The sequence below is a fragment of the Hemibagrus wyckioides genome, linkage group LG03 (assembly GCF_019097595.1).
Source record: "Hemibagrus wyckioides isolate EC202008001 linkage group LG03, SWU_Hwy_1.0, whole genome shotgun sequence".
Lineage (NCBI taxonomy): Eukaryota > Metazoa > Chordata > Actinopteri > Siluriformes > Bagridae > Hemibagrus > Hemibagrus wyckioides.
The window spans coordinates 19,590,946-19,722,167 of NC_080712.1; the positions used below are offsets into that span (position 1 = coordinate 19,590,946).

Sequence of the window (131,222 nt, forward strand, 5' to 3'; positions counted from 1 at the left end):
TTCTAGCAGTGGAAGATCCACCTTCCATTTTTCTAAGGTGGCCTTATTATCTGCCCGCGGTGCATTTTTCACTGCCACTGAATTGCACTGCTGCATTACACTCTGTTCATCACATGCCCTTTTGGCAGGCAAACAGCACTCGCATGCTCAGAGATTGAGGCACAGCCCCTGAAATTACCTGAGGGTTTGTCTCTTTATGCGACGCAGCTGTAGACTACTAACATCGCTCATCACTAATGGCATAATGCTGCGGTTAGTGCAACTGTAAGTGCCTGCCACAAATATTCATTCCCCATCAATGGGCCTCATTTATCAAGCTGGATACGAACTGATTTAACCGTAAATCACTGAAAGGAGCATTTATACAAGAAATTTAGTATTAATAAAAATGCCATCTTTTCAGAAAAAATGTCCCCTAATCATGCATAATAAGACTAACAAATGTAATCATCTATTAATCAACTATCGATTAAAGGATTACAGCACACATGTGAATACAGAAAATCAGCGTTTCAGGCATTTCTGTGAATCCGCTGGAAATGTTCAGTTCAGTGTGGCTTCAACAAACATTTACAGACAACTATAATAAAAGATAAAGGCCCAATCTGAGCACTAATCATGACATGCTCAGCATCCTAACCCTAAATACAAAGCAGGTTGGAGTTTTAACAATATTACGGCTGACTTGCTTATAACAACGCTGGAATGGCAAAGAAGATGAGCATGATGTACCTTTTATAGGCTCAGGTCAAGCTGACAGTCACGTGTTGACTAGCTAGTAATACTGGCCAAGGAAAACACGACTAGTTTAGAAGAAAACCACATTTACCCACCGTAACTAAAAGTAAGTATAGCACAGGGTTCTGCACAGACAAGCAAGAAAAAACATGGCCAAGCGCGTCTGTAATGGTCTTCTGCTGCCCTCTGAAGGAAGCGTTCATATGTGCACCAAAGAATCATAATGCCCCGTGACGAGGCACGTAGGCAACACTAACAAGACGACGGAGATTAGACTTACACTACATCTACATTTCATCATAAATAACCCATCAAGGCTGGGCTGGATACAATACATTTAGCAAGACAACTGCCTTCAATGAGAATAGCGCAGATCTATTACACTGGGTGACTAGTCAAAAAGCCTTCTTTTAAAGGAAATAAGAATGGATTTAATTCGGACACAAAAAGTTTTCCAGTCTTTCCCAAGGATTTGTTGATTGCTCCTATACACACTTTGAGACATGGCGTTTCTAAATATTAATGGATCAAAGTCTGGGTTTTAATATATATTTATATATATTTATTATTATTATTTTAGATTTCTTTCCCCCTCTAATGCATATTTGGGGGCTTTTGCTGTAGTTTGCCCCTCAGCAGCATCAGTAGCATGAGCCTGCCTCCATCGCCGGTACACTGCTACTGGCTCCAGTTTGCTATCCTTTTTTTTTTTTTTTTTTTTTTTTTTTTTGAGAAGAAGAGGAGCTCAGCATAAGGGCACAGAACACGGATAAGAGCAAGAATTGCTTGTGGGAGCGTCAAAAGAAATATCTGGCTTTTATATGTGGCGTTAAGTAGGAGACAACAGGTAAATTCCAGCAAATAATAACGCCTGGGTGTGTTTAATAGGGTTGCGATGCAGGGACTAGTTCCACTTTCCGTGTGTGCAGATTAGCCTCAGCCTAACGTTACTGTACACGGTGGCTGCGAAACAAAATGGGGGTTAGTTCGTGGGCGGAGCGGCTTTAAAACGAAACGCTTTGGCCTCTCTACAGCCTGTCGCTTTGATAAATCCGATAGCAGACAAGCGTTGTTTGCCATGTAAAGCGGTGAAGTTAATAGGCGAGGCCTTTTTAAGGTCCGCGGTTATGTGCGCACATTTCAGCCGTCTTTCTCCATGGCGCCCACGTAGCGACTGCAGCTCGACCCGGCGCGTGCGATTAAGCAAGGAGGCGCCTTTTTCTGCAGCAACCGCGGTTTTGTCTTTGGCTCTTTTTGCTTTTCTTTTTTCTTTTGTCTTTATTTTCCTGAAGAAGGGATCACACAATTTCAGCGCATTTAAATGTGTTCGTTGTTTGCCATTTTTAAAGAGGCAATTTTCCTTTAAGTGTGTCTTCCTGTGTGAAGCCGCAATAGATGACCAATGTGTGTTATTCGCTCGCGCATTAACGGCGTTGCACAGTTCGGTGCCTCTTTCACTCGTTTTCCTAAATGATATCTGTTCCATTTAGACAATATGTTTTTCATTTCATGTAGAAGTGCTGATCTGTTACGGTAAATGTAAAAAAAAAAAGAAAAAAAAGAAAAATGCCCATATATATATATATATATATATATATATATATATATATATATATATATATATATATATACAATGTCAAGATCATCAATGAATTATGTATTGGCTGTAACGCTAGCTGACAGCTGATGTATTAGTGCTGAGCTCCTGTCACTCAGAGAATGTAATGTGTAATTAATTTAGAGCAATTACATATATATAAATGTCTTAATATTTTGAGGGTCTATTTCAATTTCCCCTAAAATTAAAATCATGGCCAGCCCTACTCTCATTTTCTTTCTTGTAATAGGAAAATTGTAACTTGTGCTATAAAACTTGCTTTTTATGAAACTTGTTTCCAATATTGTTTTATAATAGTAAAGATTGCAGTTATATTTTGATTTCAATATTTTGCTCGTCCATTGACTTATTGCATGTAATTGTATTTCAAGTAGGTAATCATCCTGTGACACTGTGAACCAAAAAAAAAAAAAAAAAAAAAAAAAGGTGAGGTCACTGCCTCATTATTGTGTATGTTCAACATATAAATTTACATTTCTATAAGACGATTACATTTCTAAAATGTTTTATCGTATTGCTTTGTTTTATTTTTGACCTTATTGCATCTGTACCAGCATGTCAGCCAGAGGAGGAAAAAAGAAGACCACGAAGCTGTCACGCTCAAGCCGGGCTGGCGTTATCTTTCCTGTAGGGAGGATGATGAGGTACTTACGCACAGGGACTCATAAGTACCGCATCGGTATGGGCGCTCCTGTCTACATGGCAGCTGTCATTGAGTACCTGGCAGGTGAGAGCAGGCACACACAGCCACAGATCTCTCTTTGTGTGTGTGTATATATATGTATGTATGTATATATATATGTATAAAACTTACATTCACCTGGTTGTTAATGGAGCATGTGACTGTGCTAAGAATGAACCAATCATCTCATTGGCTCAAAAGTCATTAACATACACCTGTCATTAATCACATAATTCTTACTAAACACAAATAAAAATCAGCTGTTTCTGTAAGATATTCTTGACATCTTCTTGGTTTCATGCAACTGCTGCAGCAATGTTTCAGAAAGCATGCAAAGCATGTATAATATCTCAATCTATTGGTCAAGTGATGTGTACAAAAGAATGTAAAAAACATTAGATCTACCACAGAAAACTTATCAGAAGCTCCAAAGACACCTATGGCAACATGGAATAAGCTGCAGGAACTGCAGCAGCCAAAGCACCTTTCTGAATCACTCCAAACTATGTGGCATGGTCTGTGCTAGGAAACCAAGGTAGAACTTTATGGGCATAATTGTAAAAAAAATATGTTTGTCACAAAAACAGGACACTTTGTCATCCAAAGAAACACCATACCCACTATTAAGGTTGCTTCATTTCAGATAGGGCTGAGACTCAAAATAAAATTATAGATAGCTCTAATCACCAATCTATTTTGATACAAAAAAAACCTGAAGATGAAAAAACATTACCTTCCAGCATGATAATGACCGCGAGCACAAATCCAATTGAACAAAGGAAGATCAATGTTTTGGAATGGACCAGGCAGAGCTCAGATCTCAATCCTGTCAAAAACTGTGGAAAAACTTGATGAGGCCTATGCACAGAAGAGACACATGCAATATGATAGATCTGGAGCATTTTCACTGAAGCGTTAAATGAAATTGTCACATGTCCTAAGTTGATAAGCAAAAAGATGATTTGACAAAGTATTAGCCGAGGGGTGTACAAGCTTGTGCAACCAGGTTATTGTAAGTTTTTTTTTTCCTTGTTTTCCTAAAAAGTTTCTATTTTTTTCTCATTTTGACTTGTTGATATATCACGTTAAAGGTGGAAAATCTTTGTTTCCATTTCTAATTTTAACAGGGCTGTATAGACTTTTTTATATAGTTAATAAGTGTTACACAGAGATGAATATAAATACATGTGTGTGTGTGTTTTTTTTTCTTCTTCATTATTTTCATCATTATGTTTAGCTGAAATTTTGGAACTAGCTGGTAATGCAGCCAGAGACAACAAGAAAGGACGAATTACTCCACGGCACATTAAGTTAGCAGTGGCTAATGATGAAGAGCTTAACCAGGTACAGTACATCCTAAAAGAAACAGTCTTAACATTGGAAAAAACATAAATCCTCCCTCCTGTGAAAGCAGTGTTTATTTATTGCAGTGCCAGTTAATCCGATTCATTCCACAGGTGCAAATGATATTTGGGTGAATGAAATAATTACTTATCGAATGAATTTTATTTTACTTCCTTACAGTAGTAGGTAATATACAGTGTAACTCAGATAGCTGATATCTAGGGATAACATTTTAAAATAAAATATTAAAAAAAATGAAAAGCCCATTTTATTTAAATGCACATGATGGTTACAGGTTGATGTAGGTTTCTTTCTGTGAAAGCTGTTAATCGTTATCCTTTATCTTTCTTTGTTTATTATCATCCAGAATTAAAAATTCTATTGGTATTATGGACAATTCTGTTATTGAAGGATTTGCAGGTGCACAGAAAGAAGAAAAAACAGCACTGTGTAATTTACAGTTGATTATGGAGTAGAATATTATATTATTGTTAAAATGTCCAAATGGTGATCAGCTCATGTATCAACAGTTGTTATTATATTGTGTAGCAGGTGACAGTTAAAGTCATTGATGTCAGCTGCAGTAATACAAGGCTAATTATAAAGAGAGGATTAACCATATATGATGTAACATGCATGCACGTGCAAGGCTGTCTATAACTATAAGCGGTCACATAATATACTCTGGAATCGTTCCTATATATTGCCTTGTGTCCAGGATGTTAACTGAAACGTGTCTTTAGCTTGTTCTTAACCACAGTAATGCTGTATACATACACACACAGATAATAGATGATAATAGACGGTAATAATTCAGTCATTTTTGAATTCACATGATTTTTAAGACAAGACGTAACTTGTATTTTGATGTGGCATTGTGCAGCTTCTCAGAGGGGTTACCATATCAAATGGTGGCGTCCTGCCCCGTATCCACCCTGAGCTGCTCTCCAAGAAGAGAGGAGGGAGAGTGAAGGTGGACTCACAGATGACGGCGCCAGAAAAGACAGACAAAGAGGTCAAGAGCAGCAAGAGGTCCAAAAAGAGCAGAGGAAAACCAGGCCGTAAACCAAGGGTCAGTCCAGTGCTATTTCCTTTCAGCAAGGCCATCTTTACATAGTCACACTGGTGATTTTGTGATTTCAGGAAACTCTTTTATATCACCCCATTGTTTTATGACATTTGGGCCTGTTGTATTTTGTTAAGGAATCACTTATGTTAACTTTGTCTGTTTGCAGAAGAGTGCAGAGAATGACAAAGACGGAACCAACAGCACAATGGAGGATGGACCAGGAGAAGGATTTACTGTTCTTGCAGCAAAGAGTTTGTTCCTTGGACAAAAGGTACTGATTTGACAAGTGAATATAAATTTCAGTCATTACCAATGTAATTTTATACAGTGGCTTGCAAAAGTATTTAACCCCCGAGGAACTGTTCAGATTTGTCTAAATAACAAATGATAAATATTCTGAAATAAATAACTTTTCCGGTGAGAGTTTTGAATTTTCAAAGTCAGAATTGGTTTCTAGTCAGTATTTTAAAGAAACTCAGAAAAAACTGACTGCATAAGTATTCAACCCCACAGGTTCAAGAAGCTCCAGATGAAAGACATTGTCTTAAGGAGGACACAGTTAACTTTTAAGTGGCCTTCAGCTGTGAAATATTAAAATATCTAAATCTCCATTGAACTGTCATGGAAAAGAGTCAGAAAAAAAAGTGTGAAAATGAAGACTAGCGTTGTAAGGAAATAAAGATAAGGTTAATAGAATCGATTAACTTAGAAATAGGGTTATATCTAAGAGGTTGGACATCCCTGTGAGCACTGCTTGATGAAACACTGTTGGATGAGTGAGGAGGTGCAATCCAAAATTGGATTTGGAAGACAGGATCACAACACCCAAACACTACCTAGACAAAGCCATCACCCAAAACCTCAAAACCTGAGGCAAGCGGTCACTGGTGGAGTAGTGACAGAGTAGAGTGGAGGGTTCAGCAGATAACCATTTCAAGTTGTATAGGTGACTGAGGGTAGCTAAAAAGAAACCATTGCTCAAGAAAAGCCATATGAAAGCAATATGAGTTGTTTTTGTTTTTAAATGAGATAAAGACTGAGATACTGTATTTGGTCTTTCCTACAGTGAAATATGGTGAAGGTAGCATTATACTCTGAAGCTGCTTTTTATCCACAGAACCTGGGCTTCTTGTGAAATTTAAAGAATGAAATTAAACAACACTAGTATTAATAATTATTATTATATGGAAGAATAATGAAATGACAAAAGCAGACCAAAGCATCATAGTGGTTTCTTGTCAGTGTCTGAAACTTGCTAAGATCTGAAACTCATTGATCACTGGTTGAAAATTGTAGTCAAAAAACAAGATTCATCCAGCCTGGAACAAATCTGCCAGGAATAATAGGTGAAAATCTTTCCCAGACAGTGTGTATAACTGTCAGCTACTTACCCCAAGAGGCTTACAACTGCAGCAAAAGGTGGTTATACTAAATACTAGTCTAAATGGGTTGAATATTTATTAGCAGCATGTGTCAGTTTTACTGTATTTTTCTTCAAATTTGATGGCAAAAAATTAGTTTTCAGTTTAAAAATGTACTTTATGAGCATTTTGTGTTTGTAATAAAAAATTGAAGGAATCCGTGCGTCATTTGTTAATCCAGGCAAATCTGAATGCACTCTATACATGAGTGCTCCTAGGTATTTGACTACGGTTACTATTACCAGAATACTGATATACTGGTAAATATTGCTAATGCTATTTGTTATCTGTTTCAGCTATCTCTTGCAGAGAGTGACATCAGCAAAATTGGAACCATCAAAGTTGAGGGTATTATTAATCCCACAAATGCAGAGATTGATCTGAAGGATGGAATTGGTAAGTAAATAACAACAGGAGGCAGAGGTGCCAGCGTCCACGGTTCATTTCTAACCCCTTTGTTAAGCTGATATGAGAGTTTAAAAACTACGCTGTTCTGCTGTCTCAGCTAAAGCAGCAGTTAATCAGACTAAGGAAAAAATTCTTTCCGCAGAAAAGCTTATTATAATAAAGTAGCAAGACAAACACATGCTTCTGGTTACTTTAGTTTCATACCAACAGTTATCTAGGTGAACTTTGACTTGTTAGTTCATGAGTCAATATCAAATAAGTAGCAGGCCACTCTGACAGAGCTGCTTATTAATAAGTAGTGATCAGACCAAACAGTCCATTGGCACATAATGGAAAAATAGGATCCGTCTCCTCCTCTGGCATATTCTAAGAACAGTGTAGCTCAGAGTAAAACATGATAACATTTTGATTAAGTGATTTCTGTAGGTAATTAATATTTTGTTCTTTAGCACCAGCATTATCTATATCTACTACATGAAACAGGTAATGCACTGGAGAAAGCTGGAGGGAAAGATTTCCTGGACGCTGTAAAAGAACTGCGGAAAACACAAGGCCCCTTGGAGGTTGCGTCAGGTAGAATTTACAAACTCATACAGAGGGAGTGAAAGCATACTGTCTATTTTTACTTCCCTTTTATTGTTTCCTCTTTGGAAACTGTTATGAACTCTGACTTTTTGCTTTCTCCACCCCAGTTGCAGTTAGCCAGGCCAGTGGGATGGCAGCACGTTTCATCATCCACTGCAATGTCCCTCAGTGGGGCTCTGAGAAGTGTGAGGATCAGCTGGAGAAGACGGTGAAGAACTGCCTGTCTGCTGCAGAGGAGAAGAAGCTCAAATCTGTAGCCTTCCCTTCTCTACCAACTGGAAGGTGAATTATGATATTAACAGCACTGATGTGCTTTAAACAAAGTTATTTAACAAAAGTGTGTAATTTCGACGAATCTATATTTTGTCAGACAGTTATAAAGCTGTTCTTTTAAGCTTTCTGCTATGGGAGAGTCTGAATGGTGTGGTTATGTGGATTTTCTGTAATATAAGCAGCTGAGTCTTCCATATTATTAACTTCAAGAGGGAGAAACTAACAAGATTTAATGTAACTAAGAGTTAAGTTGCACAACACAAAGCAGTCACACTCAGTCATTATTATTAACAGCCCTTTCTGGTTTATTTCTTATGTAATAATATAATATAACTTAATGTAATAAACCTTTTTATTTTATCAGTACAATGATAGTACTCATTTACAGACACAAACATATATGTAAAGCTGTAGGTCAATAGAATGAAAAATTAAACTGTTTGTTAAACCTTTACCTTTGACACATATATAGAGTAAGCCAAGTTCATTTGTTTCCTATTTGTTCTTCAACTGAACTTACTTTTACATTCCATGTTGTATAAAAGACGATTTTATCGTTTTTTTTTTTTTTTTAGCTAGAGTTCCTGCCTAGTTTCTGTTACATAAAACATATTACAATGTCACAATGTAACCCGGTCCCTTTCACACTCCAGTTTACGCGGAGATTATATCAGCATGCCTTTCATCATTCATCTGAAAAGAAACAAGTCAAGATGTCGCTGTTTGATGTGGTCATCTCTACTTAAATCAACACGTGCCATTCCTAGACAAACGACTCATTCTGTCTTTGAACAACGTTCCCTTTCAATCTCTTTCAGAAACGGTTTCCCAAAGCAAACTGCAGCCCAGCTGATACTGAAGGCCATTTCGAACCATTTTGTTTCAGCAACCACGTCCTCTCTGAAGAACATTTACTTTGTGATGTTTGACAGTGAGAGCATTGGAATTTATCTGCAGGAAATGACCAAGATGGATGTCAAGTGATGATTGCACAGTGGGTTTTTTTTTTTTGTTGGTAGCTTGCATAGCTTGGATGCTAGTCTGTTTTATCTGGTGAGTTCTGTGTAGGCCATTTTTTTTATGGAAAACTGAACTGACGGATGTTAGCATCCAGGCTAACGGCAGACTTTCGGCTCGTTTTCCAGCTGACGTGCTGTTTGACTAAAGATGCTGTAGTTATTTGGATTTCAGAACAAATTTGGAAGGTATATAAAAAGGGTATTCGTGAGTGACGTACTATATTCGTTTATGTTACACTGTTACCTTCATGACACTCATTTAGTGTAGGCCAAGTTCATTTGTTCCATTTTTGTTCTTAGACTGAGCTTGTTTTAACATTCCTTGTTGTATAAAGACTTTTAATCACTGTTTTTCAGCTAGAGGTCCTGTGTAGTTTCTGATACCGTTAGTTTATTAAGGGAAAAAATGTGTTTGTCATTTTGATTTGAAATAAAACAGATGTTTTACACTGTATATCAGGCTCATGTCTTCAAGCATTTGTGTTTCTGGTTAGCAAAGGAGGAGGGTTATAATGTAGTTCATTACATTTTCATCATATATTGCACCATATATATATATATATATATATATATATATATATATATATATATATAAATATATATCTATCATGTTTCATAGAACAGAATACTAATTGGCTAATTATATTCAACAGCACATATGCAAAATATTCCTGAGACATAGACAAGATAATCATGAGAATAATCCTGGCAAGGAGGGGAGGATGTTATCACATTAAAACCAACAACATTATTTGAGTACTTCTTATTTAGCACATGCAGGAGCACACAGGTTCAAAGCTTCGTCTGAGGTGCTACTGCAGTTAAGCATGGCAACAACACGTTCATGAAAAGTCAGTCCTTTGGCCAGATACTGAATGAACAGATACTAAGGAAATGGATTGCTTTCTGTATTTTCCATGTAACTTGCTGTGTTATGCAGAATAGAAACCCTAGCTTGTGGGATTTTAATTAGGTGGACTTTCCAGTAATAGCAATTACCATACAAGTTACTTCATTTATCATAGATTTATTAGATTGTAAAAAGTACATTTTATTTATTTATTTTATATATATATATATATATATATATATATATATATATATATATATATATATATATATATATATATATATATATATATATATATATATATATATATATATATACACACACACATATATATACACATATATATATGAGAATGGTATATATATATATATATATATATATATATATATATATATATATATGGTAATATATACACACACACACACACACATTTGTTCCTATTGACTAGAGAATTGTCTAAAATCCCTCCAATGCCTCCTTAATTGTGTGATGACATTTTCTGTCGCAAGGCAGTGGCATCCCAGTTTCCCCAAGATAAAGCAAATGATTTCAGCAAAAGACATCATCTTCATTGCTCCAATTTAACACACAAGTTATGTCCTATTCTCATAGTGTTACTTTCTGTGTTTCTCTGCATTTAATATGAACCCAGTCAGCAAAAAAAATCCAGTAAATCCTGGAGCAAAAACTAGTCTTCTGAACACCTATTTTGGAAAAATAGGTACATAATCATAATAATAATAATAATAATAATAATAATAATACAGAACGCTTGTCATCATAACTGATTTATTAAACAAAATGTATTGGTTTTTACCAGTTTTGTAGTTTATGTCCATTCCGAAGAATTTTCTTTGTATATATTTTTAAAGAAACGTGATCTTTAGACGAATTACACCAACATCAGAAATATTAACACAACATGACCCCAAAACTGTACTCAATTCACAATTTCATTAAGACCTATCAGGACTAAAAACTAAATAAAATAAAACCTGGCATGCAGATTTCCATTGACAGCACATTCACCCATTTAAACCACCTCTGACAAGCTTGCCTTAGGAACAAATCTGGAATGTTCAACTTGTGTTCACTGAACAAATGGATCTCCTTTGTCTTTGGGTTACATCTCAAGAGAGTGTATAATTCATTACTTCTCATCAAAAAGACTACATCTTGACAGATATTTTTCAAAGGATGAAATGCAGGACAAACATTTCTGAAATTATCACGGTCAGTGGAGAACACAAGATAACTATGTAAAAGTCTACGAAAGCAAATATGTAAACAAATTGTGTGTGTTCAATGTTACTATACAGTTTAAATTATATTGAGTGGTGTGGAGAGTTAGTGCTAGATCCATTTTTATGGTTCTATTTTTTTGCAGTCTTTACACCCCAGAAATAAAATACTAGTCAGTACAGATAATGCTGAAACTAAACCAAATAATATACTGATATATCTGTTCCAATAAATGTTAGGAGTGGTGTAAGACACTATGATTTCAATATATTAAATCTGCACAAATGGGTAGAAATATAAACCTGAATCAGTGTCATACCTGGTCCCATCACTGTAGGGCTGCCCTTCATGTTCCAGTTGTACATTACTAATCTGAATAAATATTTGTGCAAACTGGCTTAACGAAGGCTTGCATGATCAACAGCACTATGTGTAATATACCTTAGTGTGGACATATTTATGTGGGGAAACAAGGAGCAAGGAGTCAGTTGCACTTTCTCTCTCTTGAGCTCTCCATCACTCTTTCCAGGTCCTGGCCATATGTAAAATGTATTCGTTTGTGCTGATCGTGCGGCAAGTCAGAGCATGTTATTGCACAGAGAGAACAGCAGCATGAGAGGGTCTACATTCCTCCACTGTCCTCTTCTAGATGTTCAAGGACAATCTTGCATGCTCTATTTGACCTCTGAAGAGTCAGCAGGTTCAGTTGGACGTGGTGCTGGAAGCAGGGGTACGGGTGATGTGGCTTCAATGAGGGCGGGATTTAGAATGATTGGTAGTGTCATGGGGGGCACGCCCACCTGCAGTGGAGAGGCTAGGGGCTGCAGTATTAGAGGAGACTGAGTGAGAGTGGGCGGGGAGTCAGCTGAGCTCTTAACTGGAGTGGGCATTGGAGGAGTGGAGGGGGGCACTGGAGATGATCTGTCGTTTCCTATTTGAGTTAGAAAGAAAAGATCAGGTGAACACACCTGTAAGCATAATATATCATATTCATTCACTGTATAGGTGACATGCATGGTGGTTCTGTATGTATGGAGCAGCAAGCATTGTTCCAGGCTCACCATTGGCACTGGGTGTTTGTATCTCTTGAGGAGATGCAGGTCTGCTGGGGGTCTTTGGCTCTGTGGGGGTAGTTGGTACTGCTGCAGGGGATGGCACAGGAGGAGAGGGCGGAGAAATGGGAAGAGAAGCAGGAGCAGGTTCTACAGGAACATTGGGGACAGGTTCTGCACACAGTCAGGGTATAGCAATAAACAGTGACTATTACAGGCAGAAAAATTCATTGACAATCATTGAGAACCTGAAATTACTCTAAAGAGAGGGTGTATTATAGACTATGATGTGAAACATTAAATCTCTGCATTGAGATACCTGGCATGACAGCTTGTTTGAAAAGCTCCTCTCGAAGGTGGGGCAGGAAGCAGTCAATCCTTTCCCATGTTATTTCCCACAGATCAGAGTAGCCTGTACGCGAGTCTGCGCTGTGGAAGATGCCAGCTGTGTCCATTACCAACAGCATGTTTTTTAGAGACTCAGGGATCGCCTCCAACTGTAGAGCAAAAAAAAAAAAAGACAGCATTTTATTTAATGTTTACAACAAATTGGACTGTGATCTCCAAATGTAAACAATGGACATTATGAAGGTATTGATTATTTGGTTTATTCTTAAAAAACAAAATCAAAAGATGTCATGGTCATTCATGTTATATAATGCATTAAACAATGCCAGTTAATGAAACCTTTCAGTAAATGGTTCCTATTAAGTACTATGGCAAAGGCATACATGTAGACTATATAAAATGGGGCTATTTAAAATACTATTTAAAATACAAATATAAAATAATGTACTTGGCATGTAACAATATATTGTTTAATTTTTAAGAAACCTCTACAGCAAATTTTTTGCCAAGAAACATAGTATAGCTTAAATTAATTTTATGATTTTACCTATTGTATTGAAATGAAAACAATTAATACAGTAAACCACAAACTGTGTCACTGTTGTTACTTCCTGGCTTTATTCTACTAATTACAACAAACTAGGTGCAACTGTGGCTGTGTCTCACCAGGAGGTCACTGGAGCCAGCATGCATGTATTTATCCATGAAGTCTAGGATGGTAAGCCAGAGAGCAGCAAATGTGGGAAGAGAAAGAAGTGGCGAGAGATGCTGGAGGAACACCTGAGGAGGAGGACAGTGTACCAGAGATCATTTAGCAGTTACCAGCAGAAACCATCATATTCGCTTTTTATTTACAGTTATGCTTTACAAAATAATTAATTCATCAGACCTTAGAGAGCAGCGTGCAGGCCCTCATCCTGGTCTCTTCCATGCCCCCGACATCTGCTGGGCTGATGTTGTCTAAGAGCTTAGTCAGCAGCGGAAACAGGACCTGACATAAAAGGGGTTAAGCTGAGTCAGCATAAATGGGTGTTTGACATGTATTTAACTACTGTGTCACATGTGATTTTCTCACCTTGTTGAAACAGGATTCCCACTCCACAGCATCCAGTGTTTGCAGATCATGTACAAGTAGCGCCCTCTGGAGGTAAGTGAGAGCCTGCATCCGAACCTGTCTCCGAGCATCGCAGCACAGCCAGGCCATACCTGCAGGGGTTACATCAGTCATTTATTCAGCTTATATTATAGGCTGACACAGTGACATGTGAATGGCAGTGAAATACCTACAAACCCACAAACTCAGAAATGCCTTTCTTAAATGTTCTTCACTCAGATAGCTGACTCAATGATTTGTGTTTGGTTCACATTTGTTAATATATTAATAAAAACATCAACATTTCTCTAAAAACAATATTAAAATGATGAATAATCTCAGTTGGTGATTACACATTAAGCTCCACAGCTCTGAACCATCTAATCTGCATATTAGTAGTAGATGTGGTACAGTAACTGGAGAATGGAGATGAAAGGGCTTGCTTGACAGTTTTGAAGAGCACAGGGTTAGGGTTAGGTATAGATATGTTTGTATTCCATTTTAATATTTGGTATAAAAAAAATATGCTTCTTATACAACGTTTTTAAATATAAACCATTACTTTTAATTGTTCAAATGATGCATATTTTACAGCTTCTCTGTTGGTATTTACAGTAAACCCTTCTCAGACTAATGTGATAGAAAAAAAGTAAAAATAAAGTGGCACTGATCAGGAAAAGGACAACAACTTACACCAGAAACCTGTGTCTGGATGGCGTGGGAGATTCATAATACAGCTCAAAAAACTGAAAAATCTTGGTTTTGTAAGACTGTTGTAAATCTGACCTTGAAGCAAAGGACACCAGCAGCTTGACCACAGTGTCTGAGAGTCAGCTTCAATTTTCTTTCCACTGGCCTCCAGATGGCGCTGTTCTTCTGCCCATGAGCTGTAGATACTGGCTGCCCTCGTGTGTAGTGTGTGCATCAGATCCAACAACTAGAGTGGAAGCACACCATTAATTAAGTATTAAGAACTAATGCCCGTGCCTTTTCCATCGATAATACATGACAAAAACAACTCTAGGAAATAGCAACCTAAAAAAATATACAGCTACACTTATCTGCTGATAAGTTGATTCGCATGCACATTGTTTTATCTAAGTGGGTAAATGAGATGCAGTGAACAGTGTGGAGTACAGGCAGGGGCAAAAATAAGCAAAAACCTAATAGTCCAAAGGAAATCTTGGTGGTGAAGAGGTCTGAATGAGTTAATATGTGTACTATTTTTCTGTAATTCATTAAATAGGGTAATTGGATTTATATTAGCCATTGAAAATAAAAACACAGCAGAAGGTTTAGTGGTTCATCATTGATTACACCCATAAATTTCAGCTGCAATGGAAAAAGAAAAACAAAGCAATACTCCTGCCCCAAAGGACCTCACCATCACACAACACTACAGCAGCAGGCATGTACACAGCAAAGGTAGTAGGGAAAGGGCTGCGGTACTTACGTCCTGACTAACCTGTAAAGACACCGTGTGGTAGCTGGCTGGCACCCCCTCGTCCTCCTCATCGTCACTGTGGGAACGGGAGGGCCGCTGACTGGTGGGTTTAGCTCGTCGGGACATACCCTCCTTCTCTCGTGGCTTCTTCCGTGACCGACTAGCTTTTGAGTCGTATCTGTGGCTCTTTTTTTTCTCATGGGTGCGATAACCTGTTTCAGCCACAGGAATGCAGTGAAACAAAAAAAGTTAACAGAGTTAAACCTTATTTTGTCAACTTGTCCACCAGTCTTTCCTGCCTTTTCAATTATTTGACATAAGAGTAACATCATCTTTTATCTTTCATCATCAGTGCAAAATAGTTGCCTTGGAAGCGCATCAAAATATTTTTTTTTGTTTCCTGATGTGCAGAAAACAAAGAGCAACTATACTGCATGTTTATAGCACTGTTTCCATTAGCTTTTTACATGTTAGAACTGTGCACTTTGATCAAGCTGCTTTCATAGTGAGCTTGTAAGCCCTGTTGACAGCAGGTATCTACAAAAGTGCATAGAGCACTCTGATGAATAAGAAGCCCATGTCTAATCACAGAGCCAAAAGTGCTGAATGTCTTAACTAAGCCTGCTGAAGATAGCTGGATTGAAAAACTGAGGGATAAAACAGAGCAAGGGTATATAAGTCACGCAGTTAGATTGCCCCGAGTTAAATGACTCACCCTTAGAGCACAGCTTAAGACACCCAACCAAAAAGCTTCCAGGCACTGACACATCCAATTACAGTGCTATAGAACCAACCCACACAAAGGCTTCTTAATCCCAAAGGAGTCAATCTGCACATATGAGGTCTCAAAAGCAGTCGGTCTACACACATAAGGCTTGCTATAGTGGTTTGATTAAGTGAAAACCCAAAGAAACAGAATTATGATGTCAGTTCAAAGTCAGACAGCACTAGATGTTTTTCTTATTGCATTTTGTTATTTCCACTAAGATTTCTCTAAAGCAAGAGCACCAAATCCCCTAAAGCAACATATTTTTGTGAGACCCAAAAAGTGGTTTAATGAAGGAGTAGACATAGATATCAAAACAACAAAAGTATTTTATTTATGTCTTGGCTAAACAGAAAGCATGGATGTGACCCACAGTGTTGACCTGTAGTCAACCATGGATATAATGCTCACCTGTCTTAAGAGTGAGCCAAAAATAACAGCGATATGTACATAAATGCACTAACCTCCATTAAGACTGGCCTCCACAAATACTCGAATGGCTTTCACACAAAGCTCAAAGTTCTCAGGTGTGACATGTGCAGCATCACGTACAATAAAAGAGAGTGATTCCACACACTTGATGAGGGACTTGGTATCATGCATGCCCATGTCCTGGCCCAAGGTTAAACTGTACTGGTTAATAAGAGGAGACTGTGATTTAGAGTCCGGAGCATGTGGTGCCTTACTGCTCTCCAGGTCATCCTTACCAACCTTTCAGAAGACACAAACACATAATATATTAAGTGCAGATTATGTTAATTCACACTGTCTCCTCAGACAAGAAGTGTCAAACTCATTTCATGTTGACGGTCAGACGTTTTGCCTTCAACCCTTTTTCTTTCTTTTTCTGACCTTATGTTAACTCCAAGTGTGCTGATGATTCCATTTATATTATCCATACAATAGAATTTATAAAATTAAACTAGAAAAACACACTGATCTTAAATGAAAAACTGAATTTACCTACTCCTCTGAATATTAAGTTATCCTTTCCGTTGTGTACAAATAATCTCACAACCATTTACTTTCCTCTGCATATGAATATCAATTTTTTTTTCTAACACTACTAAATCACTACAGTCAGTTAAGAAATGAAAATGCTATAGATTGCATTTGTAATTCATTACCTAATATTCATAAGAATTTAGAAGTCATGAAACACATTTTCTTTTAAATCCTGCTTCCTGGCTTCACCCAGTGCATCAACTTTAGCGGCCAGTTTTTGTTATTTTCATATTTTTATAATGTGATTTAGATGTCTGTGTGCGAGTCCAGAGCACAGACTGGACTTATTAATGTTTTATGAAAACGCCTGCTCACACAGATATGTAGGCACAAAAATGTAAAGAATTCTGGAGGCAAAAGCTGCCATTTTGGGGAACATCCAAATCCTAGATGTTAGTAAACTAATGCGCACTAATAGTTGCAAATGTATCTTTCAAAGTGTGTTCCTGGTTGATTAGCTCCATTTGGAGTTACATCTGACGAGCTCAAAGTAAACGGCAAGTGGAAGAGTGAGAATTCTTTCCTTCTCGTACCTTAGGACAGCTGTATCACACACGGATCTAGTTTCAGCTGAATTGTGCAAACGTATTCCTAGTATTCGTAATGACTTTGTTGTGGCCTTGAATCTTAGCACTGAGCACATTTAAGTGCTCCACAACAAAAAACAAAAACAAAAAAAAAATCACAGGTTTTGTTTTTACCCCAGGTTTAAAAAAGCATCAAATTGCAAATAGTTAAGCCCCTTGCTATAATGACATTAAATGTCTTAACTACAATCCTGAAATATTTCATTATTATAATATTTCAGCCTCCTGCTACACTTCTTGTTATACAATCAAATCAATCGTACCAGAATTCTCTTTCTGAATTTACTCTTAATTTCATAACAATGCCTGCCTTTTTCATGACCATAGATGGAGCACCATCCATTGCCTTTCTAAGAGCACGACTCCAGGCAACCTCCAGTCTAGTCTGGGCACTAATTAGGTTGTAGCACTGGCACAAGTTCGAAAAAATCCCCGGTGACGATCAAAGATCCATCCACCATGAATAAATATTCCCAATTGAGCTACTTAACTTTTGTCCATGCTCACATTGAGTGCTATAAAGAAAGTAATTAATCACTTCAATTTGTCTTTAAGCTGAAGTTTTAAATCTCCTTGCAAGGTTCCCAATTTCCTGTCACAGCTTATAACAAGTTAATACTGGCAACAACCTGTCTCTTCTCAGGACACACAAGCTCTGTTGCTTCTTGACGAATTCTCCCTCTGAAAACGGCTTTGATGGTGCAGTGATTTCACAGGCAGTCAAATAGTTGGTCTATACAGCTTCAATCCCTGCTCTTTTGGTAAATAGTGATTGCTTTTTTTTTTGTTCTTAGCAATCTTACCACATTTACTCACGTGCATCTCGCAGTGTTACTTAAAATTGTATTGTAATTAATATTGCCACAGCCAGATGGTTGTTAGCAGAATAAGCATACCAGTCTTTGACCCGACAGAAGAAAACTTTCTTAGTATTTCTCCTAAAATATCTGCCCTTCAAGGTCAGTTTTTCTCTTTTGGAAATCACATGATGAGCAAGATCACAAACAGCTTGCCACACAAGCATAATCTCCAAGGAGCCATCATTAGTAATGCACCGGAGATTTTGTCACTGCATTACAACAGACATGAATCATTCCATATTCATCTTATGATCTCAAAAATGTCTTTAGTATAATAGCAAAAACAAAAGAATTGCACTTGCTGTTTCAATATTTCAGAAACTGTAGTTGTTTAATTTGGTCACTAGGAGCACCCAATCCTATATCATCACACCACTAGCATTTTAAGATAATTTCAGTTATTTAAAAATGTTAAAGATGTTAAAAAGTATGTATACAGTGTACGGCCAGCACTTTACGACTATGAGATATCTGAAAGAGTGGACAGGTTAAGCATTTTGAGATTTCTGAGTAATCTCATGAAAACAAAAAGCCCAAGAGTAGGTGTCCCTTTGAAATGTACTTTTGTACAAAATAAAATTATAATACAAAACTGAAAAAGATATCTACACTATATATAATGTTAAAAGTGTGCAGGACAAGAAGAGGGTAGTGTTTTTTCCTGTACTCACCACTAGCCATCCCACTTCTACTTCAGTGGCAGAGCGTGGTATTCTGGGCTTGCTATGTTCAGTGTAGACCTCAGAGTCAGAGGTATAACCCCGATCCAAAGTGACTTCACTCTGGTGGTATGAGCTCACTTCACTATCAGACTGAGCACCTGGAGAACACATGCATTTAAAATTTAGATGTCACCACATCACTTTTGATCAGATCAGTGTCAGGCACCTTGAACAGCAGGATCTGCATAGTTCTTCAGCAATGTACAAGACATACTCTTTACCTGTGTCACTGTCAGGGCTGCTGCTGGTGACCTGCAATGCAGCTGGAGGTTTGACACCAGCACCGATGCATTCCAACAGTGTGAAAAGAGTGTACCAGTCCTCAGTGCAGTGGATGTTGGCAGCATTGGTTTTGAGAAGCTCATGTAGACCATAGGCAACCTCTCGACTCACTCTGGACAACACATGAGGCTTCATCATCAGAAGCAGGCGCAAAGACAGCAGCACCTGTGCAAGAAATAAAGAAAGGGGAAGAACATGTTACACTATATCGTCAGTAAGGTGTGGTTTTATACACACTGTCTTTGTATGCTAGCTCAACAGCAGGTAACTAATGTAGCCTCAGTTTCATGCATGTCCCTACTGTTTCTGAATGATTATGCAGGGTGTTTGTGTATGTGACACTTATGTCAAATATATTCTATACAACCTTATTTGAAAAAATAAAAAGGGCACCTGATTAAAAATGTTTGTAACTTAAAAAGACATCGTAAATGTGAACGTGAGATACAGATCTTCAATTAGTAAAATGTTACTTCATACATATTCAGACATTAAGAACCCGCATACTGTGGAATTACAGCCCACAGTATTTGTGATTGTGTGTGTCTGTGTGAAAGAATCAAGTGTGTATGTGATAGTTTTGAAGTATATGGACATACCTGTGAGCTGATGTCCTCTCTGCGCAGCAAGCGTATGGCGAGTCTCAGCAGCCCCACTACAGCTCTTTCCACCAGGAAGCAGCTCTCATTGGCATGCACACACAAGTGATATAAACGGGCACGCACAGTCTGCCACACACATGTCACACGGTCCCTGTAGATACCCAGAAACAAGAAAAGTCATTAATTCTTTGCAATGATTTAAATATACCCAAAAGCTTCTCAAGAACGAACACATTAATACACTAATCTCTTGGGACTACAGTCAGAGATGGCTTCTCTAATAATAAAATAATAGTAATAGTAATAAAACAAATATTTCAACAGTCACAGTACCTATTCTCTAGGACAATGCGCAGAAGCATCTCTAGACAGAAAGCAGCATCTTCTTCATCATAGTTCTCTTCATCGGGAGTCACAGAGATGAGGGCCTGGAACATATTGGTATATTTATTATAAAAATCTAGATTACCCTATACATAAACAGTCTCTATGAGAAACTGTGCAGTATACTGGATTAAATCTTTTTAATTTTACATGCTGATTGAGAACATTATTGTAAGCAGGCAATGCTTGACACGGCTGAAAAAACGGGCCTCACCTTCATAAGCTCCTGCAGAGATTCCAGCTGCAGGAACTTGCTTTCTGTGATCAGTTTCTCAGGGTCACAATGCTGTCAGACGTTGATAAGAAAATCATAAGAAAAAATCAAGAACTAAACCCCTTAGCAATAATAAAAAAGCACAAATGAAGGGGAGATATTTTGTATGTACAATGTGCATTTACCTTTATACACAGCAGGGCAGCCTGTTTGGCCTCCTGATTTTCAGTAGAGGGTCCTCGCTGTCCGGACTGCTCCGCTCCACCACTCAATGTCAGCCAATTAACAAAGCTCAACACAGCCGACTCTCCCCTAAGATAGATACATTCTTTAGCAAGCGTATTAATGTTGAAAAGCTGTAGTTAGTAGTTAGTAAAATAAATTTACCTGTTTGATGGTGTCTCCTCACGCTGTAGAGAAATCTTTCCATTAGGCTCGACAAAGTCCTCAACCTTTAAAGAAAACAGGACATCATTACTCTTTCAAAAAAGCTAGACTTTTATATTCATATTTAAATCTGCCTTCCTGATAATTAATACCAGAGCAACAAACTTCACAAGGATCTTTCTCTCACCTCTACCATGGATTTGGGTAAGAGCTCAGCCCTGAAGAGCTGCAGCATAGCATCCATGATGTTCTTCCAACCCTCTCGCAAGATATCACCATGCCGATGGGCAAGGCTAAATGTAGTCTTTGCTGCTATCTGAGCTTTAGCGTTGCTGCCAAAAACTGTGGGCAGGTTTTCTACAGACTGGACACACAAAACACACTGTCACAAATGTGGCATGACCTCAAATGAAGAACCAAGTGTGACAGACTGACATTGTTATTACCTCACTGTTGAGTGTAGTAAACTTGCAAAGAGAGATGATTAAATTATCAAAAACATCACTAAAGCCATAGTGTGCTGCGATCATTGCACATTTCCTGGAAAGGGTACAAATTTCAAAATGATTATTGTGTTTTAACCATCAGCAAAATAATCAATTACACTCAGAAATTCATTAACATTTTACAATGAGACGCATTCCATTCTATAACATGTACCTAAAGCCGGCAATGGCTTTTTGGATAATGGTATCCTCTAAGCTCTTGTCAAACACGTAGGAAAGGGCAGCAATCGTTGGGCCCCAAGTCATTGAGAACAAGTCGTGATCATAGCTGCCTGAAGGCACATGGAGGAAGATCCCCTCGGAAGTGGCTCCTCTGTGCAGCAGCACACTCCACATATAGTTCTCTTTTACTAGGCCTTTCTGCTCATCAGGCATTACAATTTCTTCATTCCTGCAGAAAAATAATCACACACCAACAACTTAATTTAAAAACACTACCTGGCTAATGGTACACTAGGTATTAGAAAACAAAGATGGTTTGAAGCACAACGATTCCAGTAAGTTACAAATGTAACTAATTCATTTACAACATGGTTTTGCTATCTTACTTGATGGCATTGTAGATATCTTCCAACATGTCCTGATCAAAATCTTTACCACCATTCATGTCTTTCAGATTTTTCTTGAATTGCTGCATTAAAGGGAAAAAAAAGAAAGAAGTGGATTAAAATTCCTTCATTCATGCTAACTGCAGTAACAACTCTTTCTTATCACCTTTCAGATCTAATAATGAGCCTTAGAGTTACTGCTTCTGCTGTCCCTTAAGCGTTAGAGTTGGGCAGACAGGTCTAAAGCCTAACGCAACCCAAATAAACACACACATCCGCTGCTGAGTGATGGCGTTAGGCCACTGTTTTACCGCATGCCTTCTTAATGGCAGGTAAAACAAGGGAAAGCTAAGCTCCCTGGAGAGAGGGATGAACAGAAAGAGAAATAAACAGTGGAGTAAACAGGGTGAATGGGGGAAGTGCCAGCTGGGCCTGTGTTGTTCCATACTGGCGCTTTGGTCCAGACATTTACTATAGCTGCCTCAGAGACGAGACAGCTGCAATCACACACGTCAGCCAAACAGCACTACGACCTCTCAGCTTCAAGAGCTCCACTTTCACTTAGAACTCTGCTACAATAATTATCCCTAAAGTATGCAGTGTGGGCATATCCCAGGACCAACTTCCAAGAAATTGTGATCCATTTTATACCCTCTGTACATGGATTTTCAAAATTATTATGGTACTAAAATATTATTGACACGCATGGCTAGAATATAAACCTCTATGGGTGTCAAATGTAAAAGTGTGTGTATACATACGTCTAGTCAAAAGTGCTTCTGAGAGTTGGCTGAAATTACATTTATGTTGTTTTTTTAGAACAGTTTGAGGTTTTAAGCTGTCTACATGTGGTAGGGTAGTAAATGTGAAGCAGCCATAGTTAAAAGCTAGCATTTTGTTGTCATCAATTCAAATAAAAATTACAGCAAGGATGGGTCTACAACATCTGAGAAAGCTGACAAACACACGGTAGTAACGTTTGTTAAGGTATAGTTAGCAAAGCTGCATATTTCTGTTTTGAAATGGTTTTGCAACTTAACAGGTGTAATAGAGCAGAATGCCTACTTGCAAATAGTATTCTCACTGACTAGCAGCTCCACTGATTTCTAAAATCTATTCGACTTTATCATTAATCATATATGGCACATATACAAATGCACACGTCTAGTAGAAGCTCTGTTGGTGGTTGACTGATGGTGAACAGTCTTAAATGATTCCTCAGAACTTTGTGTACTGGAGAAGCCAGACTCACCTCTAAAGTCATTGGGATATTCTGCTTGCGAACGTTGTGGTTGTGTTGATCCGTGTTCAGCATAATAACAGCATAGGCCAAAGTAAAACCAGCATCATTTGACAAAAAGGGATTCCCATTTACATTCTGCATACAGAGAACAGAACGATACAATGGGCTCAGAAAGAAACATCTAATAAATCTAGCAAGAGTAGAAAAATGTTATAGATCACTTTAAGTAGGTCCTAATAATTCCACTGAGAACTGCTTCCTCTTGAAAGGTCAAAAAGTCAACCTATTCCTGTTACAATAAGCTGATATAAAAGGGAGGGGTATAAAACTTGTGTATCTATTCTGTGTAAAATGAGCTCATCTGCTTTTTTCAGACTGAGACTAAAAAAGTCATTACTATGAATACTTTCCAGGTCACACACAGTGACAACCAAGCTTATTTAAGGAGTGCATTCTAAATGTTCTCTTTCTCTGGTTTAGTCTTGTCTCTTGCTGCAGGACAGATCGATTATGTCACACGTCCTGCTGCAAATTTTCCTTGTCCCTGATTACCTGCATGACTAATGTGCCTGTCCTTTATCCCTACTGGGTTGCTGTTCCATAGTCACTAATTACCCGATGATAGGGCCAGTTGGTGGTAAGGATTGACTTAGCATGTGGTAATGGAAGAAGTGGTGTGTGTGTCCTAGTAATTGTGTGCAAGTGAGACAGCAGTCTACACTCTATTTACAGTATATATGTGTGTGTGTCTGTGTGTGTGTGTTACTGTGTCCCTGCCAAGGTGAATGTGTGTATGGCAGCTGACTCACATGCCAGTTGTCAGTGAAGGTCTCCAAGAGCCGATGAATGACCGGCGCTTCGCCAGGAAGTCGGAAAGCCTCCAGATACAAACGCAGTGCCTCATCTATGCGCAGCCCTTGGAAAGTGAATGTTCTGGAAAGAAAGAATGATTACATTACATACATCATAGATAAGTAGATTTTAACACCTTGGGAGACTTATGACTTATGATTATGTTGTCTTCACATTCAATTACAGAAGTGAAATGACACTGATATGGCAAATCAGAGTAATATAATCACAAACATCAGGAAATATGTCTTAAGATCCAATGCAGAAAGTACAATATCAGCAGATAGTAGTACAACAGCAGATGGCAGCACACTCTGCCATCAGCACTATTTCTTTAAACTGAAGAGCAGCTACAAGAATAGCCGTAAAGGCAAGCACCTTGCTGTTAATGATCTTACAATAACTGCTGAGCTTGAACATAAATCATACGCTGAAGTAAAGTGTAATGAGAGAAAACCTGTCAGATTAGGATCATCTACTATATACTGAGGTCAAAGTACATCTTAAAATAACTCTTACCTGACAAAACTATCAAGCAGCTCCATATTGTTCCTATCGCTGATATATTCTCCAATCATCTTCTTGTCTAGTCGGGGGTTTTCTCTAAGCCACTGAGCAACCTCATTGGTGTCCATTGGGCTACTCAAAAGACCTTTTTCCTGCAGAAACTGGATGCCATTCTTAGGCTGCTGATTAAACTGTTCTGTGCCTGTGATGAGAAGCTACAAACACAGAGCAAAAGCATTAGACTAATTATATCTGCTCGCTAAAAAAGCTTTTATTTATTTATATATATATAGTTTTTGGCAAGAATCTCTGTTACCTTTTTCTTGTTTCTAATATTTATCAGTTCCTGGGAGTCTGGAAGACAACTGCTGAAACGATGAGGTTTTTTAGGACTTTTCTTTTCACCTGAAATAGAGGAAAAGAGATTGTTTCGCTGCCAAACAAAAATATTTATATTATATAACTTTTGTGTTCATTCTCAAGCAAATGCATTATTTGGTGATACACAGTAAATGCAGTACCTGAATCAGTCTCCTCCTGATCTTGTCTACCCAGTCTCATCTTTTTAGCCATCAGATGTCCACTAGTTGGAGGGCATACTGATGGCACTCCAGACTCTATTGCAGTCTGTCCATTTGGACCAAACAAACCCTTGCCAGCCTCTGTAAGCAAAAACAACAGGATTAGAAAAAGCTGAGCAATAACAAATACTCTGCAACTCCTGAAAATCAGCTCATCACACCTGTAACTGCATCCATAGTACTGTCAACAGAGGTCTCTCCTTCAGCTGTTAAAGTTTCTGAATTCTCTTGCTCAGCAGCTCTGTTCATCACTTTGGCCTGACAGTGGGCCTCTGTGCTGTCTATTACCGTTAACAGGGCTTCAAGTGAGAGAAGATGTGTTGTGTAGAGCTGTCCAGAGACTGGGAAAGCATTCTGAAAAGCAGAAGACCAAATCAATCAGCTGTGTTTGCTAAATAGATTTTTCAGTAATCTAGAAATCAAGGTTGAGAAGGATCACCTTGGAGAGCAGCTTGGTGAGGTCCTCAAAAAGATTGGAACAGTAGAAATCACAGTCATAGTTAATATAGAGCTCAGTAACAAAGCTAGGGATTCTCCACAGCTGCACAATCGCCTCAAGGGCCATTTCCTTCATTTCATAGGGCATCTTTGGGTTCTCTGAGGTAATGATGTCCATTAGCTTCTTCAAATAAATCTACAAGAGACAGTGCTAATTAGCTATTTCAAACAATACCAAACAAGCTTTTAAACAAGATTTTACATTAAATTATAATTGATACTAAAGAATTTCGAACTAGTAATGTTCACATACCTCAAGCTGAAATTTGAGATGCCCACGCATGCTCTCAAACAACAGAAAGCAAACCCGTATGGAAGCAGCATACAAATTCATTCGGTCTTCACTTAATAACTACAAAAATAAAAAGAAAAATTATTGAAATATTTTACTTTATTTAGAAATAAATGCATAGCCAAAAGAAAAACCCACAAAGAAAAAATCAACCTGTATGAGATGTCTGCAGAGTTCATCTTTGACTAGGACCAGCAGTGATTGGTAGGGAGCGATGTGTGTGGCCTCCAGAGCCACGTTGAGCAGCTGCAAACCCATATGCTTCATCACATCTGAGTTGTGGCGGTCGTGAGGGTTGGTGAGAGAAATGAGAAAGCGGAAAAGCTCTCTCAAACATGGGAGTCCATAAGGGATCAAAGCAGCACCTGATGAGAACGGAATGTAGTAAGCATGTTTTACGAAATAAGTGGGATTATTTAATAATTTTATCAAACTGCAGAGAACAGAAATCAATCTGTACCCTCTTTCTGAGTAGACTGAGTGAAGCGCACTCCTCTGGGATTTACATAGTCCATGTCATGCACAGATGCAGAGTCAGACTGATCCACTAACGAATCTCGGTCCTCAAGCACCTCAGGGATGGACTCTACTGAGGCAGACTGAGTACGTTCCACCTGTCTACCCTCACTCTGTCAACAAAACACAACACAAAGCAATTGTCACAGAAGAAAAAGACAAAATATGCCAATATTCATAAGGAACAAGAGTAAAACACAACATGACCTGACAGGTAAATGTCACTTCCTGGATATCTGACAAAAGCTAAAATATATTTAAGAGCATCAATAATAGCCCATGCCTACAACATTTTTGTCATCATATAGTGTATTCAACTTGTCCAAAAAAGGCACATTCAGTCCTGGTGCTGCTCAAAATTTATTGGAGTTTTACCTGTGTGTCGAGAGTACTAGCATCAATGGAGGCTGCTGTGCTGGGAGTGGTGGCTGTGGAGCAACTCTCCAGGTCTGTAAGGTCTTCTTTAGATGTGGCTTTAGAGCAGTTGGCCAGTCCACTGTCTGCAGTAGGGCTGGAGATGGAGGAGGCTGCACTATCAGAAACAGGCAGCACTGCAGTACTGTCACCGTGCTGCTCAATAAATGGAACTCCACCTGGAGACATACAGAGACCACTGTATTAGTTAACAACTCCGTAAAGTTGAAAAGTTTTGAATTCACACAGTACATAAGTGTATCTCACTTGTACTGAAGTACACAATAGTGCTGAGCTAAAGGTTTACCTGAGAGGTTGTTGCTGAGAGCGCTGAGCTGGGCCTGGTCCATCTGTCCCGAGGTGCTGCGTATCATGTGACGAGAGGGACGAGGAGAACGCTTCTGTTTCTTCCACTTGGATGATTCAGTCATTCCACCAGCACGCATCTTCAGCTAAAAAAAAAAAAAAACAGACAAAATTAAAGTGCAAGTCCTGAAAACCAAAAAATTGCCAATTGTTTCATCTGGAACACATACCACATGCACTCATTAAGATGCAGATTATTTCAAATAAGTTCTGTTTAGATGCAGTCCTCAGATGATGGCATAACTGGCAAATGTAAAACAGGAAGTGGTAGGAGAAGATAGGAACTAATGAACATGCAATGGTAAAACCTTATCAAGGACTCATCTACAGTAGATCTAGTCACAGAGATATAATCAGTCTATAAAGTTACACAAAAAGTCGGTGCCAGGCTACATTGACCCACCATCTTTGAAGAGCCACACCATAAAACCACCTGCTATAGGAAATGCATGTCTGCCTGTCATTTAAATATTCCATAGAAGATGATATTCACATACAATAGTGGGAAAAGCTGGAAAATCATGGGTCAGGAAGGAGATAGGATGGAGGAAGTTACATTGATCATTGACTGCAATCTCTTCTCCTTACCTGGACTCGTTTGTTTTTCCATAAGATATTGTAAGCCTCGGGAGAGAAGGGGCATGCCCCGGGATTAGTGATGAACACATTACACATGCAGACAATACAGAAGCATGACAGCGGAGTGCACAACACCATGCACAGGGCTGACACACACGCCCCCATACACACACACACACACACCCTACTGAATACGAATACTCTGTGCAATTCTATGTACTACATAGTGAAACAAGCATGCAAATCCTATAAAGGCACGCATACGTTCACAAACACACACAGTTCTCTATAACGAACTGTCAAGACACTCTCACAAACACACACAAGGGACCCTAATGCATTTTATAACATGTAACATTCATCATGTGCAGGCTATGACATTTATATAGACAGAGAGTAGAAACAATGTTCCTTATACATTATATGATAAATATGCCATATTATATGCTTTACGTATATTCAGAGAAAAGTGTGTTCCCTGAAAACTGTTATTTATGCCCGCCTGCTATTATAAGGACCATTAGAATTACAGTGGTTTTCATCTTGTATCTTTATTCACACACAATAAAAACAGAGAGCCACCGATGTCAGCATAATGCAAGCAATACTGTTCACTAGATAAACCTGGTTCAATTTCTATTTCAGTACTTTATGTACTTTAATACGATGTAGAATCTAGCAAATTATTGCCATTATCAATAAAATCATTACACATCATGTTATATATATTCTGTATAGATTCATTTAAATATTTACTTTTAAGTGAAATTTGCTACAGCCTTCATTTTGAACGTACTTCCAAAAAAAATCCATGCAGTCACTGCTTTAAAGCCATGCCTCCCAGCGTATTTAAATGCACTAGCTGTTGCCCAATCATTATCCCATTTTAAACAAACAAAAAGTACCCTGTCTAAACCACTCTGATTGGTGTTTCTAGGGTGATCTGAATTAATAAGATCTTGTGTGTCCAGGATACATCCTGGGATCTGTAGAAAAGAACCAGCAAAGAAAGGTACTATAGGAAAGGAAAAGAGACAGACTGCATCACAGCAATTGGAAGGGAATGTGGCCAGCTCAAAAATAATACTTATAATAATCTACAGATGCAGTATCGTCAGTTATATTAATGCAACTATAATATGATATGATATTTATCAATGCCAGAACAAATGATTAATGGAAGAGCTGAGCGATGGGACATGAGGATAAATGAGCTATATCTTTGTACAAAGCTGTGTAGGGATAACAGATGTAAGGGAAGCCGGTCTAAGATTAAGGCACCAGGGAAGAAACAGACAGATGAGACAAAGTCAACTGAGACACTCAATTCAATCACTCAACACATCTTTGATATTTACCTTCTTCATGTTGGTGCCCACAAAACTTTTAGCCTCCTCTTTAAACTGTGGTAATCTGTAATGAGAATAGAATGAGAGCAGAGTAACTGATAAATTATTTTTTGTTAAACAATTTTTTAATTCATTCACAGAAATGGAACAAGACTTGTCTATTGTATGAACACACGTCATGCTATGACATATTTTCACTCCATAACTATATGTGAGACAAACGTCTGGTACAAAGGAAATTTTAAAGTAGTTTTGGCTGAGATGGGGGAATGTGGTTCTTGTCCAGCTGGACCAAATTAAAAGTCTTGTTCATTTTAAGAGGCCCTTCAAGGTCTGGTTGGAAGACAATATGTCAGCGGAGCTGCCATCTTTGTTCGAGTGTCATGACTTTTTGACCTGTGCTGCCGCTTCATTAGCTGAATTAGATGAAATGATGTTCTCATGGTGGGTTGTGTGGACTCTGCAGCTTTGCCTTAAATAAGCCATCACCTCTCACACAGTGGGAGAGACAAGACCTGATGTTAACTCTACTCTGCGTTAATAGAGTGTTGTCTTGCTGGCTCAATTATTGGATGATCTGTGAGTCCAACAGATTAACATCCCTAATGCTTTCAGCAGGCTGCTTAAGCCTCCTCCTGAGCACTCAATAAGATCTGCTGTTCATTACTCCATCTCTCACTCTGCCACACATGCGCATGCGTACACACACACACACACAACATCCACTGCTCATTACTGCTCCTTCTCCCTTACATGTATGCATATACAGATACACACACACAAATACATAGTCATTTTTAAGGCCTTTCACCCTTATTATAAAGACATCACGGACAAGAGGGTCTAAGAAATAATACAAGCACAGCATGAGCATAGGTGTGTGTGTGCACGCATACCGAAGAGACAAAAAGGTGCTTAATTACAAAGTCCCATCAAAAAAGGTTACCGATGGTCACTTCAAGGACACTGGGCTTTGGCATATACTTATGTACTTACAAAACAGAAAAAGAGAAAATGCTTCCAAAGAAACTATGATTTTTTTTGTTTTTGTGTGTATACGTTTTGTGTGTGTGTGTGTGTGTGTGTGTGTGTGTGTATACAGTTCTCATCTATATGCAGATGGTAGACCAGGTTGCTTTGTACGCTCATTCTCTTGTCTGTGTGGGATGTGACTGGAAGCCTAATACAAGGGCTGTCTCCACGGATACGCAACTCTGATAAATGCCATCCCATAATCATGTTATTGCATTAGAGAAGCAGCACACTATGACCTGAAAGGCAGGACAAAGTGGTGCTGCACAAAATTTGATGACATTCATTGCAGCGCAATAGTGTACTAAATAAAGACATCAAATTTAAATCCAAGACGGTTTTTCCTTAAACGCCTTGCGCAGTTAAAACCTCCGTGGGAGGCAGTTTGTTCACGTAATAAAAAAAAAATGCAGTCTGAATCCGGCAAAGCATTTGCAGTGTCGCAATCTCATTAGCGTATGGCTGGCAAAGAACCTTTTGTACGTCGGAAGTGGAAAATCTACGGAATCATCTGAGAGTGAAATTGGAAACCGTTAAGGACACAAAACAAGTTCCTGCTGTGTTTGGTCTCAGGTTCGGTTTGATTATGTTTACACCCAGCAGACAACTGGGTGCTTAATCCCCTCCAACCCCCCCACTCACTGTCTTTCTCTTCCACACTCATCCATTCCCCTCTCTCTGGTTACCTGGAGAAGAGCAGCTGCACCATGTCCACCAGCGTGTGTTCGGCTGATTTCCTCAGCAGCTCTGTGGAGGGCAGACAGAGCACGGATGAAGTGAGCAGGAGGTTAGCTTAGAAAAGTGGGAGCAGCAGTAGCTCAGGACCCGAGGGTCCCGGTCTGTTTGGCCAGGATTAGTGCTAGGCTTTATTAGCACCCTGCTCAGGGACTGGGGGCAGGGAGCTGTGAACTGCGGTCTAACATACACTGGGTCAGCATTGAAGGTTTAACTGTGCCAACATAACAGCTGAAAATGTCAATATAATAAGCAAGACTGCACTGGTTGTCTTATTCACTTAGAGATATATGGTTGGTAATAATGTTTCAAAGGGACTGTAGCAACCTCAGTTGTTTGGCTCACCACTTAGTCTCATCTCGAAGCAAATGCGGAAGCAGGACTGCATGATCTCACACACAGACTCGTTCGTCAGATGGGCTCCCACTGGAGTCAGCAGTAAAGTCCTCAAAACCTGAAATACCAGAACCAGTCAAAGTCTGCATTCAGTAAGGGAATACTGAGTTCATAGTAACAAAGTGCTGCTGTGTCATTTTTGAGTAGGTATCTCAAGTAAATCATATTCATTGTGTGCCATATTTAAAAAGGAAAATGAAAAGCTAAGCATAATGATCTTCATTGTGCAAGTGCTGTATTCTGTATTGAGTGGTCAGGGATGCAATGCATCCAGAGAACACTGAGCACAAAGCCGGAACACATCCCAGGATAAGAGGCCTGCCCATCACATGCTGTCTCTCAGACACAAATTATTTAACACAAAAAAGAAGAAAAAAATTATCAAATAAAACATTTTTAAATGTCCAATCAACTACACTTTACTGTAATAACAGTGGACCGAGTCACTAATATAAACCCATTGATTATGTAATCTGTAATCTGAAGCAGTCTCTGGCAAAAATGTTTTCTTTTATCTCATGTCTATTAGATCTCAGTACTAGATATTTCACCAAGTCCTATTTTTCTGTACTTCCAACACTTTTGTCTAGGCAAGATTTTAAGATTTGTCGGACCATTACCTGAAGGATTTTCATAAGTACCACTTCATCACTAGCCGGGTCTGTCCCCACAAATCTTGCATGAGTGACCGCATCAGCCATGTTCTCAATCCCCTCTGCTGCTGCTTCATGACTGGCATCTGTAACAGACAAGAGTTTAAAAAGATCAAAATTTTTCAAAGCTGCTAGGCATTTGTTAAAGCTTCAAATATATATAAAGGACCTTCATCTAGAGTAATGACATACAGAAGGTGCACTGACTATGGTGTAGCGTCAAAATCTCAAATAATAAATTTCATACATTTAACTTTGTTTATCCCATCACACCCCTTCCATTCCCAGTACTCTATGAGAAGGGTCTATCACAGCCATCTGACATCTAATCACCAGATGTGTCCTTTTGTGGGCAGGTGGGTAAATTGGCTGGCTAGGCAACGGGAGCCAGTGTTTTGAAACCTAAGATGGGCCAGAAAGCAAGCTGGAGCCAGGCTGCTTTTCTTTCCCAACGCCTTTAAAGAGTATTTCATTAACTAATAAGCACAGGCTGTCTAGAATGGAAACCAGGGCTCTTGCTGCAGGTAGAGTAACAAGGTGAGAGAACATTTCACTTCTTATTAGCTACACAAAAGAGGACATAGCAGTGAAAATGTGGATTTTATTCTGCTGCTTCACATGTCTTGCTTCAAATGGCAGACAATTTCCTGAATTGTATTTAATTAGCCAAGAGAATAAATTCTTGCATCAAAAGCATTGAGAACACAAAATTACAGAATAAGCAAATATATAAACAGTAATATTTATACACAGTCTAAAGCTTCCAATGAGTTTATTGAAGAACATTACATTTATGGAGAAAATGTGAAAAACCTCTTAAACCATTCTTAAGTCACTCATTCCTGAGACCATTTATAGAGACCACATGGCAAAAAAAGTTCCTGAGCACTAGTGAATTTAGCGCGTATATAGAAACAAGGGCCCCAATAAACATGAGACGCTTTTGCAAATGCCCAATCTCCACGGAAACCAGAGCTAAGGCCTATTCAGCACAACATTAGAAGTCATCTAAAATACTAATCCTCGCTTGGCACCATCTACACAGACAGGCGGCAGGGTCCTTGTTGAAATAACAGCAGTATGGGTGGGGCTGAGGGACTGTGTGCTTGTGTGTGAGAGAACGTGTGTGAGACTGGGGATCAAACAGCTGTCGTGTAGTTATAGTCGAAGTACATTCAGGCACTATCATCACTGAGAAAGCCACATCAAGGAACAGCATGTATGGTGCACATCCTTAACATTAAGCCACAACTATGGATATGGTGATTAAGTTTTTTTTTGACTGGGTGAACTGTATAAAAATCAAGCAAATAATTGTATTATTTTAAGTTCATACACACAAAATAATATGAAGATTTTGTCTTACACAAGTCTGTCTCACCTGCATCATCATTCATAGAAAGTACACTAAAATACATCAGGTGCATGATTTTTGACTAGCCACTGCAGTTGAACAAGAGCAGAAAACCTTAGCGTGACGAAATCAGAAAAAGAGAAGCAGGAATGGGAGAGTGGGAAAAGTGGGATCTGGAAATCTGTCAGTGTGGCCATCCCCCAGAGCCAGCCAACCTCAGGCCTGAGATTTAAGGGGAATTAAACCCTCGGCAAACGAACTCGCTCTTACAAACACAGACCCCCCAGTGCGCTAGAAGGGCTCAGGTCTCACTGTACACCCGAAGTGAGAGACAACGAGACATGTCAGCAGGGACTGGTTGATAAAAAGCACATGCTGTAAGGATAAGGACACGAGCAGTAGCTAAAATAACCTTTGAACTGTGTGGACCATCTTTTGCAATTAAGAACACCAAAAACACTGCAAATGTACTAAACAAAAAAAACAAGTATAAAATGTGTGAATACAGAGAAAATGCTGGTGTCTGATATACAGACAAGAGCGTTGAATGCGATTGGATTTTGATTTTTGACCAATAGATGGCAGTGTTCTTTATGCAGTGAATAATGCTTACTGGACTTTGGAAGCATCATTAAGTCTGTAAGCTCCTCATTTCAGGCTAACAGTTCTCCAGCAAAGTTGCTTTGGAGTCTGAAGTGCTGAATTAGTGAGAGCAAAATCTGGACCTCAGCCTGTACAGATGCTAAGTGCCATGATGGGCAAATCATTATCACAGTCCACTGGAAGTACAAAATGGTGAACAGTAGAGTGGTGTGTGTTTCATCTGTGGAATGCTAATTCGGAGTAATGATAATGTCACTCTTCAGAGCAGATTAGGAGAAAGTGAATCAGCATAACCCATCAGTCAGCGTAAAATCACTTGCATGCCAAAAGGTCATTTAATCACAAACTCATACAAGTGCATTGAGATACTGCACTCCTCAAGTGTTCACTCAGGAGTAAAGTAACTCTTGTGCTCTTTAGTGTGTGTGTGTACACAAAAAAAGGCTTTAAAAAATAAAGTTTAAAAAATACAAGATTTACATGATTTCAGTAACCAACACACAATACAACTAGAGACCAACTGCAACTCACAAACGACAAGCCAAAAAATACAAATAAAAACACTTCACTGTTATCTGTGTATAAGCGTTAACAGCACACAGAACGGATAGAGAAAGCTTATGACAGAAACCATGCCAGAGTGTGTCCATTTATGATCCGTCCTATGGCAAGACGGCCCATCTTTTGGACAGCCCCAGGCTGGTTACCATAGAAACCCATACACGTGAACCCCCGACGAGATGCTGGATAAGAGATCAGTGGTGGATTTGGAGTGACAGCAGCCCTCTGGGAGTCCATGACTTATTTGTTAGGCATGTGCATGTGTGAATATTTCCTCTCCCGTGCCTATTGTTCACTTGATGCAATTCAGTTGTCATTTGGGTGAAACAAATCCACGTAACATGGCTGTGAATTCCAATGAACTACATTCATTTTTCTCAATTTAAACATCACGCTCAACACTGATGTGTGTGTCATGGCAAGTACACTTTTCTTCCTTAGTGCTTATTCCAAAAAAAAAAAGACTGACTAAATGATGGGTCAAGTAACTCCTTGTTGCAATTGTAGCATTTCAGGTCACAGCAGGTCTCTCCATCTCTATTTTGTTGTGCAAACCATACAGTTGCTTGACAAGTGCTGTCATATTATTTATTCAACAACCCCCCACTATTTATGGGAGATTAGAGAAAAAAATATGGATGACTAACATCTGGAGCTGTGTGCTGGTTTCGGACATTCACTGGCAACATCACGGTATACTTCCCTACTAAGGCTACAGACTAGCTTAGCAGAACTAGTTCTCCTCCTAGGGTGAGAGGCATTTTATTCTGCAAAATCCAAAAAAAGTCTAAAACATCATTTAAGAAAATCCATTATACATACACACATATATATTTATATAAATACTCTTATCACCCTGTAAAAAACTGTTACTTTCTTAGTTCACAGAAGTCACAATGCTTCTTACGATTACATGAAATCCCATTAAAACAGAAACTATATATTTACATGGAAATAAGCTAACATGAATATTACCTATGAGGCCATAAGAGAGGAATTTGTTGACAGAAGTGAGAGCAAGGCCTGTGATTGGTCCAGTTGTGTCCTCCGAGCGAACAACTTCCAAGAAGGGTCGGAGGAACACATTGGGCTCCACTTCAGAGAGATCTGAAAGAGAACAAAATGAGACATCAGTGCATGTCAAAACACTAGGCTTATGTAGGTCACTTATAGTTTTATAATCTAGGAGCACTTCCTTGCATGGCCCAAGCAACCTATAGATCCTTAGTAATAGAGCAAAACATGTTGAGTTGAAGATAATGTTAAAAGTCCTAAACAGGTCTCATACAAGTTAAAACAATATGTCTCCACAGAAAAGAGAAAGGGACACGAGGGAAAGAGTAAGACAGAGTAAGCAACAGCAACAGTGAGAGAGTTCAAAACGGCGAACAAGATTTCCTGGGGCAGGTTTAATTCGCCAGCAGTGTGGGACAATTCAATTTCTAGAAGCTTTGCTAAAGCAGTGGTATAGAATGTAGGATTTAGTATTAATGAAATGTCTCAATTGAGTAAAATTGTTCAAGAAAACAAACCATTTCTCATAATACATGGGGATTTTGGTCTAATAAAAAAAGCATGAAAATAGTACTGAGGGCAAAGTGTAGGCTTTTTTAAGATTCAAATAATATATACTAAAAGCTCTGGGGCAGCAAAATGGCCAAACAACCTAATATGACTGTTGTGCATCGTCAAATTTTAAGCATTACAAAAAAAGGTAGTAAAAAAAAACATACACATACAACCACAGCATTCGTTACTGATGAGCTCTCGTGAAAAACATCAGAGCCTACCACACATAAATCCCTAAGCTCACAGAGCCAGTAAATCACACCAGCAGCACAGGCCACTACACACTGCATGTCCAGAATGTGACTCTGAGCTGCATGTGTGGATGGGAAAGCACCTCGGGCCAATCCACCCAGGAATGGGAAGCAGCCCTTCTGAAAGCAACGGCGAGATGAGGGTGAGAGGTTACAAAACACAAACCAGGTAAAACAACAGGAGAAAAATTAGCCAAGTCACGAAAGGCGGTGAAAACGCTAAGCTGGCGCTCTGCTTGCCATTTTAATACGGCCTGGATTAAGGCTCTCTAGAACATTTACTTCATAAAAAAAGCAACTTGTGACTTCAAAGCCTAAGATGAGCACATGGGACCACTGAGTATTAGTTGCGATATCTAATATCCCCGAGGCTTGTTTGGAAATCAAATATGAAACAATTTAGAAATTTCCACACTTTGTTTTATCTTCGTCCAGGTCGCTCTCAGATGAGCCTCCAAAAGCAAATGTTCAGCTGCGAGCCGTTTCTATGGGACCAGGGCTTTCTTTGCATTCTCTAGAGAAAATACTCAATGCTGCATTATAGAAAAATTTATGCACTGCATATTCTTTGAGAAGGTTGTTGTATTTAAGAACAGGCGACTTGAGTACCTTCTATTTATGCCCATGAGAAAAGCAGACTTGTACAACAAAAACAAAAGTAACTCTGAAAACTAGTCAAAGAAATATTCTCTAAGCTTTCAAAACATTGGGTGTAATAACTATTGTGCTAAATCAAATCACAAGAGCCAGGAACTTTTAAGGGTGGGCTTAGTGTCTATTACTTTACAGTGAGAGAGGGGGTCTGAAAAGAAGTGTGCAGACATGGGAGAGGGTGCTAAAATGAATCTGTCAATAGAGTCTAATAAAGACTTCATCAGAGGCGATCACCCCATAAGTGCCACCATGGCGCTCCTAGTCTCTCAGGCTGGAGAACACAATTGTGTTGTATTGATCTGGAAGGCCATCAGCAAGCAGACATTCCATCAGCAGCCCCCCACTCCCCATGTCTCTCTCTCTCTCTCTCTCTCCCTCTGTCTCTGTGTGGGCCAATCTCCTTAAATAAAGGATAAATATGACTCTGTACTTTGGAGAACTCTCCAGGGCCATGCAGGTAAATAAATAAAGAATGGAGGTGTTGGACCATCATAGTGAGACAATCCCACAGTAATCCCACAGTGTGACCTCTGGGTGACAAAGCCTAAAATAAAACGAGGATTAAAGTTGTTCTGCCCTCCATGTATATTTCACCTAAAGGCAACCTGAGTACCTGAATGAGTGTAAGTGCATGAACGTGTATGTGTGTAGCTGGAGAAAATGCTGCCCGACGTGATCTCAGTCCTTCAGTCTCACAAAAGCTTCCCTTAATTCCATTGTAACTAGTGGAGATACTCTACATTGAAACACAAAAATACAAATCATCTGCTAGTGCTAACCCCTAAATGTGTGTCCTATTAGCATCTCTCAGCCCATAATTTAAACCAGTGTAGAGAGTCTGCTAGTTTCCAACAACAGAGATCCTTTTGAAACACCAGGGCTGTGCATCCATGTGTGGCTTGTATTGTGGTCTAACAACCCCAGAGCACAGGACAGCCTGAACCTCATGGGAGCACCTGTGGGAGAACATTACAAATGTACATGTATTGGCACCGAAGCAGAAAGAGCTTTATTTACAAACAAAGAAAGGTGTTTTATTAGCTATTGCCAGTTTTACCAGCAAACAAACAGGCTTCTGTTCAGACATAATTCACAATCATTCAGTTAAAACCTACATACAATTTTCAAAACGATCTATATTAGATATACATATACAGCAGAATTCTGTTAGTCTTCGATTTTTTATATGAATTTACTTGATAGATCTGAATTCACCCAAATCTTCCTAATTACATGCAAATACATTATATATCACCTTATACTTAACCATTTATACTACTGGAACATTTAATTTTTTAACATTTAAAACATTTATATTGTGTCACAGCTTCGCACATAAAAAGCAAAACACACATGCCTGGAATGTAAAATCTACAAATTTAAAGAAACCCAGTCAAGACAGAAGTGCAAAATTATGAAAGATATTTAATTTAATGGAAGACTTTAAAGTCAAGAGCAACTTTAAAAACTATAGTCACCAACAGACAGAGAAACAAGACAATGAAAGAATAAAGGGTTTGCTAGAAAAGGAAAAAAGATAATAAGTGTGTATGTGCATGAGAGAGAGAGAGAGAGAGAGAGAGAGAGAGAGAAAGAGAAAGAGAATGTGGGGGTGTAAGTGTGTGTGAGAGCTATTCAGAGAAGCACATGATTAGACTATAGCACCAGAAATACAAACAGTGTCTGATGGAGTACTGAAGCTGACAGTGCTTTGTATTTGCTTAATTTAACCACAAAAGAATGAATAACTTAATTTGTCAGACTGCTGTGTCACATATTTTAGTCAGTCATACACTGGCTGCAGATACTTGTAGTGTAAACACCAGTTCATTTCAATCCCTCCATGAACCAGACCCTTTTTTGCTTTATACTGTGTAATACTCTTGAAACAATAAAACAGTTATGGATAAGGTTTATCAAAAAAAAAAATTACCTGGAAAATGAATCTAGTAATTCTGATTTTAAAATCCCTTTTTGTTCCCACTACAAATGTTCTCATGTTGAAGTTCAACAAGTAGTTGTCTAAGGAACTGGTTTTACTTTACTTTACTTTACAGCTAAAGGGTTGTGGACACATGACAGTGACCAAAGCTGTTCCATCACGACAATGTCCCTGTGCACAAAGTGAGCTAGCAGAACCCACAACTCAACCGCACTGGACACCTTTGGAATGAATTGAAGTCTGATTGGAGTCTGACCTCACTACTGCTCTTGTGGCTGAATGGATAAATAATGAATGAATGAATGGATAATTAAAAAAAAATAAATAAAAATTTAGTGAAATGCCTTCCTAGAAAAGTCTGGAACAGAATGTTCAAAAAGCACATATTAATGTTATGGTCAGGTGTCCACAGACATTTGGCCATACAGTGTACATGCACACACAACTCTTTACTGAGTCACAATCAGCACCAATCAAGCCCTTACAAAAGACTTCACAAGATCGCAGTAAAAAATTCTCCAAAGGGTTGCCCCACACTGAGGTGGGGTGGTGAGAGGGTATGGGGGTTAGTCACCCTGTAAGCAGCCCAGCACTCATGCTTATTGATCGGCTGCTGGAATTAGAGACAGCACCTCTGCTGCATTCTGCTCTGGGGGAGAGGGGACGCTCTAACAAGGCCAGCAAGGCCAAAGCAAATCCAGCGAGACCCCTCATCTCTGCCTGCAACCAGTCCAGCAATTCTCTCCTCCTCTTTGGGCGTGTGGGAGTGGATTTGACACGTCAACGTAGCTCTCTCCCCCTTTTCCCTCTCCTCTAGCTCCTGAAGGAAATTGGCACTTGTCGAAAAGGGCAATTAGGATGTAACAGTGTTACTGAAGTCCATATGGTTGTCCCGTACAAGCCGCTGTGGTATCTTATGAACAATGCTCTGCGAAATCTAAACAGGCAATTTTGAAAGCCCCAGAGAAATTAAAACTTTTCTGGAAGCTTCCACAGTAACACAATGCAGCTCTTTTTTACATTGCAAGATCACAGCAGGGTTCTTCTATCCAGGGATGAAATTTGGTTTGAATTTATATACACTGGTTAGGTTCTTTAGTCAATTCTTTTCAACAAAAAAAAAAAAGGTCTTTAAATGGTGGCACCAGTTAAACATATGTAGCTCTGGAATTAACTGTACATAGAAAACCACAACATCTAAATGGATATGTACTAGGGCTCAAAGAAGTATTCAATAAATATGACCACAATTCATTAGAAAATTAATAAAAAAAAATAGACCTTTGATAATCTGAACGAATGTTAATCTCCGTTAACCTTCTGTACTTCTCAATAGGTAAGTTCCTGCATGAAAACATGGTATTTTTATTTTACATTTATGCCATATGGTACACACCCTCATCCAAAGTGGCTTACACAAGTGCTTTAAAGTCTCCATCAATAAATACACCCTGATACTGGTTCACTAGGTCACAGACTAAATATTCCATCAGTCTACAAACCCTGTTAAAATCCACACACGTTTCTGTTGAGTGATTTAAAAAAAAAAAAAAAAAAAAGTATGATCAATGCCAAATGAGGATGATACACTATATTGCCAAAAGTATTCGCTCACCCATCCAAATAATCAGAATCAGGTGTTCCAATCACTTCCATGGCCACAGGTGTATAAAATCAAGCACCTAGGCATGCAGACTGTTTTTACAAACATTTGTGAAAGAATGGGTCGCTCTCAGGAGCTCAGTGAATTCCAGCGTGGAACTGTGATAGGATGCCACCTGTGCAACAAATCCAGTCGTGAAATTTCCTCGCTCCTAAATATTCCACAGTCAACTGTCAGCTGTATTATAAGAACGTGGAAGTGTTTGGGAACGACAGCAACTCAGAAACGAAGTGGTAGGCCATGTAAACTGATGGAGCGGGGTCAGCGGATGCTGAGGCGCATAGTGCGAAGAGATCCCCAACTTTCTGCAGAGTCAATCGCTACAGACCTCCAAACTTCATGTGGCCTTCAGATTAGCTCAAGAACAGTGCGCAGAGAGCTTCATGGAATGGGTTTCCATGGCCGTGCAGCTGCATCCAAGCCATACATCACTAAGTGCAATGCAAAGTGTCGGATGCAGTGGTTTAAAGCACGCCGCCACCGGACACTAGAGCAGTGGAGACGCGTTCTCTGGAGTGACGAATCACGCTTCTCCATCTGGCAATCTGATGGACGAGTCCGAGTTTTTGCCAGGAGAACGGTACTTGTCTGACTGCATTGTGCCAAGTGTAAAGTTTGGTGGAGGGGGGATTATGGTGTGGGGTTGTTTTTCAGGAGCTGGGCTTGGCCCCTTAGTGCCAGTGAAAGGAATTCTGAATGCTTCAGCATACCAAGACATTTTGGACAATTCCATGCTCCCAACTTTGTGGGAACAGTTTGGAGCTGGCCCCTTCCTCTTCCAACATGACTGTGCACCAGTGCACAAAGCAAGGTCCATAAAGACATGGATGACAGAGTCTGGTGTGGATGAACTTGACTGGCCTGCACAGAGTCCTGACCTCAACCCGATAGAACACCTTTGGGATGAATTAGAGCGGAGACTGAGAGCCAGGCCTTCTCGTCCAACATCAGTGTGTGACCTCACAAATGCGCTTCTGGAAGAATGGTCAAAAATTCCCATAAACACACTCCTAAACCTTGTGGACAGCCTTCCCAGAAGAGTTGAAGCTGTTATAGCTGCAAAGGGTGGACCGACGTCATATTGAACCCTATGGATTAGGAATGGGATGTCACTTAAGTTCATATGCGAGTCAAGGCAGGTGAGCGAATACTTTTGGCAATATAGTGTATTTGAACCAGAGTGTGAACTGAACCAGGCTGTCTTGATAAACAATGTTTCCTACTGTGAGCTAGTATGCTGTCAATTACAAGATCACCTTTTCAGAAATCAAACACCTCAGCAGGATCCAAAACCTATTCAGACTACACATGTTCTTAAGATAAGAAAGATAATATAAACTTTACTGATCTCCAGAGGAAGCTTCAACTGTTCACAAGTCAGCAGCACTGGAAATGTCATCCAAGTTAAGGTTACAAAAAGGTTACTAAGTTGAATAGAAGAAAAAGGATGCAGTAAATACATTTAAATGGCTAAAAGCCACGAAGTAAGAAGAGCTCATTTTTCAAAAGATAGAATGGACACTTATAGGACTTACACTTTCTGTTAAAATCACAACTGTATAAAGTAAAAGCACATGTGTTTATTCAACAAAAGGTGGAAACTATGTACTTTGATAGCACACAGATTGACAGATCATAAATATATGAACAATAAAGAAATATTATCTTAATAAGAAATACATATTACACCTAGAAGTATGAAATACATTAAAAAAATAAAAAATCCTCCAGTCCAGGTGATGGAAAGCGGAGTATAGTTCACCTCACATATGCATATTGCATATGAATACTAAGCACTGTTGTTACAAAAGATGTTTTAAAGCATTCAGAATTACATGCTGACCTACTGAAGCATGGGCTTAAGGAGATGTACCAGTATTCTGTGTAGTGTATGAGATGGGTTGACAAGAATCTAGTTAGTTAAGGCTTTTATCCATGCCTTAAATTGAACATCAGCTAACCAGAGCTTAGAAGCAGAGAATATGGCAATACTTTTTTTTTTTTTTTTTGGTGACTGATGCAGTCATATCAGCTATTTTGCCTCTTACAATGTGGTTAAACTTTGCTTTGTTTTTAAGTAGTCTCATGAAGCACTTGCACCAGGACATTTCCTCTTCAGGTACTCTCTCACACAGGTTGTGTTGTTGCTGCAGGGGTAATTAATGTTTGCATAGACTACACTGGGCTACTATTGACATAGAAGGTAGTCACTGAATAAGTGCGGGAAAAAATATGCGAATCAAAACCTCAGCTGGAAATATAATTTGCTAATCATATACAACGTTTTTATTTCTGGAATATTTTCATTGTTTGGAGCTGATGATTAAGGATATGTAAAATTTTCTGGATTCTGATAAAGTTTCTGGATTCTGATAAAATTCCACAGATTTGCATTCACTGCTGGCTTTGTTTTATTATTTCTTTTATAATTCACAAATAATATAATCATTTATTCAACATAAAATGAAAAACAAACAACAATAAAACAATATAAAAGAAAAACATAATCAATGGTTCCAGATCTACTGCTCTCTCTGAACACAGACCATGTGAAAGAAGGGTGTGTTTGTTTGTGTGTGTGTGTGTGTGTGTGTGTGTGTGTATTAAAAAAGTGACAGAACAGCACCAACTTTAATTCAGACAGATGAACTGGCATGTTTGGTGAGTCCTCTCCTCTAATCCAAACCCTCTTTTCTTTCTCTCCAGCTCTCGTTGTGTGGCTCTGAAAGGGTGGCTGAGCGGCAGAGGCTTTGTTTGCCACACCTTGGGGCTAATATTAAAAAAGGTGCTGAGCGAGAGTGCAAACAAACAAACAGCAGCCCTGCACCTCACCTCTGACCTGAAGGGGCTTTGTTCAAATTGCCCTCTGGACTCATATTGACCAGAGACTGAAATGCTGCAGGATTTGACAGGGTTCAGAACTGCAGTTGGGAGAATGAACAGGGAGAATAAATAGTTTACATAGCGAATGAGCAGCATGTTAATCCACTGACTTCAGTGATCTCATTAGGTAAACTGCAAAAATGACAGGGGAAGTGATTGTGGAATAAATCGTTTAATTAAGACGTATATTTTAGACTTCCTTTTTACTGTTTAACTAGTATGTTCAGATACTGTGTTACAAGTATTGTTACTAGTATGTGATAGGACTGTGTTAGAAAGAAAACGGATGTTATACTGTATGGGTTTGGTATATTAAACATGAGCTCCGAATAACTTTTTTCCTGCCTATTTCACTATTATTCAGTATCTAGGAATATAATGTACAGTTTTAACTAAGCATTACAACTGCATTAAAATAAAGCTGCATCATCAATAACACTATATACTGCACACTTTTGTACTATTCAATTTCACTTCTGACTATAAAAATGTTATTATTTATAAAAACAAATAGCTACAACAAAATATTCCAAAACACGATGCATTCACTAACCATGACTTCATTAGTATCTGTGCCTCATGCGGCTCACACCTGTTATCCTGCAAATAAAATGTATTTTTTATGCTTCATTCTTTACACAGAAGCCACATTATTCTGGCAGAGAAGAGCGGGCTGAGATGTACAGTAATGTGTTTCACAGTGTGCAGACGGCTCATGATGGATGGACTTCTGCACCAAAATGCGTTACGCTCAATCAACTCATAAATAACGGATGTTTTATCATGCTGAATTAAAACATTTGAGAGAATGGCAGGCATACACAGCTCAGTTCCGCTGGCCATGTGTGCGTGTGTGTCTGAGCGTGTGTATACTTCCTCAAGAATGTGTTGCTGAAGGTTGCTTCCTGTGTTCACCAGGCCAGTGAGAACTCTTCAGCACGGATGTATAAAAAAAACTTCTGTCCGATATGATACTATAACTATGCTAAAATAAGGCTCTGCAATTTCCCGAGAAATCCTAACAAAGATCTGCAATTAATGTAAATCTACAGTGAACACTGAATCTTTTTTTGATAAACTTTCCACATTGTATTTTTGGTAATCTTCCCTACTTTCTGTGTGGCTCAAATAATATTATGCTGACCACTGAAAACAAAGTTAACGAACAGGAGCGGATATTTGATAGCACATCAAACACAAAGTGTCCGAGATGAATTTCAGATGTAATGGCTGTGTGATTATACCCTCCCTCCTAATTTTTTTTTTAAGAAAACACACAGTATAAGAATTCAATCCCATTTTAACACACAATATATATACACCAACACAGTGTGACCTTCATTGGAGATGGCTCTGCATTAGCACCTCTGATTAGAGGAAAACCAAACAGTATGAGCAAGACCCTCACTTTCCAACTCCTACTTTGATCATGTAAAATCGGCGAGCTTTGAAGTGTTTTGAGTAGTGTGTGAGGGTTGAGGATGGACGGCTCGTTTCAGTGGGGTAGTGTAAGGAGTTAAGCCTGGGAGAGTGGGCAGTGCCGCAGGATAAACCGCCACACATGCTCTGGCTCTGAGCAGATTTCACACCCAGGATGATGACTACTACAATCCACAACAGCACGGAAAGAATGAGACAGACAGACAGAGAGAGAGAGAGAGAGAGAGAAAGAGAGGGAGAGAAGAAAAAGACTGACAGAGGGGGGAAGAAGAAATAAAGCAGGCCGACAAGAGACTGAGCCTGTGCCTTATTTGTTTCACCTGCTGCATTCCTTCAACTCTGCACTAATGGCATTCCCAGGGGCTATGAGAGAATCCTGCAACCATGCACTGTAGAGCTGGACTACAGGCCTCAGCTACTGTGTTAGTAAGACACAATACCCACAGACACCGAGGCGCATACTAAAACAAACCCTGCCTACAATTACATTGCTGTTTGAGCCTGGAAAGCACAAAGAATTGTGAGGAGAAAGTGTGCATGAGCTAGGAATCCTAATGCCGAAAAGGCAGCAGAAATTACAACTTCTGTCAATGTGAATAAAAATTAGGTACTCTCACAGTTCCACAGTTTTTCCTCCCAGAATTTGGCAGCAAATACATAACCACTCAACAACAACTTAACCTATCTGTCTGTCTTTCTAGCTATGTATCATGAGCATTTCTAAATCTCCAGAAAAAAAATGAAATTGTTCAAAAATTCTGATTGAGTGAATGATTAAACAGGATGATGAGTAGAGTTCATTAAAATAACCAGCAATGGCTCCAGTTTCCAGCTTCAGGACCACAGTACCATTTAGCACTGCCCATATTTTCAACAGAAAAATTTATGTTCAAGTATCTCAGCACTGACAGTAAATCCTGCACGTGTGTTTTATAAAGCACCGCAGTTAGGTGGGCTGGATTAGGATCAAGTCACCTAATGACTGTCATGAGCAGGCGCATTAAAGAGGATTAATCTTAATCTGAGCTGTTTCAGTTTGCTATGAATGTGTGATAGGGCAGAGGGCTTGAAAGCAGCAGAAATATGGCCCAAACAGCGTAACACTTTGTTACGCTGGATCAGAGGTGAGACATTATAATCATTTTCCAATTTCATTACATAAAAACCTGCTCAACCCTGTTGTTAACATTAATGTCAACTTTAAATGAACAATTAAATGTTGAGAGAACAGAAGCACCACTTAAAACTGAGCTCGTAATGTGTACTAAAACACTCAGGCAAAATCTCAACAGGTTTTGCAGGGTAATAATATGGCTGGGACAAAAGGGTTGTGCTCCCAAGTGTCAATCTCGGTCTCTATGGCAACAGCTGATGACTTTGGACAACACAAGCTGAGGGACAACATTTCTGGGCGCTGATGCCGCAGGATCACTGCAGTGGCCAAACACAGAGCAGATCGGGTTTAAACCCAGTGGGGCACTGAAACGTAACTCTGAGAGTGGCAAGCGATGCCCTGTGCAGCTTAGCAGACCAAGGCGACAAATGTCAAAAATGACTCCCCTGAGTGCCTGCATGTCTACAATATAGTGACCGGCCCAGCGTGTGAGGGAAAAAAGATCTGAGAGAGCGCAGTGTACCCTCCACACTCCAAGTCTCACAGAGGCCTTCTTCAGTCGCTCTACTTAAATACAGTTCCAGTGGGGGAGGCTAAATAAATAAATAAACCCACTAATTAAGTTGGACATGCCCGGCCTCAACTGTGCCTAAGAGTTTAAGAATCTGAAGATCTAACACTAAAGTACTTGAGCTGAATTCACATCCCATCCCGGTCCTTCCGAGTGATGTCTAAAGTGCACTTCCCTAGGGCTTGCTGTTTGTCATAAAACATCTCTCAGCACACAATTTCCCCAAAACTGGAGAGGCAAAAAAAAGAAATACAAACACAATTTCCAGAAGTGGCGGAGGAGTAAAACTCTACAGCCGTTTGCCAGCAGTGTGGTAACTTTAAACCGTGCAGTGTTAAGTGGCTCCTCCGCCATATTGTGTGGTAATGTGGGACAGCTGAGCACATGGGCCCTGCGCCAGGGAGTGCATTATCTTTATGAATTCATGACAAAATTCTTTTTAGGCAGCAAACGCCAGATAGGTGTTTGTAAACATTCATGCTCCTTTCACATGAGAATGTCTTGTACAGATGGAGTTCTAACATAGCATTACTTATTTTGAAGAAATCGTTTTTGCTCTTCTAGCATTCTGCCAATACACAATCTTTTACTAAGTGCCAGCATTCCCTAAAAGTACAGTGTTTGTATAAATCTTTGCTCTCTACAGACCAACACGGACTTGACTAGAGTTTATATGTGCAAATATGAAGAAAGCAGTAAGACAAACAAATGAAATATTCCTACCCATCCACCAATGAGGGAAAGCTTAGGAAAACATTTTTTGCAGTGATAGAATGTTAATAATTAAAGCTCTCTTGAGTTTTGAAAGCGTTTCAATGTGATAAAAAAAAAATGTGTAAAATCTGTGTTAAAGGTTGAAACATTCACACTGGTGTCTGCTATATGCAGTCAGGTCACTGAGAGTCATTCTGCAGATTCATTTACTACGCAGGTTCAATGCAGATGAGTGCAGCTTCCTATCATGGTCCAAAAAGTCATTCTGACTCATAAGTTAGAGGATTTAGCTTTAAAAACTCCATGTACTCCTTCACCTTTCCAGGCTACACTCTTACACTGGTAAACTGTTGTAAATGAAGCAAACAAAGCAGGACATCTGCTCTTTAATTAACGTAAGCAAGCTTATATTGTGCCTCTTTAGGTTACTCATCTCTTCAGCCTATAGACTTCTCAAAAAAACCTGGACTTGGACACCATTAAGCAGTTTGTAATTGTGATTCTCAATAGAAAACAATTAAAAGCTTTACTTACAGATAATGAGTGAATGACATGAGAAATAAAAAGCTAGATGTTTATACTAGAATTGTATACTTAAACTCGTAAAACATTTTGCTATACATTATAGCTCATTTGTTTTTCATGCTGTTGTTTTACAGAACGCTTTCCCATAATTCAGGTTTTTGCCGTCTGTTGCGTCTCCATCTCTCTCTGTTCGTTCAGCACACGCAAGGCTGCGCCTATCCAGTCCAACTGGCATCACGGCCATGGAATGCTGAAGTCCACATTTTTCCCATTCAGCAAGGAAAAACGCCCTTTCAAAACCAATCAGCTAGAAATGTTGCTTTGTTTTTATTTTTTGACTGAACTTCCTGGAACCCATTATGAAGCTGTCAGGGATGTATATTTAGCTATGGCAACAGAGCGTCTCCTCACACACTTGCGCCACTGGTCATGTCACCTCGGATAAACAGAAAACAACTGTCTACCCTCTTTGTCACCTTTAAAGAAAATAGTTCAGTGTGTATGAGAAAGAGGTGTTCGAAAAGAGCATGCCTATCTATCACTTTACCGTTAACAGAGAGCCAATACAGTACAGTGTTATAACCACTACATTAGATATGGCTGTGTTAAATAAATGTTACAAAACAGAGGTAAATAACCTTAAAAATATATTTTTATTTAAGTACAACTATCAAATTTAACTACTTACTTATCTGATTATCTGATTCTCAACCCAATAGTCTTTTTTAAAAATTAGTTTAATTTTAAATTACTACACAATAAACCCAGCAATTACAAATCTAATCAGATTTTATTTGTATAACGATATGATGATATGGCTCAAGAGCCTTACTGAGCAAGGCACACAAGGAAAGAAGGAAAAATATCACTTGCAGAAATACTGACGAGCAATCAGAAATTCTCATATCGGTGACATGTTATGATCACGTAGTAGGACAAAGAGACATGTGAAGGCACTGTGGAGATTTGTGAGTGGACCAAAATCAGATGATGGTAAATTGTTTAAATACTGAACGTTACAAGGAATGTTGACGATGAGCACATGGCAGGTTAGAAGTTCATGAGGCAGGTTAAAAGCTCTGAAGGTAGGCAAGGGTGGAATATTAAATTAAATCAGGTCTCTGGAGCATTTATGTGGGGTTAGGAGAGGCCGTGTTAAGGTCAGGGCTGAGCTCTCTCTGGCCTCAAGTGACCCAAGGTGAATTAAAACCACCGCTTATGTTTACGCACTAAGCACATTTTAAAAGGAATGAGTTAAAATTCAGAAAACAAAATTTAATATGAATGTGCACAAAAATTAAGTCTATTAGCAAGTCATTTACGACCCTGTAAAAGAATATCCAATGTTATCCATATATAAAAAATGTCTATGACAAACACAGAGAGTTGTGTGAATAGGTTGACATTTTTCCTATGATCAGACCTATACATATCTGAAAGCTGAATAAGGAAGGACTTATGTTTTAATCCCCATGCTGTGTGCTGGTTTATAGACTTGGTACGCTGTGACCTTGTGCCCGACTCCTTAAAAGAGAAAGACCCATGCTGTTACTCAACAAGTCCTCCCAGGTCATAAATTCTGGGTCAAGATTTCATCACTCATGGCTACCATCACTGTGTGACAATAGCAAGGATTTTTACAGTTTAAAACCAACACAGGCTTATGTGCATAACTGAGATGGCTAGAATTTGTAGAGTGCATAGAAGAACTGCTTAACAAGAAAGGCAGAGTAGTACAACCTCCTAAATCCACCAGAACAAAAGATATCAGAACACAAACATGCACACACAAACAGGCATGCTCTTTGAACAAAACTAGTTGCTGGTGGAATTTAGTAACTAATATCACTAATAATAATAATAATAATAATAATAATAATAATAGTAATAATAAAAACTAATAATATCACCACTACAGGTCTTCTATGGATTAAATAAAGCAAGTAATGCAATGAGCTGACTGACACGAGTATAAACAACCTTTAAGTTGTTTAATTAGTCAGTATCTCTTAAGAAAATAGTCAAAATGACACAGAGCAACCACAAAAACCCAGCTAAAATTTTTAAACAGGAAAGAATCATAACCCACTCGTTTTGACTGGCAGTAAATTACCCAGCTAGCATGGCACCACATGAAGCAATAAAAAAAACTGTGAGCAGCCGTTAGGGGAGAGGGGGGCTGCCGTAACTGTATATCGGCAGGTCTATTTTGCTTTCAAAGCAGTCATCACCTCCTTGTTGTCCTAGGTTGTTAGCATGTCCCCTGGTCAGCTGTGGGGGCCTCCTCTCTGCCAGCCTCCCGTCCATGTCAGCATAGTAGCTTTTGTTAAAATATGTAATCGGCTGCGCTGATCCCATTCTATTTAAGAAGAACTCGTCAACAGGTTTAAAGGGCTGGCCACATGTCACCCTTCTCACTTGAATATTTATATGTGCTCCCCGAATGGCTGGCAGTTGTTTAATCATCCGAGAGCGTCTGTTCCTCTTCCACGCCCATGACGCCAACAAGAAAGTTTTGAGCCATGTCACCTTTACAATGGCACTCTGCTTCAAAACCAGCTGCTGCCCAAAAATAGGAACAACTTTTTTTTTTTAATGCCAGGCCACCACTTGAATGCTGTTGCCTTTGCCAGAGATCTGTTGTGTGCCAACTGTAGGCAGAGAGGACTTCAAAGGCTTTTGGCTGTACAGGCTAATTTTGTCATAGGATTCACTGGAGAGTAATTGAGAGTGAGCTGGACATGTTCAATGAAGAAGGTGATGAGCACAGAGACAACAGCGACTAAACACCTGAAATCACTAGTGAATATTCTCATACACAGGTGGCCTATTACCACTGAACTGACAGTCAAGAGATAACTACCTTAATAACATTTCACCAAGATCTAATGTTACATAGGAATGGATGGTGGATTTTGAGTCGCCCTGATTATACAGATAACAACTAACGAAGAAGCCAAAGAGAGCAACCTCTTAACGCATGTGTTATGCATCAACCACTGATCAATGACCATCATCATCATTCACATGCATTTCACTTGCTAAGCCACTTTTGTCTCAGTATAACTCATGAGCAGCTTGCCAAGCAGGAAAATCCCACACATTAAACTAAATGGGCCAATACATACATTTTAGCTGAAGAGATTATTAAATTACTGTCACATAAACAAGATTATATAATTAACTGATTAATTTACTACTTTTAGAAATGACACATGAAATGAATTAACATGTTGTATTTTAATGTTGGATAATCACCTCAAGGGAAAAGAGTAAGGGATCATTTATCACATGTGAAAGCGCTGACATCATTGTTTTTTCTTTTGTAAGTGATTTATGCAGGAGTTAAATTAAGGTAGGTGACTAGAGTGTTTACTACAATTTAGCAATGCTATTTTTAACTTGACAGAACCTAGCTTAGGTTAGCTTGTACCACGTATGCAGTCAAGTTCAGGAAAATTATTTTATGTTTAGGGTTTATATAATTATTGTTTTGATATGTTTATCACATTACATTAACTGTATGAATTAATTATGCAATTAAGTTTTTACCACAATGCTGCTGATTCTTACAGGTCAGAACCTTTCAGAAAGGAAACCTTTATTTAACAATAATGGAAGGAGTCTCCAGTGTTAGCACATTAACAGTCAAAAATAAAAGCCACCCCTTTAAACACAGGAAAGTGTTCAGGGCTGAAGACTTTGCACTTTGTTTACATCATAAATAAAAAATCTGAACCTGAGCAGAAGAAATTAACTTGTGTATACATAAAAGACAGAGGAAACAATATTTTCTTTGAGCACTGACATCATTACAGCATTGCTCAAAGAGTATATGCCAAGACGATGGTCTGACTTTGTGTTTGTGTGTACGTGAGTGTGAGAGTGGCAAACCAAAACTAACAATCTAATGCACAATTAGATATGTGTATTAGAATGTTCATGGTCACAGGGTCCTTATGGGCCATGAAATAACAAGCAGCTGTGTGCACTGTGTGTGTAGAGTGAGGTTTATTAGCCCTATCTATAAAGGCAGTCTGGGATTCACACTAGGACGCCCTAGGCTTAAGATCTCAACGTCACACAAGGCACTGCCTCTGCAATACTAATATTAGCCCTTATTTCTGCAAACCCCAACTCCTCTCCGTTCCCCATCTGTTTAGGATTAGCCTGCTATTGAGCCCAGATTCGCATCACAACCTCTGCACCTCACAGTTCCTAACTGTCAGTACAAAGGCACTGGAAGCTCTGATGCAATACTGCATAAAGGATTTGTGAGCAAAACACTTAACTGTCCTTTTGCATGATTTCTAATTTTTCACTGCATTTCCTTCCCATGATGGTTTAGGATGCCTAGGTGCTGCCTGAAGCCTGAACAAGCCATATTTGGCTGTAAATCGGCCAGATCTTCCGATCTGATCTAATGATAGAGCCACAGTGGATCAGCAAATTGTATTTTGTATTTAATCCCAATCCCAACTACTTCCCCCAGAAAATCTGCCTAATCCCACCTACTGCTGCAGTTATTTTAATGAACTCAGTTGGATCTATTTTACTAAAATATACAGAAATGACTTATTTAAAACCACAGCAACCCTGGCTAGGAGAAAGCACATACAGGAGATTGGATGCAGTAAACACAATGTGCAGTGCTGCATTCAAATTTGTTAATAAATGTAGCCTGTTTTTGCAATTCAACCTTAACATCTAACCACCCGCTCCCACCAGGCATTAAACCGCCTGCTCCTGCAGCTTTTTTGTTGGGTCCCACGGGATCCGAGTCCTGATGCGTGCCTCGTGGCTAAACTAGTATTAACAAAGATTCAGTCAGACTTCATGGTCTTTAGTCTTCAAGGATTCTTTCTTCTTATTGGACTTTGTAAAGGATACTATAGTCCTTTATTCATTGCTGCACATTTAATTGAACTTCAGGAGAGGAGACTTTATATTTACATTAGTATAATATTAATTCAGAAAGCAGAAAGCAATTAAGCAGCTCTGTTTGCTTAAAATCATTTGGTGTGTTGATGAGGGATTAGAACAGCCCTCACAACAAAAGCTGAGTGTAACTTGAGGAAATCTGCATATCTTATATGCTCTCTACATAAGCAGCTCAACTATTTTGAGAGCATGTTAAGCTAAGAGGTACAAATATTTTCCCCCCTCAAAGCGATGCATTCAGCTAGCAGTTTATATTAATATGCTGATAACACAGAACACAGCAAGCTGCTATCTGTTCACCAATAAAATTACACCAGTATTCAAAATCGGAACAACGATGATCCAAAGAGACACTCTGGAAATTCCATATTGTAATGGATTCAGATTTATTTCTCTCTCAGTACTTGTGAACACAACAATCAAATTTGATGGTTCCTAATGTTTAATACAGACTGTAAATTTCTCCCTATTATAGAGCAGTATTTATGCAATGACATGGAACCTTTCAAAAACCCTAAGAGCGGAAGTGCACCGGTTTTAACCTTGCAGCAGGCACACATCTCTCTACCGTACCATCAGCACATCCGGACCTCCCACCATCATATAAAACTCCCACCTCTTACTCACACTCTGCTTGCCTGCCACACCGGCAGACCAAATGTGTGATTGATGGTTGTGCCGGGCCTCTCCATGCACTCAGCACATTGTTGAGAGGCTCTGAAACAGAACAACAGTTGCATCCTTTCCTCACACCAAACCTAAGTCCCGCCTGTCAGCCGCCAGTTAGTGGACTGTTAACCGGCCAGATTTACAGCTACTAACTAGTGCTGGGTGCCTGCCTGGCAAACAAGCATTCATCATTACTGATGGACTGTTTCACTGCTGTAGCAAGCGCATATCGGTGATAAACCTACCCGCTGGACTCAAGAGTAAATATAGAAAAACTCTCAGTAAAATTGTGAAAATAAAAGTGTAAAAAAATAAGATTGTTTTCACAAGCAGAGAGTAATTACATAGAGTACTTGTCAGATATTCCTGATGCTCTGGTAATGTTGCAGTAGGTATCTTGGCAACATCCCTGGTAAGTTTTTGTCTGCAGGAACATGTTGTTCTTGGTGATGCCCCTGTGGTGTTCCAGTTTCTCCATTTGCTGATGATGGCCTTTACCGTGTTCCATGGTTTAAAAATAATTTATACCCCTCTCCTCATCAATACCTTTGAAGTTACTAGGCATACTTTTTAAGCTCTTTGTGGACCATGGCTTTAGCTGCCAGATGAAACCAAGATGATAAAGAAAATCCTACAGAAACAGCTGATCTTTTTTGAGGATAATCAGAATAATTTCACTGAGAACATCTGTATGATATGTGACCACTTATGCAACCAGGTTATAGTAACCTTTTTTATTTTTAATATATTTTTCCAATAAACTTTCTAATTGTAATTCTTTTTCAATTTGAAGTCTAAGTGAAAAACACTTTTATTTTGAGTTCACAAAAACCTGCCATTTTAAAAGAAATGTGCAGACTTTTTATATCCATCGTATACTTACAAATGTGCACCAGCAGATTTCATTTACTCTCATGTTTGCTCACATACAGCAGTTGAGAACTGTACTGTAACAGAAACCCTGGACCTGGAGTTTTGGCCCAACTACTATCCTCAGAGGAGAGTAGTTGTAAATTCCTTCTAGTTAAACTCTTGTTACTCAACAAGTCAAGGCCTCAATCTCATCTCTCTTGCACCAACAGTGATGCTTTTTAAAAAAAAAGGATCTGAAATCCTAAGCATAGCAAAGAGTATTAAAAAATACATAAATACATGGCACTACATTGATTGACTGGACCATTCACAATTTATAACTATGTCAGGTTACATAAATTGCCTCTCGAAAAGATTCACACAAGGGCATTCCACACTAGCGTATGCCACCATGAGTAAACATATTTGCATATGGGGGTGCCTGATTTGAGTTATGGCTCTTCTTCTTACACTGTGTCTGCCAAACTGCATTCATGCTGTTCATTTGGGAAAGATATATGTGCAGATATCAAATGGCAAATGAGCAGCATAAGGCCTCCAGAGTGCAGGATATACCCACATACTGAGTGAAGGCCACATTGGGACTCTAGCACTCAGGCACAGCTGTGAGTCTAAGATGACTCGCACTTGACCTTGGGCTTCATTGCAGAAAGCAAGACACAGGCAGAGACTGGGAGGCAGAGGGAGAGAGAGAGAGAAAGCAAGCGAGACAGAGCGAACAGACTATACCACAGGGATTCTAAGACAGCGAGCTGTTCTCATCTTGCTTTATTACCATCATAATTTAAGACAAAACGTCAGTACAACATGGGCTTATACTCATATTTAAAACAAATTAACAGCAAGGTAAACTTAATTTTCCGGCATGGAAGCAAGAGACAGCACTACATACACACTGAGGCTAGAACTAGTCAGCTGTTCACTGGCATCAGAGGGCATACACTGTGCTCTGAATACAAAAAGCACAGATTTGATCAAGCTGAGGACCTTGCTAAGCGACCTCTCCTCTGTCCTTTGTTCAGAGGACAGGAGATAATTCGAAATAAAGGTCAGCGATGAAAGCATCACCATGAGGTGAGCTCTACAGTTCAATTACATCCTCAGCCATAAGGTTCAAGTGTTTCTAGTCAATTGGGGTGGCTTGTAAATTTTCCCAGTGTTATAAATAAGCAGGGGAATAAAGGTGGGGGGGAGAAAAGCATAGCTGTCAATCAGATAAAACCTGTATTTGTATGAATAAAAATAAGGGGATTTAGCCCTACACTTTCCTCAACAGATTTTTCAAAAACCTGATGCTCAATGTATCAGACAGGGAGGAGGAGGCGGCAGAAAGATTTAAAGACTTAGCGGGCTAAGGTTGAGGCTGGCTGGTGCATAAAGAGTATAGAGAAATCATGTGAGCAGGAGAAAAGGACACCTATATTTTTCTGTCAATCAATACACCACTTTCAACCCCCCAATCCTCTTCACTGTTATACTGCTCCACTGCAGAAGTGGTTCACAGAAATTATTCAACTTGACACAGTTTATCCATCCCTAAAATCCAGAATGTTCCACAACAAATGCTGGGGATCTATTGAGCAGTCTGACTTTGACCTGAACACTAGATAAGTGGACAAAGATGCCAAAGTCTGTGCCTGTGCTTTACAGATCATAAGAACTGTTTCCTGAAAAATAACACCCCATCTTCCAATATCCATTTGTCACCTTAACACACTTGTTTGTGCTTCCAGAGAGGCTCTGGATTAGCAAACGCATGTCTGAGTGCCTACCCCTGTCGACAGTGAAAAATAATATGTGCTACAGAATCTGAATGACGAAAACTTGCGACAACTTTACACCAAGCTTTTACCTTATTAGATCGAGACCAGTGTGTTTATACAAAAATTCCCTCTACAAGGCCCAAATTCCCTCCACAAAATATCAAAACTAAAGAAGCAACCTAAAAAATATAAAAACATTGTGACAACTTTATGTATAGAAACTGACACAAATCTATCAGCGGCTTTGCTTTGCAAAAAGAGAACGCAAATGCATATGTTTATCTTTATTTAAGGAACACTTTATATAAAATTTAAATTAAGTGTTCCCTACATATTACAAGTGATTAATTGAGAACACAATGATGTGACAATGGTCAATGAAAACCAAAATCATCAACCCACTGAGGGCTGGATTCAAAACACCAAAAATTAACATACAAATTTTAAATTCCAGGCTGTGTAGTGTGTGAATGCCCCCCACATGCCTTCATGCACTGTCAACAACGTCTGTGCATACTCCTGATTATATGGCAAATAGTGTCCTGGGGATCTCCTCCCAGACCTGGATCAGGGCATCACTGAGCTCCTGGACAGTCTGTATTTGGTGGCTTTGGATGCCTCTATACATAAAATCCCAGAGATTCTCAACTGGACTCAGGTCTGGGAAATGTGAGGGCCAGACAAAGGCATCAATGCTGAAACTTCCTACACACTCTGGCCACATGAGGCTGGGAACTGCCATGCTCCAGGAGGAACCCAGGGTAAACTGCACAAGCATAATGTCTGACACTGGCTCAGAGGATTTCATTCTTATACCCAACAGCAGTAAGGGTACTGTCAGCTAGCACATGGAGGTCTGTGCAAACCTCCAAGGTTATTCCTCCCCAAGACCTTCACTGAATCACCACCAAACTGGTCATGCTGGATGATGTTGCTTTACCTCGACTACATGGGCGTTGTCTTGTTGTGGCATCTCCAGGGTATCTTTTGTCACTCTCATTTGTACCAAAGTAGGTGAAGATAATTACGCAATCATGCTTCCTAACTGGACAGACTGATATTCCTGAACCTTAATCGACTTGGTGTCCTAATTTTATATTTAAATGTTCCCTTAAGAAATAAATAAATACAACACAATTTATGAATAGCAGAATACTTAAACCAACAGAAAAAAAAACCTGGGGGGAAAAATGCTCAACATCTGACTGTTAACAAGACCAAAGGTAGGCCAGGTACTGGGGATGTAGAAAGTAGACAAACACGCAACTGATGCTCAACACCCACAACTGTACAGACTACACTTTGTTTCAGAAACACACACAGAAAAATTCCTGCTCCAAAAGTGGAAGAAGAGACAACACTTCCTTTCCCAGAACAATCCATCTCCCAGTCTGACAAGTCCCTCTGCTATATTTACCCAACCAAAGCTGCAGATGATATACTTACAGCTGCATGCTGCCGCCATACGGCACATGCTCCTGTCAATCATACGCCTGGTAGAGTGGAAGGAGAACAGGACCTGTGTCAAGCTGAAAAATCTACTGAGAACTTTGTTTGTGGAGAGGATAGTATATACACAGTGTTTTGTTCAGAAGACAACTACAGTCCATGCAACTCTAATCATCGGAGACACAACAACATAAAAATTAATATCACATTAAAAGAAAGTACTAATAAGATGAGCTTAAGACAATATCAGTTGTCCTTAACCTGCTTTGTGCATAAAGAGTTAAATTAAATCCAAAATACTGAGCTTAAGAGGTTTTTGACAGAATGGAAAACAAAAATCAGTCAATTGAAATTTAAGAGAGGACAGTGGATTTCTGGTCATACGGCACATTTTCAGCCCTCACATCAGAAAGAAATTACGAGGTTGCCATACCAGTGGCCTAGGGGTATTCTCAACATACTAGCATCTTACTACAGGTTACCATGTAATAAGCACTGCACACTACTTATTACATCCAACATTTATGGATAAGCTATGATTTATAGCCCATCAGACAGTTACACTTCCAGAAAGCCCAATTACTGATGACTCTCCTACCTCAAACTATAAAGCAGCATGTGAGACTGGCGTTTGAGCGCCAACTTGGCAGAGAAAGGGGGTTGTGGTGTGGTTCAGGGTGAAAAATCATGGTGGATTCCTCCCAGGCCCCCGACGCAGGCGCTCCTGTCCATCTATCCGTACTCCCGAGAGATGACAGAAAAGGGGGAGTGGGAGGAAGGGAGGGGGGAGAGACTGAGAGAACTTCCCATGCACACTGTTTCACATCCCACAGACTCCCACAGATTCCATTCCCCTAACTCTCTCATTCTTTCTCCCTCACTGCAGCTTGGAATCGAGGTTGGCCATGAGGCTGACTGGGCTATCTGGGTTAAGAGGACACATTAATCATGAGCCATCAGTAGAATTATATGTGTACAATGGCATTCCACAGGATGGATGTGACAAGACATGATGACAACTTGGAAAATGTGAAACTCTAGATAGAAATGTGTTGACAAAGACCAGGCCTTATTATATAGAACGCATCTGAGCATCAAATCATTGTCCTGTCTAGACCAGTTCTGAAATTTACATAAGGGAAGCACAATGCAGCTCAGTTTTAATCCCACTATGTTGCACAGCATGTTACTGCTCCCCCGGTAAATTTAGCTAACATTTGAATTCAGCTCAGTTATGTCAAGAAAACTAAGCATTTCGAAAACACCTTAAGTATAAATAGTGCAAAATAATCAATGTGTAATAGAACAGATGAGAGAAATGCAGAGAAAAAATATGTATAAGAAATACCTTTAGTCACAGGGTATAGTGTTTCATATATAAAAACTACGACAGTTCCATATCAGTGTAAAAAGCTGCCAAAAATTTGTGTCGCACTGAATGTATAAAAAAACATTATATTAGCAAAATAGTTCAAAAGCAATTCTACACGTTACTGCAAGACAAACCCAGAGATGGAAACACCTCTAACTTCCACTGCCATGTAAAAATGAACCATCGTAAACTTGCTTCACGGGTGAACCTGACATCGACCTCAGAGAACCCCTCCGTTGCTACTAAACAATCCACAACATGGTCATCACAAAACGATGTCCTCAAAATACACAAGGGACAGTGTGCAATGGAAGATGTGGACACCACCAACATATCTAGCCAAAAAATAGTATTCCACATAGCTGAAAAATCATCCTTTAAAAAGAACATGAGCTACTTGATCCACAGTACTAGCTGGCTAGAAGCAAATCGAACAGCTTGTGTAATTAATTAATTAACTTACTGACCATTGTATTACTAAGGTTTTAAGTAGACAAATGCTTTCAGTTATACTGACTAACAAAAGATGAAGCAGTCTGCTGCACACTGTCTGTGTGGCAGTGACACATATACACCAGCAAAGATACACTTCCTGCAAAAAAAAAAAAAAAAAGTTTTTGACTAGATTTGTTAAGCAAAGCCATAAAAGACAGGATGCTGGAAGTAATGAGGTGCTTGAACATTTCTCTGCTTTCAGTACCACAGGGGATATGGAATCATCCAATATATCTTTGAGTGTGATAAAGGCTTGATTAAAGGATGAAATGAGAACGGTGAGAAGGAAGGAAGTAGGAAACTAGCAGCAGAAGCAGTGAGAATGAGAGAAGGAGGAAGACAGGCAGGGTGGACTTCCTAAGTGACTTTGTGCAGTCATCTGCAGGAAAAAAAACAGATGTCAGTGGGCCTGTCTGAAATGGCATTTAAGGAGGCAGTAATTTCAGTGATTTCTGCTCTTTTTAAAAGCCTGTGTTTGCCATCATAGCAAATGTTCATCACAGCAGGAAATGTTTGTTTTGTTAATACTTGCTCAAGCTAGCAAAAGTACACCATTTAGGGCTTGAATATTTGAGTCAGTACCCAGGATGAATTCTTAGTATGCTTCATATATCTACATGACAACAGGAAGTAATAACATTTATTAGCTCATGTTCACTAAAAGGAAACTCCAGACCTTTATTTACAGGTGGACAAAAGATTGTATGTCTGGATTGCACCCAGGTTCAGTAATAGCTTTTACACTTGGTCAAACATACCATGTGTACATCAGTCTCAATTTTGTATAATTCTTTTTACACGCACCACAAAAAAAAACAATTCTTCTTATTTGTGACACAATCAACTGTACTAGAAGCAAAAAATGAATGCACTTATCGCTCTAGAGGTCAGTAAACTGTTTGTCAGCTGTACATGATCAGATCAAAAAAAGGAGGGGGACAGATGGCAATGAGGGATGTGTGAGTAAGGGAGAAAAGCCAGCAGGGCCACGGTGTGGAGGGATTCACAGAGTATATATATATACGGGAAAGCACATCTTTGGCTTGTTCATTTTTGGCTGTTCTTTGCCATTCCTTGGGTAACTATTCCAAATACAACTATGTTTGGGTGGTAATTGATTCATTCCCCTCAATATCAAGTAAATAACTATTTCCCCAACGTTCCACTGAATACAGTCAATGCTGCTGTTGTTTTCTACTGTTGCTTCGACATGCTACCGACACTGTATGATGATGATAACAGCATGAATTCCCATAAATTCCCATCAGGCCATACACATTATGAAGCACATCCACATAAAGGATATGTATCTGAAATACGACTTGCAAACTTGGCTCAAATCTGATTTGAAAAGATTGGATTCTCGTGTCTACACAGTCCTGAAAAAGTCAGATGTGTGTCAGATTAAGGCAGAAAATTAGACTTGTCACTTCAACCTGGTAGGTGAACCTAGCCTTAGTTCTTCCTTGATGTTGGCCTTGTTTGAATATATAATAGCACAAATAGGTTTCAATCATATTCACTACACATACAGGTCTACAGGCAAGGACAGGCTCTTTCTCTGTGCTTATTTGGTTCGCAGTGTTTATCAGGAGTAGGCCTGGAGAAGATACAGGTTAAAAATTCTGATATATTGTGTAAGGTCATTATCATTACCTATTGCTGGCACTCGAATTTTTAAGACTACCAGAGCAGTTTTGGTGCATGGTGGCTACTAGACAACAACATATTCACACACATTTAGCATGAATTGTGTGAAAGAGATTAAAATTATGGATAGTGAAATGTTATTTCTATTGCTGGGGGATTATACTTCCCCTGTAATACTTCATATTGGGGCAATATTTGAGGATTGTTTGATGGTTTGAGGGGAAAAACGTGGATACCATTTAAATCTAGTGCAGCTTTTTCCTTACCAATGAATTTAGGAGATCATTTTCACTATATTAAATAGAGGAACACTTGCACAAGCCTGCATAACATTTACTTTGGCAGTCAGGTTCATTATGAATCATTTAGATAACTAAATGAACAAACACTGACAGTTTCCATGGGACACCCTAAAATCATGAGGTGAAATAAAAATCCAACAATAAGACAATGAGGAGATAATATTGACTAACTTGAAAATGCCATCCCTTTTCTCAGTGGACATTTTGCGCACCTGATTAAATATGCTTGTAGCAGGGCGTACTTTTGTGAATGCTAAACAGGCAGACATACACTTCTCTCAGTGCTAGCTGACAAGTGGCTCATCTGTAGAAGACTGTTCTACAAATTGTTTAGACACTGAGTCACTACTGTCCTTGTGTGATGAATGGAAATGTCTACCTGTAATTGTATAGCAGGGCACACTTTTAAAAAATGAAAAGCTTGAATCTATTACTGAAAAAAATATAAAAAAGAATATATATATATATATTTATCAAGACGATTTAATTAAAGAAATCAAGTGTGTGATTATGTATAACCTTTGATATTGTTGAGGGTCTCCTTAAGGTGACTGAAACTGCTGAGAAGTGGGTCCTGCTCTTCATCCTGTTAGAAAGTAAGCAAAATCAGTCGTCTTTTTAATACAATACATCTGAGACTTTCATTAGCCAATGAGGCACTTTATCATGGAAATGCAATAAATGCATGCAATTCCATGAGGCAGTAAAATAAACTTTGCATACATCTAAACTATTTTACTTAGTGATTAAAAAGATTTAAAAATAAGGACCTGTAGTTTAAATCATTATCATAAAATCATCACTGAAAATAAATTAATCAAAAATTCCAAATATAACTGCAAGACATTTTTCACCCTGAATTTCTTTGGGATTTGGATGGTCACAAATCCTACCTGAACTAAGTGCACTAATATAAGTGAGCAGGCATGCCTGATTAGCATGGATGAGCATATCTTTCAAAAACAGCTGAATAATACAGAATATCAATAGAGATTTTTCCATCAACATATTTTTTTTGCAAATGTTGGTATATGACATGAAAAAAATGGAATGTTTCCTGGATGGAAACACTAGGTGCGAACCAAATATACCAAATGTACAGCAAGTGAGTGATGGATGGATGGATGGATGGATGAGGTCTGAACATTTTAATGTTGAAAAAAATTGTCACTTCAATTGTTGATTGAAAACTGCAATGTAACACGCAGGTTTTCTAAGAAGTAAGTGCAAATGGAGATTATTCTCAAAGGAGACAGGAATCAGACTAAATAAGTGGAAGAGCCTTAAGATGGAATATAATTTGCAACAGATTCAACACAAGTTATGATTTAATTATTTAATGTTCTCTTGAACACACGTGATGGAAACTTGTGAAACACGTGATGCTCCACGTTGAAATGTTGTTCCAATTTTTGCTTAGGTTAAATGTACAGCAATTAATTTTTTTCATTAAAAATGAACCCTCAGTGACAGCTAGGATAGCTAACAATGGCCAGTTAGCTAGCTATCTAAGCCAACATCACATCACAGCCAATTATATAGAATTAATTGAAGAAGTCAATTAAAGATGTGATCCTTAAACTGTGTATGATTCTCTCCAATCTACAAAGTCAGGGTATAAATGCTTCACCATATACTTTAAAAAGTAAAAGGGTGTATTGTCTCTTTAGCACGTCCTGGTAATCAACTTTCCAAACTGCTATTGTAAAACTTAAATCAATTTATATTCAGAGTCACTTTACCAGAGGTGTGTGTGTACTCCATCTGGAGTTTCTCTTGATAGCGCCAACCACTGTTGCAATCTCCCCTTGAACGATGTATATATTCTTGTCCACCATCGTGAATCTGAAGATAAAATGGGAGAATGTAGTTAAGCCATGGATTAAAAAGCAGAAATGTGTGTTTAATCTAGACTTAATCTGTTTTCATATATCATTCAGTCTGATGTGATACAGTGTGGCTCGTACAGCTACCATTTGTTCATCAATGTAACTAAACCACACCAGTCGAACTTCTGTTTAATATTTGAGAAAGGGTTATGCCAGAGAACTAAAGATTTTTGGATTAGCCTCATGACACTGGACTAAAGGAGAAGATTCTGTAATCTATAACTGTTCTGTCTTCGGAAATGTCATGCAAATAATACTTTAGTTCATTTTCTGCACACTTCCTGACAATCCTGTAATAGTAATAATGCATAACTCAGAATTCCCCAAAACAGCTTCAGAATTCAACTAAGTAAAACTTCTTACCTTTAAATGAGTGACCCTGTATAATACAAGTATTTGCTTTAGCTCAACCAACAGAGAGAGATATTCACACATTTAAAGTCTATAACACTGATTATACTGTTTGCCATTTTGAGGAGGTAAATAAACACCACTCATCACAGGCTGCTGGAAAACTTGTTGCTAACAAAAGACATTAAGGTTGGCATCCACGTTTTAACCAAGTCAAAAATAACGTCCTTCTGGGCTCCAGCTTCCCACTTTTGGTGTAAGCTGAATGCAGCATAATCCAAGTCAGCACTGTTGAAGGGGTATCAGACTAATATAGTGTTAAAGGTTTCATGCCTATATCTGTGCAGCTTCATGGCCAATCTTCACTGACTTCACATTTTATGTAGAAGCATGAGGAGCATAAGGAGTGTGAAGGTTGAATTACCAGAGCAATAGCACAGCTGTACATAAAATATATCAATTCACTGAACATACTGGGGGACATATTAGAGTTCAAAAGAGGACAATTGTTGGGGAGCGTCTTGTTGGCGCATCTGTGACCACAACAGCAAGTCTGGTGGTCAATCATGTGCCACAGTATCCAGGGTAATGTCGACATACCACCAAGGACAAACCACATCCAACAGAAGTAACTGTCGATGCAAGAGAAAGCTGTCTTAAAGGGATGTCCGGGTACTAACCCAGACTGTATCCAAAAAAACATCAAACCACAGCCGCCTGACTCACTGCAGAATTAAATGCACACCTCTATTCTCCTTTTTTCCACCACAACTGTTAGTCAGGAGCTACAGAGGGTCAATATTGGCCCACAAGTGACCTTTCTTCACTCATGCCAATTCCAAACATCAGTTTCAATGTTGCCAGCAGTGGAAAACTTGAACTGTGAACAAGGTGAAACGTGTGTTGCTCGAGTCCACCTTCATTGTCTTTTTCCACATTCCAGAGTATAACAATATAGAGAAGGCCCAAAGAAGCTCACCACTTTACCACTTGGGCTGCAAAAACATGGCATTCCCTAGGCCCACTACTTGTGCTATTGGCATGTCACTGCAAAGAATTACTGACTGTGATGGTGGTGCCACATAACAAGATGATGCAAGACGAGTGACAGTGGACTGATGAACATGAACTTGAACATCTCCCACTGACCTCACAGTCACCATATCTGAACATAATAGAGCCACTTTGTGATGTTTTGGAGGAGCGAGACAGGAAACGGTATCCTCCACCAGTATCATGTAGTGACTTGGCCACTGTTCTGCAACAGGCTCAAAATCCATCTGGTCTTGATGCTGTATTGGCTACAAAAGGGGTCCAATGCCACACTAATAAATTACGCCACCTAAAATCAGGTGCTTCAGATTCATTGTCCAACTCCTCTAGAGCAGGTTTCTGTCTAGCACTTTTCCGCTGGACAGAACACTGCAAAATCCAAAGACCCACATTGTTTACATTAGCAAATGAGCTATACTGTCCCTGTGTATCTGTGCTGTCAGCACAGTTCAACATAAAATAAGCATTATGCCTTTTGTTGCGACAAATAATCAATTTAAAACATAGCATTATATTAAGTCACAGGTTCCCAATAATGGTCCTGAAGCACCCTCTGTGCTGCACATTTTAGTATTATCCCTGCTATAACACACCCACAAGTAAGTTCATTAGATGACTAGTCAAGTCAAGTATCAGGGGCAGCTATGATACAGCCCTCCTGGAGCAGAGAGAGTTAAGAGCCTTGCTCAAGCGCCCAATAGTGGCAGCTTGGTGGTCAACAACCCAGAGTCCTAACTTCTTGATTCACCACTGCCCTATAAACTCAGAATAAAACATCATGACAATGCTAATAATAGGTTACATCAACAATAAAGTTGGATTTTTCCTTAGCGCTGTGTTTTGCACCATTAAACTTTACTGTGCATCTTTCACCAGTGAACATGAACATAATGTGCATTTAAATAATATGCATTTACTCAAAAAGTTCATTAAAAACTACACCACATGAACCTTACCAGGTGAAAGATACACACTAAAAGGTACAGAAATATGTACCCTTGAGGGTACTAGTGACACATACAATCTGGTACCTTTATTTATGAGTGTCAGGAAACTAATAAGCTTAATTATTTCTGTGTATTATTTAGCCTGCCAGCAGGTTATACAGGGTTACAGAGTACAGGTTCAGATGTTCAAAAAAGACAGATATGATATCTATTGAGATAAACCCATGAGGAGATTCTGCAATGCTAACAGAAAGTTGACTCAGCTAGCTGCAGCTTAACTGGCCTGTTTTGACAGCTAACACATATAGCTCAGTACACACACGTCCACTTATCGTCTTCTACAATATAAACACAGCTCTGTCGCCCAGTACCCCTACATGCTGACTGTGAGTGCTCTGTATAAATACAACAACATTAACAGTGTAGTTTGATAGATTTCGTCCTAACGCACCAGCTAGTCGGCATGCTAGGTGTTTAGCTGTGGTAATAACTTAATAAAGAGCTACTAAACAATGTCTATACAGTGAAGCATTTTTTCCCCAACATGAGTTGTAAGAGACACACGACGGTGTCCATTAATTATGTACATGCCTAACTGTCAAAGTGAACACAAAATGCTTTACCTGTACAGATGCGAATCCAAAATGGCGTTCAATGGCTACAGCAAGCTAACTAGCTAACTTCCTGCTGAATGTAAATGTAAATGATTGTTGCCACGACGCACATTAAAGAAATGACACCGCACAAACTAATTAAAATGCAGTCTTACATTGAAGCAATTTCACGTCATGCCCAGGTTATTCCGCTCTGGGTGACGCTTTAACGCTATTGAACGTCGCTACGGTTAGCAAGCCGGTCGTGCAAGTAAACTTACTGACGTGGAAAAGCGTGAAGTGCAAACTAGCTTGATGTTTTCATCTGACACGATCCCCTTTTTTCAACCAATCGCATGCACCGTTTCTCTTCTGCCTGACGTTTATAACACAGCTTTGAAACATGCATAGAATCCTACAGAATGTACATGCATGACTCAAACCCGTAAGAACACGAAGGTTTCAAACAAATATGAAGCGATAATATCGGATTATTTTATTTGACGGATTAAAAGGCGGGTTTATTGCAACATGCCACGAATCCATTAAGCTAGGTTGAACGTCAGTGACGAAGAGGCTCGCAGCAGGGACTCGCTCTGACGTCACGGCTACGTTCATGGCTGGTGAGAGATAGATAGATAGATAGATAGATAGATAGATAGATAGATAGATAGATAGATAGACTTTATTCATCCCAGTGGGAAATTTACAACTTCCAGCAGTATCCACAAGCATAGGTAATACGGTAATATAAATATAAATAAATAAATAAAAATACTAAATACTAGAATTTAAGGGTACAAAATATAATAAAAAATAAAACAAATAAAATAGAATAGAATAAAATAAAATATAACAAAAAATACTAAATACCATCAATTTAAAGGTATAAGGGATAATAAGGCAAAAATGGGATGGCCCCTTCCTGTTCCAACATGACTGCACACCAGTGCACAAATCACCTTTGGGATAAATTAGAGTGGAGACTGCAAGCGAGGCCTTCTCGTCCAAAATCAGTTCCTGACCTCACAAATGCGCTTCTATAGGAAAGTCTTCCCAAAAGTGTTGAAGCTGTTATAGCTGTTATAAAGGTGTTCTATCGGGTTGAGGTCAGGACTCCACACCAAACTCGCTCATCCATGTCTTTATGGACCTTGCCTTGTGCACTGGTGTGCAGTCATGTTTTGGAACAGGAAGGGGTCATCCCCAAACTGTTCCCACAAAGTTAGGAGCATGAAATTGTCCAAAATGTCTTGGCATGTTGAAGCATATAGAGTTCTTTTCACTGGAACTAAGGGGCCAATCCCAACCCCTGAAAAACAACACCTGAATTAAATTGGAGGGGTGTCCCAAAACTTTTGGCAATATGTACATTCAAACATTCATTCACACATAGGGGTAATTTACTGTAACCAATCCATCTACTGGCATGTTTTTGGTAGAAAAAACACACTGTAACAGGGAGAACATGCAGAGCTACCCCACATAGACACTAAGCTGAGTTCAGGATCAAACCAGGGACCCTCCACTTTTTTGGGATGGCTTTCAACTAGATTTGGGAACATGGTTGTGCTCAGTCAGTGTTAGTATTAAATAATGCTAAAGTATACAAACCACTCTACATAATTGTGTGCTAACAACTTTTTGACAACAGTTTGAGAAAGGCTCAAATATGGGTATGGTGCTCATGTGTCCACCATATCGGCTCTATGGTGAATATTCTATGGTGAATGTTTGTGCACCTGGACTGCCCATTTGAATTCAGACTACAATACACTGATCATTAAAGCTATTATTGTTTTAAACAATTTGACACAGAATTGTTGCTGAAACCCACATTTTTGAAGGTTGTCCTAATGTACCCATCTACGGCTGATCAACCAGTCCTAACTTTCTGGCAGAGGCAACAAGGTATAGGCACAAAATATCCAAGTAGTGAGTGAAAGCTGCCTAGCACTAGACCCACTAGAATACTGTCAAATCAGCAATATTATAAGCAGCATAGTTTTCCATATCAGGTGTTTTTTTCCTGCATAGCCAAAAAGGTTCTTCTGAATTCAATTGACCACAAAACACATTTTAAGTCAAGTCAAGAAATTTTATTGTCATTTCAACCACATATAGCTGATGCAGTACATAGTGAAATGAGACAAAGTTACTCCATGACCATGGAGCTACATCAGACAACAAACAACATATATCTACAGAACAAATACAACAACAAATTGTAATAGGTCAATCTTTTAGTTAAGTTGAGCATAAATATATTTGCAGGCCAAGCTGAACTAATTGATCAATGCCAGAGTTAGAAAAGTTTTGGTGATGATTTTCTTGGTACTTATGTGCATATATTGATAATTGTCAATCTCACCCATACTATCAAATCAAATTCAAGGCACAAATGATTTCAGAGTGTCCGTATTTTAGAAACTGCTGCTCTCCGTAGATTTTCAAATGCAACCATGTATAGTGTTTACACAGCACAACATCTATGGGCTTGAGCAAGGCCCTTAACCTTCAACTGCTTGATAAATCCAGCTTGATAAATGAGGCCCAATGATTCTTGGTGACATTCAGGGCCAATATTTTATTTGGGAACATATCCTATTTACAATATGGCTTACCCATTAAAGCTATCTATGACAAATTCAAATCTGAATTTTTACTGTGTCAACCTAAAGGATTCCTGAAGAAAATTTTAGAACAAAATAAACCAAGTCCACCATGCTAATGAACCAGTTTAAGCCAAGTGTGTTTTTGCAAACAGTAAAGAAAGCCCATAGCTCCATTTTGAAGATACTCATCAGGTGCAAGGATTTACCTCACATGGTCTGTTTCAGTGTTTAAGAATTGAAAACAAACAGCTAAAAAAATGAACAGCATTCTTTTGAAATATATAGGCTATGACAAATTACCATTAATTAATCAGATTGTTCTGCACTGATTGAAGTCGAATAAGAATTTGCAAGGAAGACACGCAATACCATGCCCTTAATAAGCCCTGTGATAATTACTGGGAACCATGCACTGCACAGTGTGTGAGAACCGCCTTTTATAGCATATGCATTTTTAAGGCATAAATGTCAAAGTCCTGGAGGCTTTCATAGTTCTGCCAATAGTCTGAAGATTCGTACGTGTTCCTACATGCACAGTCTTACATTGTACCTGGACTATTTCTACAAATGGATCTTTTTTATAGTCTCAAGTAATTCATTTCATTAATACTGAAATGGCACACACACTATACATAAGAAGGCTTTCAATGGTAATGACAAAGGTTTCAAAAACTAACACTATTGTGTGTAAAATGCTTTGAATGCCCTATGAGTGCTCCTCTTGTGTGGGCAACCTAAAAAATCTGGCTGAAAACCAGGACTTGTGGAGAATTACTTCAAGTAGCCCTTTGCAAAAGAGTGTGATGAGCAGCTGAATGTGTGGGTGCATGCCTGATCTTTTAATAGTGATCAAATACCTTTATAAAGATATGAATATGTGATAGATTTGATCTTGTGTGAACATTTGGCTGGAAAATCACTGGAGTCTATTTTTTTATACAATAATTATATGTTTTTGAAAAAATATTTATTTTAAGTAATCTAAAACTAAAACTAACTAGGTTATGCACAGCATAAATCTAGCTACTGTAATACATAAGCGAGTAGAAGCCCCTCACAAAGAAATTACAATCGTGGAGAGAGAGAGAGAGAGAGAGAGAGAGAGAGAGAGAGAGAGAGAGAGAGAGAGATGTGGGCAGTCCTTTCTGCCGCGGACCTGTCGCACAAGGTTTAGCATAAAGTCAGTCCCTCTCTGCGTGTGGGGATCGAGCCTTCACTTTTTCCAGCACTCTTCATGACAGACAAATGTCAGATAAGGAAACGTGAGCTTTCTCATCTTTTTTGCAGTCCAGGGAACTTTCTTCATGACGGTTGATCGGCACATCATTTCAGGACAGCAGCTCAGCCACAACAAAGTTGCATTTTTCGGGGATTACTTCCACCAAAGAGGTATTTAACGTAAGTCAAAGCTACATTCTATATTAAAAAACTGAACAGTGGTAAGGTAAGGAACGCTGTTAAACATACAGGGAGAAGCGTGTTATAAACTGAAAGCTTTTAATATTCTAAACTGGAAGAGTATCTAGCCTGCGTGTGATGTGGAGCTCCGCTTACATGGCCGTAAACCGGGAGCAAGAAAGATAAACAGCATGCCTTCATCATCATTGTACAGCAGTCATGATGATCTAGGGCCTGATCGGAAATGCGCACATTCTGTATATAACATCTACGCTATACATTAAATGCATCGTTTTAGCCTTATTGCCTGAACTCATTTCAATTGTAAATCGTTTTAATGAACACAAATTTTAAAGAGCTTATTCCAAGACTCCGGCATTGTACAAACTTGTTCACATGATGTTAGGATGCTGCTGAATTTATAATCAGGGTTAATTAGTGCGTCAACCTAACAGTCTTTAGACTTCAATTTGAATTATAATTTTGAAACCCTAATAAATACATAAAAAATAAAAAATAAAGATCAAGTTTGATATTTGTGCGGGCTCAATCATGCGTGTCATAATTTCAGAATATGTATTCTGGGGTAATTATAGTTATGGGCCTTACGGATAACACATGAGTTGTGGACTAGTGCCGGTCCAGTTTCCACTTTCATCTGGCCCACTACTGTATGGTCACTGCATCCGTATCTGCTTGTCAGGATACAGCCATAACCCTATCTGGCAAAAACCGCGTCTCAGGCATGATATGGACTAGAACTTAATATGAGTCTCTTTCGGGTCAGCATTAAAATGCCACACATCAGTAGACAGGTTAACCCTAACCCTAACCCTAACCGTTTTTGACACAGACTGAAATATCACGATAATTGTGGCTACTACAAATTTTCAGAAATCACCATTATATGCCTCATGTTCATCCACGAAGCGTCTGCTATTTAAATAAATTAATAATCAACTTCAACTACAAACCTCTTATCCAATCTATTCCGGCTATATTTTATCTTGTTCATAGGTGTATTAATATAGTTTCAGTCCTTAAATATGCATTTACAGTTGACAATAATCTGATATCAAACTTATGCTATAGGTCTTATTACCACCTAGACTGCAAACAAAATAAAATATTAGATTGAAAGACATAATAATGGATCTCTTTTGTGTAGCTTACTTCCATAATTAGAAGTTTTGGACACACCGTTTTCGGGGGATTTTTTTATTTGGACTTTTCTGAACTGTTTAATATATTGTGCGCAATAGTCAAGCTGTACACAAAATAATAATAATAATAACTGGACACATGGAAAATAAATATAGACTACAATAATATTACATTGGTATTTTTAGTATACGAAAGCTTATTTAAAAGGTCATTTAATTTTATGGAGTACATCATGAATTGATGCGAATTATTCCAAATCTACTGATATTTTAGGACATGTTGGAAGCGGCAGATTCAGACTCGATTTAAAATTTTATTTAATTTGTAAATTATTTGAACCTATTTTCAGATAGGCTTTAACTTATGGTTTGGTTTGTGCAAGGTTTAGGCTTGTAACGAAAAGCAATGTTCTTTGTCTATTTAGCGAATTTCCCATTAATAGTATTTAAAGAATATTATATGCCATTTCCAAACTCGTGCCATGTAAACTAATGATACATAAAATGCGCACATATCTAGATTGTGAAAGTGCCGAATTTTCTGAAAGGGGTCAGCTTTTATAAATGAACTTTTAAGCCACATGTGGCTGAGTTTAAATGGGGTATAGTTGGGGTAGGCTGGACATAGGCTGGACATCGTCGGGCCTGTTTAAGCTTTCACGCGAGGGTTACGCGACCTCGTGGACGTTATCATGCGTGACGTAATGAATAAATCCCTGTCAGCTCGAGCTCAACTGTGGCCCATCAGTTTTCCCTGGATTGGGATGGGCTTCTCATTGGGCTACAGAACACACAGCATTGTAAAGTAGAATTTAGGATACACTGTGAACAAATCCACAAATAATAATTTTTCAACTAACCTTTTGTGACATTTGCGCCAAGATCTTTAGAAGCAATGCATTGTAACATAAACCTATACAACTTGCAGTAAACTGGGCTGAGTTTCAAGTTCAGATTCATCAGAAAGCTAAAATAGGTTGGAATACAGTAACAGTTTTGTGTAGATTATATTTCACTACCACTCAATCCTTTTCCCATTAAAAAAATTGAATCCGCATTTGCAATGTTTTGATGTTTTGTTTTTTGGGGATGTGGTGTTTAACGTCTCTACAGCAAAAACATCTGTATCCCAGCACAAAGATTAAAACTGCGTGAATAAACATTGGCAGTGTTATATTGCTAGCTGTGCATCTCCTAGTTCACGGATATGTAGAGCTGCAGCTTTAACACACACAGGCAAATGCAAATGGATGTTAGGAGGGTGGAAATTAACATCTACAAACATTGGGTAGAAATTCCATCTGCCGCCGGCTCGAGTGGGCCCTTAATAAGTTCTCAGACAGCAAAGTGACACACATCTTAATCAACTCTTAATCCAGGGAATTAATTCTGGACGCGTTTATGAATAATTCCCAGCCTAATAACGCTGCCAATGGAAATGTGCTTATTCTGCCTTGGCCGAACCAACAGATGGACTCAACAATCTCCAGAAAAATTAGAGGATTCCCCCCTCTATTATCTTCTCTGCTCTTGTATCTTCTACTTCTTCTTCTTCTTCTTCTTCTTTTAACGAGATCGCCATATAGATTACGCGTATGTAAACTTCTTGATTAATACATGGCACCAATATCTCGCACGTTTTAAACCATGCCGGACATGTTAACTTGGACTAAGCTACATGTTTGTTTTCCATTTCTTTTTACGCATGCTGCTTTTTAACTTATGCAAGAAATCCAGTGCTTTGTTTATGCAAATTATTGTCAAAATACGCGCTGAAAAGTGGTGAAAGAAAAGCAGAAGTACCTTATGTAAACGCTTAGAACATTTACGCCTGAAGGTTTCTTAGGTTCAACACTTAAAGGTGCTGAATATAAACTTACTGGAAGTGTAGTTAATGCCTGTATTATTGGCAAGTTGTAAAATCAAGCGTGAAACGCGTGCAAGCCTAGCTCAGTGGAAACCATTACAATTATTCTAATAAAAGTGGCCGGCTACTGAATACCAAATGGCGATGTGGATTATAATACCGCCTATAAAATACTTGGAGGTTGGAGTGCCCTAACATCTTAATCAGGATATTTGTTTAATGTTGGAGACACTGTGCAATCATTTAACTTTAAACTAGATTTAACAAGGAAAAATATTTAGCGTATTTATTTGGCATAATTCTTCTTCTTCCATTATTATTATTATTATGCTGCACATATCCCTCCCAAAGGGTCAACATGTTAAGTAATCAAAAATAATAACTTATATGACATGTAACTGTAGCTCAGTGTTTGAACAAATCCCTACTCATTCATTCTGGCCAGTCATCGCAATTCATAAATTTTGTATTTATATGCCTTGAATGAAGCGTTCTTAATATTTTACCGACAAACGGGTAATGTTCAACTTTTTGTTGTTTTGAGTTTTTTAAGTTGTAAAATGCGAGTGTCTGACTGGGCTAGGTGCGTTCCTGTAAGAGGCTTTCTAAAGCTTTAGAAGGTTTCACTCCCAGAGGTAATAGTTGGCACTTGTTTCAAGAGTTTTTTCTCGCTAACCCCCCCCCCCCCCCAACCCACACACACACACACCGGTCAATGCTCTACAATAGAAGAACATATTCTATTACACTATATGATATACTGTCCATACACCCCGTTTAAGTGAATGACGCGTGAATACAGTTGAACACACAAGGAATACACATATTTTAAAAATGGAGTATCCATATATCAGTAGACAACAGATATGTACTACATAAATATTTATGAATAAATTTTAAAAAATAAATACGTGAATAGATAGATAGATAGATAGATAGATAGATAGATAGATAGATAGATAGATAGATAGATAGATAGATAGATAGATATTAACGATTGAATCATTATGTTAACTACCTTGAACTTGAAAAGGCGTTGTGTCCTATAATAATAATAATAATAATAATATGTTTTCAATGTCTATAATATCTAATCACTAGTAGTATCTGAATCCGCTAAGCCACCGTTCTCGCAAAAATAAAGGTAATCACTGTAATAGAAATCGATATGATATTATGGAGAAATTCATATCCTTTAATTTACATTTTGCATTTACTGATCCATATCTGATGAGAAAGTGTTTGATGGGGATATACTTAGATTAGTATATGTTTAGTTTTGCATGTCTATTTTTACGAAAGGATACTGACTTTCTATTCAGTATTAAACAAGAGTGTTAGGTGTAACATATTCTCTATGTATTGTTGTCACACAAAATTATCTTTATTTAGCTGTAATATTTAGCTGTGGGTTATATTCATAATCACATTGTTGAATTTTTTTAATATGCATCATATTGAAATAGTTTGGTCTAGTTAATTTAAAATAATGCTTTGGTTAATGAAAGATATTTATCCGAATTCAAAATTGTAGTTTTACAGATTAACAGCTACTTTATTCAGATCCACAATTAAAAAGACAAATGGTAATGATCTGGATCCTGGCATTTAAATCCTTGGGCACTCTCTTGCTCTTTTCCAGGCAGATGGAAGGACTGCACTCTAAGGGGGTTTATATTATTATTGTCTTCCCCTCTCGCTTTTTGGCAGCCTAAATGCGACACTGGAACATTAGGGCACTTCAGAGGTTATAGCAGTCCGCGTGTTAAGGGAGTGATTCTCTCATATGTAAGGTGTTAACTGCTGTTGTATAAATAAACGAGCTGTTATTTTAGTTTCTATTACGGTGTCATGGATTTGCGCTTCGTCCTACAAAAGAGTTTTTTTAGACACATTAATTAGACAGTCTTTTCTCTTATAAATATAAAGATTAATTATGTTTATAGGTTTGTTGGATTTTGTTTGATTATGGCGGAGTTTCCTTAAAAGGATTGCAGCTTGTAAATTGGTAGAAGGAGCATCTCTCTCTCTCTCTCTCTCTCTCTCTCTCCCTCTCTTCAAGGTGGTGTAAAATTATGTATAATTTTAGGAAACTGAGGCCTCGTTAGAGTATAGTCTTTGTTTAAAGTAGGCTATACAATTGTGGGTATTGCTGTTGTGTATAAAAGTATGTTCTCTATTAATTGTTTCAAGTTAATTATTTGATAGATTTGTCGATTTGTGATTAATTATGGTTTCATTTATGGTTTTAATTGATAAACATATTTCACACAGGTTCACAGCCTAGAACAGATATTATAACATAAACACTTTTTTTATTTGACTTTTATTTTATCAAATGACATTTTCGAGGCATAATCTAGATATGATAGTAATGTTAAAAATCAATACAATTTTCATTTTACAGTTTTAGAGAAACAACCAAGGTAAAGATAATGATCTGCATTGGATTATACCGGATCAATTGCAGATTTTTTTTTAGGAAAGAGAAACATGAAGTTTGCTTCATGGCATGATTTTTTTGTTTTGTATATATATATATATATATATATATATATATATATATATATATATATATATATATATATATATATATTCGTTCAAGAATACATTATTTATTTAATTATCAGTTTATTAAATCCAGTGAATTCATGTCGCATATTGCGCTGTGACATTTTTTAAATTGCAGTTTATTTTTGGTTTATTTACTCTAGTGTAAACTTCTAAAAGTAGTTGAAAGTCTGTTTGTTTTGTGGTGTTTTGCAGATTCTGTGGGTCGGGGGGATGGAGTTTAATCTGCTGGCGGACGCCGAGGCCCGCAGCCCCGCACTGTCTCTGTCCGACTCCGGCACTCCGCAACACGACGCGGCGTGTAAAGGCCAGGACAACAGCGGTCAGTCTACTGAAGCTAAACTAAACACACAAACACTAAAACCAAGGTCAAAGTTATGCTACAAAAGTCAAATGCAGGAATCCAGGATGTATTACTGTCTGCGACTACACCTGCAATATACTGCACTATGTAGCACAATAAACAGAACGATAAATTAGTGATTACTTCACACATGCGCATTTGCTGCCATGCAGATATGGTTTGACCTAATAATATGCCACATATTTTAATGATCTATGACACTATGCGCTTCTGGACGTCGCCATTTCAGTGTAGGCGGTTGTTAAATCAGGATTATTTACAGTCTACGTCCCCAGTGAAGTCACAGAAATAAAATTAGCTAAATGAACCATGATGTTAGAGCACGACAGTAAATAACATGAAGTTACGATTGTTTTCTACAAAATGACTATACCAGAATTTAGGTTTGCGTTTAAGGTTTTTATTTTGTTTTTCTTTGTGGGATGTCTTCAGACGCTCGGACAAATACAGGGATATTATCTCTCTAAGGTTCATTCGTGCTACTCTCTGCATTTTATTTCTGATCTATTGATGATCAGATCATTATGTTTCTAAACCATCTTCAGGTAATAATCGCGACCCTATTATTAACTTAATATATAGCCTATTCAATTTCCGTAGCAGATTTTTGTTCCAGTTTTTTAACTGGGGATTTGTGTCTCATGTTGTAATGTCCTGAGATTGGATTTAACGGCGCAAAGCCGAAAAGTAACCCATCGTCTGTGTAATACAGCGGTTTCTAGTTGAAAGCAACAAGACACCAAGACAGCAATACTGACAGCATTTCAGCGCAGAGGTTTTACTTTTTTTGGTCCTATGAATTTTACATAAAGGTACATTTTGATGCGTACTATATCTAATCGACTTTTTTTTTCCATCTCTGCATCAACACAAGCTTTAATAGCAAATAAACATCATGTTATATTACAATCATATTATTTCCACTCATTTCCAGATAAGAGATTGTAGTGGCCTACATACAGTATTTTTTTAAAGACTCTATATCACTGATGGACTAAAGTAGGAATGAAAATATTTTTAAGAAAGAGCATTGCAGGTTCATGTCCAAAGGGAAACATAATACTAACAGGTAATGTAGTTAACTGACAGTTATTAGTAAACAGACAGTCAATAGTTAACAGTTATTGTGATTAATTTTTCCAAACAAAAGCTTAAATCACAAGTTTGAGAACTGATAAGAAGGTGAAAAGTGAAAAGTGTATATATTCAAGTTTATCTGGAACAATAATAGCAGATAAGCAAGATGACAACATTTTCAGTTATTTAAAAAACTATCTTGTTATCTTCATTTTGCTATTTGTTTATTATTATTATTATTATTATTATTATTATTATTATTATTATTATTATTATTATTATTATTATTATTATTATTTTGCTGTTCAATTTTATAGTGTACCAGAGATAACCATATTTGTACTATTTGTAACAATAATTTGTAAGAAAATTGACTAATATCAAAAGATATTTCACTTAATCAAAATAATCAATGGAAATACATCTGGAAATATTTTGATTATCCCCTTAATATCCCTATGCTCTTTCTCTCAAGTCATGTTCATTGGCTTGCTTTAAAACGTCATGCATACATTCGCATCCCACAGTGCACATACAAAGCCACTTAGGATGTTTTGGAGGGTTGTGTTTCTTGTTTTATCATTAAGTAGGTCAATTGAGAGGTTCAGACCTGCCCTTATGGGACATATATTCACAAATGTTGTAATCTGAAGGACAGCCAAGGGGCTGCAGATAAATTTATATTTAATTGGAGCCAAATGTGACAAGCGGTGCAGCACACACATAAATCCACATATAACAAGGCTTCAGGCCCCAGAGCAAGCCAGCAGTCTTCCAATGAAAGAGTTGGTGGTCCCTAATAAAGAGAATTCAGTATCATTTAATGGGGAAGAGCCTGTCATAATCTCAGCAATGTGTTGTAAGAGCTGACTGTGTTATCGGAAGTCATGATTTGAATCTGTGTGTGTGTGTGTGTGTGAATCCTTGTGTCTAGGACTTTACAGATCTGTTAAAAAAATATTAAAATTGTGGTTGGTTGAATTGCCTGGAACAGATTTTTTTTTTATCTCTATTTTAAGTTCTCTATTTACAATAATGCACGTTAATGTGCTGAAAATATCCTACTGAATTATGGTGAATTGTGGTGTGTTGGAAAGCTTGCTGATTTAGAAATGCTCCTGCAGTTAAGCCCATGCCAAACAGCTCCAAACCTGCCCTGTCACTAATGCCTGATCCAGGGATTATGTGGCCAGCTAATTTAGCTCCTTCTGTGAGGTCTTCAATTTGCAGAACTGCTCTGGTGAGGGAGGATTTTCCCCAGACATAACAAATGCTGTTTGGTCTTGCTGTTTACTTTGTTTTGTGTTTCTTGGTGGGTAACTTTTCATGACAAGGCAATTTTCCCATGCAGTTTTTTCACGCAGAAATTAAATTGTCTAGGAACAAAATGATTTGTAATAAGCAAATACTGTGCGAGCAATCTAGTAGTATATATATTTTTCTTTTAATGCAGACACAGAGAAGTCCCATCAGAATCAGACAGATGAATCAAACCCTGAGGACGGTTCTTTGAAGAAGAAGCAGCGCAGGCAGAGGACACATTTCACCAGCCAGCAACTACAGGAACTGGAGGCCACCTTCCAAAGAAACCGTTACCCAGACATGAGCACACGAGAGGAAATCGCCGTATGGACAAATCTCACAGAAGCAAGAGTGAGGGTATGTGTTTATTGGTACTCTGAGTTGCAGAAACTGAACACTACTTAATAACACTTACAGCTGTGTAATGACGTAAACAGGTTTGTGCTTTGTGAACTGAAATGTAGTGAAATTCTATATTTACTGAGCAATTACTATATCAGAGAGAGACGGTTTACTCTCAGTGCTTATTCTCATTTTGTCTTTGATATATTGACATTGAAATGGAAACACGTCTGCTGCGCAATTTAGAATTTCTTAATTTTCAGGTTCAAAATTTTTTGTAATGTTATATTTTAGTTCATATACTTTTACATATAATTATAAAGTGATAAAGTACTAGTGATCAAATCTTAGTTCATACACTGTTTCAGATGATCAGAAATCACTTAAATATAACACAAAGTGTGATCACATACAAATGGTATACAACATATGTTAATTAAATACTTATTACTCATATGCAAATTCAGTGCTATTCCTCTCAAATCTCAGCCAGGATTTTTAGTTATTGAAGCGTAGTAGAGAATAAAGCAGGTGGGGTGCTAGCCTGATGGATGACAGCACATTCACTGGCTTCATGCCTGCTCGACATCTAAAGGATCAGATTCATGCTGGACAGAGGAAAGGTCACATAGCATGCAGTCTTGGCTATTTTGAAAGAACAACAGGGCTGGCGCTGTCCCTGTCCTAATGTCTATCAGTGGCCTCCTGAACCCTGTATGTATCCCACTAATCCTAGCAGGACATTCGCTCCTGCAACATATTCTGAATACTTCTTCTGTCATGTTGATTTATGCAATTGAATGACTATGTGTTCCTAACACACTCTCCAAGCCTAAATCATGACCCTGACCTGAAGCCAAGCCGACCTGGGGTACCTTTAAAGCCACTCTGGACAAAGAGGGTTTTTTTTTTTCAGGAAGATCTTTGTCATGTTACTATTACTGTTCACTGGCTATTTTATGGAAGACTTCATCATCATATATTAAAAATAGCTGAACTGGACTATATAAAGATGATGTTTCATGATCTTGCAGTTTGTATGCTTTAGTTTGTTTTTGTATGCCTTTGCATGCAGTATGTTTTTCTGTCCTGGGAATAAGAATATAGAAATGTATTGTTATGGCATATAACTTTATGCAGATATAGTGTTGATTCAATGAATCATGAAACAGCTGAGAACCTAAATTAAGACCAGAGAAACCCTGGCGATCCAGATAGCATTTGATATTCAGTTATTTCTGTGAAGTCTTAAACACCATTGATATCATTGCAAACATGTTTCAAAGAGAGGGGGATTCCACGTCCCTTAAAATAAACTAATGGCATAATGCAAGTATGTGGTATATCACACTGTTTGCTTGGTAAATGATCTTCTCATTACTACAGCAATAGTTCCGTAATGTCACTCAGAAGTATTAAAGCATCATATAAACAGATTTCAGTCACAGGTACTAGTTAACTTTTCTACTTGCTCTTAGTATCTGACAGATGAAAGATAAAACCATAATGTCATCATGAGACCATCTATTAGTGAGAATTAGACGGATTTCCAAATATTCACTGCTTTATTACGAATAACAATTGGAGTTTTACCCATTAAATTTCCTTTGCAATTCAACTCACTGTATGCTTAAGAAAACAGATTCTGTGGAGCTAAATTCAATATTAGCCTTTAAAATTAGCAATTAAAACTTTAATCCACCTACAACCTCTAAAAATAGAACTTTAAATTTGACTAATGTGCAGAGAGATCTCTTCCGACATTTCTCTCTGACATAGCTCATAATAGGGGAATAATTGAGTTTAATTAATCAGCCTTAATGCAGGCTGAAAATGTCTAGTAGAACTTGTCCTTCTTTAACTTTTGCAAATTTCTTCTAAAAAAAGTAAATAATATTATTTTATATAATATTTTGTCAGTGATGTACTTTATTATTAGAATTGCCAGATATACAGTTTTTCATGGAATTTGGATATTTTTTGTCTTCCTGCTGCATCTTAATTTTTTATCCATAGGAGTTAAACATTAATTAAATGAATATAGTTAGAAGTGGTGGGGTAATTAAATGCTATACATAAATGCATGGGCTTGTACACTTGTATTTGTATTTATGGTTAGAATGTAGTGAATTAACAGAACAGATCATTGTGTTTGACTGAATTAAATTAAACTGACCATGGTCATATGTAATTTCAATAGGAGGCTGTTTCTCAGTGAATATTCTTGTGTGACTGAATTTGTGCTGCGTCACAATTCACCTTGTGTCCATCCTAAATAGTATCCAGAATTAGAATTAGTGTCCCAAATTGTAGTATGTTGAAATGAGTATCCCAAATGTAGCCGGAGGGTCTCTTGTTTCTGGTAGATTTTTGAAGGGTGAGTTTTATGATGTTTGCTTCACTGCATTACACATTCATTTTAGAGAAGGGTAATGAAGTGTGGAAAAATAAATCCAAATTAAATGGTAAATTAAATTATATAGTATAAATTATATAAGGTATAATAAATGAAAAACAAATTAACTGCAAAGAGTTGTTTGTTTATGTTGACAGTGTATGTAACAAGGCCACAATGTTCACAATGTTTTGTTAAATAATGTCTTGTGTGTCCCAGTACTCAAAAGTATGTACTTTCTCTGCACACAATAATACATATTTTATTTAGTAAGCAGTTTTTTATTATCAAAATAATGCATTACATTTGCCAGTGGTAATAGTGATTAAGGTTTTTTGGTTGTTTGGTTGTCTTGCAAGAAAGAAAATACACTGTATATTTAACATGATGAATTAGATATATATATATTGTGAAACTACAAATTTACTGTATGTAGCATATAGTTTTGACCATTTTTTCTTTCTTTGTCTCTTAATCCAGGTATGGTTTAAAAACCGTCGTGCAAAGTGGAGAAAGAGGGAGAGGAACCAGCAGGCTGAGCTGTGTAAGAATGGCTTTGGTGCCCAGTTTAATGGACTCATGCAGCCATATGACGATATGTACTCTGGCTATTCATACAACAACTGGGCCACCAAAAGCTTGGCTAGCAGCCCCCTATCAGCCAAAAGCTTCCCTTTCTTCAACTCTATGAATGTTAGTCCCCTGTCGTCGCAGCCCATGTTCTCTCCCCCCAACTCCATCCCCTCCATGAACATGGCCTCCTCCATGGTGCCCTCAGCAGTGACAGGGGTGCCGGGATCAGGCCTGAATAACCTGGGCAACTTGAACAATCTGAACAGCCCCACGCTCAACACAGTGGCAGTGTCAGCGGCCACCTGCCCCTACGCCACCACGGCCAGCCCCTACATGTACAGAGACACTTGTAACTCCAGCCTGGCTAGTCTCCGGCTCAAAGCCAAACAACACACCAACTTTGCATACCCGGCTGTGCAAAACCCTGTGTCTAACTTAAGCCCATGCCAGTATGCAGTCGATCGGCCTGTATGAATCTCTTCTGCTTGTATGAGAAAATCCCCATCCTGTCCTTAAACCCACTACTGATCTAATCTGCTTTTTCATTCGAAGGCATCAACCAGCAATATGGACTGGCTACAAACATGCAACTTTTGAAAATGACTGAGACCATAGGAATAAGTTTCATGAGGAAGTAAAAGAGAAATTAACTCAAAATGGACCATGACTCAAAGGACTTGATCATGACACTTGGCTTTTGAACTGACCAAGTGAATCTCTAAACTTTTCTCTCCAGCATGACTAGAGTGAATTACAAACAAGAGGATGGGATGCTTTTAACTGCATTGGTAGAAAAGCCTTGCAAGGAAAAGTGTCCAAAATTACATTTGCCACAAGCCTATAATGAGGCACATGTGTCTGCAATACAGGCAAAAGGATGTACATAATGGCTTTCTGTTTTGTATGTGACAAAAATATCTATGAAATGTAGTATTTTAAAGAATGATTTAAGCATGTTCCTCAAGAGCAGAACTTGGATAAATGTGGATTTTAAAGGAATTTTAATCTTTGTTGTGAATTCCATTCACCTAGGGTAAGAGGTCGTGTCAAAGGTTGCTGTCAGACAGAAGAAGTAGCAATGCTTAGTTTGAAAGAAAGACAAATAGGTTCAAGAGTAAAAATAAGTTCTAGCTCTGCTGAAACAGAACATTCAATTTCTTTTTTAAAAAAATAAGTAACTAAAAAGCCATTGAATATAGTTTTGTGTGGTGTTCTAAAAAGGGAGTCTATGACTGTAAAATAATGTATGTAAGAGTGCAGTTGTTGAAAAAAAACCTTTTTTTTTTTGGTGTAGCCTGATTTGTCTCATTAAAATGAAAATAAAGAATTATTTGTTTTAATGAGTAACACCCTGAAACAAATATAGAGTTGAGTGAACCTTTTAGCAATCAAAATAATTATCACATCAGGACAAAATCTGAGAGAGTGTTCTCTCCTTGTACTTGTTGGCATTAGCAATGTTCCCTAAGTTCCATTACAACATCATAAAGCAGGAACGAAGGGGAAATAGAGCGGGAGATGGAAAGATATAGATGGTCCTGGTGACTCGTCACTGATCTGTTTGACCTACACGCTTGTAGAGTCTTCCCCTAGCTGCAAGCAGCACTTTATCATGAATACCATGTAACAGGAGGGTGGAGGGGATTCTTGGTGCTGCGCCTTGTCTTAGAGGGAACGTGGCCAACATTACGTAAACACATAAGAGGCATCACTCCAGAGCGCCACAGCACCCAATCTTCCAGCTACAGCCTAACTAAACCTGAGACCCTTCAGCTGTCCACAGAAACATTCCCTTTCAATTCAGTTTCTCCACTTGTTTACAGAGAATATTTTTTGGTGGGACAATTTTAGTTAGATTATTTTCAATTAGAAAATGAATATGAATTAAAATATTGTTAATTATCAAACAAGATCTGTAATTATGCTCTGTGCTTAACTACATCAAGTACTCCATACAAAGTACTGCAAATCTACTCTGGACTGGACAGAGTGAAGATCAATTTATGTTTCTTTAGCTATTTGCTGATTTGGTGTTATTCTTCACAAAGGTGTCTGATATTAAAAACAAAACACACAACGTGCAAAAAATATTAGTGCAGTATTACCTCATCTTTAAGCTTTTCTGCCTAATGATTTATTTATCATATTAATATCACCATTATTACAAAATAACACACCAGCATCACAAGAGAATAACACAGACGACAGGAACAAAAGACAATGGAGCCCAATGTAATTATCAGTGAATGTGAGAAAATGTGTGTGCAATTGATAAAACACTGAATAGTGAAAATAAAATGAAACATTAAGCTCTCTGTACTATTGGGAGGTCAAGAAGTAAAAAAAAATGCTTGCAGAGGTTACAGAAAGAGTGCGTGCTTTTGTGTGTGTGTGTGTGTGTGTGTGTGTGTGATCTGTATTCTCAGACAAGGCTTGGTCACACTGATGATCCTCTCTGAGCACTCTGAATCAATATCTCACTGAAGTGTAAATATCCTCTCGTCTCCGATGTTTACTTCACACAGCAGACTGTGAACTAGAAAGAAGACGCATTTACAGTAGTCATGAACCCTGGCCCAAAAAACCCTTTGAACTGGCAAGAAAAGTAACGATCACCTCAGAGATTTGAGTCACCTGTACAGTACAAATTTTCAAATTCAGCCAATGAGTACTGCTTTTTTAGGTTTAGAAATGAATATACTCATATTACATAGAGATGGTATATAATGCTATGGTAAACCTTGGGAATTATTCTAGTTACATCATAAATAAAATTATGAAAAATAATAATTATACTCCATTATACCTAATTAGCACTAATGTTTATATTATTCATAATCATTCATAATCCTCTATAACCTCTATAACCCATTTCACGTGGTTATCTTTATTTGGTTAGATTAGGAGGGATACCATTAAAACTTACTCAAAGCCAATTTCCTTTAATTACAATAACACCAGATTCGCTTTTAAATATATATATATATATATATATATATATATATATATATATATATATATATATATATATATATATATATATATAAAAGCAAATCTTGTGTTATTGTAATTAAAGTAAATTGGCTTTGAGTGTTTTAATGGTATCCCTCCTAATCTGTATCTTTCAGACAAATAAGCTAACCAAATAAAGATAACCATATAGATAGATAGATAGATAGATAGATAGATAGATAGATAGATAGATAGATAGATAGATAGATAGATAGATAGATATAGGTAGATAGATAGATAAACAGACAGAAAGGGAGAGTCACTATTAAACCTTATTAGATATAAATAATATATAAATGATTACTCAGTATACAGAGTGTAAAGTGTAGTGTCAAGCAATAACACAGAAATATAATAACTAACACGTTTTTCTGTTATTACAAACTTGACATTTATAACTTTAGCTGTTAGTAATAATAATATCTGAGATATAACTAGCTCAAAAAGACTACAAGAAGAGAATATTATGAAACTTGTTGGATGAAGATTTGCAATCATGGAATAATGAAAGCCTTTTATCAAAAACTCATAATCAAAAGTCATATCTTACATAACACAGTCAAAAAGATATGGGTGTTTCATATGAAGAGCTAGTGCCCTAATTCACTAATTGCATGCATAGCCGAAGGTCTCAGCCTAATTACATTTTTTTAATCAACGTTACAGTAAAATCATGTCATGGGCCAGGCACTAAGACAAAATTAATATGAAAATTTAGATAAAAGTTATTGAAGCCTGAACAGAGTGTCTTAATCATGATAATTAGTACTGAAAATAAATAAAAAAAAACTGTGGAGGAAATGTAATTTCTTTTTATACAAAGTTCTAAATGAGGATTTAAGAAATGAAAGTCTGCCTGGATGGTTCTCTAGAATTATTAACAAGACAAATTGATCATAGGCAGATGAAACTTCATATTTGGTTCCATCTGTCTTCAATCAATCATGCTCGTGCAAACAGTTCATAAAACACCTATTATACTGAGATGATGCTGTGTGTTTCCATGTGTTTTTGATCAGTCTTCTTAATTAATCTAGAGAGATAGTTTGGCTTACATTAATTCCTTTAATCCCCATTTAAAACACAGTTTTAAAAGAAATGACATTTTGTGCACAGTGTTTTAGTGTTTTTTATTTTTTATTTTTACTACTAAGTAACATGATCAACACACCATACCTCACAATGAATATAATTCAGACATCATGTATGGATTGTGCACAAAGTCTAGAATTTCTTCTATGTAAATCTGTCTTGCTCCCATTACCTCTGGTCATCTGCAAGTCAGATCTTTCTCCTCTCGAGGCCTTGGATAGATCTCCTGGGACCATCCTCTGATTGTAATGCAGTGGCAGGATTAAAATTCCAGAGGCAAAATCCCGAGACAGAACGGATCCATTTGAGCCCACTGCCTGCTGTATCTTGATTATAGACACACACACACACACACACACACACAATCATATGATTATGATATATATATATATATATATATATATATATATATATATATATATATATATATATATATATATATATATACACATATAAAATTTTATTTTACATTTACATTATTTTATAACTCATAGTACGATGAGTTACACTGCTGAATAAATAACCAGCAGGTAATAAAAAAGGCAGGACTGCAGTAGCATTCATAATATGTAAATATTAGGCAAATATATAAACACATGCCTGCATTTGCCTTAGTTGTTAATGTTTAATTCTTTACTCTAGGTTTGTGATCAAATTAAAGATGCAAGAGATAGAAAAAATAGGTTAAATGTTATATCGCATACTATAAACATAAATAATACTAAATAAAGCAGTCATGAGAGAGAAAAACAGACTCCTGTCTGCATTATCACAAATCAGCCGAAAATATCAATCACATTGCTTTCCCTGTATTCAAACCTTTTGATGATGTACATCATTCAGCTCACAAGTTCATATAATACTCATCACTGTGTTTTATATAGAAAGGTGAGGTGGATTTTTCCCAGTGAAAGAAGAGATGTCCATGCGTACCTGTTTATTTATAAAGCCATTCTACATAAATTGTCTCCGTACAGTATATCACCTCTGTGTTACAATGAAAGGTCAGTAATGCCTATAATACCCCATGCAGGACTTGATGAAGTTTATTCTGACCTGGGAGAGGTCTGTACTCAGCAGTGGTTCTCATAGTGGAACCTGAAGACCCCCAGGCGTCTATGCGGCATAATCAGGGGATCTGATCTTTTTAGTTTGGTTAAAGTGATGGAAATCACAACTCACTATTATCAATGCTGTTATATTTATTTCTGAGATTCTTATAGTTACAACCCTGTTTAGGTGAATACCTAATAATGCATAATACAATAACAAGTAGGCCAATAAATAATGTCATCTTGGATCTAAGGTGTTCTTTGGATGGAAAATCCTGAGAACAAAAAGCTTTGCTTCAATAAAAATATTATTACATGCATTTAAATAATGCTCATGATATAATTCTGTGCTTAGCGGAACTGTGGAATATATTTTTACACTAATATAGGTGTCTAGATACAAAATAATTTATATATAATTACAAACCTAATGTGTTTGTGGCTCATTGTAAATGAAAGCTATCTTCACATGTTCTCTAGATTTAAATAAAATATCTATGTGTGCATCCACACACTCGACTTATGCTATTTTCACACAGGATCATCCTAAATGACCGGATTTACCATTTCATGGCAACGTATTTAAAAATACACCAAAACAAGTTTATTTAATTTTATATTTCAATGTTTTAATCATACTGACTCTATGTTATGAAATGGCTACCCGGTTCGTAGAGCCAATGATCTAAAACTCTTTGCTGCCATCTGCTGGTGATACAGTTTACTGCGATTGAAAGCAAAAGATTCTGGCGGTGTTGGGACTTTCCTATAAGTTTAAATACACTCACTATCTACTTTATTAGGAATACCTGTACATATTTATCCAGTTTTTTAATCAGCCAATCATGTGACAGGAGCGCAATGCGTAAAATCTATTCAGATTTTCACAACAAACATCAGAATGGAGAAATAGTGTGATCAGTGACTAACCATAGCATGGTTGTTGGTGCCACACAGGCTGGTTTAATTATTTCAGAACCTGTGATTTTCACGCAGAACTTTAGAGTTTTCATGGAATGATCTGAAAAACAACAATCATCTGGTGTGTAGAGAATCTACAGACTGAAACACCTTGATAATATACACTACTCACAAAAAGTTAAGGATATTTGGCTTTTGGGTGAAATTTATGGAAAATGGAAAAAGATCACGCTACAGTGATATTATATCATGAAAGTAGGGCATTTAAGTAGAAGCATGCAATGGTGATTTCCTCATCTCAAACAATTTATTGAAACAAAAGCCAACAACAGTGGTGGGTATACCACAACAAAAAATGTCAGTCTAATTTGTCATGTTCCCTTGACCATCAATTACAGCTTGACAACGACGTCTCATGCTGTTCACGAGTTGACTTATTGTCTGCTAAGGCATGGCATGGCAGTAATCGGCTATAATTAGACACTTCAGCTGATAACTTTATGAATGGGCAGGTGTACAGGAAGGTGACTGTTTAATTTTGTGACAACTTCAGAAAAACAAACAGTGGATGCTGTGTCGTGAGAACGTCATAAATAGGAAACATATCTTAGTTATTCGTTTGCATCACCTGTGGTTTCACAGCATCAGATCCTCTCCAGAAATAGGACTTATGACAGACCTTGTCATTGTCAATATGTTAAGGAATACTGTTTATTTTAAGATCTAACTAAAGTCTATCTGGAGGACTGGCTTGTGGCCCTAACAACTCGAGGACAATCAAACAAGCCAGCTGTAAATCATTACCTTAAGTTTCAACAGCAGAGGAAAAGGCATCACCCTTCATACTCAAGCCAACTCATTTGGCACCAACAAATATGATGCCGTTAAAGTCTTTGACTAAATTCTGGTGACTTTTTTTCCCACTTCTGATGTTTGATGTGAACATTAACTGAAGCTCTCGGACAGATTTTATGCACAGTGTGTGCTACTGCCACATGATTGGCAGATAAATTCATAAATTAGAGGTGCGCCTATTCAAATGGATGGTGAGTGTATGTATAAAGTCTCCTAAGATTTCAGTGGATTTTACAGATAGAAAACCCCAGTTTTGCCATACAAAAGGACTCAAATGTTCTTCAGTCAGCCAGTATCACAAAACAGGATTCTGATCACATTTACAGTTCATTTGGGTAAAATGACCCTACTTCAGTTAGCATTACATATGTAAAGTCTTTTCTCATGAGCATTCCCTGAAATAGAGCAGGTGTTTGTTTGTGCAGTGTCTTGTGCCAATTCTTCACCTGGACTTTTCCCACTGTCATGTCTGATAACACAAACACATATATAGGGACCTGAGGAATATCTCAAGTTGCTGTCATTATCAAAGTATGTATATGTATAGTTTGGATGTTGAACAAATAGATGCGGGTTTATTTGTATTCTGCTGAAGTATGTTTTGTTTTATGATTTCAGATGTGGCTTTTTTGGATTGGTGGACTTTTAAACTGCCTTGTAGGGGCTGCATATGGTAAGAACCAAACTAATTCAATTAAATTTAATCAGTTAAGGATTGCCACATTGCTGCCAAATGAGAAATAGTATGTGAATATATATATTTTACAAAAGAGACACTAACTTTATGAAGCATTAAAACTGGTATTAATCTTTTGCATAATGAATCTTTAATTTTCATTTAAATGAATTGATTGGCAGGTGCAGAGGTATGCTTTGACAAGCTTGGCTGCTTTTCTAATGAGAAGCCATGGAGTGGCACTACTGAAAGACCCATTTCACGCCTACCATGGAGTCCTGAGAAGATCAATGCCCGGTTTCTTCTTTTCACAAGACAGAACCCTGATTTCTCCAAGGTACGTCTGAACTTCGATGCAACTAAGCACTGTGCCTTTCTGTAGTCTAAGTTGGGGTGAAAGGTACAAAACTGGCACACGTGGGGATGTCTAAAGCACAGTAACAGTCCATTCTGGCTTGAAGTGGGTGTGTTAATGCAGGGAAAACATTAAAATGTGCGGGTACTCAAGGACAAGGTCTATAATATAAACTCACCGATAAATATCCTTTATGTTTGAATACTAAAGTGATGTAATTTTAATTATTTATATGATAATAGGCAGTGTAGAATGAGTTTCATAATGAGAGGTGGCCTCTCTATAGTAATTTAAGGAGCAGTAAAAGTAGACTTCCTCTGAGATCATATAAACATTTGGTTACATTTTTCCCCAGGAAATCAGTACAAATGCAGATGTCATTGCAAGGTCTACTTATCAGCCAACCAGAAAGACCCGTTTTATAACCCACGGATTTATCGACAAAGGAGATGAGAATTGGCTTATTGACATGTGTAAGGTAAAGCCAAAGCAGTAGCTACTATATTTATTTCTTTTTAGTATTTAAGTATTTTTGGGTACTTTAGAAATACTTTCTTTTGTTTTTTACTTTTATTTCAATTGATTTCAATATTTTCATGTATGACACCCTTGTCTTAGCTTATGCTGAGCACAGAGGATATAAACTGTATTTGTTTGGACTGGAAATCTGGATCAAGGACACTGTACACACAGGCAGCAAATAACATCCGAGTCCTCGGAGCTCAGTTAGCTTATATGATTTCTATCTTTAAGGTAAGTTGGTTAGAAATAACCTACAAATGCCTTATGTATGTCTGCAATGCTAAGAGGGTTTTTATTCAATACAATAAACAAACATGATTAATTAAATAACAGCTTTATAACAGCCTGAACCTGTTGTTGTTGTTGTTCTTGTAATTACAATTATATTTGTAATTTTACATTTATAAAATATGAGGCATGTTTTATTAATATCTTATTTTCTTGAATATTGTATTCTGTCTTATTTTATTTATGTACTTGTAGCATCCTGACTTTTGTTATACGTTGAGGTTTAGCACTTTGGTTAACATTTATTTATTTATTTATTTATTTATTTATTTAAATATTGCTGATAAATATACTTATGTGTCCACAGGAAAACTTCCAGCAGGAACCTGAAAATGTGCATATTATTGGTCACAGTCTTGGTGCACACTTGGCTGCAGAGGCTGGTCGAAGGACACCAAAGCTGGGAAGAATTACAGGTATTACATGACCACTGGGCAGCACTGATATATAAAAATTAAGGTGAAATGATAAGAAATAAACTCATTGTTCTAATACCTGCAAAATCTGTAAATATAGCCAAGAAGGGCTAAGAAAGTTTGTAATGTGTCTTTCTAAAAATCTTGTCAAACATTTTGGTCTTATTGTAAGGTTTGGACCCAGCTGAACCTTATTTCCAGGGCTGTCCTACTCTCATAAGACTGGACCCCAGCGATGCCCTATTTGTTGATGTTATTCACACAGATGCCCTTCCCATGATCCCCTACCTTGGTGAGATTTTGAACATGATTCTCAATCTCTTTACTTACTGCTTATAATAGATTAGTTGACAAGTCTGGTTTAAACAGCTTAGCTCAAATTAAAGGCAAATCTATCTATCTATCCACCCATCCATCCATCCATCCATCCATCCATCTTTCTTTCTTTCTTGGTTAGTCACCAGGGGACTTTATTAAAACTCTGCTGCAATGATTATTAGTGATATGGCAATGACTTACAACTGCATCATATCTTAATTCTAAAGACATACTGTATTAATATAGATAAATGGTCCATTTTCTTTTAGGATTTGGAATGTCTCAAGCAGTTGGACACCTTGACTTCTACCCAAATGGAGGAGAAAGCATGCCTGGTTGTGAAAAGAATATAATCTCACAAATTGTGGACATTGATGGCATTTGGGAAGGTGAGGTACTATATTAATAATATTCCATGCTTATAATATGAATACTCAACCTGATTTCATGAATAATTGTAATTATGCATTAGTGAGTGTATTGTTTTTTTTAACTTTATAAGGTACCCGTGACTTTGTTGCCTGCAATCACCTGAGATCCTACAAGTACTACAGTGACAGCATCTTAAACCCTACAGGCTTTTTAGGATACCCTTGCTCTAACCAGGATATGTTTGAGTCTGTAAGTATGCAGTCTGAGCAAGATCATTAAAATCAGGATCCCTATCTTGTTTTGTTACATTAAACTTAGATAGATAAATCCTGATTAAAATAGGACAAGAGATCCTGCAGTTAATTTCTGTACTTGTGACTGAAAGGCTTTGTATGTGAATCCCAGGGCTACCAATGTTGGGCTTTTGAGCAAGGAGCTTAAGCTGCTTAGCCACCATAAATATTTCTAAATGATGCTATTCTGCCTTACTTTTCTGCCACTTAAAAGTGTTAATCTAAAGAACACCTGTAAATATTATTCAAAATTGCCTAAGAAGGTCTGGACATCACAGGCTTTAGAGTTAGTGAAAACGTGTACAGCCTGTCACCACACATGCCACGGATATGCTGGTGAACTGTTTCTATCTATTTAGAAGTTGATTTGGGCAGATCCTCCATTGATGGACACTGTTTCTGCAGCTGTCCATGCTAATAACACTTTATCCAAGGTTGGTATAAACAAAACATTCCAGCAGACACAGAACTGGATCTCATGTGACTGTATCTCCTGAGGGACGGCTGGTTGTCCTCTTTGTAAACTGTAGCTATAAAGTTGCTTGTTCCCACACTCAAAAGCCGTTCTGATTTATGGAGTGGCAATCTAAGACACATGAAAAGAAAAACATGAGCAATATCTTACCACTTTTAGAGTGGATTGAAGAAAGGGTTCCTGCTGAGGAGTGAAATTGGAAATCAGTTCTGAGTTATTTCCTTTATTATTTAAGAGATAAATCTTTTGGCCACTAGGCTTTTTCAAGGAACACTTTATTCTTGGAGATAAATGGGTTGTGATACATTTATCTTTTAGGGGCAATGCTTTCCATGTGCTTCCTCCAGTTCATGTCCTTTCATGGGTCACCATGCTGACAAATTTAAAGTGCCCAATGGAGTGGATAAGATGAAGTTCCACCTGAACACAGGCGATGTCCGGCCCTTCTCACGTACGTATTTGCACCACCTAGTCCGTATAGTTGCTTACATGTGTAAATAAAGGCATGTCTCATCAACTTTAACCAACAAGTTATGACTACCAACTTTAGGTATTTGGGAGTTTTTGCATTAGGTTAATGATGTCTATGTTTTTTGAAATATAAAATCTAATGCCCCTGAGATAATAACACAGTTAAATTAGCCACTTGTTGAAATGTAATTTTAAAACATTTGAACTTATGACACACATTTTAAAAGATAAAATAATTTGATCTTAATATTTTGACTTTATCTCATTTTTTATCTCACACAAGGACAGTCATAAAATCATTGTCATACTGGCTGTAATTGTGTATGTGGCAAACAAAATTTGAATGTGAAGATCTGGCCCAATAGTAAGTTTTCACAAAAGCAAATGAATCACAATATTCTATTTACCACCGTTCATGATGCTCAATATATTTTAAAACTTTCCTTTCCATTCCAATTTTCCATTATTCTTACTGTTAAATGACAAACAAGGCGAACTAGTTCAACACTGCTTTTGAATCATAGTTTATAGAACAAACAAACCTTTACTTTGCTATTAAAGCACTCTATAATGGTTGTAACCTGTAATTCCTGTATTGCATTTCAAGAACAACAGTTGGCAGTTGTCTGCTGACAGTAAAGTTCTTTTTTTTTTTTAGGTTTTCGCTATAAGGTGACAGTCACAATTGATGGCTCTCGAACCATCACAGGACACTTCAGAGTGGCTTTATATGGTATTAATGGAAATACTCGCCAGTATCAGATTCACAAGTATGTATTATACATCCTGTAACATGTTTTATTAAAATTCTAACACTTATGGAACACACACTGATCAGGCATAACATTATGACCACCTGCCTAATATTGTGTCAGTCCCCCTTTTGCTGCCAAAACAGCCCTGACCTGTTGAGGCATGGACTCCACTAGGTGCCTGAAGGTGTTCTGTGGTATATGGCACCAAGATGTTAGTAGCAGATCCTTACTTACTTAAAGGACTTAAAGGATACCTTTGATAGATGCTGACCACTGCAGGTCGGGAACACCCCACAAGAGCTGCAGTTTTGGAGATGCTCTGATCCAGTTGTCTAAGCCATCACAATTTAGCCCTTGTCAAACTCGCTCAAATCCTTACGCTTGCCTATTTTTCCTGCTTCTAACACATCAACTTTGAGGACAAAATGTTCACTTGCTGCCTCATATATCCCACCCACTAACAGGTGCCAAGATGAGGAGATAATCAGTGTTATTCACTTCACCTCTCACTGCTCATAATGTTATGGCTGATTGGTATATAAACCACAGTGTTTAATCTTTGAGATCATTTTAAGAAATAATGAATAAAAACAGCTCCGACTTATTTGTTACAGAGGCATGCTGTCACCTGGTCGTACCTATGAGCTCCTCATTGATGTTGAAAAGGAAGTTGATGAATTGACATATGTAAAGTTCATATGGAACAACAATGTATTAAACCCTTTGCTGCCCAAGTTTGGTGCCACCAAAATAGTTGTGCAGAGAGGACGGGACCGGAAAATGTGAGTCATTTTTTTATCTTCCTATTCAGCAATGACAAGAACAAACAGTAACTGATGATACATTAGTTATAAAAATAAATAAATAAATAAATAAATAAATAAATAAACTAGAGGGGCCCAGGCACAATAAAAGGCTAGCAAAGCAATAATAACCAAGGAAATTCTTTGAGGAAAACTCTCAAACCCTGTAAAATCCCACAGATTACAGAATTGGGTGATTGAGTTCTGAGAATATTCAAAAGCAGCACAGAACTCTAATATCTGTGTTTCTTTGTTACAGATTCATGTTCTGTGGAAGGCAGTTGGTGCGAGAGAATATTCTTCAGACGCTGTCTTCCTGCCAGTAAAATTCTGATAATCACAGTTTTCAGATATAGCATATAAATAAAGCATCCACCTTATATTCCGCCTTCTATTCCTTTTTTATGGTCATTTTCATAAGGTAAAAATTTATGTATAAATACAACTGAGGACATAGTGGTGCAGTTGGTAGCATTGCTAATTCACGGTTCTCATGTTTCAATCCTAAACTCAGTTACTGTCTGTAACCCAGATTTCCACCAGGTTTTCCAGTCTCCTTCCACCTCCCAAAGGTGCAGGTATTTAGAATGTTGACTAAATTGCCTAATTGCCTAAATACACTAAAGTGTATTTGAGTGTGTAAATGTCTCTGCAATGTGGCTTGCTGTAGTACACTGTCTCATTCTACTCTTTTCCTAGTTAACTTCCGATAAAATCCCACATTTTCCCCATCTCCTCCCTACTATTCAACTCTTACCCAAGAACAGAAGCTGCCTAAGGCTCCACCCCAATTTCTCAGCATTTGAGTATCCCTGTGTTTTTTGTTTAACAGTTTCACAATCACTGTTCATATCATATCATTTAGTTGAGGATGGGGAGGATGAGGATGTGGTTTGCATTCACAAATACTGTACTAGTATTTGTAATAGTATACTGTTTAGTCCAGAATGCAGCTGCCAGAGTTCTTACCAGGTCAAGAAAATATGAACATATAAACCCAATATTATCATCCCTGCACTGGCTACCTGTTAAGTTTAGAACTGACTATAAAATAGCACTACTTACGTTCAAGGCTCTAAATGGTTTAGCTCCCATGTATCTAGCCAGTCTTCTAACACGTTACAATCCACCATGCTCTTTAAGATCACAAAACTCTGGACTTCTGGTAGTTCCCAGAATATCAAAGTCTACAAAAGGAGGTAGAGCGTTTTCGTATTTAGCCCCTAAACTTTGGAATAGTCTTCGTGACGGTGTTTGGGGCTCAGACACAGTCTCCCAGTTCAAACGTAGACTAAAGACATATCTCTTTAGCCTGGCATACATTTAACACATCCCATAACCTTGTACTCCTGTACATCTGATTCGTACCATCTAAGGGAGTTTTTCCTTGCCACAGGCTTGCTCACTTGGGATAACATCTAGGACTGTTTGTCTGTTTGTTGTTTATGTTGTTTCTTATGTAAAGCTGCTTTGAGACAATGCTCTTTGTTAAAAGTGCTATACAAATAAAATGTAATTTAATTTAATTGAATACTACAATGTGCATTAAATGGTGTTCAAATTCAGCCTCAGCAGAGCAATTAAGGCTATTATTTAATGTAGCATCAATACATTGGCAATATACAGTATATCAGTGTGGATATGGTTGAAAGCATAATTAAATCACTTACATTACAATTCTTGTGACAAAATGTATGATACAAATTTATCTGTTTGTCATTATTACAATAATTCTAAATGAAGACAAAATGCTTATAGGATAACTGGTGGTTTTCTCAAATAGCTCCATGGATCCTGGTCCATCTTGAGCCCAGTTTTCTGTGTGTATAGAGTTTCACATGATCTCCCGGTATCCCTGTGGGTTACTCTGCATTCTCTGTTTCTTCCCTCCTCGCAGATAAGTGGATTGGCTAAGCTAAACTAACTATAAGTGATGCGTTGACTTTAGATGTGCTTGATGCCCTCCTGTTGATGATTGGCTCCAACTCCAGCACCATACTGTAGAGGATAAAGTGTTTCTTGACAGATATATGAATGACTTACTGACTGGCTAAATGAATGAATGTGATTGTGAATTGTGATTGTGTCTCTCCTCAGTGAGTCAGATAAGAGTCATGGTCCAGTGGTAGATCATTTTATTCAATGGTGTGATGCTTCATTTTAAACATTAATGCGTCTAAAACAAAAGAGATATTCATTGACTTCTGTAAGAAGCACTTTGTACCTGTGCTGCCTGCTGTCATCAGGTAGAAGTGGTCAATTAGAACCAATATTTTGAGGCAAACACTGATATTATTAGAGGGAAAGCTCGAGGAAACTTTTCATACAGATGTTTCTTTTATGAAGATGTTTTACACAAGGTTTTATTGAATCTGTTTTAAGGTTTTCTATTATTTGCTGGTATGGCAACTTGAATATAAGGAATACGGGTAAGTTGAACAGTATTGTTAAAATGTGCAGCAAGATAGTGGGGGCCGGCTTAGCACACAAATTTACGAACATAAGGTGACTAAGAAGGGTCAGTTAGTCCTTTCTGATGCCACCCATCCATTGTGTACTGAATTTCACCTGAATTTCACTTTCTGGACGGATATTTAAGCTCCCCTTTGTGCAAATGAAATAGATATAAAAATTCTTTTGTACCTGCTACAATCATGTTTTTAAATGACTTATTATAATATAATGTATGTATAATATTATAGTATGTTAATACATTACTGATAATATATATAATGTTATCATGTGTTAGCAATTTCGCGCATGCGCAGAACATACCGTGTTTCCTGAACGGATCAGTGTTGCCAGATTGGGCTCCCCTCTTTGGCTTCTTTTGGTCACGTCTCCCCGGGAAAAAGCACATTGGGCGGGTTGATAAAATCTGGGCTGGTTTTTGATGCAACTGGCGGGTTTTTATTTTTGACTATAAACATGATATTTTATTAATTTTCTATTCAAACGAACTTTACAATAAAGTATAATATGTAATGTTGACGCTTTAGTTGTATGGTTCAGTTTAGCCTATAGGATTCAGGAGAGTCCTGTCCGGTCAGACTTCAGTCTTGATTAGAGGGTTGTTGTAATCGTTCTACTCGTTGAGCCGATATCACAAAGTTATTAACTGTTATAACTGTTTGTTATTGTATTAGTTATAACAGTATGCATTTTGGGATTTTAAATTGGAGGGTTTTAAGCTGTAGTTGGAATAGAACTATTCAGTCCAATCTGGCAACCCTGGACCGAGCGAGTAGTACACGACTGCGATGGGTAGACGCGTTTAGGTTTGTCCCACTAGGCTTTCCGTTGTCCTCACTGCGGTCACGTGGTGCAAACAACATATTCTGCCGCGAAAACGGTCTCTTGTCGCGAGCGGGCTGTACGTGTAATAATCCGAGTAGGATTTATAGCAAGAAAACTCTTGTTGTGAGACATATAACCTATTTATTTGTTTGTTGTTTAGTGGGTAAACTTAGCAAAGAGGTGCTTTAGAATTATGTTTTGCGAAAAGGCGGTTGAACTTGTAAGAGAACTTCAGCGGATGAGTGATGGCCAGCTGCCTGCTTTTAACGTATGTATCAGAGTCAGAGAGAGTAGCTCAGGTTTATTATAATCACCTTTAACTCTCTGATATCACCGCTGTCTCACATCATGACTCTTCACTATGTTAACTAAATACTGACTAGTCAGCTACTAACACAGCTGGAGGTGTAATCGGTTTTTTTATGTTTTGCTTTAGTATATTACATTTCATCATATAATTACAAAAACCCATACAGCCCTGGTTTAAGTACTCATCACAACCAATCACTTGTAGTGTGGTCTCACTCGCAGCTTCAAAAAAAAAAAAAAGCGCACAAACCTCAGAGTGAGTAAACAGGACATGTTTGTAGAGTTTGTAATTCTCTGTGGTGTCACTGGGTGGAGAAATATAACTAAATTATCGAAACGCAACATCCGGGAACGTGATCTCTCTTCAGGGGAAAGTAGTGACTGCATGTTCACAAAGGTGACCGATGACGTCACACACTAATTTACATATTGGTCATGATCATTGGCAGTGTGTTAATATAGACCCCTTTTTCTGTTAGTAAACATTGTGACGTGTTTAGTGGGCGGGGCTTATGTGGAGACAGAAAGATTTCCCTCACCACTTTACAAGCGGTAGTTATCACGTTTTGTTTGTTTTTCAAACAATGACTGGTCAACATCCGAATTTATCCGTCTGTGTTGGGTCTCTCACTGTCCAGGACCGCGAATGTTGTTTGAAAAAATCAACTTTAACGGTCGGAACCAGATTGGCCGACCCGTACACACTCACTCAGTGGATGGACAATGTGACAGGATGACCTTTGGTTTAGTGGCGTGACATCTACACCTATCTGTTAGAAAAGCCGAGCGCTTCTGGCAACTATAGAAAGGGAGATGAGACAAACAGTTTCCTTTGTTTAGTCTCCGGTCGTTAGCTGCCAGTTAGATAACATACATACTGAAAAGTTTGTGTTACATGAGAACTTGTTCCCAAATTTCATGGACATGAAACATGCATAAGAAATATTTGGACATGTAACCAAACCATACCAACAAAAAACAATAGTTTCTTTAACCTTATCTGATATGAAGTGTGTGCTGCAAACGTGAGCATTTTTGATGATCGTATCTGTCCAGTCCGCTTGTTTTATTATTTATTAATTCTTTGAGTTTGTATGGCGACATTGAGTGTCTGTCTAGAAAGGTGCCTATAAATAAAATGTATTATTATTATTATTAAATCCTGGTGATGCTGCAGTTGTGTGTGGCCATGTCCGTGCTCTCAGGAATGCAGCGGTAGCATACTCCCTCTCTCTCACATCAATCATATAAGTGCAAACATTTTTGTCTCAAACAACTGTGGGACACAGAATTTATCAGTGATTAGATGTTGAGAACAATTTTAGCAGTGATTGGTGACGGTTGTTGGGAACATGGGTCTTGAACATGCAAATGAGTCAGGCATTACACACTAGTGGCAGGTTGAGCAATCATCTCTTGACTTGTGTAAACAGCTCTAATATGTAGCTGTGATGTGAGCTGGAGACCTTTTATTGAGTTTTAGGATTGTGAAAAAAAGTCACAAATTTACAGAACACTGAATGTGTTTGTCTTTAGGACTGTCCCACATTTGGGCACCATGTGGAAAGAATGTACCATAAGCTTGTCTCAATGCACATTTAATCAACTCAAGTGTCTTATCTTAACAGGAAGATGGCATTCGACAAATTCTTGAAGAAATGAAAGCTTTATATGAGCAAAACCAAAGTGATGTGTAAGATTTTAAACATATTCTCATATTACAGCAACAGTACTTCAGTACTGTTACAAACTGTGAACAGTAACAAACAATTTCTCACTATCTAAGATAGCACCCCAATCTTGCTTCTCAATTTTTTTTTTCTTATAGGAATGAAGCCAAGACTGAGGGCAAAACTGAGCTAATACCAACTATCAAGTTTCGTCATAGCTGCTTGTTGAGGAACCAGCGCTGTATTGCAGCCTACCTGTAAGTCATTTACTTAAAATTCTGTCTTGCCAAACTCAGTATTTCCTTTTAACGGTCTCTCATTTTTTCCAGTTATGACCGGCTTCTGCGAATCCGTGCTCTCAGGTGGGAGTATGGAAGTGTGTTGCCCACAGCAATTCGGTTCCACATGTGTGCAGAGGAGGTATGATTGATTTTTATTGCTAGCAATATCAGGGGTATATCCCAATACTTTAATTTGATGCTTACTTAAGTCATCAATCCTACATCCTTTACTTCCATGTTACCAACACTGGTCCTGGTCCTGGAGTACCCGCTGCCCTTCACATAATAGCATTTTCTCTGCTGCCGACCCACCTCATCTGTGTAAAGTGATGTAAAGGCTAGAATATCATGGCTACATGCTAGAACTTATACATGATTTAGACATAGGATGTACATGTACAGTAATGTTTTGATAATTATATTAGTCTAAATGCATATGTTCGGAGCCATTATGGCCAGTGACAGGCAATACTATGGAAGTATTTTCCAAACTAATTGCAAATAGTATTTACAATTTGCATTTTATATTTGTGGACTTGTACACTGACGTAAATCTAATGAAAATGCAAATCATTTAGTACCATTTGCGCTTTCATTTACACAGGACGTACAGTGTCTACCAAATCTCAAATGGAAAACAGATTTGCAGTCTTATAATGTTTGACTTTCTTATTGAAATAGCAATAGCAAGTACCCTGTTTGCTATTTTACTTCTTCTGTGTGGTGGATGGAGACTGCCAAAAATCAAATGGAATTCCCTTTGTATGTACACTTCCGATGCCTTGCACAGAAACCTGTCAGTCAGTGTCTAAAAATAATCCAGAAAATACTTCCATACAATGCTGTTTCCATTTCCAAGTCATCAATAATTGACGTTGCTTTAAAGTGACATTTTAGTGGCCAGATGTCTTCCATCTGGCATCACCCCATTGTTGCATTTCTTCCTCACCTCCTAAGAGGCAGGGACTGAAAACAAGACAGAAATGCAAGAAGAGATGAGGAGGCACAGTTAAAGCAATGAGTGACATTCGGTCCTGGTTTTCCTGTTTTGAACTTTCACCTAGTTCATTCATCTGTTTATAGTTGGAGTGGTTTAATCAGTACAAGAAGTCACTGGCCACTTATATGAGGTCACTTGGAGGAGAGGAGGGTTTAGACATAACACAAGACATGAAACCCCCTAAGAGCCTATATATTGAGGTGAGTCATGGCTATAATAAATAGGCCTCTAATGCAAATGTTTCAGATCATTTCTTAATAATTCATAACTGCAACTTGCTACTGTTCCACATTCTCCTTTTCACGGTCTCTTTTCAGGTGCGCTGCCTGAAAGATCACGGGGAGTTTGAAATCGATGATGGGACAGTTATTCTCTTGAAGAAGAATAGCCAGGTAAGACTGACATTACTACATCCGTTAATTCATATACTTCAAAGTCAGATTGCATTTTGCCCATTGTATTTACACAGAGCTCTTTTGTCCTCACAGCATTTTCTGCCACGATGGAAGTGTGAGCAGCTGATTCGACAGGGAGTACTGGAGCACGTCATTTCTTAACATGTGATGTCCTCTCTAGCTGGTTATGATAGTTACTCACTATAATGTAACATTTGTGCCTGTTAATTGTATGTACTTCAATAATTCAAAGAACTCATCAAATCAGTGTCCAGGTGTTTTGCTGTGTGATTTTTACTATCAAACTGTACAGTGATTTATGTGTCTCATCAAAATCACACTGCTGCCATGTCTTAATCAGGTCCATTTTTCCACTTTTAAATAAATGCAATGATGGTAATACAATAATATTTTAGAAGACTCAATAAAATTACAGCTTTTGCAAGACTGTCAACACAATTTATGAACATCACAGTGGATTGAACAGTAGTGCATCATGATTGTGCAAGTGTAAGGACAGTCTAGGTATCAAAAATGTACATGTGAAAAATACTGCGATTTGAGTTGATACTTCTAGATAGTCAAACAACTTTCAAACCTTTTCTCTATTTATAATGAATGTTTACCACATACAGTCCATAAGGATTACATTACCAAAGAATAAACGCACTAAAAGGAATCCCATTCACAAGATGCCAGTATATCTGGCCTTTTACGTTTACGTCCCCTTAATATTTTACTCAGACATGATTGTCTCAGAAGAGACATAATAAAATCTCTATGGCCTTTTCGAAAAATTGTCACATTTCATAATCATAAAAACTGATAACACCAATTATAGCAAAACACCCTGTTAGTATTATGCCTGTGGTGTCAGTTTTAAGTCTGGAGCACAGTGAATCAGCAAGGATTGTGCTGTGTCGTAACACACTAGGGGTTTTCACTGTCTTACTTTGAACATGCTCCACTTTCGAGATATTAAGTCTATTAAAGGACATTTGTGGAGGACACATTCTAAGCGGAAAGAGAGGCAGGAGCAATTTTACGCAGGAGTTTGTTGAGAGCAGTCACCTTCTCCTCCAAAAGGAATGATTTCTTCTCTGCACTTTTCTGCCGCTGCTCAGTTATCTGCAGGGCCTTCATGAGCTCAGCATTCTCAATGTAGAGGTCCTTTAGCAGCAGATCTGACTTAACATTCTTAGACAGCTAATAAGGAGAAACATTGGACAGAGTGTCAATCTTACCATCATAGACACAATGTAAGAGTGTAACAGTATATTTGGTGTTATCTTGATGGACCCACCTGCTCCTTCAGCTGGTTAACCTTCTCCGGCAGCATCAGACGTACCGCCTTTAGCTTGGTTTCCACGTCGTCCATCCGCTCCTGCATGTTCTCCATCACTTTCTCATATTGCTCCTGTTTATACATAAACAAATGTCTGAAGAGATATTTGCAAATGTTTACAGTTTTCCAATTGATTATTATGCCTCGGAGCTCAAGGATCATGTTTTCCCTGCAGACCCATGAGATCATGTTACCAATACTTTTTAATAATTTATAAACAATGTAATTTTTATTCTGTACTGTGTTGATATACTTCAGCATACTGTTTCATTTAAACTATTGTAGTACACACACTTGCAATGTTCTTGTTGCATCACTGTGATCATCCCAAATGGCTGTACTTTAATATTTATCATGGCAATATATAATAATGTGATTTAGAAGGGTATAGTCTGAATAACCCATTATAAAAAGTTGCAATATTTATCCATGGTAAATGAAATTTTCGCTTTAATAGGCAGTTTAGTAAGCAACTGAACCAAGATATGAAGCCATCAAAAGTGCTAGCACTGGAGCTATATACTTAAAGACATACAATGGTGGGATTTCAATGCTTTAAGACATTTGAAGAAACACGTTTCCACCACAAATTCTGGTATACGTGTATGTGTTAGATTTACCTGTTGAAGGTTCAGTTGAGTCCTAGCCTGCTGGGCCTGAGAGTGCAGCTGTACCTCCATCTGCTGTGTTTTACTCTGTTCCTCAGCCAGTTGAGTGAGCAGGTTAGAAAGCTGCTGCTGGGTATTGAGGTCGATCTGTTCCTGTAACTGTTGTACCTCACGAACATGCTGTGCCTCGCTCAGTGATAGAGCAGTATTTGCCCTCAAAGCCTATAAAAGAAAAACAATTAATTTGGGTTTTTCCATTTTAAGTTTATTTCAAGTGTTTTATGTGAGCCTTGTCACATTTTAATCAGCCACAGACAACTTCAAAATATTAAAAAGATTTAAAAATACATTCATACGTATATCAGTATATAAATTAAAATGCTCATTTATATAGTGCAGGTCTAAAGAGTTTATCCAGAGGTAATGACCAGTGTCAGGGTTTACTGTAAAGGACCTTCTCTTTTCATGGGCAAATTAGACAGGAGAATTGATCAGCATAGATTCTAAGTGATTAATGAAATAGTAAAGTTTAAATAATATATTAACATGGTCCATTTTTGTCTTTTTAAATGATGCATCATAAAAACTTGGCTGACCTGTACATTAGACAAAAATGACTTTCTAATAGGTTATGAAATTCAGCAAGGAGGTCCTTACCTGCTCTTCTACTTCCTGCTTGGTGGTCTCCAGTTGAGCCTGTTTGTTTCTTAAGGTGAGGCTTTCATGTTTTAACCTCTGAAGTTCTAACTCTTTAGCATGTAGCTTAGACTCTGAATCTTTCAACTACAAAAAAATTAAACAAACACATTAGATGGCATTTGTGGTATGTACATTCAGTTAAAACAAACAGTGCAGTTGTATTTAATTTATTGAACTAGCCTTAATAACCTGGCACCATCCTCAGCATATAGTGCATTTACAGTTGTATTCTGAAAATATCCTAGAATATGACTATCTATACTCATAGATAGACACATAAATAGATAGAAAGAATGTAAATATCTTGAGGCAATTTATGAGTTCAACTACATTCACATTTTTTTCAATTTGACTAACCTTGTCAAGAAGCTCTTGACATTGTGCCTGCACACTCCGCAGTTGTTCCTGTAGAGCACTGGCTGCTGTCTCTTCCTGCATCCTGTGAACAAGCTGCATATGTTCCTTCTCCTTAACAAATTCATGCATCCTGGTTTCAAGCTCCAGAACCTGATGATTTTATAGAAAGCACAATAAAGCTTCTTGTTGTCGATAATAAAGCACCAAACAAGCTTCATTTTAAGTGTTATTTCCCTCAGTCCTCACCTTCTCTTGAGATTCCTTCAAGAGCATGTGTTGTGTGGACATCTCCTGTAAGTGAGCCTCCTTTTCCTTGCACATTGAATAAATTTGAGAGTGAAGCTGTGCTGACTGGCCTTCAAGTGTATTAATACATCCCTGAAGTTTTTCAAGCTGGTACAGAAATATAGTTTATTTTAGTACAAAATAATTGCTGACAATTTTGAAAACAAAAAGTACGACAAGACTTCTCACCTTTTTATTTTGTTCTTCTGCTTCTGCTAACAAGGTCTCCTTATTCTGCTGAAGCGTTTGGTTTTTCAGGGTTAGGCTGGTCAGAACAGACTCAACCTCTGTTAAGTGGTGAAGCTATCAAGCAAAATGTATAAAGCAAATATTACATTTACAGCTGACATTTGTTTGTGCTTGTTTATCTGTATAAAATCAACTGCTTCAGTTTTTCCCCCATTTAAATACAGTATCACAAAAATACATTTAAAATTTAGTCCAGATAACAAAATACCTTGTCTTTGGCTTCGTTTAACTCTCTCTCTAGGAACTTTTTTTCATCCTGTTTGCTCGCTTGTAGCTGAAACTTCTCTTTCTCTAGACTTCTATTTAAATCTTGGAGCTCTTTGATGAAGATTGTTGTCTCTTCTTGTTCTCGACACACCTGAGAAAGCTTTTCTGTCAACATCTGCACTGTGCCTTGGTCAGACTGGAGGCGAGAATTTAACTCAGCGTTGTCGTTACTAAGCTGCAGGTTTCGTGCACTTAACTCCAAAACCTCTTCTCGGACCTTAGAGTTCTGTTTTTAAAGAGGAAGCACAGCTGAATGAGGCCCAGAGATAATACACAATAAATCTGTGTTTATATAAGAAACTTAATTAAGGAAATGATCTTGCCTCTTTGTGTAACCTCTCCTCTTCTTCCTGGATTTTTATATACTCTCTTTCCAAGTCCTCCAGTTTCTTTCTGGAAGGACCGTTCAGTATTAAAAAAAAACACAATAAGGTTCATATTTTCATGCAATTGCACCAATCTAATCATTTGGTGTGAAATATCATAAGGGCATTATCCAAAAGGCAATTTCTATTCAAATGAAAGCACCGTCATCCAAACTCATACGCAAGAGCTGAAAATGCAATGCACAGTGGGAAAGGAAACAATGAATTGGGAACAGTGAAGGAGATTTAGATATTTATGCTCCATTTTTATTTCAATACCAGTGCTAGACAAATTGGAGAAGCATGTAATTTAATTTACTGCTTTGTATCTATGCCCCAGTACTCCTCAAAAGGATCTATTATGTTTCCATGATGTACTTTGTAGATGTTACACTTCAGTAGATTAGAGAGAAAACACTATTTAACTCAAGTTAAAATCAAGTGATTGGGCAGGAAAATGTACAATTATGTAATATTTTAAATAAAGGCTTAGTTACATCATGAGATAGTCAGACTAGCCTCATCATCTAATAAATAGAAAAAGGAAGATTGATAAAAAGAATACCTCTTTTTGTTGACCTCCTCCTCCAACCTCATTACATCCTGATGTAAAACAACCAACCTGTCCTTCAGTGCACTGTTTTCAGAATTAACCTCATCAAGTTTGGCCCTGGAGGTAGAAAGAAAATGTTTCATTTAATATTGGATTCTTTTTGGGGTTTAAACAATGGTCATGACTGGACCATATTAATAAAGTCACTGATCTAAAAAATATGAACACACACAAATTGAGATAGAACAACAAAAGAAAGATTAGTTGTGAGTAGATGCAGCACTGGACATTTTGCTAAGAAAATGTGTTAGTCATTCATGTAAAATTAAACCATGCAGCAATTCAACAATATTGCAGCAGTTAGTAAATGCAAGTGAAATGATGACTGTTATAGATTTATGATAGAGTAATGCAGATGTGAAGGGTTAAATGGAATTTCATTCCATGACACATCAGTGGATCCTTTGCATCCATGTTGTAGAAGCAAAACAACAATCAACACAGCGTGGATTAATCTGTTTTCTCTCATGGTCACCTACTGGGCCGAACGGGACAAACCTGTGTGGACTTGATGGGTCCATCACTGTTTCCAGAGCAATGACCAGTCTCTCCATCTCTAGTAATTGTCCCTTCATCTGGCCCTTCTCCAACTCAAATGCTTCCTTCACCTGACGAACTTCTGCCTGGGAGTCCATCAAAGACTGCTGCAGCTGATTAGTGGTGTTGTCTGCCTCTCCTCTCAAGGAGCACAGCTCCTTTTCCTTGTCCTCCAGTCGTTGGGTCAAAAGTTGTACCTCATCAGAGAGACGATTGACGTTTTGAAACATCTCCATCTTCTGCTTTACTTCATTCCAGAGCAAGTCTAGCTCTTTGGCTTTGGCATCCAGCTGAGTCCTGAGCTCTAATAATTGTTTGTCCTTGTTCTGTAATTCTAATCTCAGTTCTTTGAGCTCTTCTGTAAGCTTGATTGATTCTGTTTCCATTTCCACAATCTGGGACGAGAGTTGGTCTGCGAGTTTTCTATAACTAAAGTTCTCTTTCAGAAGATGGCTCTTCTCCTCTTGTTCCAAGTTTAGTAGGGTTCGGAGCTGAGTAGCAGAGCCCTGCTCCTTACTTAGAGCATTCTGTAGGTTCTGTACAAGATCATTCAACTGATCCCAGTCCTCAGAGAGATTCTGAAACTTTGCCTGAAGGTCCTTCACCACATTGCCTTGACTTCTCCGTTCCTCCATAAGTCTGTCTCTGTCCATTTCCACTGATTTTAGCTCAGAATCCTGTCGTGACAAATCTTCATCTCTGCTTTTCAATGCCTCCTGTGTTTTCTCCAAGTTTTCTCTAAGTTCACCAAGTTCCTTCTCTTGCTTGTCAAGCTGCGTTTGTTGATGGTTATGTGCAGATGACAAATTATTGCAGTTTCCCTGTATTCTATTCTTTTCATTTTGCACCATCTCCAATTCAATTTTCATGCGATCCCAATCCTCTGTCAACTGACAAAGTTTAGCAAGCAGCTCTTCTTCTCTCTTTTTGTCCTCCACAAGTCCCTCTTCGAGCTGAGACACCTTGCCAAGAAGTGCTTCCTCTTTGTTTTTCTCTACCTTTTGTTGAGAAAGCTTCCTTTCACGTTCAAAATTAAGTTTGTGCTCTAGCTGAGACACCTTACCAAGAAGCTTTTGCTCCATCTCCTTCTTCATATCCATCTCCCTTTCTTTGGCATACAGTTCTGAGGTCAGACTCTGGATGAGGGCATCCTGAGCTTTCATTGACATGGTGTTGTCCTCCAGTTGAACACACATCTCTTCCAGCTTGTCTTCCAACTGCCTCTGCAACAAGAGTGATTCCTCCTCTGCTCTACATTGTAGTTCAGCCTGAACTTGCATCTTGCAAATACACTCCCTCAACTGCCAAACCTCTTCCTGGTGTTTTTCCTCCAGCTTCTTCCTTTCGTAAGCAGCATTACTGCAGATCTGAGCCTGCTCCACCCCTAAACACTCAGCACTGTGAAGGCGTTCCTTGTGCACCTCCTGCTCAAGCTCTTTCACTCTAGCTTCCCATGCACCCATTTCTCTGCAGTGTTGCTTGGTCTGTTCCTGCAGCCGAACTTGCTCACCATGCAGCTGTTGCAGCAAACTGTGTTGGGCCTCGCTGAACTGAGCCTGGATTTGTGATAATTGTTGCTCCAGCTCCTCCCTAGTACAGAGGAAGGCGCTAACTTTTTATATATGCATATCTGCCATGGTGAAATTGCCATGGATACCAGTAAGGATATAGATATAAACTGAAATATAAAATAATCTAAAGTGGGGAAAGCATGCATAATGTAGGTGAATTACATAAAAGTAAAAGGATTATCTGGATTTTATATAAACAATTCTGAAATACAAAACTTCTTGATTATCAATAAGGCCTGTGCCATTATTATTGTTACTGTTATTTCATTATTATGTTTATTATAATGGGGACTGCTAATGCTAAATACACTATAAAGGCCTAATTAGTTATCCAGCTGGCTTCATTCAGTCATCTTCAAGTAACCACTTTATCCTGCTTAGGGTGGAGATGAATCCTGAGCCTACCCCAGGAACACTGGGCTACTGGAATACATCCTGGATGAAACAGCTAGATAAAAATGCAGATTAAAATGGCTAAACAGATCCTCATTAAAAATTAAAATGTTAAGTGATGGCGTGTGGAAATATCCATTTACTGACTTGTTTTCACAAAAGAGGCAAGAAGATGCTTTATTGCATTATCCCTACTGGTGTCATACCTCAAATCTGTCGCAGTGTATTTAAATTAGATTTCAACTGCTACACATCTTTAGATTCAACTGCAGATTCTGAGACCACAGAACATCTGGGCACACCCACCTAACAAGTAGTACTTCCTGGTCCATTTTCAGCTTAAGCTCCGCTTCCAGCTGATCCTTCTCCGAGGTGAGGCGATGCACAATGTTACCAATCTCACGGGCGTAGTTCTGCTCCAGTTCTGCCTGCTCCCGCTGAACTCGGCGCTCCTGTTCAGGTCCCCAAATCATGACTTCACTCTTAATCTTCAGTTCCCCTTCCAACCTCCCCATGCTCTGACTTAGCTGTTCAATCCGCTGCTCTGCCAGAGCCTTCTGCTCCTCTAGTTCACTGATTTCCATCCTGAAACCATGGGCAATCTCCTTACGCTCAACCTCCATGTTCTGCTTCATCAGCTCTATGGTCCGTTCATAGAAGTTTACCTGCAAAGAATACAGAGCATAATAAAATGTTACTCTGGGTAGACAACTTCATTCCGACCATGATTTAATAGTTAACAGATGAGTATCCTTGCTTCATATGCAGGCATCATCTTCATTTTTGTATTTTTACCTTGGTCTCCAGCTGGATCTTCAGATCTTGGATCTCTTGTTCGTATCTTTCCTTGAGTTGCTCCATTGCTAGCTCTGTCTCAATGCTCACAGTGGGGACTAGACTTTCCAATGAACCCAAAGCTGTCAACATAGGAATTCCAGTGTACATTATTTTCCCACCATCATTTGAGAAAATGAGCGTCAATTCCATAATAACTTACCATTTTTGTTAGTGCATTTTGTGATTTTAGGAGAAGAGCCTCTTTTTATTTCAGGGTCATCTGGAAGGCATATAGATATAGTTTTATTATTGTAACATTTCTCAGTGTCTGGAATCTACTGCTGTTGAAAGGAAATTTGTTTCAAAAATCAAGAAAGCACTTTTTATATAGAATTTACCAGAATCAGACTCAGTGGTTAGTGCTTTGCGGCCAGACCAGGTGTGAGCAGAAGACCTGTCCCTTGTTTGTCTTGTTTTCCTTCCTGAACCTTGATTTTTCAGTACTTCCAGCTCAGAGCTCAACTCGTCATTCCTGTCCTGCAGCTCCTGTTGTACACAGATGGTATCATTCAGAAGCATAGAAACAACAGAATCTAGAGTGAAACCAACTAAAACAGAATAAGAATACATTTTATTTTAACATTACAGTAGCATCAGAAAAGTTAAATTGGTTACATGAAAGCAGGGCACTTTCTTTAGCAAGCACTCACAATTAGAATTAGAGTTACTAAAACAACGATCTTACAGTCAAAACGGTTAAAGTTTTAGCTAGGGTGTTTAAAACTTTAGAACCATTTACTATGAAAACAAAAAATCTATTCAAATCCAACAAGGCACAAATAAATATGCATCTAAAAGGCACCAATTTGCACACAAAAAAAAAAAAGACTTACCCTGCACTGCAGTTCATACCGCTTTATAATCCCTGAGAGATGCTCCTCTCGACTTATCAGTCCTGCACTGTTTGGATCTAAACCCTCATACTGCCAATCATAGCAAGCAAAATTATATCACTAGTCATAAACATTGTTATGACTACACATCGTTAACTATAAAAAATTAAGGTTGAACATGGTCACACATTTGAGGGAAACAAGAGACAAAACAACTGACCTTGTCCTGCAGTATATGGTCTAGATCCTTCTTAAGTTTAGAGATGGTGCTTTCAGCTTCAGACAGCTTCCCTTTCAGGGCACAGTTCTCTTCCTCTAGACGACTGTTCTCCTATCAAATGAGATTGCCAAATACTTAACCTGACACCACACCACACAGAAATGTACACCACTCACCATGAGCGAGCAGCTTCTAAATGAAGGAAGCCAGAACAGTATGCAAACAGAGAGAGAGAGAGAGAGAGAGAGAGAGACACAGACAGACAGACAGACAGACAGACAGAGGGATAGGGATATAAGGCAAGACCTGAGGAATACTGACAAGATAGACACAGACAGACAGATAGACCGAACAAATTTAACTATAATCGTAGATCACCTTAAGGGCAGTAGTGCCTTCTTCCTGCAAATTGGCTTCTTGACCTTTGAGCAGTTCTACTTCCTCCCTCAACTTGTCTCTCTCCTTCTCCAACTGCTGAAGTAGCACCTCATTCTCCTGCTCTGTTTCACTTCTCAAGGCACTTAGCTTTTCTCGGAATTCCTGCTCCAGATCCCTAAAACAAACAGAAATATGTGTCTTACTATTCATAAATTAATAGATCTTTTAAAAATGTAAATTTATGAATTGATTTTAAGCTAATTGTATATTTTACATGTATAAAAGGAGCTTACTTGATCTTAGACTCATTAAGTGACTCCATAGCGGCATGGCGGTCATCAATCTCCCTGACCAGCTGTAGGTTACGACGCTCAGTCAGTTCAAATTGTGCCTTGGCCATGTCTCTCTCCTGGCATGCCTGATTTGCCAGTGCTCTAAATAATGGTCAGATACAAGAAACAACCCATCAGAAGATGACACAATCCTAAGGATATCAAAAGCTTCAATAATCAGGAACATTTAATTTTCATAATCTTTTTATAGATCTAGGGGTAGAATGTAGCAAACATTATTCTTCCAAAGACAGGGGAAAATGTGCCAAACAAGCAGCATATCAGCTCTAGGTGAATAAATGCTCCAACAGTGTTTTCAGATGTGGTGCCTCCTTTACTGTTAGAATAACCTCTTCTGGGAAAGCTTACCACTAAATTTTGGATTGCGGCTATGGGGATTTGCCTGTTCAGCCATAAGAACATTAGTGAAGTTGGACAGTGATGTCAGGCGAGGAGGTCTGGTGCAGTGTTCAGTGTTCTAACTTGTTAAATTTTCCAAACTACTTTAATAAACCATGTCTTCATGTAGCTTTCTCAGTGCACAGAGGCATAGACGTGATGGAAAATGTGTGGGCCATTTTAAGGAAAGTTTACTACTACAGTGAACAAAGACATTCTAGATGCATTCTTTGATGCAACATTTTGAGGAAGGCTCACATGTAGGTGTGATGGTCAGGTGTCCACATACTTTTGGCATATAGTGTATGTATCTGTAATTTGTGGACCGTTTCTATAAAATAGGTGGAAGTTTCAGAAACCTACTGAAGGAACTGGATCTCATCCTTGTAGGAGATGAGTGCAGCCTGGTGGATGCCGTTGCCACTGACCAGCAGCTCATTGTCCAAAGCAAGAGTGAGATCAGCCAGGCTAAGCCGTTCTTCCAAAGAGAAATCCAGAGTCTGCAAAGGGGTTTAAGAAAGTACTACACTGGAATTATTCTCATAATGCACAAAAATTTGGATTTAATTTTATATGAGAACATTGACCACATCGCAAATCTTGCAGTTGCCAATAAATGTTGTACATGACTTTCAAAACCCAATATTTAGTATGAAAATAAAACATCCTAAACCACTCATATCATAGAACACACACTCACTTATCTTTGCCCAATATTCTCATACTAGTACAAAGACATTTAGTACTCTAGTACACCGAGTTGTTTGCTCAAGCATTTTTACTCAAACACACCTACAAAGAAAAATATCCAGTTCTGACCTGAAGGATATCTCTGCTGTTGCGAATTCCTTCTTCAGTCCAAAAGGTGATGACACTTTCTGGACTGGTGCAGCCCGAGCCATCATCCAGCCGAGTGAGCAGTCTCTGACCCACAGTGGCAGAGAGCAATGAGGGGGAGGTGGAGCGCAGAACTCGCTCCTCAAGGTCCTGTGAGATCACAGATAATGACATTAAAAACAGCACATCTCAAACAGCTGGATCTCCCTAAGAATGATTAAAAAACACTTAAAAAGAAACACAGAACAGTTTAGTGCCTCCAAAGTCCCATGCCTCCAAAGAACACTGGACAGTGTGAGCTGTGGAATTTTAAACAAGAGAAACACTGTTTTACATCGCGCTAAAAATGCTTGTGTTGTAAGCTATAAGCTCCTTAAAATGGCTTAACCTACTTTTGGAACAAACCAAAACATTCATATTACATCCACAACAAGAGTGACTTGCACTTTTATTAAATTTAATCTTTTATATCTTTTTCACTAAATTAATTTCTAATTTCATCTTCTTATATAAGTTCTGCTTTTATAAGGATCTGTGAACAAAAAAAGCATTTTCTGGTGATGGCTTTTGATAATATGTCTGGATTAATAAAATCACCTCAGAAAAGTCCAGAGTGCTGTCACTGTAAAACTCAATATTATCTTGAAGTCCCCATGGTTTTAAATGCAGTCCAGATAAAATTCCTGAAGTGCAATACATTGTGCTCATGCTCCACATGACTGTGGTTATAGAAATCCATTCTTTGTTATGTTCAGAGGGCTAAAATCCAGAGAAAACTCCACCTTCCCAGTTAACTTAATTACTTCCAGCATCTGCTGGCCTCAGTTATTTGGCCTGGTATTGGAGCTGTTTAAACAGTCCTATTTGGCACAGGTAAGTATTTAGCTGCCTATATTTTCTGCCTGTACAAAAATCTAACATAATGAGATCATATTTTAAATATACATTTGTGGTGCTCACAGATTAATAGCTTTGAAAGAGGATGTAAAAGTCATTAAAAATACCCTGGCAAACTCCTATAGCAAATAGTTAAATGGAATAAACATGTCTGATTAGAGCATAAAGATGTATCCATTCTCTCATGTTATACATCTAGGGCATTGTGTAAAACTGCATTACTCAACACAGGCTGTAAGTGTACTGACCTGTGAGAAAGAGCATCGAGCAATGACTCGGGCAGGGGTGGATGCAGCTTTGGGTTCAGGCAAATCACCATGTATAAACAAACCACTCTGGAACTCAGTAAGGCTCACTCTCCCATCCTGGTCTTTATCTAGTTTCCTGAAGAGATTGTCTAACTCCTATGTATAGACATATGGGTTAAACAAATTTAAAGAACATGAAATTTAATAAAAAATTTACTTCTTGTAGATATCCATGCCATTATTTTCATAAGACAGATATCATTCTTTATATCTGCTTTATTCGTACTGACACATTCTGAATGTTACAGTAAGAATAAAGTTGCACATTATAAGACAAGTAACATTTAAAGCATATTAGTTTGTTTTTTGCATAATATTTTAGTCATTGCCAGTTTCCACCCATTAACTAGCTTTCTTAATGCATGACCACTATGATCATCATAGGGTAGATAAACACTTGGGGGAATGCACTAACTGCCATATTCTGTATACACAAGCTAACAAATACTTGGCATTGTCTCATGCAACTCTAAACAACAAGGGAAAATGGAATGCCATTCTACTTATCCACAGAAAGGGCTATGGTTGTCTGTACTTATTACCACAGTTGCTTGTGGCACTGTAAAGAATTGTTCTTGTAAACTCATGTCAATAGAGCAAACAATGATGCCTGCATTGGATGCTGGAGCAAAGCATCCTTGACGTTGACACGGTGACATTGTACAGAATCACAACTTAAGGCATTTCCACTAAGAAAGTAGACCAAATTGAGGTGCGGCCTTGCTGGGAATTTCCCCAAAACACAGTGGAAGGATTGCACACAAACACCTACTGTTGTGATGAAACAAAATCCTTTTTTGAACCAGACAGATTATGCATCCTAGAAATCAGCAGGGAGATTTTTTTTTAACTTTTACTATCAACATAGTGGATGGCTATGTCATTCACCACAGTTTAGGTTGCTCCAGTTCTGTACTTTTGTTTAAATGTACCTCAGATTGTAGATCCTTGAGGCCGATGTGGTCACATACTAGCAACAGCTCTTGCTTGTTCAGTGAGCCTCCAGCTCCAACCCCCAGCTCCTTCCAAACCGCTCTCACCTGCTCATCTGTTATTTCCTGGCAAGGACCAATGGAGTGCTTCCGACTTCCTGAGCTGTCTGGCTTCCAGCGCTTTAACTGGCCTGGAAGGGTTTGTAAAATTGTGCAGTATTTAAAAGAAGGACAGTAAGTGTTCAATAACATGAATAATAATATTCTGCACTATTTCTAGGTCTGTGATATTGACCATGCTTTGTACAAAAGGTTTGTCCTCATGCCTAATCTCTTCTACTGAAGCATGTGTTCAGATGACTGATGGATTTGAGAGGATTTGATAAGGTTTTGCACCAGCCTGTGTAGTCCGTGCCAGCTTGAGTGCACACTGTCATTAAAGCAAAAAAGGACATACCAAATACTAAGAAATTCTGAAATTTGTGTAAATATTTCAAAGTTGACAATCACATAATCACATAGAACACTATCTTGTTCTACAGATAAAACAAGACAATATACAGAGAGTGACCATAAAACTTACCTTGTGCTTCAAAATGAAGTGAGTGTTGAATGGCACTTTGTTTTTCCCTGCTTGTTTCCTTGTTGCTCCCGGTGTCTTCATCAGACTTCAAACTCTAAAATATGAATGTAACAGTTCAGCAATCATTCTTTCAGAATAAAGTTAATCAAAATTGTCACTGCTTTATTAAACGTGTGTTGTTGGTGCCACTGCCTCTGCACTGTATAGTTGTTTCTATGAAATAAAAATATCAACGTTTGCAGCAGCATGGATTAATCCACTAAAGGCAGAGTAAAATATAACCACGAGGAATTCCAAACATTACTTTTGCTACAGTGAGCAGGAATAACTCTCAGGCAGCAGAATAAAGAGTTGTCTCATCTTCATCCCTCACTCCCTGCGACCTCGTGTATAGTTTTGTTTCTGACTGTGGCTCAGGTGGAATTAGGCTTTCTCTTAAACTGTACAACATGTTCAATGTGTAGAACCCTTTATGTTACATACAACTATATGGCTAAACGTTTGCAGACACTTGACAATAATATTCTTATGTTCTTGGTGAACATCACATTCTAGATTAAAATCCCCATTTGCTGCTCTTCAGGGAAGGCTTTCAGATTGATCAGGGGTGTCGAACCTTATCTGGAAAGTGCAGGTGTGGGTTTTCAGTCCAATTAAACAGGACTCACGCCTGATTTATGAGTTGATCTTGGCTTTCAATAAACTCAGGTGTGGCTTAAAATGAAAACCTGCACCCACACTGTCACCTTCTGGTGATGAGAATAAGACTGGACACCTCTACACTAGATGTTTGGATGTGGCTGTGGTGATTTGTCACAATAAGTCTATCATATGAGAAATGTATTACCAACAGATATATTACATCCACAATCAAGGCAAACACACAATATCCAGAAAAATTGTACTATTGTTGGTAATGGTAAGAGGTGTTTAATATGCATTTAAGTATTTTAGTATGCATATTTCATGTGGAAAAAGTAATGTACTGGTCCATGATAGCATCTGAGGAGCACAGATTTAAAAGTATCCTGCAGTGAGTTTTTCTAAGTAAATATTCTGTACATGTAAACCTAGGGACATTTCAGCACCTTTTCTGAGACTAAATAAGCAACATAATACAACTGTGGGTTTTACACATGTAGCTTAATCCCTGTATCACTGCAGTGCAGTTCTATGAGTGAGGAAACACTCATAGAACACACCAATCCAATCACAACTGACAAAAAGGGGTCACTGTTCAGCATCTAGCCATGCGTGATAAAACACACGCAAGCCACAATCAATATTCATCAGCTTGAGGTATTGAACAGCATTACATAACTGTTCACAAACAGTGTTCCAGCAGAGAGTACAGGGTGTTTGCCTCTTCTGTCCCTCTCATATAGTATCTCACTCCCTCCAACATCTCTATTCACCCAGTCCTGCAGTCTCTCTCTTCTCTCTCACATTCACACTCTCTTTTAACTTTAGCTTTGTAGGAAACTTACAAAGTTTGTCACTGTAAAAACTAAACCTCTACATTAAAATAGTGTTGATAAGAAACTTTCATTCTACATAAAGCATGTCATAATACCATTCATATCCACTGAAGAAAGAGAATCCTACAAGGAACATGTAACTGTTCATGCACTTGTTAATCCTGATCCTGTTTCAACCCTCCTAAAAAACAAACAATATATAATTACTTCCAGCATCTACTGGCTTCAAGTTTTTCCACTGGTATGATCTTGGACTGTTAATAAAAAAAAAAGGGGACAAAAATATGGTACAAAATGTCTGTCTATACCTGTTACATAAAATCATGCTTATAGCAAATCATATTACATAAAAGACTGGAAATGCACTACAGTTATTTGCATAACAGCTCCACTGAACATTCCGAAAAGATATGAAATCTCAGATTACTGATCCCCTTCCTCCACAGAAACTCACAGTAACTCATAGTCTTTACCCTTTATACTTGTTTCTGATTCTTAATAAAGAATCATGTGCATTTACTTTCAGTATAAAACACTTCATGTTATGATTTAACGTACTTGTTAGTTATTTAAATGATCATATTGTTTCGTGAAATATGACTGTGAATTTTCCTCTTCACCACACTGCATATTATTCCAAAGAAAGTGGCTCAAAAACCATAATGTCCCTCAGGCTGTTAATCTGTGCCAGCTGGGTTACATAAAAGCCCTACATATTTCAGAAATGCAGAGACAGAGAAAGGGAGAAAATTTGGTATGCAAATATGTGTTTCTAAAATGAGAGACCAGCAGACCCGATTACAGTGTATCGCAGGCTAGTTACTCACTCAAAATGTGTGTCTTCACCCTGGTCTCCACCCAAACCAACCAAACAAGACTTCTAATCTAAACATTTAAAGTCAAATCACTATAACTAACAGATAATCATACAGCTCTAAAATTACACTGGCTCAAGTGAAGTCTGTTGTATAAACAGCAGACAAATGGTGTTCCTTGCCAACACAAATTGCAATGTGATTGACTTGTGGAATAGCATGTGTTCTGAGAGAGACTCCTCTTAGCATGAGAGACACTTTTTTCCATAAGAGAAGAGATCCTAACGACCACTGTTGAGTTAAGAATGTTTCTTAACACCATGAACAATGCTGGTTTGAGTCTCCCTCCCCCTTCAAAGATTGACACGGATGCATCTCAAACAAAGAGGTTTGTTACAGTTAGCATTTGCTCTAGCAAACTCAAACAACACATTAGGTGTTTAGGGAATTGGTAATAAAATACCTCAGAAATCAAATAGAAAGGCAATAAAGCTTGATTGCAGGAGAAGTTTCACCACACATTTTTTTTTCTCAGTGCAGACTGTCAGTAAATAAAAGATTCCCAGAAGGAAAATGTGAGTAATACAAAGACCCCATTTAAGCAGCACTCTTGCACTGTAGCTGGAGAGTGAAAAAGTGTATTGAACCATTCTTTGATCCCAAGCCAACAGCAACACTGAGGGTTGGTGAAGGTGGAGGTTGAAGAAAAGGCAGCCACTTGCACATTCCAAGTTACCACACTTCCTGAGTAGCGAGCAGCTGTGCTCACACTCCCGTCGTGCTACAGTCAGTGATTCAGGTATGCAGTGCTCTAACTCTGCTATTCAACTACCAACACTTCTAAAAGCAACCTTGAGCATTATCTAACTCAGACTCTGACATTTTAAACCTGTATGAATACAACACATTTAGAGACACACTGAGCTATAAATATTTATACAGTCTCTGATAAGGTAAGAATACCATCCTTGAAACCAGACTGAGAGTGTGAGACTGAAACTTCTTACCTCCACACTCTCTAGCGAGGTGGAGCGTCTGAGCTTGGCCCGCCTCACACCTGTTGAGGGGGTCTCATCCTTCTCTGTCTCATCCGTCAGGACAGAAGTGGTTTTATCGGGTCGTGACCTGCGTCCATAGCGTTTGGTCCCCTTCACGAACTTTGGGCTCACCTCCTCTGGGACTGCTAATAATATTATTGATAAACAACATGCAGTACAAGACTTAAAAGAAAATAGTACAAGAAATGAGCTTTTAAAAAGGTATAAAATACAATAAAAAAACCTATAAAAAGGTTTTAGAAAATACACTCAAGATGTTACATCTATAATTTCAAATGAAATCTCAAGAAAGTCATCATGGCTTACAAGACATCGACTGACAAAAGTGAACTTAAACTGGTCAGTCATGGCTGGTTTAACATCTATTAATTTATTATTTACAAGATTCACTTGTCATGTGACAATAAAAGTTGTTTTTTTTATTAGAAAATTCTTCCAAAAAAAGAATCAGAATAAATAAATTAAAATAAGTTACTGGTAACATAAAAACATTGACATGATCCAATCTTGTTATAAAGATATTTCTTCATATTACATAGTTTCTATTTATTTACAAATGTAACTACATTAACGAGTGTTTTGTGGACTGATCATTTATACTGAATAGGCCAACACACACACACACAGGCATGCACACTGTAATTACACTGTACCTGGCTCAAGGTAGCTGCTTTCCTCTTCAGATGTTGAAAAGTCTAATGATCTGGAGAGCACAGCTACAAAACCCTCCTTGAACTCTTCAAAATTCACCTGAAGCCATAAAAAGAGATTATTAATATAATTCTAAAACGTTAATATGTACATTGTACATGTTGTAATTTGTATTTTTTTTTTCTTTAATTGATTTGATTATAACATTTTATTTTTATTTAAACAAAATGTTTTTCAAAGACATTGCGGAGCAAAATGGAAAATAGTATGGTAATATAATCTACATTATGTATACATTTAATACATTATGTATTAAAACACACTGGCTGACACAGTCAGCTGGTTTCATAACAGAGCTGCTATGCATTATCACCCTTGCATAATGCTGTGGCCCGAGCAGTATGTCCAGCAGAAGCGGTAGATGAGCATCCAAACCCAGCTTGTGGCACAGTGCAGTGAGCTCTTCTTTATCCAGGTACCCTGTGCCTGTAGTGTCACAACTGTCAAACTCCTCTTTCAGCTGAGTCACATAACGGTTCTGCTCATCCTCATCCATTCCACCACATACTGCGCAACCTGCTTAACCTATGGAGACATATAACAATAATAGATAGATAGATAGATAGATAGATAGATAGATAGATAGATAGATAGATAGAACTATGAATCGTGATTATAAAATAAACACTACTATGCAGAAGGGTTTTTGATGATCTTAATGTGCTTAATGCTTTTACAATTTTATCTATTATATAGTGTACAATATTGTATTGTCTGCATTTATTACATTTATGGACTTTTGCGATGTCTGTCACTGTTATTATATTGTCTGATATCTCATGTTGTCTCATGCTAATTGTATGACCATGATTCTGTCTGTATATGACGACAGGAATGACAATAACAGCCTAACTGACTACTTTACTTGACTAGATAGATAAATTGCAGGCATCTTGTGACTTTATTTTAAAATAAAACAACCAATAAGTATCATAGGTTCTCAAGATGATAGTCTTTTTTTTGTAATTGCAAAATGAATTATGTTGTTCATTTGCTTAATATAGTATACGTTACGGCTATGTCTTTACTAGTACTATAAACTCACACACTTACAGAAAAAAACATTTGTCTTACTACACTTCCACTAACATCATTATTAAGGCATTAATTCAATGCATACACCTAAATCTACACCTACAGTCATAGCCAGTAATCAAAACGGGAATCTTTTGACCTGTTTTATTTTATTTATTTATTTATAAAACATTTTGCTTGTTTGTTTCTAGGCAGCTTTCCTATTTGGGGCCAACTAAGTGTCCTCACAGGGGTTAGCTGGTTGCCTCCAAGACACACACACAGCACACACACACACACACACACACACACCATGAAAGAGGGCTCAAGAGGGCACATATTTGCTTTAACACATTTATGAAGTACATTCGACAGAAAAGTTCAAAGTGTGTTACACACAGCTATGTATACGTGCGTTTCCCATGATGTATTGCGCTCAGCCTGAACGCTTCACCATAGGAACGAGACTCGACTATACCGAAAACAAAAGCCTGATCATCAAGACTGCTTCAGCAACAACTTCTACTGTTAGAAAACAGTCAGTTTCATGAGCAACACTGAATTCCTCAAACCACTGGGAGCAGATGCGTGGGCGATCTGTACTCCAAAATATGCACACGTAACTGCAATAGTGAAACATGAGTCCATCTTACCGTTCTTAATGTACCGACCCGTTACTTTCGATAGAAAAATCCTCTCTGTTTTATCCCATCTCACCAACGCAAGGCAGAAAGAACTAAAGTGATAAATAAACTCCCAGTGTAATCCACAGAAACGTAAGCAGGACAGTGTTTGAGTTACCGGTACGGACTGTGAGGTTCTCTCGCTGTTAGTTAGTTAGTTATTGCTCATTCAGTGATGCTGGGACTGCAAAGAACACAGAAAACACACGAGCTACTCAGCAGCCCCTACCGGCCAGGCGGCTGATATTGTGGACCGTCTGTGATCACTGGCATTACAATACATGGAGCTCTCAGCAATGCTTATACACTATATTGCCAAAGGTTTTGGGACACCCCTCCAAATCACTGAATTCAGGTTTTGTTTTTCAGGGGTTGGGCTTGGCTCCTTAGTTCCAGTGAAAGGAACTCTTAATGCTTCAGCATACCAAGACATTTTGGACAGTTTGGAGATGACCCCTTCCTGTTCCAACATGACTGCACACCAGTGCAGAAAGCAAGGTCCATAAAGACATAGATGAGTGAGTTTGGTGTGGAGGAATTTGACTGGCCTGCACAAAGTCCTGACCTCAACCCGATAGAACACCTTTGGGATGAAATAGAATGCAGACTGTGAGCCAGACCAAAACTGGGGCATCTACCTGTACATGCAGATGAATTTAATATGGAGATGGCCCACCCTTTGCTGCTATAACAGCTTCAACTCTTCTGGGAAGGCTTTCCACAAGGTGTAGGAGTGGGTTTATGGGAATTTTTTGACCATTCCTCTACAAGGGCATTTGTGAGGTTAGGCATCAATGTCGGATGAGAAGGCCTGGCTGTCAGGCTCCGCTCTAATTCATCCCAAAGATTTTCTAACTAAGGGGTCAATCCCACCCCCTGAAAAACTACACCTGAATTCAATGATTTGGAGGGGTGTCCCAAAACATTTGGCAACATAGTGTATGTATGACATAGCAAGCAATTTTATGCTCCTCTGCTGATACTCTGCCACTCATGCATCATAATTAGATAACCAAAGTCGATACGATGAAATATCATTATCATTTCATATACTTTCATACATGTACAACCATTGCAGACTATGACACCTGCTATATTGCTCATTATCACTTGCACTATATCACTCCGTTGTCCTTTTATAATGTGCAAATATACTTGCACACACACAATATGTAACATACGAATCTAATTCATCTATAAAACAAAATAATTTACATATGGTAGTGGAATGATAAATGATACCCTATTCCACAATTTATCATGTTATTTAATGATGCTTATTGAAAAAATGATACATGTTACAGCAATTGTGCTGTCTAAAGGTTTGGATCCATGCTGACATTCTCTAGTTAATTCACTTGAATGTATATTAAGGTATCTAAATATTAAAGCAGTGAACACATCATTCTATTAAGCATTATTTACTACGAGCAATCAGATAAAGGGGTAATATTATTAATAACTGTGTTATGAATTGCATTATAGAAATGATAATAGTCTACTGAAGTCTCAAATCTGACTGGTCAGAAGTTGTAAAACATGTAATCATTGAATTGGTGTTGACTAAGGTTATGTTTATTTAAATTTTATTGAAATTTCAACAGAAGTGTGTTTAGGACTTGGAGTTTGCACCAACTGGTTTCTTAGGAAGTGTTTTTGTCTCTTAACTTCAAAAGCAAAGAAGGATGTGGCACGGGTCATAAAATATAGGGTGTCATTTGTAATAAATAAATAGTATAATATTTATATAAAGTATAATATCTAGCAAACTGCCAGAATATAAGTGTAATAAAGCCATTCATGACATGCTATTTAGGCTATTAGATTAAAATAACCAGTTCATACTAGGCTGCATTTTACTACCCTGTTGTTGTTTATTTTCTTATAATAGCATGTATTTTATATGTTTTATTCCTTACTTTTACACAAACCCAGAGCACAAAAACTAAAAAATATACTAGACCCCATTTATGTTGGCCTATAAATGAAAACTGATACAGACAGAAACATTGATATTTAATGGTGTGTTCAGCTAATTAATGAAAAGTTTATTGAAAATTAAGCATTTCAACAAACACCTGCTGTTGATTAAATATTACAGTTCCAATTTTCTTTACAATTGTCATTAGTTCATCTGCTTAGTTATTATTATTATTATTATTATTATTATTATTATTATTATTATTATTATTATTACGTAGGCTTTGCTTGCAGATCAAAATCTCTTGACATTGCCTCCATAAACAAGCCAAGAGTGCAAATTTGAGCAGAGACAAATCCCCTGCTCACATATGACATTTTTTTTTATATAACCTTTGATAAAGAACTACATGTAATGTAAAATAAAGGAATATATTTTATATATATTTTTATTTTATATCTTATATGAATAAGAAAAAACATTTTTTTTAAGTAGGGTTCAGGGACACCCAGGGTTAGAGTGTTGAAGATGAAAATCAATCACTATCAAAGTCATTACATTGTTGTTGTCCTTCAGTTACTAAGGATTTAAGTTTAACTTAAAATGTTTTAAAAAATAAAGTAAATGGACAGGAAATTTTAATAAAACTGTTTAAAATATTATTTTAATATGCAGTAATAAAAAAAAATAGTTTCAATCTAATGTTTAACACAGAATAGCTGGTGTGGCTTATGTGGATGGTGTTTCATGTGAGAAGCTTTTATAGATTCAATAATTATGTTTTATGTAGTTGAAATTGAAATTTGACCCTGGAAAAGTCATTGGCTGCTAAAAGGTTGAGAATCACATCCTTAAAGAAAAAAAATTGCATGTAAGCTTCACTCCCAGAACAGGAAATACTTCAGAGAGAGATAAACTGTTTGTTTGTCTACTGTCTTTCCTATCTGTTTCCCTGATTATGTGAATTATGTTCAGTGTTATTATTATTATTATCATTATTGTAACCTATTTCTCCACTTATTTACTTATTCCATTGTATTTTTTTCCTATGTTTTGCTCATCTCAATAATGCCAAACTCAAAAATGCCTAGAACTTAACACTACTTACGTAGTGTAAAATAAAATTAGAATTATATTAGTGTGATGACCCTAAAAGGAGGAGAGAAGACTGAGAAAGAATGAGGTATCTGCAGTTAGGAATTTATACTGCCCTCTTGCTTCCTTACCTTTTACTACAAAGCACTATTGAAAGCATCCCAACAGGCAACATCAGTGAATCATATAGAAATATCACTGGACTGGAGATGGTGCAATCATGGTGCAGGATTATAGTCACCCAAATCACAACCTGTTGTCACTTCTGTGCTCAGGTAAACGATACAGCAGCAGGATCACTGACAACTAACACAGAGTGTTGCAGGGTTTTTTTTAAAGATTTTCATTTATCTCTATTGATTGACACATACTCACACACAGAGCTGAACCTACAAGGCCCTAGACTGTTCCAACATATTATTCATTCCAACAGCACATATTTTACATCACATGCTTCAAATCAGTACACTCATACATGTGAACAGTGTGTATAGCACGTATCAGGCACACTTGCATATTGCATACTTGTATGTACATTCTGTATTTGTTTATTCTTTGCCCATGTTCGCAGTAAATCAAGCTTGATGTCTGCGCACGTTCAGCAAAGAGAGCTGACATTTGGTCACATCATGGTTGATTCAATCTTGCTTTAGCTTAAACACAAGCTGAATAATATATCCATTACTATAAGTGACTCATTTGAAAAAGCTGCATGTCTCTCATAAATGATTGTTATAGCTGCACCTTAGCTGCAGTCCTAGCTATTCCCCCTAAAGCTATTCCCTGTTAGAAGTTATTCAAAACATTCTCATTTTATTGCTTGTTGGATTTTTATTCATTGTACTTTCATTTTCCCCACTTGTCTCCAATATTAGTAGTTCGTAGTAGTTAGTAGTTCTTACTTTTGCTTTACAAAATTAACACAAGTCTTTCTCACACTTTTATAATGAATAAAACTCACATTTGGTAGTGTTTCTACTTTTCCCTTACAGCCCCCCCCACCTTTTAGTTATTTAATGCACAAAATGACTAATTGGTGCCCTCTGCTGGTCAAAATAACAGCAAAATAATGAGAAGGCCAATATTTACACCTAGCAAAGGACAACCCTTTTTTCCACAGCTAAAGTTACAAATTGTCCTTTTCTGTTGGCATTGGACTTTGTTAGAAACTAGCCCAGAAACACCCAATATCATTACAATAAATATTACGGCTTCAGGTCCTTTAATTCAATTTCCTGTAATTTTAGAGTACATTTATACAAAAAATGTAAATGTAAACCTAAATTAAATAAACAAGACAAATCAAAATTTACAAACTTTCTTAGATGACTACAGTCAAACTTTAAATGCAAGATTATTGTACATTAGTATCTACAATATCTAAAACACATTTCTCTCTCTCTCTCTCTCTCTCTCTCTCTCTCTCTCTCTCTCTCTGATGACATAATGGTTTGATGAACATGAAGGTGAAGAACATCTCCCATGTCTTGCACAGTCACCAAATCAGATTACTGAGTTTTCTTCCATGAGGTCTATACAATGGCCTAAAAATTACAAAATGCACTTTAAAATCTGACAGGCTGACACAGGCTGATACTGCACGACTGACAATTTGAGAAAAAACTTTAATTTAGATTTACACAAATGAACACTTTATTACAATACAGAGTAAAAAAATATCATAGAAAGCAAATATCCAAATCTAGACTCGACTTGAGTCAAACAGTTCTAACCATATGATAGTGAGTGTGGGTGACAATGCTCTGATTAATAAGCCATCCAACATTAATCTCCTAAGCAATAACAAAAGCTAAGAGATAACAACACCCAATAAATATATAAGATCAAAAGATTAAATTTAAGTTATTCTCATCCTATTAATACTTATTAGCATATTAGCAAACTCAGATGAGTTAGCCTATGCAAGGCAATGAGTATCTTTTGCGATACTCATACAAAATTAAAACCAAGCCACTTTAAACTTTGATATTACCCAATGCCAAGTTTTCATATTAATTGGTTGAAGAGAATTATCAATAAACAACTGTAACACACGAGTCTGAATTGAATAAAATATGAATAAAGCTAAATCTTCGCAAGTAGCTGTGTATTTTTTTTTTGTTTTTTTAAATTATTTTTTTTAAATAGTCATCATTATATCTAGCTGTCACTTTTCTGGGACTGCATCTCAGTGTGACAATACAGTTAAAGACAGGTAAACGATTTTCACAGTGGCAAACAAATCTGAGACGTAAACCACAGGCAGAGTCAAGTATCAGGAAAAGGCCAAGCGATGAGCCAACAAAGCTAACTGCTCTAAGCAAAGGGAAATCCCCAAAACCAGAAACTGGATGAAAATGCTAGAAAACAATCGATGCATAAACAGCTTGGTTTAAAAAAAAACAAAAAAAAAACAGAGTTGCTCAAAAACACAGCTGGAACGACATTCGGTGCACATTCCCTTCCTCGCGACCAGAGGGTACCCTCGTCCGAATAATGCTACTTCTGGGTCATGCCATGTTCACTTCCTGTCTATGGGATATATATACCACACACTACAGCTCATTCTTTTGAAGTTTTGCCTGCATTACCAAGCTATTTGTTGCCATTTGATCTCATTTGCTTTCTGTGTATGATTGAGTTTTCTTGTTGTTCATTTTCTGCTTTTGTCTTAGTGTTTTTTTGGATTTGCCACCACATTGATTGCTATTTTCTGGTTTTTTGGCCTGATTCCTGTTTGTTCCCGCTGTCACTCGATTTGAATTTGTATGCTTCAATTTCTTAATAAAACTCTTTGCGAATCCAGCGGAGATTGTACAACAGCAACTCACCATGCTGCACACAATGAATAAACATCTGCTGAACACCATTCAAAGAGGCCCACAATAGCGAGCAGAAGTGGCAAATATGGCGGTCCCTGACAAGTATGATGGCTCTGCAGAGACATGTAAGGGATTTCTTCATCAATGTAACTACTACTTTATCTACTTTTTTCTTCAACCTGAGGTTTTCACTGAGGAAACTACTCAATGTGCCTTTGTAATGTCATTACTTACGGGGAGAGCACTTGAGTGGGCATCAGTAGTCTGGGACAATGATCCTCAGCTGTGAAGTTCCTTCCCCTTTTTTTTTCCTATTGAAAGTCCTGAAGTCCAAGAAACTGTGAGTATCCCCATTAAATACCATGATCTGTTAAAGGTGTTTAGTGTTACCTCCCCACAGGCCTTTGCACTGTACCATAGACTTGCTGCCTAACTGCTCCAGATACTCAGGCCATGGTGGAATATATTGAAGAAGCCTTGGTGAATGGATTCATACACCCTTTGACCTCCCCTGCTGCCGCTGTTTTGGGGTTTTTTTTGTAGAGAAAAATACGGGGGATTACGACCCTGCATCAATTTTCGTGGCTTAAATGCTATCATGGTGAAACACCCATATCCCATGCCACTGGTTCCCTCTGCATTGGAACAGCTTCTAGAAGGGTGTTTACTAAGCTTGACCTCAAGAGTGCTTACAACCTCATTAGAATCAAAGAAGGGGATGAGTGGAAGACTGCGTTTATTACCACCAAGGGACACTATGAGTATTTAGTTATGCGGTATGGCCTATGTAATGCACCAGCAGTTTTCCAAACACTTGTCAACAAGATTTTTTGGGACCTGCTCCACCAGTGTGTGATCATATATATAGATGACATCCTAATTTAAACCCCGGGAACAGCACACACACGATGTTCAAACTGTCCTACTCCGGTTACTATATAACAACCTGTTTGCAAAAGTTGAGAAGTGTGAATTTCACTGCACGATGATCTCATTCTTGGGATATATCATCAGTGCTCAAGGGCACACTATGGACCAGGCCAAAGTCACAGCAGTGACGGATTGGCCCAAACCCATGACAATTAAGGACCTGCAGAGGTTTCTGGGGTTTGCAAATTTCTACAGACGATTCATCAGAGACTATAGCACAGTGGCTGATCACCACTCATCCCCAAAAATGAACACCACCAGGTGTTCCTCTCCTGGGTCTACCACAGGGTCTGGTGCTGGACGATCCGGGCGTGCTTGATGGAATTTTGTGATTAACGATGGGTCTAGGATATCGTTGGCATTGACCCATGACTGTTCCTCTGGGACGTATCCCTCCCAGTCAACTAGATATTGTAACTGACCTCTCCCTCTCTGTGAGTTAATTATGGAACTGACAATATGGGGGGCACCATCGACCTCTTTGGGTGGTGGTGGTGGTGGTGTAGAATTTTCGGCCGAGGAGTTGTGGGTGTGGGCTGGTTTAAGGAGGCTTGCATGAAAGGATGATGAGATATGGTAGCTGGGGGGTAGTTCTAAGTGGTAGATTACTGGATTGATTTGCTGAAGGATTTTGAATAGACCGACATACCAGGGGCTCAACTTACGGCAAGGGAGCTTAAGACGTAGGTTCTTATTAGACAACCATACCATCTGCTCAGGTTGGTATGGTGGGGGTGGGTGTCTCCTCTGATTGACATAGGATTGTTGGTTTCGAATGGCCTGCTATAGGCACATATGGCCAGCTTTGATGAAACCACAGTCTGTATGTGGACAATTGTCCACATACAAATAAGATATAACTGAATTGTAGAGGGGCTGATAACTCAGAACGCATTGAAATGGAGTGAGTTTGGAGGTGTGTACAAGAGAGTTCTGGGCATATTCAACCCAACGGAGAAACTCACTCCAACGCTGTTGTTCTCTGCTACAATAAGTGCGCAGGCTGTTCCTATGGCTGTGGGGAGATTTTTCAATGGTACTAGTATGCAGGCCTTCAAAAAACCCATCCACAGCTACGAGGATTGTGGTGAACCTGTGGGAAGAGGGGAGGTCTATGGCAGTGTGAGCCCATGGGTGTTGAGGTACAGGAAGAGGTTCTAAGAGACCTGCAGGGGGTGTGAGCTTGGGCACATGTGGCACTAGTGTCAACATAGGCTCTTACATTGGCATTTAGGGAAGGCGACAAGAAAGCATTACGGAGGAGTTGTGTGGTTCCTGGATGTCCAGTACTGTGAGTACCAGTGGCGGCTGGTGCTAAAAAACTGCGCAAACAAACTTAAAAGCAAACTGTTAGTAATGCAGGACTGTAAATAACCATTTATCAGGTGATTATGTATCATTACTGCTAAGATAAAATATTGAAAATGTTACTGTTAAAGCATGCAATAAATGTCCTATGAATCAGTGAATTTGAGTACATTGTGGGTTTATTATCAGTAATGAAGCATGTAAGCATTAAAACACACACACACACACGAAAGTTGCCTAATCAAAGGCCTCCTTTCTTTCCGGCTTGCAAATTTCTTAATGACCTTCTGGTTCAAGTCAGTTATCTCAGTCACCAGTCTCTTTTCCACTGACAGCATAGCCAATGCATAAGAAGTGCTGGAAAAGCACAGAGTGTAAGCTCGACCGGCATCACTTCACTGCTGCTGAATTTGCAAATTGGGTGGATCTGGTCCAAGCTCCTTGATGCTTTTCTTTTCTTTATCTAAACGTCTTGTGAAAGGATATTTTTGTAAAGATATAACCGAATTTTCTTTCATCTTGAGATATTTTGCTTGCTTCCACATTAATTAGTACCTGCCCATTAACTGACAATCTAATGAGACTCGTCGAGAATGGTCCAAATATATAAAAACAATATTGATTCGCTAACAACAAAAGTGGGCGAGTCTTGATATTCCTTTGTAATATACGTAGTTGAGATAACATTGGGGTTTCTATGGAAGTAGTGTGGCAGGGTAGAACGAGGTGTTGTTTCAAACAGTGGATTTTTACAGAGAGGGGATCCAGGAAGGGAGAGGAAGCAGGAAAAATGGGCAAGCATAAGTATTTAAGTGAGTTTAACAAAGGCCAAATCGTGATGGCTAGATGACTACACTAGAGCATCTCTAAAACTGCAGCTCTTGTGGAGTTTTTGCGGCCTCCAGTGGTCAGTATCTATCAAAAGTTTTCCAAGGAAGGTGAACCTGCAACAGTGGTGAACCTGCAACAGGGTCAGGGGTGGCCAAGGCTCATTGATGCATGTGGGGAGTGAAGGCTGGCTTGTGTGTTCCAATCCAACAGACGAGCTACTGTTGGTCAAATTGCTTAAGAAGTTAATGCTGGTTCTAATAGAAAGGTGTCAGAACATTACATTTTGTTACATATGGGGCTGCATAGCCGCAGACCAGTCAGAGTGCCCATGCTGATCTCTGCACAGCTGAAAGCGCCAACAATGGGCAAGTGAGCATCAGAACTGGACTACGGATCATGAAGGTGGCCTGGTCTGATGAATCACGTTTTCTTTTAAATCACTTGGAAGGCAAGGTACATGTGCGTTGCTTACCTGGGGAACACATGGCACCAGGATGCACTATGGGAAGAAGCTGGCGGAGGCACTGTCATGCATTGGCAATGTTCTGCTGGGAAACCTTGGGTCCTGCCATCCATGTGGATGTTACTTTGACATGTACCACCTACTCATGCAAAGTCACTTTATACAGTATTTATTTAAATTATTCTAGCTTTATTCTAAAATTGTGTACAGAAATTTCATATCTCTGTATATGTTTGCACCTGACACCAAGACAAATTACTAGTACTGTAAAGTGCTCTTTGCTGACCCTTTGCTGTACCTGGCAATAAAACTTTTTCTGATTCTGATTCTACCTAAGCATTGTTGCAGACCATGTACACCCTTTCATGGAAACAGTATTCCCTGATGGTTGTGGCCTCTTTCAGCAGGATAATGCGCCGTGCCACAAGGCAAAAATAGTCCAGGAATGGTTTGATGAGCACAACAACAAGTTTGAGGGGTAGACTTGGCTTCCAAATTCCCCTCATCTCGCACCATAGAGGACTTAAAGGATCTGCTGCAGCCATCTTGGTGCCAGATACCACAGCACGCCTTCAGGGACCTAGTGGAGTCCATGCCTTAACAAGTCAGGGCTGTTTTGGTAGCAAAAAGGGGACCAATATTAGGCAGGTGGTCATAATGTTATGACTGATGACTGTGTATGTACACTATATTGCCAAAA

The 131,222-nt window shown here is 38.1% G+C and overlaps 6 protein-coding genes across 21 annotated transcripts; 4 read left to right on the top strand and 2 right to left on the bottom strand.

The window, feature by feature from the left end:
- Nucleotides 1-1,449: 1,449 nt before the first annotated feature.
- LOC131351142 (core histone macro-H2A.2) lies at nucleotides 1,450-9,611 on the top strand. 4 transcript variants are annotated; one of them, XM_058386384.1, is made up of 10 exons: nucleotides 1,468-1,585; nucleotides 2,728-2,782; nucleotides 2,911-3,083; nucleotides 4,276-4,382; nucleotides 5,266-5,454; nucleotides 5,618-5,722; nucleotides 7,169-7,268; nucleotides 7,764-7,853; nucleotides 7,973-8,147; nucleotides 8,957-9,611. In XM_058386384.1, the coding sequence occupies exons 3-10, from the start codon at nucleotides 2,912-2,914 to the stop codon at nucleotides 9,120-9,122; spliced, it is 1,104 nt and encodes a 367-aa protein (XP_058242367.1). In that variant the 5' UTR covers nucleotides 1,468-1,585; nucleotides 2,728-2,782; nucleotide 2,911; the 3' UTR covers nucleotides 9,123-9,611. The 4 variants fall into 4 exon arrangements, with proteins under 4 accessions (XP_058242369.1, XP_058242367.1, XP_058242370.1 ...); XM_058386387.1 differs by having other exon boundaries at nucleotides 1,486-1,585; nucleotides 2,731-2,782; XM_058386386.1 differs by lacking the exon at nucleotides 2,728-2,782 and having other exon boundaries at nucleotides 1,450-1,585.
- A 1,168-nt stretch (nucleotides 9,612-10,779) lies between these two features.
- gbf1 (golgi brefeldin A resistant guanine nucleotide exchange factor 1) lies at nucleotides 10,780-66,558 on the bottom strand. Of its 7 annotated transcripts, none has more exons than XM_058382803.1 (42): nucleotides 66,284-66,558; nucleotides 63,163-63,265; nucleotides 61,940-62,006; nucleotides 35,556-35,687; nucleotides 32,030-32,148; nucleotides 31,359-31,467; nucleotides 30,965-31,025; nucleotides 29,256-29,310; nucleotides 28,803-28,883; nucleotides 27,907-27,942; nucleotides 27,260-27,404; nucleotides 26,914-27,131; nucleotides 26,483-26,651; nucleotides 26,176-26,387; nucleotides 25,984-26,082; nucleotides 25,672-25,866; nucleotides 25,394-25,586; nucleotides 25,173-25,313; nucleotides 24,968-25,056; nucleotides 24,664-24,866; nucleotides 24,102-24,225; nucleotides 23,302-23,427; nucleotides 22,050-22,132; nucleotides 21,656-21,892; nucleotides 21,442-21,535; nucleotides 21,183-21,359; nucleotides 20,996-21,060; nucleotides 20,794-20,920; nucleotides 20,609-20,680; nucleotides 20,344-20,438; nucleotides 20,008-20,161; nucleotides 19,348-19,573; nucleotides 19,076-19,224; nucleotides 16,417-16,663; nucleotides 15,196-15,398; nucleotides 14,529-14,679; nucleotides 13,725-13,855; nucleotides 13,539-13,640; nucleotides 13,316-13,429; nucleotides 12,621-12,798; nucleotides 12,311-12,451; nucleotides 10,780-12,180 (listed from the first exon to the last, which is right to left on the bottom strand). In XM_058382803.1, the coding sequence occupies exons 2-42, from the start codon at nucleotides 63,256-63,258 to the stop codon at nucleotides 11,924-11,926; spliced, it is 5,673 nt and encodes a 1,890-aa protein (XP_058238786.1). In that variant the 5' UTR covers nucleotides 63,259-63,265; nucleotides 66,284-66,558; the 3' UTR covers nucleotides 10,780-11,923. The 7 variants fall into 7 exon arrangements, with proteins under 7 accessions (XP_058238786.1, XP_058238765.1, XP_058238775.1 ...); XM_058382782.1 differs by having other exon boundaries at nucleotides 12,311-12,475; nucleotides 66,430-66,557; XM_058382792.1 differs by having other exon boundaries at nucleotides 12,311-12,475; nucleotides 15,208-15,398; nucleotides 66,284-66,557.
- Nucleotides 66,559-70,033: 3,475 nt separating this feature from the next.
- Nucleotides 70,034-84,229, top strand: pitx3 (paired-like homeodomain 3). Of its 2 annotated transcripts, none has more exons than XM_058378572.1 (4): nucleotides 70,034-70,266; nucleotides 76,063-76,189; nucleotides 78,762-78,967; nucleotides 81,828-84,229. In XM_058378572.1, the coding sequence occupies exons 2-4, from the start codon at nucleotides 76,081-76,083 to the stop codon at nucleotides 82,392-82,394; spliced, it is 882 nt and encodes a 293-aa protein (XP_058234555.1). In that variant the 5' UTR covers nucleotides 70,034-70,266; nucleotides 76,063-76,080; the 3' UTR covers nucleotides 82,395-84,229. The 2 variants fall into 2 exon arrangements, with proteins under 2 accessions (XP_058234555.1, XP_058234564.1); XM_058378581.1 differs by having other exon boundaries at nucleotides 70,034-70,257.
- A 5,140-nt stretch (nucleotides 84,230-89,369) lies between these two features.
- LOC131345687 (pancreatic triacylglycerol lipase-like) lies at nucleotides 89,370-94,976 on the top strand. The gene is made up of 12 exons (XM_058378692.1): nucleotides 89,370-89,525; nucleotides 89,711-89,865; nucleotides 90,239-90,361; nucleotides 90,502-90,636; nucleotides 91,001-91,109; nucleotides 91,282-91,401; nucleotides 91,697-91,816; nucleotides 91,930-92,048; nucleotides 92,886-93,018; nucleotides 93,697-93,808; nucleotides 94,408-94,575; nucleotides 94,856-94,976. Exons 1-12 carry the CDS (start codon nucleotides 89,471-89,473, stop codon nucleotides 94,920-94,922), a joined length of 1,416 nt encoding a protein of 471 aa, XP_058234675.1. The 5' UTR covers nucleotides 89,370-89,470; the 3' UTR covers nucleotides 94,923-94,976.
- Nucleotides 94,977-97,879: 2,903 nt separating this feature from the next.
- On the top strand, nucleotides 97,880-101,993 carry gins1 (GINS complex subunit 1 (Psf1 homolog)). Of its 4 annotated transcripts, none has more exons than XM_058385846.1 (7): nucleotides 97,890-98,161; nucleotides 99,831-99,895; nucleotides 100,031-100,129; nucleotides 100,202-100,292; nucleotides 101,237-101,353; nucleotides 101,471-101,545; nucleotides 101,642-101,993. In XM_058385846.1, the coding sequence occupies exons 1-7, from the start codon at nucleotides 98,087-98,089 to the stop codon at nucleotides 101,708-101,710; spliced, it is 591 nt and encodes a 196-aa protein (XP_058241829.1). In that variant the 5' UTR covers nucleotides 97,890-98,086; the 3' UTR covers nucleotides 101,711-101,993. The 4 variants fall into 4 exon arrangements, with proteins under 4 accessions (XP_058241831.1, XP_058241829.1, XP_058241830.1 ...); XM_058385847.1 differs by lacking the exon at nucleotides 97,890-98,161 and adding an exon at nucleotides 98,172-98,458; XM_058385845.1 differs by lacking the exon at nucleotides 97,890-98,161 and adding an exon at nucleotides 98,484-98,599.
- Nucleotides 101,994-102,145: 152 nt separating this feature from the next.
- ninl (ninein-like) lies at nucleotides 102,146-121,354 on the bottom strand. Of its 3 annotated transcripts, none has more exons than XM_058385843.1 (28): nucleotides 121,123-121,354; nucleotides 119,769-119,980; nucleotides 119,398-119,494; nucleotides 118,694-118,866; nucleotides 115,394-115,487; nucleotides 114,811-115,001; nucleotides 113,819-113,974; nucleotides 112,656-112,823; nucleotides 112,200-112,336; nucleotides 111,399-111,539; nucleotides 111,106-111,280; nucleotides 110,728-110,838; nucleotides 110,508-110,597; nucleotides 110,013-110,160; nucleotides 109,835-109,894; nucleotides 109,633-109,754; nucleotides 109,144-109,502; nucleotides 106,835-108,463; nucleotides 106,289-106,393; nucleotides 105,682-105,751; nucleotides 105,300-105,584; nucleotides 105,032-105,145; nucleotides 104,804-104,950; nucleotides 104,558-104,707; nucleotides 104,159-104,284; nucleotides 103,514-103,723; nucleotides 102,852-102,965; nucleotides 102,146-102,754 (listed from the first exon to the last, which is right to left on the bottom strand). In XM_058385843.1, the coding sequence occupies exons 2-28, from the start codon at nucleotides 119,949-119,951 to the stop codon at nucleotides 102,563-102,565; spliced, it is 5,547 nt and encodes a 1,848-aa protein (XP_058241826.1). In that variant the 5' UTR covers nucleotides 119,952-119,980; nucleotides 121,123-121,354; the 3' UTR covers nucleotides 102,146-102,562. The 3 variants fall into 3 exon arrangements, with proteins under 3 accessions (XP_058241826.1, XP_058241825.1, XP_058241827.1); XM_058385842.1 differs by having other exon boundaries at nucleotides 118,694-118,869; XM_058385844.1 differs by lacking the exon at nucleotides 106,835-108,463 and having other exon boundaries at nucleotides 118,694-118,869; nucleotides 121,123-121,352.
- Between the last annotated feature and the right edge of the window lie 9,868 nt (nucleotides 121,355-131,222).

Excerpts from the sequence above, each read along its gene's own strand:
- LOC131351142 (XM_058386386.1), top strand. The coding sequence starts at position 2,912 with ATGTCAGCCAGAGGAGGAAAAAAGAAGACCACGAAGCTGTCACGCTCA. Across the intron at positions 3,084-4,275 it reads TGTCATTGAGTACCTGGCAG|CTGAAATTTTGGAACTAGCT; the intron begins GTGAGAGCAGGC and ends CATTATGTTTAG. Across the intron at positions 5,455-5,617 it reads AACCAGGCCGTAAACCAAGG|AAGAGTGCAGAGAATGACAA; the intron begins GTCAGTCCAGTG and ends GTCTGTTTGCAG.
- gbf1 (XM_058382782.1), bottom strand. The coding sequence starts at position 63,258 with ATGGTGGACAAGAATATATACATCGTTCAAGGGGAGATTGCAACAGTG. Across the intron at positions 31,468-32,029 it reads TACTTATGAAAATCCTTCAG|GTTTTGAGGACTTTACTGCT; the intron begins GTAATGGTCCGA and ends CTGGTATTTCAG. Across the intron at positions 26,652-26,913 it reads CTAGTACTCTCGACACACAG|AGTGAGGGTAGACAGGTGGA; the intron begins GTAAAACTCCAA and ends TTTTGTTGACAG.
- pitx3 (XM_058378572.1), top strand. The coding sequence starts at position 76,081 with ATGGAGTTTAATCTGCTGGCGGACGCCGAGGCCCGCAGCCCCGCACTG. Across the intron at positions 76,190-78,761 it reads TAAAGGCCAGGACAACAGCG|ACACAGAGAAGTCCCATCAG; the intron begins GTCAGTCTACTG and ends CTTTTAATGCAG. Across the intron at positions 78,968-81,827 it reads TCACAGAAGCAAGAGTGAGG|GTATGGTTTAAAAACCGTCG; the intron begins GTATGTGTTTAT and ends CTCTTAATCCAG.
- LOC131345687 (XM_058378692.1), top strand. The coding sequence starts at position 89,471 with ATGTGGCTTTTTTGGATTGGTGGACTTTTAAACTGCCTTGTAGGGGCT. Across the intron at positions 91,402-91,696 it reads TCCCATGATCCCCTACCTTG|GATTTGGAATGTCTCAAGCA; the intron begins GTGAGATTTTGA and ends ATTTTCTTTTAG. Across the intron at positions 93,809-94,407 it reads CGCCAGTATCAGATTCACAA|AGGCATGCTGTCACCTGGTC; the intron begins GTATGTATTATA and ends TATTTGTTACAG.
- gins1 (XM_058385846.1), top strand. The coding sequence starts at position 98,087 with ATGTTTTGCGAAAAGGCGGTTGAACTTGTAAGAGAACTTCAGCGGATG. Across the intron at positions 100,130-100,201 it reads CGCTGTATTGCAGCCTACCT|TTATGACCGGCTTCTGCGAA; the intron begins GTAAGTCATTTA and ends CATTTTTTCCAG. Across the intron at positions 101,546-101,641 it reads TCTTGAAGAAGAATAGCCAG|CATTTTCTGCCACGATGGAA; the intron begins GTAAGACTGACA and ends TTGTCCTCACAG.
- ninl (XM_058385842.1), bottom strand. The coding sequence starts at position 119,951 with ATGGATGAGGATGAGCAGAACCGTTATGTGACTCAGCTGAAAGAGGAG. Across the intron at positions 111,540-112,199 it reads GATGAGATCCAGTTCCTTCA|AGCACTGGCAAATCAGGCAT; the intron begins GTAGGTTTCTGA and ends ACCATTATTTAG. Across the intron at positions 102,755-102,851 it reads TTAACCAGCTGAAGGAGCAG|CTGTCTAAGAATGTTAAGTC; the intron begins GTGGGTCCATCA and ends TCTCCTTATTAG.